General features: G+C 50.7%; 4 protein-coding genes across 4 annotated transcripts; 2 read left to right on the top strand and 2 right to left on the bottom strand.

Annotated features, from left to right (window-relative positions):
* Positions 1-5,245: 5,245 nt before the first annotated feature.
* Positions 5,246-27,080, bottom strand: LOC142443133 (uncharacterized). The gene is made up of 4 exons (XM_075544695.1): positions 26,845-27,080; positions 9,782-9,908; positions 8,657-8,804; positions 5,246-7,628 (listed from the first exon to the last, which is right to left on the bottom strand). The coding sequence occupies exons 2-4, from the start codon at positions 9,900-9,902 to the stop codon at positions 6,101-6,103; spliced, it is 1,797 nt and encodes a 598-aa protein (XP_075400810.1). The 5' UTR covers positions 9,903-9,908; positions 26,845-27,080; the 3' UTR covers positions 5,246-6,100.
* Positions 27,081-43,107: 16,027 nt separating this feature from the next.
* On the top strand, positions 43,108-71,526 carry AP3D1 (adaptor related protein complex 3 subunit delta 1). The gene is made up of 32 exons (XM_075544700.1): positions 43,108-43,465; positions 52,403-52,498; positions 52,838-52,918; positions 53,351-53,431; positions 54,245-54,352; positions 54,986-55,115; positions 55,225-55,364; positions 55,796-55,869; positions 56,436-56,485; positions 58,538-58,587; positions 59,089-59,137; positions 59,608-59,753; positions 60,296-60,444; positions 61,253-61,483; positions 61,830-62,061; positions 62,203-62,348; positions 62,729-62,870; positions 63,457-63,528; positions 63,683-63,758; positions 63,856-64,061; positions 64,232-64,305; positions 65,336-65,504; positions 65,599-65,670; positions 65,951-66,061; positions 66,676-66,825; positions 67,228-67,275; positions 67,562-67,751; positions 67,832-67,920; positions 68,011-68,096; positions 68,259-68,380; positions 68,528-68,607; positions 70,266-71,526. Exons 1-32 carry the CDS (start codon positions 43,370-43,372, stop codon positions 70,359-70,361), a joined length of 3,642 nt encoding a protein of 1,213 aa, XP_075400815.1. The 5' UTR covers positions 43,108-43,369; the 3' UTR covers positions 70,362-71,526.
* Positions 71,527-72,050: 524 nt separating this feature from the next.
* On the bottom strand, positions 72,051-74,644 carry IZUMO4 (IZUMO family member 4). The gene is made up of 7 exons (XM_075535359.1): positions 73,978-74,644; positions 73,801-73,872; positions 73,387-73,413; positions 73,232-73,307; positions 73,107-73,154; positions 72,522-73,019; positions 72,051-72,415 (listed from the first exon to the last, which is right to left on the bottom strand). Exons 1-6 carry the CDS (start codon positions 74,642-74,644, stop codon positions 73,001-73,003), a joined length of 909 nt encoding a protein of 302 aa, XP_075391474.1. The 3' UTR covers positions 72,051-72,415; positions 72,522-73,000.
* Positions 74,645-75,033: 389 nt separating this feature from the next.
* On the top strand, positions 75,034-106,021 carry MOB3A (MOB kinase activator 3A). The gene is made up of 4 exons (XM_075544703.1): positions 75,034-75,269; positions 97,341-97,849; positions 99,180-99,382; positions 102,814-106,021. The coding sequence occupies exons 1-4, from the start codon at positions 75,046-75,048 to the stop codon at positions 102,841-102,843; spliced, it is 966 nt and encodes a 321-aa protein (XP_075400818.1). The 5' UTR covers positions 75,034-75,045; the 3' UTR covers positions 102,844-106,021.
* The last annotated feature ends 5,102 nt before the right edge of the window (positions 106,022-111,123 follow it).

The following is a 111,123-nucleotide window of genomic DNA, read 5'->3' on the forward strand; positions in this document are numbered from 1 at the left end:
GCTAAACCTGCATATGTACATTGGTACAATTAAGGTCTTTCGATGTAGGAAATCCAAGACAGATAACCCCCTCAGAAACAGTATGAACCAAAGGGTAAAGGAGAGGGGGGAGGGGGAAACTGAGAGCAACAATGACCCACTCCAGGGGAGCGAACATCAGAATTTTAAGTTAATAGATACATTGGAAGGTGTACGTTATGGCAAAAAAAAAGTCCTGTAATAACCAGATATTAAGGGTTCAGGGGATTGGTAGGTTGAGGAGGGAGGGGATGAAGGGGAACTGATATCAAGTTCAAGAACAAAGAAAATGTATCAAAAATGATGATGGCAGCAATTGTACAACTATGCTTGATCTCACGGACCTATGGATTGTAATTATATATGTAAGGGCTCCTAATAAAATGTTGGGAAAATTTTTTTAAATAAAAGATCTATCTTGAAGTACAATGCTATGAGGAGACTATATTTATCTTCCTTCAAGGAAATCCAACCAATACAACTATTATCCAAATTTATGCAGCAACCAACAAAAGCTATTTGATGAAGAAATTGAAGAATTCTACCAATGTCTTCAGTCTGAAAAGTATCAAACATGCAATCACGATTCATTGATAATTATTGGTGATTGGAATGCAAAAATTGGAAACAGAAAGGTACAGTAGTTGGAAAATGTGATAGAATTTTGCAAAACCAACTACTTGTTCGTTAGAAATCTTTTTCCAAAAAAAAAATACCTTTATCAAGAACACAAAAGGTGACGATATACATGGACTCCTCCAGATTGAATATACAGAATCAAATTGACTACATCTGTGGGAAGGGAAGAGCTAAGTATCAGCAGCTAAAACCAGGCTAGAGGTTGACTGTAGAACAGACCATCAATTGCTCACATGCAAGTTCAGTGTAAAGCTAATTAAAGCAAGTTCATGAGAGCCAAAATACAACCTCGAGTCTATTCCACCTCAATTTTGAGAACATCTCAAGAACAGATTTGACTAATGAACACGGATGACAGAAAACTGATGAGCTGTAGGAGGACATTATGAGCATCATTCATGAAGAAAGCCTTAGGTCCTTAAGAAGTCAGGAAAGAAAAAAAAAGATCCAAGCAGTTGTCAGAGAGATTCTGAAACTTGCTTTTAAAAAATATTTTATTTTATTGGAGGCTCTTGTAGCTCTTATCACAATCCATACATATATCCATTGGGTAAAATATATCTGTACATATGTTATTATCATCTTTTTCAAAACATTTTTTTCTACTGGAGCCCTTGATATTAGCTCCTCATATTTTTCCCTCCCTTCCCCACCCATGAAATCTTGATAATTTACAAATTCTTTTTGTTTTTCATGTCTTACATCAACTGCTGTCTCCCTCCACCCACTTTTCTGTTGTTCATCCCCCTGGGAGGGGGGCCATATGCTGATTATTGTAATTGGTGCCCCCTTGCTCCAACCCCACTTCCCTTACCCTCCTGGTATTGCTACTCTCCTTATTGGTCCTGAAGGGTTTATCTGTCCTGGATCCCCTGTGTTGTGAGCTCTACTTATCTGTACCAGTGCACATGCTCTGGTCTAGCCAGATTTGTAAGGTAGAATTGGGTCATGATAGTTGGGGGGACATTAAAGGAATAGAGGAAAGTTGTGTGCAGAAACTTGCTCTTAATCATAGAGTAGCTAACGCAAATAAACGGAATGATTATTTAAAAGAAATGAACAGAAAAATTTCAATGGGTAGCTCAAGAAGACAAATCAAATATCATGAAATATGCAAAGACCTAGAATTAGAAAATCAAAAGGGAAGAACACTCTTATCATATCTTAAAATTTAAGGACTCAAGAAAAAATTCAATCCTTGAGTCACATATTAAAAGATTCTATGGGCAAAATATTGAGTGAAGCAGGATGCCACAAAAGATGTAAAGAATAGAGACACTGTACTGAAAAGAGCAGTTGGCATTCAACCATGTCAGGAGGTGATGTTAACGAGTCAGAGACTGGCAAGGGGAGAGGAGACGATAAAGGAGGGAAACTGGCAACAATCTTAACACAAAAGAGAGGTGGAGACGGGCTTTAGTACATACCCTTCCAGCCCAAAGGGAGGAGAGGGGCAGAATAAAACACAGGTTCTCATCAATGGAAGAGACGCAAGATACTGGAGATAATGAAACAGTCAGGGGAAGAAACACAGGAAGTTCACACAACCCCCACAGTGACTGAATAGATTCACAAGTCTTGTGTTTGAGACAAAAGCACAAGATGAAATCTGGGGTTTGGGGTGCCGATAGGCAACTACATAAAAAGAGGAGGCTACACTTCAGAGGATTCGCCAGTAGCTATCAGAAAGCCAGGCTTTGGTGGGAGGGCTGTCATTACAAGATTATAAAGCCCAGCTTTCCATTTTGCCAGCCTCGTAGGCTAGCACGAGCCTGGATGACATGAAGAAGAATGTAGCAACATCAAGGCTGGAGGCGGTCTCGTGAAGCACCCTGAGAAATGCAGGAGACACGGTCTTGCTGGCTGACAGTGAGGAGGCCTGGAGGCCCTTGCTGACAGGGATCAAGGACTGCAGCCTCAGTGTGGACAACACCTCAATGCAAAACAGACCCAAATCCTCACGCCTGACCAACATCACGATAAGTGGAAAAGGATGGAGCTGTCAAGGATTTTGTGTTGCTTGGACCCACAACCAGTGCTCATGGAAGCAGCAGTTGAGATCAGAAGACACATTAAATCTGCTGCACAAGACTTCTTTAGAGCGGTGAAAAGCAAAGATGTTACTTTGCAGAGTAGTTTTATCTGCCTCAAGCCATATTTCCAATTGCCGTACATGCATGTGAAAGCTGAATTTTGAATAAGGCTGCAGAAAACTGTTTATTTGAACTAAGGTGCTGGAGAAGAATACTGAAAATACCATGAACTGCCGAAAGGGCAAACAATCTATCTTGGAAGGAAGGCCAGAGTGCTTCTTAGAGGCAAGGCTGGCAAGACTGCATCTTCCACACATTGGACATGTTGTCGGGAGAGACCAATAAGAGGAAGGCCCTCAGAGACGAACTGACACTGGCTGCAACAATAGGCTCAGCCACAGGAACAATTGTAAGGATGGAGCAGGGCCATGTAGTGTTTCATTTTGTTGTGCATTTGGTCGCATGGGCCAGACCAAACTGATGACATCTAACAGCAACACAGCACAATGAGAGCTGCCTGCCAGTTTCAGTGTCGTGGAATGCTGGACAGATTTAGTTACCTGTCCTGAGCCAGACCGACACTGAATTACGGAGAAATGAAGATTGCTTAACAATCTCAAAGTCTCACCCTGTGTGAAATTTACTAATCATAAAGGGTAAAAAGTTAACACTATGATAAGTAAATAAGAGAAATACGGTACCAAGACACAAATGAAATGTGAAATCCAGGTATTTTATTGTATCTAAAATAACATCAAAGGACCACCTAAAATATCACTTATTTACTCAAAGGATCACACTGACTAACACACATTTTGATGCCTCAAAGGTTAGACTTGTTTTGGGGTATATTTGACCTGGTGATTTTTTAAAAATGGTACCAGTGTTTCCTCGTCGGATCTAGTTTTTGAGATACAGAACACATGCCATGTACCACTTTTCCAAACTCCAAACTCAGGATCTTCTCAGGTAGTGTTAGCTACTCTGGGATGGACCACGTGCACACTGGCTGTATTTAAAGTAGTTTGTGTTGCACTAAATATTTAGGTCAAGTTACACTTCACATATTATCTTTGATCCAAAGGTATATATTTGAACAGTGAAAATTACATAAACTTGGAATTTTCCTCAAGTATCACTCTTACCTTTATTACAAATGGAATATCAGGCACCTTCATTTTGTTATCTTAAAAGGGGACCAGAAATAAGAGTTACTGTACAATAAATAAAATGCCCTGTGGCGAGGTGGGCTGTTTGCTAACCACAGGACAGTAATTTGAGCCCATCAGCTACCCTGCAAGGGAAAGACAAGAATTTTCTGCTCAAATAAAGATCTGTATCCTCAGAAACACAAAAGAGAAATTCCACTGTCTTATAGGTCGCCACAAGTCGCAATCAACTGATTGGTAGTGAGTTTGTACAATAAATAGAGATCCAAATGTTCTGAGACACAAAATGGGGCTGTCAGAGTTCAAACTCCTTTATTAAAATTAAAATGTGAATATGGTACAACTTCTCCTGTGCACAGAACTTTTAAAAGTTAACTTTTCTTATATAGAAGCTTGGAATCAACCTCACTTTGAAACATTTAGCACGAATTATCCAATAAGTTCTATATAGTCAAAGATTTTCTGAAATGTTTACTGCATAATTGGAAGAAAATTTACATCTCAAAAATATTTTAAGACTTTTCGAGGATGTCTTACATTTAGACACTCTAAATCCCCCTCACAAATATGTGCCTTTTCAAGATTCTTTTTCATTTTTCCACTCTCCTCAGGCTGTGTTGACTCTGCAGGATCCAACTTCTGCTGCACAGCCTCCCACACCCAAAAGAAAAACCCACTGGTACCTCATCAGTTATAGCCAATAGTGACGCTACTAGGACAGAGCACTCACTCTTTGGGTTTCCAAACCTTTCAGTCTTTTAAAGCTAGTAGTGACTAGTGAGTTTGGCTCATGGATCTTATGATGGGTTGCTCAATGTATAACCGACCAGCCACCTTGGGCCCATACATTCCCTCAGAAGTCCCTTAATACCTACTTACTTTTCAAATAGGTCTGACCTTTATGCCTTATCCTGTAATTCTGCGTCTGAAGTCTTCTCATATTTAAAACTAGAATGATAAATTTATACCTGGAAAGATAGTAGAGGATCCTGTCTAAGAAACCAGAGCTGATGAAGTCTATCCAATGCAATTTTGTGAATCGCTGCTCCAAGTAGCCCCAGGAATAGGCCTGAAAACCAAGTCATGAAGGGGAAAAACATGCCTTTTTTTGGTTGTTGGGCTTTGTTACCTACAACTTTATAGTAAAAGCTGAAGATGTTTTTTCAAGGTAAAATTTAGCTTAGCCTTAGAAGTAACAGTGTGAAGAGTCCCACGGTTATAAGACAAGTGGCATTTTTCTCAAAAGCACAAAGTCGTTTTAACGCCCCTTTCATTGAGATACTATGTTCTACTCTCTGAATTTATTCTTTAAATCACTTAATTTCACAAATTTGCTGTTTGAAATTACAGTATTAAAATGAACCATCCCACTTTTGATATAGGATCTCTACTGTAACTTCTTACATGTCAAGTAAGAAACTAAAATTCTGTATAGCCATTAGTCCTGTCTCCAAAGTGAGTCCTACATGTGTTAAGGTGTGAGGAATTTAAACTTTTTTTTTAATTTAAACTTTTTTTAGAGTTTTATTGACATATAATTCACATATCATACAGGTCAACACATATTGACAAGAGTTGTGCATTCATCACATCAATCAATTTTGAAACATTTCCCTATTTGTACTCATTATTCGCTCATTTCCCCCCAGCTTCCCTTCTTTCTTACTACAAATCTATTAATCCAATTATTGTCTCTAAAACGTTATTTATCTTCAACTGCATATACAGAAAAACAAAACAAAAAACATGCAAACCCAACAAGAATAAAATATCAAAAACATGTTGGAAATTTAAGAGACTATAATAAAAACTAAAATAATTTAAAATGAGATCAAAGGGAGAACAAATTATATGGTGTTAGATTTTAACCTATCTGTATTAGTCAACTTTCCAGTGTAGTCTATCTGATGGCTATTCATATCCCTGTTCAAAAATGGTCAGAGGGGAGTTAATGGATGCTTAATTTAAGTGGGGGCTCTGCAAATAGATGTCGGGCTTTCACTTTCATCCACAGCCTTCTGCCATCCGGGTATTCAGAATTTAAGCTCTAATGTTGTTCTCTCTTCAAGTCTTGTTATTTTATTATTTACAAACCTTGGCTCACACGGGCTGGTGTGCTTCTTCCTGTGGACTTAGCTGTAAGGGCCCGAACACTATTCTTTCATAATTGGGCACCATCTGCTTTCTTCACCACATTTTGAGGTGTAAAGAACTATAAATGTTTTCCCACATTCTTTACATTCATGAGGTCTGGCCACTGTGAGTTCTAATGTGTCTGGCAAGATCAGAGAGCTGCTTAAAGGCTTTCCCACATTGCTTACATTCGTAAGGGTCCTCTCCAGTGTGAGTTCTAATATGTCGAGTGAGAGCAGAAGGTTGCTTAAAAGCTTTTCCACATTCTTTACATGTATAGGGCCTCTCTCCAGTGTGAATTCTTATATGCTTAACAAGAGCAGAGAGCTGCTTAAAAGCTTTCCCACATTCCTTACATTTATAGGGCCTCTCTCCTGTGTGGATTCTTATGTGCTTAGTGAGGGCTGAGGAGCAAATAAAGGCTTTCCCACAGTGCTTACATTTATAAGGTTTCTCTCCACTGTGAGTTCTTACATGTTTAGTCAGGGCAGAGGAATCCCTGAAGGTTTTCCCACACTCCTTACAGTCATAAGGCCTCTCTCCACTGTGCGTCCTTTTATGCCGAGAGAGTCCTGAGGGCTGAGCAAAGGCTTTCCCACATTCGTTACATTCATAGGGCCTCTCTCCGCTGTGAGTTCTGATGTGTGTAATGAGGGCCGAGGAATCGCGAAAGGCTTTCCCACATTCCTTACATTCATAGGGCCGTACTCCACTGTGTGTTTTTGTGTGTTTAGCGAGATGTGTGTCTTGACAAAATGATTTCCCACATTCTTTACATTTATAAGGCCTCTCCCCGCTATGAGTTCTGATATGTTTAGTGAGATTGGGCTTTTGACTGAAGGTTTTCCCACATTCTTTACATTCATAAGGTCTCTCTTCAGTTTGAGTTCTTATAAGTCCAGTGAGGAGTGAGGCCTTTCTAAAGGCTTTCCCACTTTTCTGACATTCAAAATGCATCTGTCCATTGTGAGCTCCTATATGACTTATAAGTACTGAGGACTGACAAAAAGCTTTCCCACACTGCTTACATTTGTAAGGTCTCTCTCCACTGTGAGTTCTTGTACATGTAATGCCATGTGAGGAATGCCTACAGGCTTTCCCACATTCTTTACATGCATAAGGCATATGTCTGTTGGGAATTTTTTTGTTTGAAATGGGGGATAAAGGACTGTAGGCTCTACAAGATTCTTCCTGTTCATGTGTATGCCCTCTGATGTTTGTCTTAAACAATGAAAAAATACCGAAATCTTTCTCACACTTGCTATAATCAGAGAGTTTCTCACTAATGAGTGATATCAAAGGATTCTTAAATGTAGAGTTATAGAAGATCTTACCAAATGGTTTACATTTCTGGCGTATCTTTCCATCAAGAATTTTCACAGGAGTGGTTAGGTGAGAGGGACAAATGAAGGCACCATCACAATCCTTATACTGACGGGTATTGCATGTAGTGTGAAAACTGTTAAAATTCTTATGTGATGAGTATTCCATGGAGGCTTTTCTATATCCACAGCATTCGAAATTATACACTTCTGCAAGATTTTCTTTTAGCAAAGTAAAATCTGGGATCGGTTTGAAGATTTCCCCGCAGTGACTGTCTTCATTACTTTCAAATAGGTTCTCTACTGTAAGCTTTCTGTTACAAACAGACAACATATGGTTAAAAGTGAATGTATATCCATTTCACCCAACCCAGCTTATGGGCAGAGTCCAATATTTCACATGAAAATAACTTAGCCAAAACAAAACAAAACCATCCTGTCCCCGTTTTTCTAAAATATATGATCTTTGATCACTGAAACCAAGTGATTGTGTTTGAACTCACACTTATCAAAAAGCTGTATGGGGACAATTGGTTGAACATGTAATTTCAGAGTTAGCTTTAAATGAGCTGAACTGCTGACGTTTTGGTTAGCATCCCAACAGGTAACACACTGTACTTACAGGACTTCTCATAGCAATCCTACCCACAACAAAATCAACCTACCTGTGTCTACTACTACTCTGTCGTCATCAAAATTGTTGCTATATTTGAGTGTACTTTTTTTAGCAGTTTTATTATCACTTCTTCAATGTCATACAATTTAATAATATCAAGAAGAGTTGTACAGTTGCCACCATATCCAAGTCTTGAACATTTCTTCTTCCTTGTACTCATTGCTAGTCATGTAATTATATATTTTTTCTAATTGTGGCAAAAATATACATAATAAAACACTTCGATTCCACTGCCATTGATGAAACTCTTTATTTTGTATAACCGTTATTGATAATCTTTTCCAAATTATTCCACCACCACTGATATAGACTTAATGCCCCTACACAACACTTCTTTCCCCTTCACCTTTTGGTAACCATTGGTCAAGTTTGGTTTCTTTTTTATAGTAGTTTCCTGATATAGTATTCTTGATAAGTATAGGTATCATACACTTCCAGAGTTAAATTGCTTTGAAAACAAGTGGTGTATTTTGGGTGTACTTTTACAACTTTTGTTTTAAGCTGGCTCATTAAAGACCTTCCTCTTTACAGTACTTTATGAAGCATTATATGTAAACATATACTTGTGAGTACATATTTTAGATAGATTGATAAATAGGTATAATGTTATAAGACCTTTTAACTCTCTCCTGAGGCTCTGTTTTATTCTTGATGAATACTACTCACCTCAAATGTTCGATGTGGTTTCCAAACTGATCATGGCCATACAATTCAGAGATTCTTCCTAACATGGAGTACCAGGTGTTACTCTTCATTAATTTCACCGACATATGTTCACTGAATGACCTTTCTCCACCATTAAGATTTTGAGAGACTGATCCAGTCATTGAAGTGGAGGTTCACAATATGAAAAAAAAAGAGGGCGGGGGGAGAGGCAGAGAATTATTAGGGGGGAAAAAGCTGCTTTGCACCAAGAAAGATTTCGTCTCATTAAGTTGTTTCAACACTTTGGCAGTAGTTAAAAGAGTAAATTACTAGGAAATAAATCCATGATAATCAAAAGGGATGCTGAAACATGCAGGTAAAAATGTAAAAGTTAAGTAGAAATATATTGAGCACACTATGAGGATGTTTCAAAAAGTTCAAGGAAAAATATAAATAAAACACAATGGAACTTTTCCATTAACTATTTGAGTTGCCATCTTACACATGTGACATTAAAAGACAAAAGGGGTTTCCAAAGATGTGACCACAAGTGTGAGAAGATTGCTAAAGTCAACAAAGTCAGCTCAGCTATTTGGGCACTTGTGTCGTCAACACAAATGACTGTCTAGTGAAATCACTGAAGTAGAAGCCTTGCATACAAGAATGACCCTCAGAAAGTCGGTTTCATGCTGCTTCCCAACATTGCGGCTCTAGATGAGTCTTATCTTCACTGTGTTTGCTACTCAGGGAAAACAAATGGTTTGTGTCATTGGCCTAGCGTTCCTGGAAAACATACAGACAGCCCAAAGAAAGATAGTGCAGAGCAATGACTACTTCCCTAGCACTGAACCATAATCTGCTCTCCACTCACTCACTCGACAAGCTCCCACACCACCAGTCAGCCAGTGCCCTGAAACTAATGGTTACCGTTACAATTCTTAAAGAATCTACGGGCTTTTACTCGCAAGGCAAATGAAACTAAACTGTAAGACACTTAATTCATGTTCATGGAAAAGCCACCAGGACATGTGAGTTCCACAGGCCTAGAGGCCATGCCTGTTTTATCAAATAGTTTATTCCTATTTTTTAGCCCAACGACTGAGTAAACTATTTATATTCACTGAAAAAAAAATTTATCATTCTTACCTACTAAGGCCACGTTTTTTAAGGTTTCCATCATCACATCTCTGTAGAGTTTCTTCTGAGTGAGATCCAGCAAAGCCCACTCCTCCTGACTAAAGACCACCGCCACATCCTCGATGTCCATTGTGTCCTAAAGCATCACACACATTTTGATCAGCAGAGTGGCACCATATATTACAAAGACTCGCCCCCAAGAGCAAAGTGTGAAACAGACAGTGCTGGGCTGCTGAGAACTTATGGACTTGTCACAAGGCTCTATGTTATACAAAGAAATGCTCTGAGATATAGCCTGATCCCTTTGCTAACCGTGTCCACTTCCTCACTGATTACATTTGCCTCCCACACTTCCAACACACTGAAATAACATCTGCACCGTTCGGCTGCACTGAAAGGGAATCTGATTCATCTCGTTTTTATCTAGAAGAGTCATAAGCATAACAAATTAGAAGAACAATTTCATTCAGATCATCATTTCCTTGCAAACAAAAAAAATTACACCTCCTCCCATAAAACCGAGAGAAAAAATTCAACAAAACAGAAAGCACAGAGCGAAGGCAAGATGAGGCATTCACAATCGGAAAACACAACAGAATGGCACCGTTTACTTTTGCCCTTCACAGAAGGGAGAGAACAAGGGGTCTGCACAAAAAATGCTGGGCAGTGCAACAGCCTGAGCTGGTACGTACACATACATGCATGCATACATACATACATACATGTAATTAATAGCTCTAAGAAAGAAGGAGGTGACGGACCTACCTGCTGTTAAAGACTGTACCTGTGGAGAATTGTAAAATTTTGTACACCAATTACCAACCTAGTTTTCATAAACTCAGTTGTCCTGTCATCCTCTTCGAAACTTTCACACAGAAAGGCAAAGATAAGAAGATCAGGTGAGAGAGCATTTGAAAATCCAGCTCTCTACACAATTTTCAAATCTGATACAATTGTTAGTGACTACACAACCTCACCAAATACAAGCCCACACATCTTCCCACAAAGTCTAATGTTCTAAATGGACAAAGAACACTATGTCATCAAGACAAGAATAGCAATACCCTTTCGCTTAAAATTACTGATAAATGGTTATGTTTCCTATTTTGTTCTGACTCTATAACAGAAGCTGGATTGTATGAAAAATATAACATCAGGATTGGAGGAAGGCTTATGAACTAACTGTAATACGCAGATGACACATCTTAGCTTGCAGAGTAAGAAGTAAGCACTTGCAGATGAAGATGAAGGACTGCAACTTTCAGAGTGGCTGTAATTAAATGTAAGACCAAATTCCTCACAACTGGACCGACAGATGACATCCTAATGCATGCAGAAGAGATGGGAGTGGCCGAGAACGTTGCTTTGCGTGGAGCCACCATCACTGCTCCTGGAGTCAGCAGTCAAGACAACAAGACTCATTACATTGGGCAAATCTACACACAAGATTTCTCTTTTTCTCTTCTTTGGTCTTCTTTATTCTTTTCTGGCTCCTCTCTTCCTTGTGACCCTTCTATAAGGGAATGTCCAATTGTATACAGAAGGGCTTTGGGTCTCCACTCCACACTCCCCCCTCATTCACAAGGTAAGATTTTTTATTCTGGGTCTTTGATGCCTGATACCTGATCCCAGCGACAACACATGATCACACAGGCTGGTGTGCTTCTTCCATGTGGGCTTTGTTGCTTCTCAGTTAGATGGCCACTTGTTTATCTTCAAGCCTTTAAGACCCCAGACACTATATCTTTTGATAGCCGGGCACCATCAGCTTTCTTCACTACATTTGCTTATGCACTCATTTTGTCTTCAGCAATTGTGTCGGGAAGGTGAGCATCACAGAATGCAGGGTTATTAGAACAAAGTGTTCTTGCATTGAAGAAGTTCATGAGTAGAGGCCCAATGTCCATCTGCTATCTTAATACTTAACATATAAATATATGTACATAGATCTATTTCCCTTTCATTACATATAAATATATTTATATATGTACATGTACGTAGACCTCTATACATGCCCTTTGCCTCCTAGTTCTTTCCTCTATTTCCATTTACTTTCCTCTTGTCTGTCATGTTCGGCCTTCATTCAGGTTTCAGTAATTCCTCTTGTCTACATTGCCCTTGATCGAGCCCCACCAGGCATCCTATACTTTCCTCACCATCGATTCTAGATCACTTATTGTTCCCTTGTCCCTGGGTTTGTTGACACCCCCTGAGACAGTTAAAGTTTATTGTGCCAACCTGGCTGATAAACACATGTGAGGTTAATTGAAGGGTGGAGGGATAAATGGCTTGGTGAGCCTCCCCTTTCTAGTTCTCAGGTCTCTTGCTTTCTGATGGTCAGACTAGGGTACAGCTGCCTTAGTCAGTTCCCTGCTTCAGCTGGCAAGGCTCACTTCCTGCAAAACATCTCCAATGAGAAGTCACATGGAGCTACCCCGATGCAGCTCTGAGTGCTGGAGCAGCCGGGTGGAGACCTCTGCCAGTGTGGAGATGCTTACGCGCTCACTGACTCAGCTTTCCTCCTGCAGTTGACATCATTGCGTGTGTTTTGTGAGATGGAAGAGGACTTTGTGGATTAGTGTCAGACATATGGGTTCATGTTGGACTTGTGAGCTTGGGCAGCACTGGGTTGGGATGTTTACTTGATGTGCACATAACCTTTATATAAAACTCTTATACATGTTTCTGTGGATTTGTTTCTCTAAAGTACCCAGACTAACACACCCTCCTTTCTTTCCCCCACCTCCCCCTCTCCTGTGTGTGAGGGTCCCTTTGTTTTCTCCTACAGATTGTTTACCCTGCCTATCTTATCTAGATAGACATGAAGAGACAATAATAAGCACAAAGACAGAGCAAAACAAGACAACAACAACAAAAAACCACCAAACCAAACCAAACACAGAAGAGCCTATAAATAGGTCACGGTCTGTTTGCTGACTTTAGGAGTGTTATCCAGTTGAGTCTGATGGGGTGCCACGCCCTGGCCCCAAAGTCTAGTTTTGGTTTTCCCAGAGAACGTTGTTGCTTTGCTCCACTTGCTGCTCTGTTGCACGCCTTAGTGTTTCACCCATGCGTGATGGGGTCAGATTGTGCACAGTTCCCATACTGTATCTCTAGTGTTGTCCCCCGTAGTGCTATAGGTCAGTGAGGGGCAGCGGGTCTCATGGTGGAGCCAAACCTATGGTCCTCTCTGTGCATTGGCTGCTCTGAGCAGGAATATCGTCCTCGGGGCTTGGTGGGCCAGGATGTGCTCCACTCTCTCTTCTTCTCTCTTCATTTGCTCCCATGTGCTGTGATCAGACATGTCCCTCTCCCTGAGCTCTAGCTTCAGTGCTATCCTCTGAAGTGCATTCTTCTGGGAGAGTGGGAGTGTCCACGTAGTTGGGATTGGGGCCGGCCCCAACAAGACTTCTTTAGTGTGTGAAAAAACAGGACAGTTACATTGAAAACTAAGGTGCGGCTGACACAAGCCATGGTATTTTCAATTGCCTCATATACCTGTGAAAGTTGGACACTGAATAAAGGAGGACCGAAGAAGAATCGGTGTGTTTGAATTGTGGTGCTGGTGGAGAATATTGAAAGTACCATGGACTGCCAAAAGAACAAGCAAATCTGTCTTGAACAAAGTACAGCCAGAGTGCTCTTTAGAGGCAAGGATGGGGAGTCTTGGTCTTACACACTTTGGACAGGTGGTCAGGAGAGACCAGTCCTGGAGAAGGGCATCATGTTTGGTACAGCGGAGGGGCGGCAAAGAGAGGCAGTCCCTCAGGGGGGTGGAATGACACTATGACTGTAACAATGGGCTTGGGAGTCGGCACAGTTGTGAGCACGGCGCAGGGCTGTGCAGGGTTTCCTTCTGTTGTGCCTGTGCAGCTGTAAGTCAGAACCAACTGGACAGCACAGAACAACTACAACAGAATAAATGCAATCAGTGTCACCACGTCATGTTGAACTGGTCACTGGTCTATGTGACTTTTCCTGACTCATCTGTCACTGAATTAACTCAGAACAACCCTACAGGGTACAGAGCAGACCCTGTCCCTGTGGGATTCCAAGGCCAGTAGGCTTCCTGGCACAAGAAAGACTCACTGTCACCCATGAGGCAGCTTGCGGTCCTTAACTGCTGACTTTGTGGGTGGCAGCCCAACCAAGAACCGGGCCCCAGCAGGGCCCCTGCAGTGGTAATTACTGGTGTGCAGAGTATGAAAGCCGGTACAAAAAGGACAGGGTGGAAAATGTGGCCTTGGTTGCAGAAACAAAGCTGGAGGTCACATGACAGAATTTTGCAAGACCAACAACTTCTCAACTGCAAAGCTTTTTCCAGTAACAAAAACAGATTCTTCCATGCGCTTTGCAAGATGGAATACACTGAAATCATAATGACTCTCTGTGGGAAGATTCAATGAAAAACTCCAATGTTAGCAGACAAAATGAGGCCCGGGTCTGTGTGTAACAGATCATGATGTCCTCATATGTAAGTCCAGATGGAAACTGAAGAAAAGCACGTCCATGAAAGGCCTTGTGGATATCCCACCTGAACCTCAGAACAGATCTGACTCATGACAGAAGGCTGGACAAGCAGGAGGATGATATCAAGAACATTATACATGAAGAGAATTAAAAATAAAATGTCAAAGTAGTTATCATAAGAAACCCTAGGGGATGTTTGTTTTTTAAGGGGCCGGCCCCAATCTCAATTACGTGGACAGACACCACCACCCTCCATACCCCCCCCCCCCAGAAGAATTCACTTCAGAGGACAGCACTGAAGCTACAGCTCAGGGAGAGGGGCAAGTCTGATCAGAGCACGCAGGAGCAAATGAAGGAGGATGAAGAGAGAGTGGAGGACATCCTGGCCCACCGAGCCCTGAGGACGACATTCCTGCTCAGAGCAGCCAATGCACAGAGAGAATCATAGGGCTGGCCCACTAGGAGACATGATGTCCCTCACTGACCCATAGCACTATGATGGACAACAATGGAAACACAGTGCAGGAATTATGCCCAACCTGACCCCACCACACCAAGGCAAAACACCAAGGCCATGCAACAGAACAGCAAGAGGAGCAGAGCAACGAAGTCCCCTGAGAAAACCAAAAATAGACTTTGGGGCCAGGGTGGGGCACCCCATCAGACTCCACCGGAAAACACTCCTAAAGGTCAACAAACAGACCTTGAACTATTTATAGGCTTTTCTTTTTTTTCTGTCTTTTTTTTTGTTATTTTACTTTCTTTTGTTGCTTTGTTTTGCTCTGTCTTGTTTTGTGCTTATTATTATCTCTGTAGGTCTGTCTAGATAAGATAGGAGGGATAAACAATCTGGAGGAGAAAACAATGGGACCGATGGCTGGGGGGGCGGGGCATAGTAGAGGAAAGGCGGGGGGGGGGGGGGGGGGGGGGAGGAAGTAGGTCTTAACAAACCCAGGGACAAGGGAATAACAAGTGATCTAAATTCTATGGTGAGGGCATAGGATGCCTGGTTGGGCTTGATCAAGGGCAATGTAACTGAGAATTACTGAAACCCAAATGAAGGCTGAACATGATAATGGGACAAGAGGAAAGTAAAAGGAAATAGAGGAAAGAACTAGGAGACAAAGGGCATTTATAGAGGTCTAAATACAGGCATGTACATATGTAAATAGATTTATATATGACAATGGAGAAGTAGAACTAGGTACATATATTTAGAGGTTTAGTATTAAGGTAGCAGATGGACATTGGGCCTCCACTCAAGTACTCCCTCAATGCAAGAATACTTTGTTCTATTAACCTGGCATTCCATGATGCTCACCTTCCCGACATGATCGCTGAAGACAAAGCAGGTGCATAAGCAAATGTGGTGAAGAAAATGGATGGTGCCCTGCTATCAAAAGATACAGTGCTTGGGGTCTTAAAAGGTTGAAGGAAAACAAGCGGACATCTAGTTGAAAAGCAACAAAGCCCACATGGAAGACACACACCACCTTGTGTGATCATGAGGTGTCGATGGGATCAGGTATCAGACACTAAAGACCCAGAACAAAAAAATCATATCATTGTGAATAAGGGGAGTGTGGAGTGGAGACCCAAAGCCCATCTGTAGGCAACTGGACTTTCTCTTACAGAAAGATCTCGGGGAGGAGACAAGCCAGTCAGGGTGCAGTATAATACCGATAAAACACACAACTTTCCTCAAGTTCTTTAATGCTTCCTCCCACCTACCCCACTATCATGACCCCAATTCTACCTTACAATTCTGGCTAGATCAGATGATGTACACAGGTACAGATAAGAGCTGGAAACACAGGGAACCCAGGACAGATAAACCCCTCAGGACCAATATTGAGAGTAGTCATATCAGGAGGGGAAGGGGAAGTTGAGGGGAAATACGGGGAACCTATCACAATAATCCATCTGTAACCCCGTCCCAGGGGGATGGACAAAGAAAATGGGTGAAGGGAGACATCAGTCAGGGTAAGACATGAAAAAATAATAATTTATAAATTACCAAGGGTTCATGAGGGAGGGTGGGGGGAATGAGGAGCTGATACCAAGGGCTCAAGTAGAAAGAAAATGTTTTGAAAATGATGATGGCAACAAATTTATAAATGTGCTTGACACAATGGATGGATGGATAGATGGATGGATGGATGGATGGGTTGTGATAAGAGTTGCAGGAGCCCCCAATAAAATGATTTAATTAAAAAAAAGAAACTAAGTTTTAGTCTCCATTGTAAGGCATCTAAAGAAAATGGGAAAAAAAAGTAGTGAGGTAAAAGAGCTGAACAGAAAATTTCAAAGAACAGCTGGAGAAGACAGGCATTATAATGAAATAGACAAAGGCTTGAAGGTAGGAAGATAAAAACGGAGAACATGCTTAGCATGTATCAACCTGAAACAACTGACGTAGCACGTGATCACGGAACGATGACGCTTGAGGAAGAAGTAAAGCTGCACTGCACTCTAGCCATCGGTGAAAAACAGGCTCCAGGAATTGACAGAAACAACAAATCAAATGTTTCAACAAGGTGCTGAAGCACTGGGATCACTCGCTCACCTATGCCAAGAAACGTGGAAGAACCGGCCGACTGACTGAAAGAGATCCATATTTTCGAGCAAGTGGCAAGGCCATGCCATAGCATTGATTCTTCTTGGATGCAAGCCCCAAATCCATCCGTCTGTCGATGGCGTGTGTATATCTCTGGTTCATTTTGGAGAGATCACTGACATTTTGTGCTGAGGAACATTGTAAATCACCCCTTGGTAGTTCTATCGACGGTAGCATTGATTGAGCCAAAGGTGAGGAGCTTGGAATGCTGTTGGGGAGGGGAAGTTATGCAAGTACAGGTCGGCTTCAGACTGATTCAACAAGGGCAGAAGCATGCCTACCAGATGAAGACATGACAGGGGAAAGCAAGGAGGGCGTTAACATAGCAACTACATGGTAGTCCTGGCCACCATTAAAGTAGTAGATCTGAAACAAAGCCTGGTGACCGCCAGTTCCAGTCCTGGGACAGCAGGCATCTGCTTCTTCTCACACTAAGGTGGTCAGCCTGACGTCCAAGGGAGCATGCTAGCCCCTTAACTCTGCTTCAGGTGAGTGGGAGGTGGGACCCAGTTTACTTGATGGGGTTTCAATGTGGAGTCATGGGGGTGGCCTGTGAAGGATGCCCTGCTCCTTGGAAGGACAGTCTGAAGTCCCAGGGGCCTGTAGCACACAGCCTGGGTCCCCAGGGGCTGGACAGAAACTAGGTCAGAAATGTCCACTTAGGAGCACAGTACTGGATGTATTCGCCCCTGGGGTTTGATTTAAATGTTCTTGGGCATTTTTCCCTGATGGGAGGCTGCTCCTCCAACAGAGATGTAATCACCTTCTCCTGGACATGCATGCCCTCCCGGCTTGACGTGAATTTCCAGAGGGGTCTGCCTATCACTCATGTGGGAGTGTCTGCTGATTCTGGGTGGCCTTGGCAGGGTGCTGTGTGGCAGTGACTGAATGCTCTTCACCTTCTCCTCTCATTTTGGGGGAAGGACTGACTCCAGATAAGATAAGATCTCCTCAGAAGTCAGATTAGTAATCGACGGGGAGGAAGTATCAAACGGAATATGCACAATTTGTAAGATTAACACAAAATGGCAATTCTGTTGGTTTCCAGTTCTCATTGGTTTCTATGTGAATCACAAGGCATGTAGTAACCTTAGAAGATTGCGTATTTGCAACCATTGCAAAAAAAGTGACCCAACAGGATGGGAAAACTACCAAACGATACTATCCATATCACATGCAAGTAAGATATTACTGAAGATCACTGACCAACAGGCGCAGCAATACATGGTCCCAGAGCTGGTCAGAAATTCAAGGCAGAATCAGAAGGGATGGACAACTAGTGATATCATTGGTGACAACAGACAGATCTTGATTTTTTAAAAAGTATGCCACCAAGACTTTCTTTATGTTTTATTGGCTATGCACAGGCATTCCGTTGTGTGGTTCATAACGAACTACGGATAGCACTGACAAGAAGGAGAGTGTCAGAACACGTGGTGCTCACACACAACCTGTGCGTGCAGAAAGATGCAGTTGTTCCGGCACAGAGAATAGGGCAGTGATTAAAAGTGAGGAACTCTATGCATCAGGTCTGTACCCTCTTACCACACTCAGTCTATATCCTGAGCAAATAATCCAGGAAGCTGGACATGAAGAACTTGGCATCAGAATTGAAGGAAGGCAACAACAATGAACAGGCAGACTTATTAACAACCTGTGATATACAGATGACACGACCTTGCTTGCTGAGAGGAGGAGACATTGAAGCACTTGCTGATGAAGATTGAAGAGCGCAGCTTTCAACGTGGACTGCAACTCAGTACAAAGAAAACCGAAATCTTTATGGCTGGTCCAGGAGAACATGATAAACTGAGTGTGGCAGTTACGTCATCTCCTGTCAACTCGAGCGAAGGGGTGGAGTCTAGCCTGTCAATCAGGTCATAGCCAATCATGCCTCTGTGTGGACATGGCTTTCTCCTGAGGATTCTGGGAAGTCCTGTCTTCCTCCCTGGAGGTGGGACACACTCTCTCTGCCTCACATTCCTGCTGACAAGCCAGATGGAGCTACGCTGATGAAGCATCGGACATATGGGCTAAAATCAGGTTTATGGACTTGATCTGGACTGGGCTGTTACTCTTTGATATAAAGCTCTCTCTTATACACATGAGTGTCCCTGGATTTGTTTCTCTAGTTGACCCAGACTAACACACTAATAAAGGACTAATGTGTTCAAAAATGAGATAGACTGCAGGAAGAGCAATATCCTGGGCACGAGTGAGCTGAAAAGGACGGGCACTGGCCATTCTGAGTAAGAAAATCATGTGATTTACTAAGCCTGGAACAGCACAATCAAAAGGAATGATGTGGGATTCACTGTCAGAAAGAATCTCGCTAAATCCCTCTGAAGTACAATGCCGTTTGTGACAGGATGATGCCTATCTCCCTTCAAGAAAATCCAATCGATACAACTATTATTCAAATAACAATAACAAACCACAAAAGCTAGTGATGAGAAACTGCAGTTGGTAATTAGCACAGAGAAAATAATCATGTTAGAGAACATTAGCTGGTGAAAGTCAGCTGGACTCATTGATTTCAAAAAGTCCCAACAGAAAGGATCAGGACTTAAAGGGCCCAACGGACCTCCATGCCCAGGAAAGGGAAGACACACTGTTTACACCCCAACAGCGAGAGGGCATTACAAAAAAAGAACAAACAACTAAACTTCCAGTGACATAAGTGCTTGGGGTTCACAGTGACCTCACGCAAGGTCTCAAAGCTGGAGATCTTTAGAACACAGCCCCATCCTCCCATCGCAGAGTAGCTGCAGGGTTTGAGCCATCAATCGTAAAAAGGGCATTTCCGCAGTAGCCTAAGCATACATCAAGAAAACTGGGGAAATAAAGTGACATTTAAAACATAAAGATCACAGTAATGACAGAAAACACAAATGGAGACTTCCAATTTCAGATATGCAGGGAGCTTGGCTCTTGTCACTTCCATCGGGGGTAACGCTGAAAATTAACCTCAAAGGGAACTCTGCGGCCCTAAGATCAGGGCCAGGCGGAAGCACTGGCACAGAGTCACACAGGAGCAGACACCTCGGAGAGAAGCCACTTGTAGACCCAGTTTCTGCGAAGGAACAGGAAAACGCGATAAATAAATGTGGGGGGTGAGGGAGGCATGATGTGGACAAAGTCCAGATTTAAACACGCCAGGAAGGATGAGGGAGCCTCCAAATCTACAGCCCATCGGCTCCTACACTCAGTCTGCTTACCACCCCGTATACAGCATCCCATAGATTAACAACCTTCACATTATAGCCTATGGGATCAATAGGATAAAGTGTAGGCATCTGCTTTTGCCGTACCCCAGACTCCTTCCGGCACCCCCCGGGGTTGATATTGACCACTTTGGGCAATAATGACACACTGAACCAACCTTCATGCCTCATCTTGTAGCTAAAAAATAGGCAGATCTGCAAAGGGGATAAATGACATCGGGTAGAAATGCACTTTATAAGAATCAACTACTTGAAATTACCACTCTCGCCTGTCAGTTGCCGTGCTGCAACGGCTTGTGTGTCGCTGGAAGTTCTGGCACCGCTGTTCCAAACACCAGCAAGGCCACCCACGTGCCTCTTGGTTAAAAAAAGGCGATGAAGAAGGAGCAGGCTTTTGAGGAATTAGGCACTAAAAACCTGATGGACAGAATCGCAGCAGCACCAGATGCCGAAAGCTGCTGGAGAGAGTGCTAGAGCATGAGGGTGTCAAAGTGCGACCAAGGGGAGGTGACCGTGGGGTGCGTGGGACCTTCACGTGATGATGGGCCTGTCAAAGTGAGAAGAGACAGCTACAAGCACCACTTGTGGTTACCGTTGCTGATTGTCATCTTGCCGGTTCCCACCCCTAGCAAGCCTGTGTCCGACAGAGAGACCCTGCCCAGTGCTGGGCCAGCCTCACAGGTGGTCTCGTGCTCGAGCCCCCTGCTGCAGCCCCTGTGACAGTCCAGCTCACTGAGGCTCTTCCTAGCATGCTCTCCCTCCCCAGGGATGGGGAACAGAACGTGGGAAAGTACAAAGTAGGAATCTAGGGAAATGGGAAGTCGTCAAAAATGAAACGTATGCATTAGTGTGTTGAAATGGACTCGGATTGGCCATTTTGAATGAGAAAATCATAAGGCTTACCATGCTGAGAATGAAACAATCAGGAGTAATAGCATTCCAGTCAGGGTGCAGTGTAGCACTGATGAAACACACAACACTCCTCTAGTTCTTTAATGCTTCCTCCCCTGCACTATCATGACCCCAATTCTACCTTACACATCCAGCTAGACCAGAGCATGTACATGGATAGAGATAAGAGCTGGAAACACAGGGAATCTAGGGCGGATAATCCCTTCAGGACCAGTGGTGAGAGTGGCAATACCAGGAAGGTAGAGGGACGGTGAGGTGGAAAGGGGGAACCGATTACAAGGATCTACATATAACCTCCTCCCTGGGGGACGGAAAGCAGAAAAACAGGTGAAGGGAGATGTCAGACAGTGCAAGATATGACAAAATAATAATTTATAAATTATCAAGGGTTCATGAGGGAGGGAGGAGCGGGGGTGGAGAGGAAAAAACGAGGAGCTGATGCCAGAGGCTTAACTGGAGAGCAAATGTTTTGAGAATGATGAGGGCCATGAATGTACAAATGTTCTTTACACAATTGATGTATGTATGGATTGTGGTAAGAGTTGTATGTGCCCCTAATAAAATCATTTTTAATTGTTTAATTAAAATGGGAAATAAAAGGTAAAAATTTTTTTAAAGGTAAAAATTTTTTAAAGGTATAAAAGAGCTGGAAACAGAAAATCCAGGACAGATAAACCCCTCGGGACCAATCATAAGAATGGTGATGCTAGGAGGGTGGAGGGAAAAGGGGGAACTGATTACAATGATTTACTATAACCCCCTCCCAAGGGGATGGACAACAGAGAAGTTGGTGAAGGAAGACATCAGTCAGTATAAGAAATGAAACAATAATTTGTAAATTATCAAGGGTTCATGAGGGAGGGGGAGGGAGAGAAAGAAATGAGGAGCTGATGCCAAGGGCTCAGGTGAAAAAATGCTTTGAGAATGTGAAAATGTGCTTGACACGATGGATGGATGGATGGATTGTGATAAGAGCTGTATGAGCCTCCAATAAAGTGATTTTTTTTAATGTCAAAAAACAAATGTATAGACCAGTGGTTCTCAACCTTCCTAACGCCGTGACACTTTAATAAGCTCCTCATGTTGTGGTGAGCCCCAATCATAAAATTATTTTTGTTGCTACTTCATAACTGTAATTTTGCCATAGTTACGAGTCGGGAGACCCCTGTGAAAGGGTCATTCAACCCCCAAAGGGGACGGAACCCACAGGTTGGGAGCTGCTGGTATAGACAAATTTAGTAATAAAAAAAAACTAAAATCAAAACAAAAAAAGTAATGGCGTTCAATGTCAAAAAAGGACATTTCAAAATCTCTTGAAGTACAATGCTGTCTGTGATCCAAAATACATCTCTCTGCCTTCAAGGAAATCCAATCAATATTACTATTATTCAGATTTATGCACTAACCACCAAAGCTAGTGATGAAGAAATTGAAGAAGCCTCCCTAAGGGCTTCAGTAAGAAACTGAAGCATTGCTAGGCATTTGTGAGTGGAATGTAAAAGGTGGAAACAAACAAGAATCATAGTAGTTGGAAAATAAGGGTTTGATGATAGAAATGCAGCTGGAAATCTCGGCGCAGAATTTTGCAAGACCAACAACAACTTCAACACAAAGTACCTTTTCCAACAAAACAAAAAGTGATTATACACAGGGACTTCTCCAAATGGAATACACAAAAGTCAAACTATTATATCTATGGGAAGAGAGGATGGAGGATGGGTTTCATTGCCAGCAGGCTAAACTCAGCCAGGGGCTGACTGTGGAACAGATAGATAATCAATTGTTCATAGGGAAGTTCAGATGGAAACTGAAGAAAATTTAATCAACTCCTTGAGTCTGAATTTCAAGAACAGATTTGCTACACTGAGCACTCATGGCAGGAGAACCAAAGAACTGTGAAATGACATCGAGAACATCACACGTGAGGAAAAGAAAAGGTCCTTAGAAATATAGGAAACACAGGGCGGATGATCCCTTCAGGACCAGTGGTGAGAGTGGCAATACGGGGAGGGTGCTGGAAAGGTGGGGAAGAAAGGGGGAACCGATTACAAGGATCTACATATAACCTCCTCCCTGGGGGACAGACAACAGAAAAGTGGGCGAAGGGAGATGTTGGACAGTGTAAGATAAGACAAAATGACAATAACTTACAAATTATCAAGGGTTCATGAGGGAGGAGGATGCAGGAAGGGAGGGGAAAATGAGGACCTGATATCAAGGGCTCAAGTAGAAAGCAAGTGTTCTGAGAATGATGATGGCAACAAATGTACAAATGTGCTTGACACAATGGATGGATGTATGGATTGTGATAAGAATTGTACAAACCCCCAATAAAATGATTTTAAAAAACACAGGAAAGAAGGCTCACTATGAAGGGCAGAAGAGACTCTGAAACTCACTCTTAATTATACACTAGCCTTAATAAGGTACATGGAAGAAATGATGAAGCCAACAAGCTGAGCAGAAAATTTTAAAGGGCAGCTTGAGAAGACAAGATAAATTATAATGATATATGGAAAAACCTAGAGTTGGAATACCAAAAAGAACACATTCATTGCATCTTAAACAGAAAGAACGGAAGGAAAAATCCCAAGCCTCAAGTTGCAATATTGAAAGATTCTACGGACAGAGTATCGAGCGATTCAGGAAGCATCAAAAGATGGAAAGGATAGACAGTCCCTGCACCAAAAAGAACTCGTCTATAAGCCACCATTTCAGCAGGCAGCATATGAACAAGAGCCAATGGTGCCGAAGGAGGAAGTTCAAGCTGCACTGAAAGTATAAAACAGGGCTCCAGGAATTGGTAGAATACCCGTTGAAATGTTTCAACATGCTTGTGGGAAACAGAAAGATGTCTCCCAAGTCGTCTTCCCCAAATGTTAGACTTAGGACACTGCTTGCAGCTAATGGTAAATGATTGTCCAGTTACCTCCCTGAAGGCAACTGTCTGGACTGGTAGGGTCCACTCCCTGTTGGTAAGGACAATGGGCTATTTCTCCCTAAAGGCTTGCAGTCATTGATTCGGTTCCTGTAGGTGAAGTTTACAACCTACTGATAATGGTCTCTATATTGAGCCAGGGAACAGGTCAAAGGGCTCAGTGACATCCAGTCAGGCTGCCATCCTGAATCTAGCATCCGCCCATCTTGCCACATGTGTACCCCAATCCCTCCTCTTCCTATAGCGTGGATACCCCTAGACCACCCCCCTCTCGTTACTGTATTACCTATAGCACAGCCCCTTCCTGTGACGTATGTCCTCACCTGTAATCAGGGGGCTTGCATGTCCCCAAAGAATATAAAAGCCTTGGTTAGCATTAAATATCTCTCTCTATCTGGACCACCAAGTGAGGCTGAGGTGAGCATGCTACTGTTAGGTAGCTTAGCCTAGGGAATTGGGAAGTCCATTTACGCATGCCCAGGAGAGCCAGCAAAGGACAAAAGCTGGATTTTCCCGCCGGTGGGCCCAGATGGGCGTTACACCTGGAGCAGCCCACCTGGGCCAGGTGATTGCAATTCAGCCAATGGGATCCACCTGGGATCGTTCACCACACCTCCCCCGGGAACCCTTGAAAAGGCAGGGACGGGAAGGGAGAGGCTCTTTTTGTCTTGGCTTGTTTGTGCGGTCTGGTGGTCTTCGTGGGAGGGGAGATATCCTTGCGTGTCTCGGAGCAGTCTCTGCCAGGCCGCAAGGTCAAAGGAATCCTATGGGTGCCACGTAAAACCTGATGCTTCTTTGAACTTTCATTAAATTCACTTGGATCATGAGCCCGGCTTCGGCGTGAAATCTTTCTCGCGTGGAGCCAAGGACTGAGGCTGAGATTTAGGCCGGAGAGAGAAACCTAACACTACCATGAAATGTGTCTGACTCCATTATTTCACTCTCCCTTCTCTCTCTCATCTCTTTATGACTTTACTATGATCTTTACTTATTATCGCTGTACACTTGCGCCTACCAGACCTGTAATGGTGTGATAGGGACTGGCTTCCCCTCACACATGCTGAGGAACCACAGAAAGCCCTTACTCAAGAGTCTGTGCCAGGCAATTTGGAAGACAGCTGCCTGGAAGAGATCCACATTTGTACCCCCATTCCAAAGAAAGGTGACCCCACAGAATGCTCAGATTTTAAAATAACATCATTAACATCACATACAAGTAAAATTCTGTTGAAGATTATCCAACAGTGGTAGCAGCAGTACATAGACAAGGAGTTGCCAGGGGTTCAGGCTGGACTCAGAAGGGGATGTGGAGCAGAGGTGATCATTTCTGATGTCAGATGGGTCTTGACTGAAAGCAGAGGACTACCAATGGGAGAAGCAGCTCAGTATCATGCCCCTCATTGGGCACTTATGACCTAGTTTTATTCAGCCCTTGGTGATCCAAACTATACTACAAACAGCCAAGACTTGTTTAGAGTCTGTCCATTCGAGGTGCACCATACCCTTCATAGGCAACACCAGAAGGACCCGACTTGGAACTCCCACTAAGCAAACTGGACATTACTTTAAACACACTGGAGGCAGATTAATGGACCTGAAATACTCCCATGGTCAAGTGGAAATGCCCTAGTGTGAGAAGCAGACGGCTTCAAGACACGGATGGACTTGGAACTCATTATGCTAAGTGAAATTAACCACTCACAAAGGGGTAAATATTGCACTGTGGATGAGGAAGTCATTAAACGTTGGTTCAAGTCGTGCCTTTAGGATACCCACTGAAGGGCAATTCAAGACTACCATATGTGTTATGTCCATGTACCCTTTGCCTTTTAGTGGGCTGTTTTGCCTAGTTCTACCTTTATGAGTAAACATTACTATTTGAAGTTTTGCCTCATCTCCACCCTTCATTAATTGTGAAAATAGTGTCCATCACCCAAGTTGGTAATCTGTACAAATCAAGGAGCCATGAATTTTGGTCTAAAAACCAGTCCTATACACGAATACATTCTCCTTGACAGTATCTTAAATTCTACACGATTGCCTAAATTAGTGGTAATATCATTATAGCTACCATATGCCCCAAAGGGAAACTTTTTAATGTCCTTCAACAAAATAACGATACCTTTACAGTGAACCAGTGATATGAATAAACTATAGATATATGAATGGATTTTTAGCTTCCACTTAATCGTAGCCCTCATTTAAGAACAGTTAGTTCTTATGACATGACCCAGCTCAAGTCCTGCTCCCGTGAAATGATCATGGGAGATATGGGTGTTCTAGCACAGTATGGAGAAGAAAGCAGACAGTGCTTGGCTCTCAGAGAAAATAGTAGCCCGGGTCTCAAAGGCTTGTCTTGAAACAAGCAGTGAGGCATCAGCTAAGTCCACATGGAAGAAGTCCACATGTGATCTAAGACTTCTAAATAATAAAGACCAAACCCAGGGGGAGGGCATGGTATTAAGGCCTAAATTCTGAACACCCAGACTCCAGAAGGCTATGGATGACGTGAAAGCCCCAAATCCATTAGTAAGATCCTCCGTGTGGATTGAGCTCTGCGGAATCCCCTCTATGGCCCGAGAACGGTTAGGTCTTGTTGTCAGTGAGAGGACATCGTTGTCAGGCCAGTGACCGCACCTAACTCGTCATTTTATCCGGTACTATTCCAGTTCTTAATAGTTTCTACTTGGTTTTGTGATGGAGGTTTCTGTTTCGCTCTGTCATCGTTGTTAGGGCATCTCTGTTTCACTTTGAGTTGGAGTTTTTTCTGTACGTGAAACCCAGGTAAGTAAACCTACAGTGGACACTGAACGAGTAGTTGCAAAGGGACGAGGCAGGGGAAGTGGCGGGCAGCAGAGAGCTGACCGCAAATACACGGGAGAAGAGAGATGCTGGACCCACCCGGTCTTACCTGGGGACGCAGCTCCGCCTCCGCCTCACGGAGGCGGACGCCAAAGGGCCGGAAGCCGGGTCTCCGTCCGCGGGGAGAGGCGGGAAGCGGGCAGGGCGCGGACCGGGCAGCAGGGCCAGCGCCTGCGGGTCACCTGTCAGTGCAGCGGGCCGACTGCCGGCCGAGGCCGACGCCTTGAAGCCCACAGAACAGCGAAACCACGGGAACACTACGCCGGACCAGCTCCGAGGGTGCACACTTCCGCTTCCGGATTCTCGGGAGTTCAGTCCGTACGGAAAAGGATTCCGGGTGCAAAACCAAAGATGAGGGATTAGGAGGTTCCACCGTGTTTTAGGGCTCTGACTACAGAAAATTATTTTTACCATATTATTTATACTATATATAATTTATAGTGTACATAATTCATAGTATAGTTGTATGTACTATGTATATAATAATATAGTATTATAATACTACATTAATTTCTTACTCTGAACCTTATTGTGGTAACAATTGCACAATACTGCTTCATGTGATTGACCTATGGAACGAACGATATGTCTGCAATAGCGCCAAATAAAAACGGTTGTGTAAAAAAGGAAATAATTTATTTGTTGCTCATAAATATTTCCTAATCTTTAGAATTGTTGAAGGAGTCCTAGTGGTGAGAGGATCCTCATGGTCGCCAGTTCGAAACCCCCTGCAGCTCCGCCAGGAGAACGCTTGGGCTTTCTACTCCTGTAAACAGTTACAATCTCGGACACCCCCCAGGGGTCTTGATGGTGGTGAGTTTGGTTTTTTGGGGGGGTTAGAATTGTTGACATCTCTAGGTTTGGCTTTTATGTCTCTTTCATATGAGGGATGTTTCCCTAAAAGCACAGCACAGGTTTTATAAACCCAGTGTGACCTCACCAAGTGCTAAGGATCTGGAGTTTCCCACTGAGCCGCAGAGGATCTGCAGTCCCAGAACTAAGAGCCAGATCAGAAGACACAGTGGTGAGATTCCTTGCCCACAGAAAAGGGAAACCTAGTTGCCATTTGAGATTAAAAGAGTAGCATTTGTTGAAGGACAGAGTTCTGAAGGGTTCTGAAAGAAGGAAGAATGAAAGCATTCTACACTGAGTGGCTTGCAATGAGTGAGATGAACAGAAGTGTTGAATGTAATGAATGAAGTGAATTGCTGGATGTAGAAGTAATGATCAGATTTGTAACCTTCACCCAATTCACAATAAAATGTTTAAATGACTAATTTTAGCTGATCTTAAGTTCAGCTGAGCATACTATGAATATTGGTTTCTGCAACCTTAACACTATAGATATAAATGTGTGATAGAAATGATTATTGTGAATTATGATGAAAGAGATCTTGTAAACCTCATTTCAGCCTGTACTTGATGAATTCAATATATGGAGAATTAGAAATTGCCTAGAAGAAACAAGCTTTATTCAAAGCCAAAGTAGAGAGTAAAGAGGGCTTGGAAAACTGATCCACACTTAGAACCCTGAGTATCAGGGTATTTGAATTTGAAATAACATACAGACCTACCCAGAACTGCTGAGAGAATAAGAAATCTAAAGTTGAAGGAAAGATTACAGAAGGGGGGAGGAGACTATTCGGCTTTTAAAATATTGAAGCAAGCCATTTGCCTTTTGCTGTGTCAAGGCTGGAAAAGTCTGTGCCCATCAGAGAAAGCCCCCTTCTGGGACTGAAAGTTAAAGGGAGCTAGTAGGCAGACTGGCATGCGCACTGTGTGACCACCTGTATCCACTTGTGAAGTGGAAGTATGGACAACAGAGCAATGGAAAAATGGGCTGAGTTTGGACCTTGCAGCTGTTCCAGTAGCACTATTGATCTGACCCACAGAGGCTAGAGATGAGAGAGAATAGGAAATTAAAGATCTGGTCAGAACCTGAGCTTATGGTCATGGTCAGCTTAGGACTGATGAAAGTGTGTGAAGGGGCCGGATGTTCTGCAGTCCAGGTAAGTGTGTAGACTCCCAAGCTTGCTACTGGTGCCCATTGGACCCAGTGGAAGGATAGGACTGAGCGAGCAGAACTCAATGGACAGTAAAGAAGATGGTTGATACTTTGAGTGCCTGTGTACGGCTGCATTATGATGATGTCCCACCATTTGTCTGCCATTTTGTCATATCGTGGAGACTCGTGTGTCGCTGTCGTGCTGTAAGCTATATAACTGGTGTTTCACATGCCAGCAGGGTCACTCAAAGTGAGTGGGTTTCAGTGGAGCTGCCAGACTAAGGGAAAACTATAAAGAAGGGATCAGCTGCACACTTGGGAGGAAGGAACTGTTGGAAACCTCATGCACAGCTTGGGAACACTCTGAGGGACTGAAGATCTGATGCATGGAAGCAGGATATTGTGTCTGAGGAGGGGCCCCTGCGGTCAGAGGAACTCAAAATGTGACTGAGCCGGATCTACTTTCTCAAAGTAGAAGTGGTCATGATGACGTGAAGAGGGTGGAGCCTGTGGGAGTGGAGCCTCCGGTACCTTCATTTCCTCATGGGGAACAACTCAAGATGAGAAACCAGCTGCAAAAATCTAATCACTGGAATTCAGAATGTGCAATATATGAATCTAGGAAAACGAGAAGCCATGAAACTAAAAGGAAACTATAAAGATTGAAATCCTAGGTGTTTAGTAAACTGAAATGGACTGGTATTGACTATTCTGAATCAGAAAACCATATGGCTTACTATGCTGGGACGGACCCAATCAAGTGGAATAACACGACATTCATGGCCAAACAGAACATTGCAAGATCGATCTTGAAGTACAATAGTGTTTGTGATAGGAATATATCTGTATGCGTTGAAAAAAATCCAGTAAAGGCAATTATTATTCAAATGTATGCACCAACCTCAAAAGCCAGTGATGAAGTTGAAGAATTCTACCACCATCTCCAGTATCTGGTTTTCAGCATTTGAAATTGATCACACATGCAAGCAAGGTGCATTCACAATTATTGGCAACTGGCATGCAAAAGTCGGAAAGAAGCAGCAAGGCTCAGTAGCTGTGAAGTTAACCACGTTCACTTCCTCGTTGAAGACATTTTACCTCACAGACTGACAACACAATGAGCTAGTGCCTGTATCGTTCGAGTGCAAACAAATGTCATCTTACTCTGCTCTCATCATGGTCTAGAATATTTCCAAAGCAAAAAAACAAAACAAAACACTGCCATCAAGTCAGTGCTGACTCATAGCGACCCCGTGGGTTTCCATGATTGTCAACTGTTTCTGGAAGGAGACATCCCCGTCTGTCTCCTGTAGAGCTACTGGTGGTTTTGAACTGCTGACCATGCAGGGCACAGCCTACCTTGTAACCCCGACCCCACCAGAGCTTCTAAGAATATTCTGAAAAGATAGCAAAAAGTTAAGAGCTATATTCTCATTCAGAAAATCATTATCTTGGGAACGAAAAATTACACTTCTTTCTATAATACCCACCAGAAAATTCAAATAAGCATTAAGCAGAGTGAAGGAAAGTTGAACTCTTCCCAGCAGAATGGCAGTCTTTACGTTTGGTCCACAGAGGAATGAAAGAGCAAGGGTCTGGCGTCTCCCACTGGCTTGATGGATGTTAGGTTTCAGAGTCGTAAGAATAGCACCATGCCTCATCGCCAGTAATGACCTTGGGGAAAATTCTGGGCCTCTTTTCTTTCAAGCACAGCATGTTTCCACTCCACGCTCTCTTTGCTGCTCAGTCACAGCCCGAGGCACAGATTTCACAGCGACCCTTCTCATTCCCAAATCTTCCACTAAGATTTGCTGAACTGAGCTCCAAGATGGTCCAGATAGCTCCCCATCTCTTCAGTGGTCCCTAGTGCATCTCGAGCACAAGTGCACGGACTGTGTTGACATTTTTGTCTGATCGGGAAGTTAACGGACATCCAGCAGAGGTTTGTCATCAATCAACATTGGCGTGACCTAGTCCAAGAGGCCTATCTTTGTTGAGAATGTGTGTAAGAGCCCCTGGTCTAAAGGAAAGGCAGCCAATGGGCACCCAGGTAAGGTTAAGTGAGGTGCCTCCCATTGAGTTCACTAGAACCCACATCCTGCTGGGTCACCTTTCTCTGGAAAGCCCTGACAGTGTAGGAGGACTTGGTTCTCCACTGTGGAAGAAGGAGCCGTTGGAAATCTTATGCATAGTTTTGAAGTCTTGGTTGATGTATAAATCTGAATAGTAATTGCAATGATTGGATTTCCTTGTATATGGAGAGATATTGTCCTATCACAGGTAGGACAGGATTGTATAGAAGATACATCTGGAAATGTCCTTTCTGATGATGAACACAACGCCTTTCCTCTTGAATCTGTCTTTTGCAGCAGAGTAAACCATATGATTTTCCTATTCAAAACGGCCCATCTTAGTCTACTTTGGCTCATGAATACCTAGAATATTGATCTTTATGCCTTCCATTTCTTTTTGAAGATATCCATTTTTTTAAGGTTCATACTCGGTACATTCCAAGTTCGGATTATGAACTGATGTCTGCAGCTCTTTCTTCTCAGGTTGAGTTACACCCCCATCGGCAAATGATGGTTCTAAAGCCTTTGTTCTCACGGGCTTTGCTCCATCCAGGTCTTTACGGCGGATTCTTCTTTGCGAAGGCAGTCAAACCTTGAGTGCCTTCTGCTCTGGGGTACTCCTGGCACCATCCCTGACAAGCTGCTCTTGCCATTTATGCGAACCTTTGGGAAAACAAGCAAACGGACAAGCAGGTGAACTGTTTACGTCCGACAAGGTAAGATTGTGAGGTGGCAGTGCCCTACAAGTTAGGTTAGTGTCACAGGAAATCAATAGAAATCTTAGGACTAACAGGCATGAGTGTTTGGTTACTGTAAACACAGAACCGGGTTAAAGACATTTACTGGCCTAAAGGCTGTGAGGGATCTGGGGTAGAACTGTCTGTGTAGCCCTCATCTGTCCTGGGGTGGCGATGAAATACCATCCTAAGACCATCCAGTGGCTCACAGGAGTATCCATCTGCAGCCTCTGCCTCGGAGGGGTCAGATGGTGAGGGTTTCCAGGGTTTCACCCGGGTATGGTGGATCCAAGCACTCTGCCCTGGAACTTTGACAGCAGTGGGCCTAGAGAGAATTACTGGCAAAGGTCCCTTCCAGATTGGCTGGAGCTGGGAATTAGGGGACCCGTCCTTCCAAGTTTTATAAGAACTAGATCTGGCTGGCACAAGGGTGGTAACTTCCCCTCCCTTTGGGTCTGAGTGAGCCCAAACTGATGGAATGCCTCCTGACACTGGGCTACTTGGGTGGCATATTGCTGTATTAAGACTACTTCAGTCTATAGCTGGCTCTCATAAGAAAAGGCCGCCCGTATAAAACTTCATAGGGGTTCAAACACGTAGATTGCTGTGGGGCAATCCTAAGATGTGGCAGAGCTATGGGTAGTGCATCTTTCCAGCTCATCTGAGTTTCTTGTGTCAGCTTTCTGAGGAGTAACGTCGGGTGTTGGTTAATTCTCTCTACCTGCCCCGAAGACTGAGGCCTCCTGGCACAGTGGAGACGATAGGTTATTCCCTAGTGTTGGGAGACTGCGTGAGTGATTTGGGAGATGAAAGCAGGCCCGTCATCACTCTGAAGCGATTTTGGAAGCCCAGACTGAGGAATTATTTCCTGAAGTAGTTTTTTAGCCACTTCATTAGCCTTCTCAGTGCAGGTGGGATACGTTTCAATCCACCCAGTAAAGGTGTCTATAAACACCAGAAGATGCTTAAATCCCTGGACAGCAGGAACCTGGGTAAAATCTATCTGCCAGGCTTCCCCAGGGTAGGATCCCTTGCGCTGGACAGGTTGAGCAAGGTGGCTTCTGAGCGCCCTGGGGGCTGTTGGTCCTGACAGGTGAGACCATGGGAAGTTACTGACCTGATGGTTGAGGTTAAGTTGGCCTCTCAGAACTGCTGAGTGAGCAGGGTCAAGGAGGGTTTATGGCTGAGTGGCGTCGTGGAAGGCTTTCATGACTTTCCACTGGAACCTTTGTGGCAAGAGGAGCTTGTTGTCTTTCTCCCACCAACCACCAGGTTGAAGGCAGAATTCTTGTGTCTTTGCTTGTTCTACTTCTTTTGGCGTGTAGTCTGGAAGAGGGAGCTGGTTTGGGGGAATTAAGGCATTTATGGAGACTGAGGGGCAGGTGTCCAAGGCTGCCTGTCTGGCCGCCTTATCAGTGGCTTGGTTGCCCACAGCGACTTCCAAGTCCCCTTGTGCCCTCGGCAGTGCACTACTGCCACTTCAGCTGATTTTTGGACAGTTTCTAAGAGTGCCTTGATCTGGCTCCCATACTTCATGGGGCTTCCCTGAGTGGTGAGATACCCTCTTTCCTGTCAGATAGAAGAGTGGGTTTGGAGGACCAGATCCCATATTTGGAGTCAGTCAATAAAGTTAGTTTCTTCCCCTCTGCTAGTTCAAGGCCCCGGGTTAAGGCTACGCGTTCAGCTGGCTGGGCTGAAGTTCCCGGGGGCAGGGGATTAGCTTCAATGACTTGGTCGAGGGAGACAATGGCATAAGCTGCCTTGCACACTCCCTCAATCACAAAGCTGCTCCCATCTGATAACCACACACGGTCTGCAAGCACCAGCGGTTGGTCTTTGAGATCTGGTTGTGGCAGGTTATTAGTAGACAGCAGCTCAGAGCAGGAATGAAAGGGTGGAGTGTCTTCCCCTGGATCAGGGAGCAGTGTGGCTGGATTGAGTGTGCTACAAGTCTGGATAGTGACATCAGGGTTTTCTATAAGGAGAACCTGGTACTTCAATAGGCGCCTATCAGAAAGGCAGTTAGAGCCGTCAGCTTGCAGCACTTGGGAGATCCTATGCTTAGTTAGGACCGCTAATGCTCCTCCTATGGTGATCTTTACTGCCTCTTGGACCAAGGGGGCCACGACATCTGTTGCTCGCAGGCACGGTGGCCAGCCTGCTGAGGTAGGATCTAACCTCTTTGATAGGGAGGCCACTGGCTGAGGCTGAGGTCCTAGCTTCTGGACCAGCACCCCCAGTGCCACCCCTTTTCTCTCATGAGCATACAGGAGAAACTTCTTTCCAGGGTCTGGGAGACCCAGCACTGGAGCTTCAAGCAGTTGAGTCTTAAGTTGGTTTACTGCTTCCTCAAAAAGAAAAATGCTCTAACATACGGCTCTCCGCCCACTTCCCCATCGTTCCACAAAAATGTTTTAGCTGGTTCAGGGTTGGAAGGGAAAGTGTACCATTGGCTGGCCACGATTCTCCTTTCTCTAAAAGATACTGTGGCCAAATAGAGTTGCAAAGTGAAATCAACTTCTGTTTGTCCAGGCTCTCTGGATTAAATCTATCCCAATTGGACCAGATACATCCAAGGGGGCAAGTCCTGGGTATCGAGCTGGTGAGTCCCATCTAGAAAACACACACCAAGGAGGCTGTTGAGAGCTTGCTGCCTCAAGGTCAATAACCGCAGCTTCAGCACACACCCCTGGGTGCTGTGAATCTGAGGTCTCAGGCAGGTGCCCCGCCCAAAAGAAGGGGTCAAAGACCAGTCACTTCAGCTGACGTTAGGTCCGACCATTTTCTAGACCATAAGCTTGGAGGGCTCCTGCTTGGTGTAGCCCCATGGCCTTCAAAGATGCCTGCCGGCAGGAGCAGACTCCCAAATCTCTGAAGGGAAGGGACGTCTATCCGGAAATTGGAATCCCTAAACGCTGGAACATTATGGCAGTGGAGCTGTATTAAGAGCTGTCCCAAAAAAAGGGCTGGTGGCAGCATCACTGAAAGGCGAAGATTAAGTTACTTGGGCTCGACTTCGGAAAGCCTTTGGCCTAGGCCTGGGCAATGGAAAACCAGGAGAAAGGTAAAGGGAATGGAGGGGAAAAGGGAAACATCTGGCTCCTGGGACTAGAGCAAGGGCTAACTCCCGGACTCTGAGCAACCAGCTACCTGGGCACCACCCCTCTATGTATTTGGAGCGGCAGTGGGCCCCATCTTGGCCAGAGTCACGTGTTCCATTGCCCTGCAGCCCAAATGGCAGACACCTGGTGGCACCATGCTGCCAGGGAACAGAGACTCACGTGTTCCGGAAAATGGTGGCCACAGCTTGCAGCCTAACCGAAAGCAAGCATGGGGCCAACCACCAGAGCCAGAGTCCTGCAGAGTCCTGGGTTTACGTGGGCACACCCAGCCATCCAGCTGGCCGGAGCACAAAGCAGACCACTGAAACTGGAAAAGGCTTTGGGAATCTCAATCCTCCCACCCTGCAGGCAACAGCATCCCAGCCCCCTCCCAGAAATGCAGACTGGGGAAGGCATGCAAGTTCCCGGGAAGGCAGGCACAGAAAGGCAGACGTAAAATCCCGTCCACCAGCAAGAAAAGGAGAAAAGACAGACACAAAAGGATGGAGCTGCAGCAATACATTATGAGGGTCCCCATGAGTCGGTTCAGGGAGCCATCCACCTCCACAGTGTTGTGGAGGGAGTTCAGCCTGGCTTCCTTTCCAGCAACGCGCCGTCTCCCAAGTGTGGTGAGGTGAAAAGAGTCCAGAAGGGGCACAAGATGTGAGAGCCCGCTTCTGGAGCCGGCTAACCTTACATATCCGAGTCACGGTACTACTTATGTTAGATCTCTCACGAGAGAGATATACCTCAGTCTTTGGCTCCATGAGAGAAAGAATTCACACCGAAGCCTGGTTTGTGATCCAAGTGAGTTTTATGAGAGTTGGAAGAAGTTTCAGGTTTACACAGGCACCCATAGGGAAGTTGCTTGGAAAGTCACGCAGTTGGCTCCAGGCTCCTGACTTTTCAATCATTCCACGGGGAGGTGTGGTGGATGACCCTGGTCGACCCCATTGGCTGAATTGAATTCACCTGGCTTAGGTGGGTCAATCCAGGTTCAGCACCCATCCCGGTGTACCTCCCCTTCCTGGCGGGAAACCTGAACCTCTGAGCGTGTGCAGTGTGCCACTCCTTGTTCCGGTAGCTTGAACCTCTGGGCATGCATAATGGACACCCCATCCCCTACGCTAGACTACCTAACAAATCCACAAGACTTTCCACCCACTGGCTTGTGATCTTCCTGCACTCAGTGTCATTGCATGTATTGCATGAGTCTGAAGAGGAATTTATAGACTGGTATTGGACATACGGGTTTATATTGAACTTATGGACTTGATCTGGACTGGGCTGGGATGTTTTCTCAATATTCAAGTACTCTTGTCTATAAAGCTCTTTCTTATACACATGTGAGTGTCTATGAATTTGTTTCTCTCGTCTACCCAGACTGACACAGGCCCCAAGATCCCTGTGCATAGAACTTCCTTGTGGGAAAAAATGATAGACAGTCTGTTGCAAGATGGATGGGCTGTCGTCAAGGGCAGAGTCTTCACCAGAAGATGACTGAGGACACTTAAGGAGGGGTGCTGTACAGGTACAGGTTACATAACGCAATCGTGGTACCACGCTCCGTCGTGTGTCAGCACAGTGCTTCTTTTGTGTACTGGTGATATATAAGCCCGGAGGGGGGCAGCCTCCTGAATGAAAATGAAGCAGCTTAGCTGACCTCCTGAATAAACGACATCTCACCTATCCTCCCCTACCTGCCTGTTCTCTGATCACAGGCTCCTTGAACCCCGCCTGCCCTCACACCTGCGGTGCCATGCAACAACTGCTGCAGCGAGCAGAGTTTGAAACTGACACTCTTTCACTTAGGAGAGCGCTCTGGCACCAGAGGAGCAGCCGAGGGGCAGCAAGAGCAGAACCAGGAGCCAGAGGGCAAAGACTGAACAGTGGACTTCCCAGCCGACAGAGCGAGCGAGTTAAACTGCATGCTTTGGGGCAGAAGACTTGGCTTGTGGAGTGGGGATGCCTCTTGGCACTAAAGTGTCTTTCAGTAGAGTGGAAATGCCCCTTGGGCATTTGTTGGCAGCCATGAAGAGCTTTGTCACTTTTCCTGAGCCGGGCAGATGCCAGGCCAAGAAAGAGGCATGCCCATGTACACACAGCAGAGAAGAAACTGCCCTAACAGAACAATGGTGTCCTGGGCGCTTCCACCTGAACTGTAAATGTGTTAACTTCCCCAGTACACACTGTCATTATGAGCATTGTCTGTGAGTTCTGAGGGACCCTTGCAATGAACTACAGAACAGCCACGTTAGTAGAGGGTGGTGAGAGGGATGGCTGGTGTCAGAATTGGCTAAAAAGGGGGATGAAGGGGAGAGATGTTTCTGACCTTCACCTCATGGCAATCAGCCTTGGGGGTCAGAAGAGGTCCAGATGTGGCCCCCATGCTTTTGTTGTTTTTTTTATAAGCAGGTACTTAGGAGTCTGGGGACACTGAGCCTCTCTAAACTGCTGAGTCACTCCTGCCACTAGAACCAGCCTTCCTACCTGCATGCTATGAGATTAACCCAGGTGTGGTTGTGGGAAACAGAAAGATTTCTCCCAAGGCGTCTCCCCCACATAGATGTTAGACTTAGGACACTGCTTGCAGCTAATGATAAATGATTGTCAAGCTACCTCCCTGAAGGCAGTCAGTTGCCAGACTGCAGGTAGGTCCCGCTCCCTGCTGTTAAGGACAATAGACTACTTCTCCCTAAAGGCTTCCTTCATTTGAGACCATCAGCTTGGTTCCTGTGAGTGGGTTTACACCCTACTGATGTTTTCTATGGAGGTCTACAGAACAGGTCAAACCAGCTCAGTGACATCCAAAGTTAGGCTGCCATCCTGAATCTAGGATCCATCCTTGTCACATGTATACCCCAATCCCTCCTCTTCCTATTGCGTGTATATCTCTAGATTGTCCCCTCTCATTGCTGTATAACCTATAGGGCAACCCCTTCCTGTGATATATGTCTTTACCTGTAATTAGGGGGCTTGCATGCCCCCCCCAACATATATAGGCCTGGGTTAGCAATAAAGAGCTCTCTCGGGCTCCCCCTTTGGCCTCTCATCTGGTCCCCTTCTCCTCTCCTGGTGTTCCCTTTCCCCTTGTCCTCCTTCCTCCCCCCCACCCCCACCCCCTGTCTCTCTACGTGGCCTACCAAGCGGGGCTGAGGAGAGCATGCTACCGTGAAATGTGTCTGACTCCATTATTTCACTCTCTCTTCTACCTCTCATGCTATGACTTTATTATATATATCAAGCTTACAATTGTGCCTATGGAACCTGTGATTAGTGGGGGGAGGCGGGGCTGGCCCTCCCCCCTCACCTGATGAGATACAGTCTGGGGCTCTACCTGAGACAAAGGCCTTACAGTACATTACTGAAAGTTCTAGGAAGCCCGCACAGCACCCATTATTGGTTCCAGACTTATGACTAGACTTCAGTTCCAGGAAGGCCCAAAGGGTGAAGTACAAGTTGTGCCCCAGGATGAGATAAGCTACACTCCAAAAGAACTGCCTGCTATTTCTAATATGTCTGGCAGAACCCAGATGACTGCAAGGAAGTGGGATAATGGTCCAAGGAACATAAAGTTGGATGCATCTGGAGTTCACTGATATGGGCAGACTAAGCCCTGGTCCTTCACTCAATGTTTCAGTTCAGGAGGGTAGGAAAGGATCTAACTGTTTACTTGTTTGCTTCACTGTAGCATAGATTTCATGAAGCACATATAGACCCACACTAAATAACATTGAAGTATCAGACCTCCCTTGGTGGACTGCTTGTAAAGAAGGTCTTCATTCAAAGGCTTAAGGGCATTGATGTTAAAGTGAACTTGACGGTTAGACCTGTAGACCCACACAGGGAGTGCCCAGACCACATCTTGTAGCTCATGGTAAGCGCAGGTCATAACCTGGTCAAACGAGGATCCTCACACCAGGTCTGCATCCAGCTAATTTTCACTTCGGGTAGGCTTCTGTTCCGGTTGTCTGCATGGCCGTGCCTTGTGTCTTCTGCTTCCCACTGAGTGAGACCCCTACCTCTGTCATGCAGGAAGATTAGGGGTGACGGGTTGTCTCCACCAAATGCCTACCCGAAGTGAAAATTAGCTGGCCATGCCACAAAAAAGGGGTTTGAAAGAACGTTAGACACCTAAGGGGACCAGGGGAGGACCAACAGAAACTATGGGGGAAGGCAGACAGCGGTTGATGTAAGATATGAAAATTATAATTTATCAGGGGGCCATGAGGGTGGGGGAAGGGGAGGAAGAGGAGCTGATACCAAGGGCTCAATAGCAAATAAACGAGATGGCAACAGATGCACAAATGTGCTTGATGCAATGGATGCATGGAGTGTTGCCAGTGGGCGACTCAAAGCTGGGCGAAGCAGACTGAAGCCACTTGGGCATGCGCCCTAGAAGCCTGCAGCAACACCACGTCATGCACGTGCCTAAATGCATCCACTAAGAACACCTAGTACCCTTAACTGTGCCCGGTTCCCTGCCCCCGCCCCAAGTGGGGAAGAGGGGATAAAAAGCAGGAACAGAGCAGGAGCTCACTTGCTCTCTGTCTGTCGCTGTCTGACTCTCTCGCGCTCTGTGGCTCTCTCTCTCTCTCTCTCTCTCTCTCTCTCTCTCTCTCTCTCTCTCTCTCTCTCTCTCTCTCTTTTTTCCATCCAGGCCCTTCTCTTTTGGTTCCTCTGCTTCCCCTTTCCGGCCATTTCCCACGTGGTTTTCCGTGCTTTCCCCAAAGCAGCTAGCTTCCGTCTAGAACTCCTGCACGATCCCCGGCCCCCCTGTGCAGCCTGACTGCTTTGTAAGTGTGTACTTTCTGAGACTGTATAACCCGAAACGTCCCTCTCCCTCGTTAAAAAGTTACTTGGACTTACAAAAGTGCTTCTTTCAGTGTGGAGGAGCAAGGACCCAGGGAAGCCATCCCAGAAATCTAACACCTCTCCCCCAGACTTTTCCTCTATACCATAACGCAGTGTTCACTGGGTCTCCAGACACCGATGTGCTCTCTCCAGACCTTCCTGGTGGGGTTTCTTTATCAGGTGCCGCCTAGCAACAAAACATCGCCTGGTCCTCACATCGCCCGGTCCTCACAGTTCTTCCTGGGCTTAAGGCCACTGTTGCAGCCAACCTATCCATCCACATCCTTGAGAATCTTCCTCTACTTGACCGACAACCATGATGTCCTTCTCCAGAGACTCAGCCCTCCTGATAACTTGTCCCAAGTATGTGCACCCAGTCTCACCGTCCACCCATCTCAGGAGCATCGTGACTGTACCTCTCCTCTCCCAAGCCATGTTTGTTCATTCTTGTGGCCATCCGTGGGACAGTGGCACATGACACCACAACCCAAAGGCATTCATTCTTCTCCAGTCTTTTTAATTCACGGTCCACGTTTCCCAGGCACACGTAGTGATTTGATGCATTTGAACTCTGGAGGAGACTATTGAAAGTCCCACGGACTGCTGAGAGGGTAAATGGATCTGTCTTGGGGGGTCAGAGTGCTCTTGAGAGGCAAGGATGGTGAGACTGCATCTTATAGACTCTGGACGTGTTGTCAGGAGAGAGCGTTCCTGGGGAAGGACGTCATGTTTGGTACAGTGGAGGGGCGGTGAAAGGGGGGAAAGCCCTCGACGAGGTGGAAGGACAATTGTTAGGATGACACAGGCCCGCGCAGTGTTCCCTTCTGTTCTGCGGAGGGTTGGCAGAGGGTGGTCAAAGCCAACTCAATGGCACCCAACAACCACAACGAGGAGATTTAAGATACCATATTTGTATTAGGTGTACCTTTGTCGTCAATGTGACTTTTTTCTCTCTCTCTCATTGACACTTTAAAGAGATCTTTTGCCCCAAATTTGCTCATTTTATTGACATCATTGTCTGATTTCTGGCCAAGTAGAAGGAAGTCCTGACAAGGTCAACCTTTCCTCCACGTCTCCTGAAGGTGTCTGATGACCCACTTGTGAGGGCTTGTATGGACACCGTGTTGTGATTCAGGCTGAGAGGTGCACAATCTGACCTCCATCCATAAGCATTTCAAGTTTTTTTTCTCACTCAGCAGATAAAACGGTGCTATCTGCATAGCACAGGTGGCCAATGTGTCTTCTCAATACGGAAAGCCCAGGCTAATTCTGAATTCTTCTTCATCTTTCCAGGCCTCTTAGATTATTTGCTCATCATACAAATGGAATGAATAAGGAGGATGAAAGGCTATAAGCCGGACATGCTCTTTCCCTGGTGTTAAATCACGCGGCGTCCACCTGTGCCGTGTGAAAGACTGCTGCTTCTTGGCTACTGTCCTATCATTTAATGCTGTATGGAGGCAGCGTCCCACAAATGCGGACGTCTTGGGCTCACAGAAGTCCTGCTGGAGCCCCGCTGGACCCTCCTGTGGCTCCTCGTCAGTAAAAGCCAGTCTTCTTGGTGGCTCTTAAGGCCCTGCCCTCTTCTCCTGGCCCCACCACCCAGCCACTCCGCTTCAGCCTCACTGGGCTCCTTAGGCTTCCTAAACACCAAGCGCTCTTCTGTCCCTGGGCTTTGGGGCTGGTTTTCCCTGCTGGGTTTCCGTTCCTCTCAAATCGCTCCATGACTCACGCTCTCATTTCTTTGGAGTTGCCCTCAACCATCATCTTCCCAGGAAGACTTTTCCCAAAACACACACACACACACACACACACACACACACACACACACACACACACACCCCTCCAATACACACACCTCCCATTTACTCAGACAGATACATTGAGTCTCACCACTTATGGTCAGGGTAGGTCTTCATGGCAGCCCAAGAGATGGCATTTCCTTGGGGGAAGGAGGCAGTGAGGAGGATGGGGAGTCGGGGGAATTGATATGAGGAAGAGAAGTGAGGGACAGATCGACTCTTGGAGGAGAATGTGTGGGGACACTGTGGGGGAGACATCCCATGAGGGTAGAACTATGTTCCACAGGGTCTTCAACGGCTGATGCTCTTTTTGTCCGAAGCAGGTAAACAAGCCTTTATTCAGATGGACTTGAACCTCCATCCTTTCGGTTGCGAGCAGTACGTGGTTAGTGGTTATCATGTGGACTACAGGGGGTCAGGATCAAGTTGACAGCAGTTAGATCAACTAGTGAGGGGGGGTATACTCCTGGGGAGGATTATAAATAGAAAAGAGGAGGAGCATGGATGCATTTAATTTTACTGTTGTCGAGGAATATTAAAAATACTATGGCCTCCTAGGAGAACAAAGAAATCTGTCATGAAAGAAGTATGCTCCTTGGAAGCAAGGATGGAGAGATTTCTTCACATGCATGTTGGACATGTTATCAGGAGAGACCACTCCTCCGAAAAGGACATCGTGTTTGGGACAGTGGAGGGTCAGCAAAAGAGAGGAAGACCCTCAATGAGCGGTGGACAAAGTGGCTGCAGCAATGGGCTCAAACACAAAAGCAATTGTGCTGATGGTGCAAGACGCGGTGGTGGTTTGTTCTGATGTATGAGCCTGAACCAACTCCGAGGGACCTAACAACAACAACAATATCCACTGTTGTATATTCATGTCCCTTCATCTGCCTGACACGCGGTTGTTAGATGCCATCAAGTCAGCTCTGACTCCTAGAGATCGCAGGTACACAAGCACAGAAAGTTGCTTGGTCCTGGGCTGCCTGGGTAGTGTTGAGTTGGCTTGGCCCATGGTTGCAGCGATCGTAAATGTATCTCATGTAAATGTATCTCACTGACTCCTGGCGATCCCAGAAGACAGGGTAGACCTGCCTCTGTGGTTTCCAAGACCATACGCTTACTCTTTCTCCCGTCCTGGTTTTGAAGTGCAGACCTTGCGGAACACAGCCAAACAGGTCACCCCGACCGCCACAGTGGCACCTTAATAAATGGTATTGCCGTCCTGGCTCTGGGCCTGCGTTTTCTCCTGCGGGAATGTTAATTTCTGTTTTGCCCATTTCACACGACATTGCGTGGCTTCCAGAGAAACGCAGCCTTTGTTCACCACACACGCCTGGCTTGCAGGTTCTCATGCAACGTCAGCGCAGAGTCAGAAGAGGCGGAACTGGCTCCAGGGCTAGCTCCACGTGGGCGCCCCGCCCAGACCAGGCCCCGCCCACGCTGTCACTTAGCCAAGCCGCCGCTCCCAGGGGGCGTGGCTAGAATCTGGAACGGGGAAGTAGGTGGAGTTCGAGAGGCCACTGACCAATGAAGCGGAAGAACCCTCCGCGGAGGGGGCGGGACGAACAGCACGAGTGGGCGGGTCCAACGCTCCCAATGGGCGATCCGACGTCGTCAAGGCAACGTGGCGGCGCGGAGATGGAGGGGCGGGGCCTCCGTGGGAGGCGGGACTTTCGGGGGCGGGGCGGTCCCGAACGAGCGCCCGCGTCAGCTGACCTGCCGCCATCTTGTCCGCCATTTGCAATCGGCGGGGAGCGGGACAGCGGCCCTTTGGTTGCCGCCGCCGCCGCCGCCTCCGCGCCGCCGCCTCCTCTGCTCCTGGTCCTGCTCCTGCTCCTGCTCCTCCACCGGCCCCGCCGCCGAGCTGGCCTGGGAGTCCTCGCCGCGGCGGCCGGCAGCGCAGCGTTCCGCGGGCTGCAGGCGCGGCCCCCGGGCCCCCGCTCGGCGCCCGGCCGCGGGCCTCCTGGGGCTCGAGGCCGGCGCGGCCCCTGTCGGCCGCCGCCATGGCCCTCAAGATGGTCAAGGGCAGCATCGACCGCATGTTCGACAAGAACCTGCAGGACCTGGTGCGCGGCATCCGCAACCACAAGGAGGACGAGGTGAGGCGAGCTTCGCCGACCGGCCGCGGGTGCCCCTCCCCAGCAGCGGGCCTCCGGCTCCTGGGCGTGACCGCCTCTCCCATGCCTCAGTTTACCCGTCACAGGGCAGCGGGCCTTCCGCCTGAACGCTTCTGGGACCCCCGCCCTGGCCGTCTGGACTCCTTTTCAGGGGGACCCCCCCACCTCATATACACACACACACACAAATGCTGTGCTCCGGGTCCCGCCGCCTTGTTAGGAACCGGGGTGGGGGGTGGGGTGCTCAGCCCGCTGGAATCGTACCATCGGGAAGGTGGGAGGAGGACAGGCGGTCAGCATCCTAAGCCTTGGGGAACCGGGGTCCAGGAATGGGGAACCTGACAGCAGATAGAAACCCGAAAAGTCAGCGCCACTACAGGGTTTTCCAGAAGTAAAAATAATATAGCTGGGCATCATTTCCTCCCCGGCCCTTCCGCCTTCCCCCATCCTGTAACCTGGATTCAGGACGAGATGGGACAGTTAGCGGCTGCAGAGTGACCAGTGGGCGCTTCAGAAGCTGCTCGCTGGTGCTTTCCCTCCGCGCCCCCTCTAACCCCCTCCCCGCCCGCCCCCCATAGGAAGACAGCCAGAAGGCAAGGTGGTGCTGGCCCCACTGCTTGCAGGCGCCCCGTGAGGCCCTTTGATTCATAGGATGTTGGGATTTGCTCCCTGGCTGATCCTTGTGCTATTCTGTTGCACCCTGCCAGCAGTGGTGTGACCACACTGCAATGCAATTAGGTTATTTTAGTTGATTTCCGTCAACCTTTTTTTCCCCCCAGACCGTCTACACCTTAGTTTTAGCAGCTCTCCCTGCTGGCTTCGGTTACAATGTGTCACTTAGCTTATCACTTCTTTTTAACTTGAAACAGGCTTGGGCTACAATATGTCACTCAACCTTTCCATTTTAGTTGAAACAGTAACTGGTGGGGGGGGTGGCTAGTTAATTACTGAAAGCTATCCTGACCAAATCTGCCACAATCTGAACACTGCGCTAACTCCCCGGCCCTCCCCCCCTTCCCCACTGCTGCGTTGTGGAGAACAGCTTGGCAGTTAGGTCCTGGAAAAGCTACAGCCAAGAAAACCCTATGGAGCATTTCTCCAGTGAAACGTGTGAATAGCCTGGAGTTGGGCGACGCTGAGCAGCTTTGTCCAGGATTCTAAAAGGGGGCCGGTCCCCAGAGCCTTTTCCATGGAAATGCACACGCTGTGAAGGTGGATGCGTAGTCCGGCTTTTCAAGGTGGCACCGTGGGCTCCTTAGAAGCAGGTGGGATAGTGGTTATGCCCTGGGTGGCGAACCATAAGGTCTAGCCCCTCCTCTGGAGAAAGATGAGGCTTTCCACTCCTGTAAAGAGTGACAGACCTGGAAACCTCCAGGGGCAATTTCTGTTCTGTCCTATGAGCTGGAATCAACTCAGTGGCCGTGAGTTTGTGTTGGTTTGGGGGCCTGCTCCTGCTGCTCGGCATCTTTGACTTGACGTGCCTTCCTCACAGGCATGGGAAGGACGTGATGCTGAAGCGGTCAGAGCTTCCAGACTAAAGTAGATTAGGAAGAAAGGCCTGGCGATTAGCTTCTGAAAGCCTGTGGATCGCAGCGTCTGTTCTGAAACCCAACATAGCGATGCTGCCGGACTGGGTAGCATTTGTGCCCTTGTGCATGGTGTTGCCCTAAGTTGGGGTTGACTGAGTGGCACCTGACAGCAACACTCGGTTGCCAGTTTGTGGCCCTTTGTTCGGGCCGCCCTGGGCGACTCCTGCAAGCAGTTGCTTTGAAGGAGTTGAATGGCTCCCGAGGGTGTTGATGAGGGAAGGCGTTGTTTAATTTTCACTTCGTGACATCCAGCGTGTTGCAGAAAGTTTTAAGGGTGTGTTTTGTAATTTTAAAAGAACTCCCAGGTGGAGTTGCACCTACTTGCCAGCATTACCCTCGCTGGACCTGAAGGATTGAAACACCACCCAGGACCTGAGGCGTGTGTGAATTAGCCTTCAAACCTGTTGGGACTCCGTTTAGAAACACGCAGGTGCATGCATACACACAAACCGTTCATGAAGCGATGGCTGTACGGAGTCCGGTCTCCTGTCTTCTTTCAGCGTCGTCCGCTCAGTGGAACTCAGAGCCCCCTAAGGGGTCACAGCCTGAGGCCTGGGCTCAGCCTTGGTTTCTCACAGTGCTCTGGCATCTGTAAGAGTTACCGTCTCAGAACGCCACGGGGGCAGTGCCACCCTGTCCGCTAGTGTTGCTGGGGGCCAGAAACAACCCAGTGACAGTGAGTGTGAGTCTGAATGAGTTGTCTCTGGGCTGCTACACAGGGTTCACACCCACCAGCCGCTCTGGGGGCTGCTGTGAGTGGCCCACTTGATGGACAGCAGTGGGTTTAGTGGCTTTGTTAGGGTTGTCTCTCAGATGCGCCAGTGTGTTGTAAGGGAGGCGTTGGGTTGCTAACAGCCCAGCAGCCGATCCTTAGGAGAAGGAAATGACAGTCTATGGGTCCATTCTGCTCTGTGACTGACTGACTGACATTGACTTAAGGTGTGTACAACCAAAAGATGCGCTGTTTGGGCCCACCGGTGGCTGGGGCAGTAGCGTCTCTGGGTTGGGGCTGACTCCGTGGCAGAGGGAGTTTCAATGAGTTCTTATTATACTGCTTTTTCCTCGTGTCCACTGAGTAAGGTGGGGAAGGCACCTTGTCCCCCCCTTTGAAGACCAAGACACACATCAGGAGACACAGCCAGGGCCAGTCGTCTAGTTCACCAGGCAGGGCACTCGCCCGTGTGATGCAGTTCTTGCAAACTCATGCCATCTTTCTCTGTGGCTTTTCAAGCCATTTTTTGAGCCTCTATGTTGCCTCAGCACCCATTTTACACTGAAATGGTATGAAAACAGCCTGCCTTAGCTCCCTCACCACCAGCCCCGCTGTGAGCGGGGAGGAGAGAAGAACCTGCTGCCACCCTCTTCATGATGAGTGTCCCCAGGCCTCTACGCTGGTTGTCCCTGTGGAGCCACTGACCTCCAGGCGGCCCCTGCTCTGAGTCTAGGCTGGACAGGCTGGCTGTGGTGCAACCTCTGTCCCCTGCTTCATGGTCTCTCCCTGCCGCCTGCCCACATCCTGCGGGGAGTTGAGTACCTCTGAGGGTGGGCTCCAAACATGTCCTGTCCACAGGCCCTGGGACTGTCACCTGGAGCGGGTGATAGGACTGCGAGTAGGAGCAAGTTAGCTGCCTTGACATGGGAGTGGCCCCAAGGCAGGCACAGGTCAGGCACAGGCAGTCAGGAGCCATGGCCACCCAAGCAAGAGGGTGGGGCAGCTGCAACCTCTCGGAGCTGGAGGCAGGTTTTCCTGGGACCCTCCTCAGGGAGTCCGCCACCACCTTGGTTTCACCACCAGCCCCAGAGCAGACAGGCAGTGTGTGTGGGTCCTTAGACCACCAGGGTTAGGGGCTCTCACCCAGGGCTGGTGGCCCCACCTCAGAGGAGTTGCTGCCTCGAAGCCCCTGAAGGTTGGCCACTTGCCCTAGTTTCCCCAGGCCAGTGCTGACAATTTCTTGCTAGGTTTCTACCAGGACTCAGTGCAGTGTGTGACCCTCGGCCTCCTGACGCGTGTTCGCCATGTCTGTGCTGAGACCCATGGACTCTGGTCAGCTGCACGCACGTCTCTCCTGACACTGCAGGCAGCGTGTCCTGGCCCCTGCGCACTCTCAGTGATGACCCACCTTCTGTTGGCCTTTCACGGAGCCTTTCTGAGGGGCCCTGGTGGCAAGCACAGTATTTGCCAACGAGAGCTGCGTGGGGTGGGTGGGCTGCAAAAACAGGTGTTTATACTGTGACTCAGGTGATGGCTCAGTCAGACGTATTTAATTGCCAACAAGGCACCGAGTCTTTTTTTCTGATATGGGAATGGTAGGCCAAATAGTTTTGGAAATGTTTGTGCTCACGGGAAAGTCAGCAATTGGGGGTACAGGTTGCCTGGCGATCTGCTCCTGTGATGGTGGACAGACAGCCTAGGGAGCCATCTGCTGCAGGTTGGGGTCTCCAGGAGTTGACTCCTCCATGGCCACATTGTGGCCAAGCCTCCCCCGGCATGTGATCACCCTGTGTTTCATCCCCATGGTGTGTATGTGTGCCTCTCCACCCCGCCATGTTTTTGTTTCGCTTTGAGATTGAGAGCGCTCTTGGGGGTGGAGGTGGGTCTCAGGTCCCTGTTAGACACACCTCTGATGGTCGACAGCTGTGCTGCAAAGGTGTCAGATCAGTTTGTGTGCAGGGAACGTGTGTGATGTGTTGGTGTCCCGTGGCTCCTAGTGCCTTCTCAGACCCTAGTCTGCCCCCTGGTGCTTTGTCCTGAACCAGAGTCTGTGACCCTGCGGTGCAGAACAGGTTTTAGCAGAGCCTCCAGACTCAGTATGGACACTAGGAAGAAAGGCCTGGAGATGGGCTTCAGATCAGCCAGGGAAGACCCCAGCGTACTAACCCAGCCCGAACCATGGGATCCCTGAGGCACTTCTGGTCTGTCCTGAGACCTCAAGATGCCTTGGGAACACTGCTGGGGCGCTGCCACCTTCCTGCATGTTCTGTGCACGTGGGTTTCTGTGCTTCCCTGGGGTGGGGGTTGGGGGTATGCCCTTCTGCTAGGTGGGGGTGTGTGTCACAAGCTGACTCACAGGGTGGTGGGTTTCCCCTCCAGAAGCATCCCTTGGAGCTCAGTGACTGATCCCAGGAGCCTGACTGATCCTATAGAGGGACCTGGGGATTGAAGAACTACATGGTAAAAGGGTCCTCAGGGAGTTCTGACCAGCAGCCTCACTGTCCTGTTGGTGACTTCATGTGTTCAGAGCAGACCTCTGCAGGGGAGTTTCGGAAGTCCATGGCCAGGCCTGGCTTCCCAGGCTCCGCTGGGTGAGGTCCATCCTGCAGCCTTGGGGTTAGCAGGCTTGACCAGTGAGACCCCCCCACGAAGACCCTTGCACTGCCAAGGAGAGCTGCCTGTGTGGAGGTCACGCTCATGTACCATCACTGCAAGTTGACTCTGATGATAATTGGCTTGGTTTCATATACTTTGTTCTAAATTAGGTTCTGGAACAATTTAAATATGCTGCAATCAGCATCAATATTTTAGTACCTCATTTATTTTGCGGGGAAGTGTGAATTTGGCATGGATCTAGCTGAGATAGTTGAGAAACTTAAGCATGCTTACATCTTGAATTTTTTATTCCCTAGGGGCCAGTGATGCATGGCCATTTATGTTTCTTGAACCCAAGCACGTTCCTAATGTATGCTTCTAGTTAACATCTGGGTACTCAGACCAGCTCACTGTGCTTTATTGTAGACAGCAGAATGGTCTACTTTTTTCCTTTTTGCTGCTAATGGTGTGTGAATGGAAAGATTGGCGTAAGAATGTGCTTCCTGCATCCCTTGGTTTACTTCCATAACTGTTTGAGATGTACGTGCTACAAGTGTGAAATTAGCAAGGGTCAAAACATTTTCTTACTTGTGCCCCCCTCTCACTATTTTAGGATGGAGTCTGTTGGATTGTGTAGGTTAGGGCTTCCAAGCTCAGGAAGCGAACACGCAGCACACTGCGGCGAATCTTCGTGGCCTCTAGGACAGAGTAGGACTTGCGCCTTTGCTAGCTGAGGCTGTCGGTCTTTACGGGAGCAGAAAACCTCTCTCTCTCTCTCTCTCTCTCTCTCTCTCTCTCTCTCTCTCAGCACTGCTAGGGGGTTCAAACTGCTGACCTTGCAGGTACCAGCCTAACACTTAACCCACTAAGCCACCAGGGCTTCTTCGGGAATGTGAGTAAAAAGTAATCGTTCTGGAAGAACTCACTTCTTGTTGTTCAGTAGTATCACACACACAGTGCTCTGGGTCAGTCGGCAGGACCATTGATGCACGTGTGTGTGCGCACGCATGCGTACATCTCACTGCCCTTGCCTTGCTTCTGACCCCGAGCAAGCCTGCAGTGCAGTGCAGAGCGGAGCTGAGCTGACGTCGATCTTGATGGGAGTTCACAGCCTTATTTTCTTGGTGTCACACACAGACACGCGGGGCGGGCTTCAAAGGTTCATGGAAATCTGTTGTTGGCTGTAAATTCAAAATACCATCAAGTCAAGGCCGAGTCATGGTGACCCTATAGGACAAGATGGCAACTCCTCACGGGAGTAGAAACCCATCTTCAAAACATATCTTCTAAAAGCTTGTGGGAGCAAACGGTCATTTCCCATAAACTTTCTGAGTGTGTTTGTGTGTGTGTGAGTGTGTGTGTGTGTGTGTGAGAGAGAGAGAGAGAGAGAGACACCACTCTGACTGGGAGGAAGGTTTGTTACAAGGACTTGACTCTCACATTTATGTATGGGGGGCTGGAATCTGACCAAACAGCTGGGCACCCAGGCCAAGTAGACACAGGTGCACCACTACTGTATGGCATCTAGGGACAATTAGGGTCCCCTGCTCTTGGGCACACTCCTGTGACAGGTTGCGAAACCTGCACTTGTCCACCTTGGTGGTATGTTGGACCAGCCAGCCAGATGGCTGCCTGGCTGCGAGGGTGACTCCTGAAACACTGCCGTCTCATGCTGTCCAGTTAGGGAGCATGGGTGTGGACCCACAGTTGTGTCTGCGGTGATGTGTGCCCAGTGTCACAGTGTACATGACCTATGGGTCATGACCCCTTTGGGGGTTGAGTGACCCTTTCACAGGGGTCGCCCAATTCACAACAGTAGCAAAATTACAGCTATGAAGTAGCAACAAAAATAATTTTATGGTTTGGGGGGGTCACCACCACATGAGGAACTGTATGAAAGGGTCAGACAGTAGGAAGGTTGAGAACCACTGGCTTAGGGTGTCCTGAAAGGGTCCCCACAGACAACAGAACAGTTCGTATGTGGAGGGTGGTAACCCAGGCCATGCAAGAGCACAGGTGGACTGGGGCTCGCGCAAGCAGGTGTTCAACAGTGCTCTTGGCATTATGCCTCCGAGCTGCCCAAGATCACTGGCCGCTCTTGCTGGCACCCCCTGAACGCCCAGCCTGGAGACGGGCCCTGGAATAGGTGTCAAGAGCAGATACCTAGAAGCAGGTGCAGGGGAAGTTTTTGCCTACCAGAACGTGGCCAAGAATTCTACACTCACAGGATCAGGAGAAAGAACTGATTGCAGACTGAGCACAGGCTGGGGATGCATGCCAACGAGGCCCAGCCTCTTCTGTAGGGGCCACCCTGTCGGGAGGCCACTTTGGGACCCGTCTCTGTTGCTGCCCATGGCCTCTGGACCTAGAGTGTGCCTCCTGCAATGGGTTGAAACCTTTTCCATGAAGCAGCGCTTGCTGTGGGGCTGCTGCCTGTCATCCATCAGTCTGCCTGCCCTGGGAGGCACGGGAAAGGAGCCCCCTCAGGAAAGGCACTGGGCGACAGGTGCGTGCTGTGCACAGCTTCTCCCCATTTTAAGTGAAGTTCTCGTGACTCCGTGTCTGGGAGGAAATGTACGGCGGTGGTTGTGCCAGCAATCCCTTTCCAGCCCCGAGCGACCCTGCACACCACAGAGGGAAGCGCTGAGACTGTGGGTCCTAGACCTGAACCCACTGTACGGAGTCCACACACCCGGTTCCACGTCACTGACTGCAGCCCCCACAGTGTCAGCCCGAGACCCACTGTCACCCTGCGTTTCCAGCTCCCATCCCTCCTCCTCCCTGTGCCTCCTGAGCCGTCCTGGAAACGCTGCCCTTTGGTCTTCTCTGGTTGTAAGAAGGGTGGCCCCTGGTTCTGTTGCTCGCCTTTCAGGTCTATTGTCTGGTTGAAAGTTGAGCTACAGTGCTTCCTTGTTAAATTCTCTGCATTTGTACTATTTTTAACAGCTGGCTGTGGCATGGTCTATATGCTGTGGGACTCACTCTCTTCAAGGGCCCGTCACGTCACATTTCTTCACTTCTGTCTGGTTCCAGACATTCTCATCACCCCAGAGGACTAATAGGGGTGCGTCAGCCCGCAGTCACTCCTAGCCTCTCCCCTAGCCCCCCAGGCATGACTGCAGATCACCTGGCCAGGTGGTGTTTATCTTCTGTGTGACCACACTTGGTCCACTCATCTGCCAATAGACACTGGGCTGTTTTTACCTTTTATCTACTGTGAATTGTGGTGCTGTGGCTGTAGGTGTGGAGGTGTGCAATCATTTCTTAGCTTAATCCAGCCCTTCTACCCGTTGGCCCCATCCTCCCAGCCTGTGACACCCCACTCCCACCCCCAAACTGGGCCCCACTGCTACTTCAGCTCCCTGTTCTCCATACCCGCCACGCTGCTACTGTGGCCCCTGCCCTTTCAGGCCTGTGTCCTCCACCCAGGCCTGGGCTGCTACCTCAGCTCCCCAAGCCTGTGAGGGCACGAGCAGTTCTGAATGTTTCATGACCACGTTTGGCATGTGCATCAGGTTACAGAAGACTCGGGCTTTCCTCGGCTCATGCTCCCTGTGTGTGACACTGTCCATCTCCAGGACTGGTCTCCTCGTGACTTGAGGCAAGAGCAGGAGTCAGGCAGTGGCAGTGATGGCGAGGATGGGGGGGAATCCGGGCCCTCATGACCTAGCAGTTCCGCTCAGTGCAGGCCCGGAAGAGATGAGAACAGCCCACCCGAGGGCCAGCATAGTGCCTCTGCACTCCAGAGACGGAGCTCAGCCAGGCTCTGTGTACAGATGCACTCTGAGAACATGGCCTGGCCAGCAGAGCCAGGAGGGAGGACAGCTCCGGTGGGTATCCAAGGCTAGCTTTCAGGGCTAGTGTTGGAAAGGAGCAGCTTCCAGGAGACTTGGGGACATTCAGGGCTGTGGCCTGGCTGGATATGGAGTCTCTCAGAAGCGGACGCACAGTGTGTGGCAGTGAGTGACTGGCTGGATGTGTTGGATCAAGATGCCTGTGATAAGAGCATGCTCCCTCTTCCAGGCCAAATACATCTCCCAGTGCATTGATGAAATCAAGCAGGAGCTGAAGCAGGACAACATCGCAGTGAAAGCCAATGCCGTCTGCAAGCTGACCTACGTGAGTGCTGTGCAGGCCCATGCAGGCACTGCCGGAGAATTCTGGGGGCCGGGTGGGGGCTTGGCATGTCCTGGGGAGCATGTGAATGGGGAGCATGATGGGCCCTGTCCCTTCCAGTCCATGGGGAGAGGTCTATCTGGGAGCCTGATACCAGCTGGTGCTCCAGCGCTGTGCCTGCGCTATCACGGGTGCTGGTTGGTCATCCGTCCCTTACCTGTGAGGGCCTCTTGGTCCATTGCAGGCTTATGCTGGGTGAGATCAGGATAAGCCACATAAGTGTCTGCCTGTTGGGGGCGCAGGGGAGCCTTGAGCTCTGTGCTGTGCCCCCACCCCCACCAGTTGCAGATGCTGGGCTACGACATCAGCTGGGCTGCCTTCAACATCATCGAGGTGATGAGCGCCTCCAAGTTTACCTTCAAGGTGAGCTCGGGGTCCAGGCACCTGTGGACACCGTGAGGCCTAGACTCTGGGGCCTTTCTTTGGAGGTGTGCCTGGAGAGCAGTTGGGACTTTGATGTCTGCGGTGGGGGTGGGGAGATGGGGCTTACATTCATCCTGAGCTCCCTTGGGGAAGTGCTGGGATGACCTAGGGGCTACAGAAGCTGAGACCTACTCTTCACCCTGGATTGTGGGCCTCCATTGCCAAGGAGGTGTGGAGCGGGTTTCTTTCTGAAATGGGAGCTGCAGGCCCAGTGAGTGTGGAAGTGTGTGCTTTAGACGAAGCCCTAGGGAAAGCATTGAAAGCCATAGGCGCTGGGCACCTCCCCTCCCGGAGTGTCCGAGGCCCACGAGGAAGGCTACACCCAGCCCCGGTCTTTCTCACGGCTCCCCACCCCCACCCCACCCCCGCCAGCGGATCGGGTACCTCGCCGCCTCGCAGTGCTTCCACGAGGGCACAGACGTCATCATGCTGACCACCAACCAGATCCGAAAGGTGAGCCCTACCCCACCCCTCCCACCAAGGTCTGCCTCTAGCGCCTCAGATGAGCCTGAGCCCCCTGGAATGCCACACCAGGCTGGTGGGGCAGGGCCACTGGCCCTTTCTGGCCTGCTGGAAATCCGCTAGGGCTCCTTGCTGCCAGCACCTTCCAGGTGTCCTCACTGCAAACCTCATCCCTGCCCAAGCCCTGCCCAAGCCCCCAGCACCTGCTGCAAGAGTCTGTAACCCCTTAGTCAGGGCTGTCAAGCCCTAGCCCTGTGCTGTGGGCCCCAAAGAGCGCTCTGGCTTTGGCCTAGGTGGGGTGGGGGTGGGCTTGCAAAGATTAGAAGGAGAACTACGATGTGAGTCCTTGTGTCACATGGGCCTGGGGCACCCTCTCCCCAAAGCCAGTTGGTGACGCATGAGTGGGTCTTTTGTGTCAAGCCTTTCCACCAAAGAGTGGCTAGTGGGTTTGGACTGGCCACTTTTTAGGTGGCCGCCAAGCACTAGAATTGTTCCAGCAGGTCTCTTGCTATGGGGAGGGGCTCCCAAGGGAGGCAGGGCTCCCTGAGTGAGGGTGGAGGGCTTCCTTGATGTCTCCCACTGTGCTCCAGGGCTCACCCCAGTCCCTGGGCTCCTACAGCCAGGAGGAGAGTCCACCCAGTCTCAACCAGGAGACTCTCCAGCCTCTCCCAAGAACACCTGTCTTGGCTCTCCTTGGTCCCCAGCCCATACGTGGTGGGCAGGGGGTGGGGTGCAGCTGTACCCTCAGGGATACAGCAGTCAGGGGCTACAGCTGTCTTGCTGACTCAGTCCCTTCCATTGCAGGACCTGAGCAGCCCCAGCCAGTACGACACTGGGGTTGCGCTGACGGGCTTGTCCTGTTTTGTCACCCCAGATCTTGCCAGAGACTTGGCAAATGACATCATGACTCTGGTGAGTTTTCGAGCATGTCTGTGGGTGTGGTTGGTGTAGAGTGCACAGCAGGCTGGCCGGCTGGCACCAGGGGAGGAGCCCTTCCTAGTCCAGGTGCAGCAGATTCAGGCCCACAGGCCAAGTCAAGAGCTGCCAGTCCTGCTCTTGTAAGTGAAGGTCAACTGGCACATGACTCTCTGAGGACGATCTCCAGTGGCCTCAGCCCACGGTGGCCAAGTTCTGTCCTCTCAGCCCAGGAGGGGCACTGGGGGAGGGCTTGTGCATTGCACACAGTGCACGCGGTTGTCAGGGATGGAAAGGGCACTTGGGCGGACCGGTCAGAGGAGGAGGGCCCAGGAAGATGCAGTTGGGGGGGATTCTGTCCACTGGCAGGGCTGGATTGAGGAGCCCTGAGGTCCCCCAGTGTCCTACTCGGCATGGGTCCGGGGGCTGCTGTGATGGGATTGGAGGCTAGGAGACCATGTTTTCCAGCCCCATGTTCAATCCAGCCTGCCCTCAGTGTGCCCCTGGGGCTCGTGAGAGGGTGGCCTCTGGTTCCACCCCAGACCCTGTTAGTGGTCACTTGGGTGGGTGGCATGAGACGGGAAGTATCACCCTGGCGGGTGGACACTCAGGCCCCCTGTTGCCCTGCAGATGTCGCACACCAAGCCTTACATCCGGAAGAAGGCGGTGCTGATCATGTACAAGGTGTTCCTCAAGTACCCTGAGTCTCTGCGCCCTGCCTTCCCACGCCTGAAGGAGAAGCTGGAGGACCCCGATCCCGGTGCGCACCTGCGGGGGGCCGGCGCGCCAGCTGTCAAGGCTGGAGGAAGCATGGCCAGGCGGGATGCCTGTGGGCCCTGCTGACAAAGATGCGTCTCTCCTGCCCGTAGGTGTCCAGTCAGCAGCCGTCAACGTCATCTGTGAGCTGGCAAGGCGCAACCCAAAAAACTACCTATCCCTCGCCCCACTGTTCTTCAAGCTCATGACCTCCTCCACCAACAACTGGGTGCTCATCAAAATCATCAAACTGGCAAGTAGCACCGCCTGCAGCCTGTCCTGTTGTCTGTGTTTGGAAAGCGTTCCTGAAAGGTCTGGTCAGTCGGGTGGGCGCAGATGGGGTGGGGGTGCTCCGTGGCCTAGCAGACGTACCCTGTCGCTGGGCATGGGGAGAGTCACCTGAGTTCGTGTGGTCAGAGGCCACCAGAGTCAAGCCTTATGTCAGCAAGGGTCTCAAGTGTTTACTCCTTTGGGTCTGGCTTGTCTTTTCAAGGTTCATCTATCCTGTGGCCTGGGCCAGAACCTGGTCCTTCCTGATGGCTGGACTGCCTCATGCTCCTCCATCCCTGGGGGTGGGCACGAAGGCGAGGGCTGGTCCCTTTTGGGCTGCAGGGAGCATTGGTGACCAGGTCTGTGGGAGCCCTCGACCTGAACTTGCTCCCCCACCCCATCCCCATCCCGCAGTTTGGTGCTCTGACGCCGTTAGAACCCAGACTGGGCAAGAAGCTGATCGAACCACTCACCAACTTAATCCACAGGTGAGCTTGGCCCGCCTAGGCCCACGCTGCTTGGGCCGCAGCTGCTGGATCAGGAGGAGCCATGGGGGCTGCCCCTGGGAGAGTGTCCACAGGATTCCTCCACAGAAGCTCACAAAGGAAGCAGATGGGCATCTGCCTCAGTTGTCAGGTGGCCATCGCGGGAAGCCAGGGCAGAGGGCCTTGTGCGTTAAATCCCATGTTAACATAGCAGTGGTGGGCAGGTGCGTGGAAGGTGCTCGGTCTGGTGCTGTGTATGATGGTCGCATAGCTGGCTTAAGGGCTCCTCCCGTGGCTTCCTACAGGTCCAAGAGCTGTGTGGCCGGATCAGGGCTTTTCTGACCTGTCTGTGAGCTTCCAGGGCTGGCCCCCGTGGTCAGGCTGTGCTTATGCGTGAAGGAGCTGGACCCTTTGTCCTCATCCACATGGTGCCCTCGGGCATGTGGCCCCTGGGCATTAGGTGTCTCGCACTCTTTATGCAGTGTCTGGGAGACTAGCCGCCCCGGGGCCTGGGGCCTGGGCTAAGGACCTCCTGTGCAGCCTCACATGCTCTGTCTTTCCTTCCCTAGCACTTCCGCCATGTCCCTGCTCTATGAGTGTGTGAACACGGTCATCGCAGGTGAGCGTGCCTCCCGGGCAGTGGTCTCGGGGCTATGGGGGTAGGCCAAGGCCCGCTGTGTCGCTGTGAGTGTGCACTGCACATCTGGAGAAAGCCCAGCTGCAACGTTGGTTGTGCTGACGTTGACGTGCTCCCTAGTGCTCCTCTGGCCACATGCCCTCCCTTCAAAGCGGCTCTTGGAGACCGGGCCTTCTCACCCACACGTGCTCATGACCTCTGCAGGCAGCACACAGCGCCTAAAGCAAGGAAAAGTGGGATACACACAAAGGCAGGGTTAAGGTGGAGGCGGGGCTGGGTGCCAAGCTTGGAGTTGAGGGTGCTGACAAGGGGGCACTGGGAATGCCTAAGATTACACACCACAAACAGAAGCAGGAAAAATGATGGAAATGTGAACCAGCCAAACCAAACTGAGTGCCCGGAGTCTATGGTGACTCTAGAACAGGGTAAAACTACCCTGCGGGTTTCCAAAACTAGCTCTTAGAAGCCGTAGCTTTCTCTCATGGCACATGGGTGGTTTGGAACCGCTGACCTGTCATCAGCTGCCGGAAGTGAAACCACTACCCCACCAGAGCTCTTTGGAAGAGATTAAAGAAGACCTAAAGACATGGAAGTACAGCCCGTGTTCATAAACAGGAAGATTTAACGTTGTGAAAATGACAGTCGGCTTCAAAGCAATAGACCGATCGATGCAGAGCAAGCCCTGTCGGAGTCCCAGTGCCTGCTTTACAGAAACTGGCAGCCAGTTCAACAATCCGCCTGGCCAGGAGAGGAACTCAAAATAGCCAAACCAGCTTTAAAGAGAGCGACCTAGTTGGTGGATCCATATCGCCGGGTTTCAAATGTTATTACCAAGCTGCAGGAATCGCAGCAGTGCCGTCCGGCATGCGCATGACTTAGAGGCCAGTGGAGGCGAGTGGATTTGACTGGATCTCCGCATGCAGTCAGACCCACACCTCACGCCTCAGCCTTATATTGAGACAGAGCACAAGGGATGCAATTGGGTCTCATACCATAGCCATACGTTACAGTTGAGATGGTTCAGCGACCGGAGCATAACAGCTAAAACTAACCAGGCACTAGGAAGAAAGCATGAATAGATCTTTGAGCCCTTGGATGTCTTAGGTTCCCAAATTTATTTGGCCTTTTTGGGAAGTGGGGATTACTCCCTGACAGTGTAGAGATTGTGCCATAATCCATTGTCCAGGATGGAGTATAGGTATCTGCTTGGCAGCCCCATCCCTTGCGGTTGGTGTCAGGGAAAGCTGCTAGACTTGAGAAGACACCACCCACAAAATGTGAACAGAGAGATGATGGGCAATCACGTGTCTGGTCTATGAAGAACTCCCAACGAAAAGCCAGCCTACTTTGAATGTGCTAAACGAACTTGAATAGCGGCATCTGCAGAGGGTGTGTAGTAGTGGGCAACAAGCATGTGAAGAGATGGTTAGCATTATGCACCGTGGTGGTTAGGGGCCATGGGGGTCGCTCAGCCCCGACTACAATGGAGGGAAGCACTGCCCTGTCCTCTGGATGGTCGCTCTATTTGGGCTGGTGGCAGTCTGTCTTGCTGGCGCTTCCTTTTTCTCTGTGACTGCCCTCTGTTACCAAGCATGGTTTGCTCCTGATGACATGTCCAAAGTACGTGGGACAAAGTCTCGCCCTCCTTGCTTCCAAGGGAGGTCCCAATCAAAACCCCTGGGAGATGGCACTCCACCCCGCTGGGAGGTCCCAGGGGCAAAGGTCAAGTGTTGGCGCTTGCTGTTGCTGGTGGGACATGAAAAGGGGACAGCCACCACGGGAGGACAGAGCAGGGCTGTGTTGGATGGATTTCTGAGATGTGATTTATGGAAGCAGATTACCAGGCCTTTCTTCCGCGGTGCTTCCATGGTGGCCATAAGCCACAGCTTTCTACTAGTCTTAAGCTGTTGGCGCCTACACCCCGGGAAGGTATAGTGGCAGTTCAGGCTTGTGCTAAGGGGTGGTGTCCCCCAGCTGAGAGGTGGTGGCGGCAGTGGCGGCCGCTCACTAATCCGAAGTGGTGGTGTGTTTCAGTCCTCATCTCCCTGTCCTCTGGCATGCCCAACCACAGCGCCAGCATTCAGGTAGGCACCCTTATCCCGGCCATGGGCTCTCCTTCCTCCCCACCGAGCAGGGTGCCAGCGCTGCCCTGGAGCCCTGCTGGTAGCCTTTTGCCCCCCAGTGTCTGAGCTTTCAGGGCCGGCTATGTCTCATGGGGTGCACTGCCCAGCTTCTTGCTCCCTTCCAGCTTGGCGTGAACACGGGTGCAGGGAATGGACTTGGCCGAGGCAGCCAGCTGGACCCCACTCCCGCCCCCACCCTCCTTAGGCACCTTGCTGCTCCCTGCCGCCTCCTGTATCTGGGCTCTCAGCACTCCTGCCCGCACAGGAGGCGCCTCCTCTGACCCCCAGACACATTGGTTTTCCCTGCCTTCTGCACTCTACCCCCCAGGGCACCCCTTGTGTTTCCCCTGTCACCCCCTCCCCTGGGCACTACGCAGGTGGCCTCAGCACGGTGCCGAGCAGGGGTACTCTCCCGGCAGCTGTGTGTGCAGGGCCGAGGCCCATCTCCACCTTCTCTTGCAGCTTTGTGTCCAGAAGTTGCGGATATTGATAGAAGATTCCGATCAGAACTGTAAGTTGATCCCTGCCGGAGGAAACCTGGTGAGGGGCAGGGTGTTCCCCCCAGCGAGGGCCACTTGGCCTTCTTTCTTGGCCTAGAACTTGAGCCGCTTATGCTTTATCCACCCCACTGGGACGGTGGGTTGGATTTGACTGTAGTTTGTCATGTGCTTGACTTGACTTCCAACCCTTGGCTCTCCTCGCCCTTACAATGGCACCCTCTGTGGGCAGCTCTGGATGACAGGCAGGTGGTGACTATACTGAGGCCTGCCTGCCTGCTGCTGCACTTCACAGAATGCCCTTTTTGCCCACGGCCACTCAGGATGCTAGGCGGGTGGGTGGAGGGCATGGGTGTGGTGAGCACCTCTCCTGGCCCAGGGACAGGCTACTGGAGGCACTCTCAGCTGTACTCATCCACCCGTGCAGAGCTGTTCCAGGCTGGCACCAGCCCCCACAGCCTTACAGCCCCATGCCACCCCACAGTGAAGTATCTTGGCCTTCTGGCCATGTCCAAGATCCTGAAGACGCACCCCAAGTCTGTGCAGTCCCACAAGGACCTCATTCTGCAGTGCCTGGACGACAAGGACGAGTCCATCCGACTGCGGGCCCTTGACCTGCTCTACGGCATGGTGCGTTGTCCCCACTCTGCCCCGCCCACCTTGCTCCTCCCGCTCTCCTCAACCTGCCCTATGGCTTGGTGCGTCATCCCCCCACCTCTGCCTTAGTCCTCTCACCCCTTTCAGCTCCCATACCTGCTTTATGATATGTTACCTAGCAACCCCCCCACCCCCACCACCTACCCTACTCCTCTCCAGTTCTCAACTTGCTATATGGTATGGGGTGTGCCCCCCACCCCTTCTTGACCCACTTCTGTAAGATGGGCCCATCTGAGACCCCTGGAACACTTGTAGCTGTGAGGGCCGTGCTGTGCTGTGCTAGCCTGGGGGCTGGGTTCGGGCCAAGCTCTGCACTGTGCAAGGATGATCCCCCTTCCAGATTCATGCCCCACAAATCCTCCTTGGGAAATCAGCACCATGGGCTTTGCTGTGTGGAGCTGTGTCTCCCTAGCACCCCCCAGCTCTGGACTGCGGGGCTCTGCCAAAGGCAGGTGAGTGCTCCCTGCCCCTCCTCCTCATGCAGACCACCCCCACCCACCCACCCACCCACCCAGGTGTCGAAAAAGAACCTGATGGAGATTGTGAAAAAGCTGATGACCCATGTGGACAAGGCAGAGGGCACCACCTACCGGGACGAGCTCCTCACGAAAATCATCGACATCTGCAGCCAGTCCAACTACCAGTACATCACCAACTTCGAGTGGTATGGCCGCTGCCCGCCACCTGCACACCCAGCAGAGCCTGCTGTGCAGAGCTTGAGGGCTGGGTCACCCGCTCAGTGGGAGGGAGATGAGGCTGTCTGCTCCCGTAAAGATGGACAGCTGGGGCTCCACAGCGCCGCCCTGCGGGGTGCTGGGAGTCGGACTGGCTTCGACGCTGTTTGTTCGTTTGGTTGGGTTTTGAACATCCGCACATCTGTGAAAACCTCTCTGCCATTGAGTCTCTCCACCCATAGCGACCTGTGCGTCGTTCCTCATGAAACTGTCCAGCTGCTGGCTAGCACAGCCACCCTGAGAGGCCCCCATTTAAAGACCCGGCTCGTGCGCTTTCTTGCTGTAGAGCAGTTTCAGCCTTCCTTGCCCAGGGAGGCACAGGGCCCTGTGGGACGTGCTACCCCTGCTGCGCTGGCTCTGCACCCCGCCTTGCCCGCGGCAGGACTGAGCTGTTCCCTCCATGGGGTTCTCAGTGCCTGTCAAATGGGTTAGTGCCAGGCCTTTCTTCTGAGAGGCCTTGGGGTGAACGCAAACACCTCATCCTTTGGCTCTGGTGGTGAACAGGCTACCTGCTGGGCCACCCAGAACCCTGGGAGCCACTGCCACTCAGAGTTGGCTGTGTAGGTGTCACTAGTGCGGAGTGTCCGTGTCATGGCCGCATGCAAGCCCCATCACGCCCCAGTGGTGCCCTGTGCTCCCTTGGTCACACGCATGCCCTCCCTCCCCACTGGGATTTAGGCCTTGGCCTGGTTGAGACTCTGACATCTGCCCGCCTGCCCACCCACCCTCCTGCTGCAGGTACATCAGCATCCTGGTGGAGCTGACGAGGCTGGAGGGCACCCGGCATGGCCACCTCATTGCGGCCCAGATGCTGGATGTGGCCATTCGAGTGAAGGCCATCCGGAAGTTCGCTGTAGCACAGATGTCCGCACTCCTGGACAGCGCCCACCTGGTTACCAGCAGTACCCAGCGCAATGGCATCTGTGAGGTGCTCTATGCTGCCGCCTGGATCTGCGGGGAGTTCTCCCAGTGAGTGGGGGCTGGGGCCATCAGGTGGACTGCGGGGAACAATCCCAGTGAGGAGCCAGGTACAGGTGTAGCAGGGGGACAGGAGCTCCCTGAGTGGATGAGGTCTGAGTATCTCAGTTTCTCCAAGTGAGTGGGGTAATTCTGTGAGAGGGGTCTGCAGAGAGTGGGCTCAGCTGCTCACATGGTGACTTCTGCTTGAGTCATCTCCCCAGGGGGCCTGGCGGGGTACCTGTGTGCCCTGGCTGCCCTCAGACCTGACTTGGGTATGGGAGAGTCGGGGCGTGCCTAGGGTTGCCCAGGAGGCAGGGTGATGGGGCTCCTGCAGTGTATGCATTCTCTCCCACAGACACCTGCAGGAGCCCCAGCAGACGCTGGAGGCCATGCTGCGGCCCAAGGTCACCACATTGCCAGGCCACATCCAGGCAGTGTATGTGCAGAATGTGGTCAAGCTGTACGCGTCTGTCCTGCAGCAGCAGGAGCAGGCAGGGGAGCGCGAGGCCGCCCAGGCTGCCACCCAGCTCCTGGTGGACAGGCTGCCTCAGTTTGTGCAGAGCGCTGACCTGGAGGTCCAAGAGCGGGTGAGGTGGGGCAGGGTGGGAGGTGAGAGTGGGTAGGCCCCGGGAATGGACAGACACCGTGGGGGTGTCGATGGGCATGGCGCCCCTGTGGGGAGCAGCAAGGTGCTCTGTGACTGACCACGTGGCTTGCCGCCCCTGCAGGCCTCCTGCATCCTGCAGCTCGTCAAGTACATCCAGAAGCTCCAGGCCAAGGAGGTGCCAGTGGCGGAGGAAGTCAGCGCCCTCTTTGCTGGCGAGTTGAACCCAGTGGCCCCCAAGGCCCAGAAGAAGGTCCCCATCCCGGATGGGTGAGCCCATGGGCCGTCCGATGCCCCAGCCCTAGGAATCTGCTTACAGGGCCTGTGGTTCCAAGGGGTGGCAGGGGGACGAGGGGTCCTAAGCCCACCTGTGTCGAGCCTAGGGCTCCTGCACCCACCCTGCCCTCAGAGCTGCCCTAGGCCACGGACCCCTGCCTGTGATGGGAGGAGGAGGGCGGACCACCACTAACAACAGACACACACAGACCCCACACACCCTGTGCTAACCCCATCTGTCTGCATCACCGTGGGCCCCATGCTGGGCGCTGCCCTGCCCTCTGGTTGATCTGCTATTGGCCTGTAGTGGGCAAAGCACTGCGTGGAGGTGCACAGCAGGCGTGGGCCTGAGTGGGACGGTCTCTGTCCCACAGCCTGGACCTGGACGCCTGGATCAACGAGCCGCCCTCTGACAGCGAGTCAGAGGACGAGGCGCCCAAGGCCATCTTCCATGACGAGGAGCACAAGCCGTCGCGGCACCGGCAGCCAGAGGCCGATGAGGAGGAGCTGGCCCGGGTGAGCGCCAGGGGGAGGCAGGTGCTCTCCCACTGTCCAGCACACCTGGGAGGCAGCGAGGTCTGAGGCCCTGGGAGGTAACCCTGCCACCTGAAATAGGCTGTGTACGCCGCCCCGTCGAGCTATGCCTCTTGCAGGGCACTCAGCGGGTGTGGGGCTGGGCTGGGCTTGTGTCGTGTGGTCAAGCAGGGCTGCTGCACAGTCCCCCTGAAACCTCAGAGCGGTACCTTGATGTCTGCTGCTGGTGCTCGGGCGCCCTGCCATGTTCTGTCTCAGATGCGGGGAGGTCACTGGAAGGACCCCTGAGCCCCTCTGCCCAGAGCTGAGAACGCTGTCCCTCTGGCTTCCCATCATGATCTCCCTTCTGCCTGAAGGAAGCCACCCTCCCCAGTCTTCTTCTGTCTGGAGGCAGGAGGAGAGCTGCCCCTGCTCTGAGCCTTTGCTTTGCGTCATCCCAGGCTCAGGGCTAAGGAGATTTGGGGGGCATGGAGGGTGTGGAAGCTTGGGGACAGCATAGAATTTTCCCTCAGCCTAGTGTAGCCTCTCGAGTGGTGACTGGCTTGCCACCAATTTGTCCCCCCCACAGCGTCGAGAAGCCCGGAAGCAGGAGCAGGCCAACAACCCGTTCTACATCAAGAGCTCCCCGTCCCCACAGAAGGTGAGTGCCCAGCCCCAGCTCACACTGCCCCCCCCCCCATGGGCCTCACCCGCCCACCCAGATCATTGGTGCCACAGCTCGCTCTCCAGTGGGCGTGTGCTGGCTCCCGCAGCATATCCTGTGTGGTCCACGCTAACCCAGCCTTTGCCCTCAGCGGTACCAGGATGCACCGGGTGTGGAGCACATCCCTGTGGTCCAGATCGACCTCTCCGTCCCCTTGAAAGTCCCAGGTGAGGGTGTCAGGGTTCATTGACTGTGCCCTGTGGGAGGACAGCCGGTGTGCATCTGGCCCCTGCCCTGGTGCTCAAGGCTACACCCGCCGCACAGGGATGCCAGCCTCCGACCAGTACGTGAAACTGGAGCAGGAACGGCGGCACCGGCAGCGGCTGGAGAAGGACCGGAAGCGGAAGAAGCAGAAGAAGGAGAAGCGGCGTGAGGGCCGGCATCGGCGCCACAGCTCACTGCACACGGAGAGCGACGAGGACATCGCCCCTGCCCAGCAGGTGGACATTGTCACCGAGGAGATGCCCGAGGTACACCCATTCTGTCTGCCCTGAGCCCACCTTGGACATACCCCATACTGCACCCTCCTCCTAGGTGCCCCCAAGGGACGTACCCGGGAGACCCCGACAGTGTGAGTGAGGCCATGTAGCCAGGGTCCTTGGCTGTGTTGCCCATGAGCCCCTCCCGCCTCTCCCTTCAGAACGCTCTGCCCAGTGATGAGGACGACAAAGACCCCAACGACCCCTACAGGGCCCTGGACATTGATCTGGACAAGTGAGTGCTTGGAGGGTGAGGGAGGGTGCACCCAGGTGTGGGCACACAGACAGACAGGTGCTCGGACTCTGGTGCCAGATGGTGGCCCAGTCGCAGGCACAGCAGGGGCTTCCAGGTTAAGAAGGGTCCAGGTTGAGAAAGCTGACCATCCAGCCACCCTTGGGTTCGGCCTGGCCCTCCACAGACCATTGGCACGCCTGGCTCTTGCGGGAAAGAGGTGTGTCGGGTGGCCCACCTTGCACGTGCCTTCTCTGTAACTACCAGGCGGGGTCACAGCTCTCTACTCTGGCCGGTTCCAGACTCCCTGCTGCAGGGGGAGGGTGTGTGTTGGCCCAGGAAGCTCCAGTGCATGTGGCCCGTCCCATGCCACCTGCTTTCTCACGTGGTCTCTGTCCTCCCCCGTGTCTCCTCTCGCTCTGTCTCCGTGTCTCCCGCGGCGTCTGTGTCTGTGGCTCAGTCTGGTGTCAGGGAGGCCTCACAGGTAAGCAGGGTCCCAGCCCGGCACCCTCCCCACAGTGAGCTGCCCCGAGTGCTGGGGTGAGAAGGGCCCCGTCTCCACCCACGGTGGCTCTGGGACCACTCTGGGCCAGCCAGGCAGGAGCTGGCGTGTCGCCAGTATCCCCTGTCAGCCTTGACCCCAAGGAGGTCAGAGGGTGAGCGCTGAGCTGGGCAGCAAGAGGGCCTGGGGTTGAGATGGGCTGGTGCCAGTTCCGAGCCAGAGGACTATGTGTCTATCCGTCTTTCCTGTCTGCTGCCCCCCTGCACGCTGCATCTAGCACTGTCCCCCATCTGCAGTTCCCCTTCTCTCTTGGGCCCAATTCTGTCCCTGCCATGTCTTGCTGTCTTGGTCCAGCACTGCCCCTGCTGTCCCCAGCTGTCCTGGACACCTCATGGAGCCACCAGTGTCTGCTTCCTCAGGACAGCACCGGGCTGGTCCGGCTCCCCGGCGTGCACAGCACCTGTGCCCCTCTCATTCTGGAGATGAGCAGGTGTCGAGTGAAATTCCCCCTCCCCCCCCCATCCTCCCCAGGCCCTTAGCTGACAGCGAGAAGCTGCCCATCCAGAAACACCGCAACGCGGAGGTCCCGCAATCCCCGGACAAAGAGGCCGCACCTGTGCTGGAGAAGAAGAGCAAGAAGCCCAAGAAGAAGGAGAAGAAGCCACACCGGGAGAAGGAGCGGAGGAAGGAAAAGGAGAAGGTCGGGTTGGCCAGGGGCAGGGTGGGTGGGGGACGGGGCCATGCACAGTCATGAGAGGGCTGCTGCCCTGACGGGAGCCGTCCTCCGATTCCAGGGCGAGGACCTAGACTTCTGGCTGTCTACCACACCACCACCAGCTGCTGCCCCAGGCCCCACCCCATCCCTGGTAAGATCCTGGAGCAAGCATATCCTTAGTGACCTCCCCCAGTCCTCTTGGGGTCAGTCCCCTTGGGCATCCCCTAGGTGAAATCCAGGTACGTGTGAGGCAGAGGGTTGGCCCTTCTAGTGAGGGCAGTAGAGGGGAGCACGTACCTCATTCAGCCCTGGTGACACCCTGGGGACCCAGGCTTGGCCAGGGGCGAGGCTGGGCCTTTTGGGGATGGCTCCCCCAGTGGACGCAGGCATGAGGCATGCCCGGAGGTGATGCCATCCTCTACACATGGCAGGGTGAGCCCGAGGTGGACACAGTAGTAGTCACAGCCCCCGCTGAAGAGGGCGATGAACCCAGGAGGGCAGTGCCCGAGGATGAGGATGAAGACGAGCGTGAGCTGGACCAGGTGGGCCCATCTCCTGTACAGCCTTACAGAGACTTCCCGGTCACAGTGCCCTTTCAGAGCCAGCTTCTCCACTACCACCTAGCTCCAGAGCTTTCCTTCACCCCAAAGACAAGCCTGAGCCCCTAGCAGGCCCTCCTCACTCCTGCCCCCCATTCCTGCTTCACAGAAGTCGGGCAGGGGCTTCGGACCCATTTGTGAAACCTCCTTTTCCTGGGTGGGGAGGCCTTCTGTTGTTCTCCATACTACCCTTGTGTATGTGTGTCTGCCACCTGTGGGCGGATGTAGGGGGCGTTCTGCCGGGCCCTGCCGGTGCACAGGGCTGCCTCGGCCTCCCTGCGCCCGTCTCCCAGGCCTGAGCCCAGAGGGGAATTGCTAGGGGTGGTGAAGGTCTTGACAGTTTACCCCCCAGTTTTCCCCAGTCAGTGCTGGCCACTCCTCTAAGTGGTGGTGTCCAGCGAAGCACTTGGCCTCCCCTGCCCTGCTGTCATTGGGCTCGGGCACTGCCTGTGCCACTCCCGTTTCCTGGCCTGGTGGCCCAGACCCAGGGAGACACATCAGTGGGCACCTAGCCATCCGCCCTGGGTAGGGCTGACCCTCTACTCGCTGCTGCTCAGAAGCCCTCCAAGCATAAGAAGAAGAAGCACAAGAAGGAGAAGGAGGAGAAGACCAAAGAGAAGAAGAAGTCCCGGAGGAAGCGGCCCCCCAGCGAGGAGCCAGCCGAGGAACCTGTGCAGAACGGCACGCCTGAGGGGGACCCTCTCCCGGTGAGGGAGCCACTTTTTGCGGCCTGCCCCTTCATGCATGAGCATGTGGGAGGTGGGAGTGAGGGGCAAGGAGAGCAGAGCCCTTGAGTTCTAGCTCCCTGTCCTGCAGGACAGCCACACACACCTAAGCCCAGGTATAGGCACGTGCTCATGGAGCCCAGCCCCTGCCTTCCACGGGACAGACGGGGGCGGGGGGTGGGGCACACGTGCGTGCCCATGGGGAGGGGTGGTCAGGGATCAACCAGACTCGGAAGCTAGCTTCCTGTCCTTTGGGTGGATGGTGGGGTCTGGTTCTGGGTGGCACTGGCCCGAGGTCTGAGCAGTGTCCCCGGTAACTGCTCCTAGTAGGCTTCCCTAGCATTCCTGGGCCCAAGCACTGAGGCCCCTGTCCTCCCTCCGCAGCCCATGTCCAGCTACTGCCTTCTCGCAGAGAACGCCTATATTAAGGTGGTGAGTGAGCACCGTGGGCCCTGTGTCAAGCCCACATGAAGAGCCTGGGAGGGAGGGCTTTCACCCGGCCTAGCCACTCACTTTGGGGGTCCAGGGTGTTGGGCAGCAGGTGAGGGGAGAGTGTGGAGCATAATCTGGACTCTGGTTCTTATGCCAAGGAGCAGGGCACACTCACGTGACCAGCCCCTGAGACCCTCAATCGGCAGTAAATTCAAGGCTGGTCTTGTCCGTTTGGCTGGTGTGCACCCTCTGGTCCCTCCTACCCACTTGGCTCCCCTGCCTGCAGACGTACGACGTGCAGGGCAGCCTGCAGAAGGACAGCCAGGTCACCGTGTCCCTCATCCTGGAGAACCTCAGCAGCAGCTTCCTTAAGAGCATGGAGCTCAACGTGTTGGACTCGCTCAACACCAAGATGGCGCGGCCCGAGGGCACCTCTGTGCATGACGGCGTCCCTGTGCCCTTCCAGCTGCCTCCAGGTGCAGAGCGTGCCCCTCCTTTCACCTGGCTGACCCAGGAGGACGGTGGGCTCACCTTACCCTCCCCCCACTCACCCCAGGTGTCTCCAATGAGGCGAGGTTTGTGTTCACCGTGCAGAGCATCGTCATGGCCCAGAAGCTCAAGGGCACACTGTCCTTTATTGCCAAGGTGAGCTGCACTCTGGGATGGGGCCTGGGTGGGGTAACTCAGGGGTGGGGGGGCCGCCTGAGCTGAACAGCTGCCTTGACTTCCTTGCAGAACGATGAGGGCTCCACCCACGAGAAGCTTGACTTCAAGCTGCATTTCAGCTGCACCTCGTACCTGATCACCACCCCCTGCTCCAGGTCAGGCCACACTGCCATACCATCCACCCGCCGGGGAGGTGCAATCACAGGCGGGCTGCCAGCAGGGGGGCGTGCCCCTGCGCCCATGCGGCCTCCTGGTCACACCCCTCCCGCCCCCAGTGCAGGCCTGTCTTCCATCCCTTGCCCGTGTCCTCTCCACAGCGATGCCTTTGCCAAGCTGCTGGAGTCTGGGGACCTGGGCATGAGCTCCATCAAGGTGGACGGCATCACCATGTCCTTCCAGAACCTTCTAGCAAAGATCTGTTTCCACCACCATTTTTCCGGTACAGCATTTCTTTCGCCGCCTCATCCCACACTGGTGCCCGCCAGCTCTCCTCACAGCCGGCACCCCTGCTGCCCTTGTGTTGCCCCTCCTGGGTAGTGGGCAGCTGCGGTATCTGGGACCTCACCCGCCCATCTGTGTGTTGCAGTTGTGGAGCGAGTGGACTCCTGCGCCTCCATGTACAGCCGCTCCGTCCAGGGCCACCATGTGTGCCTCCTGCTGAAGAAGGTGAGCCGCCTGTGGTACTCTATGCCGACTGAGCTCATGTTTTCAGTGGGGTAGAAGGGGTGCATCGCTTACCTCTGGCTGTTTTTGTTTTTCAAAGAGTTTATTTATTTAGCAGCCTTGAAACAAGGAGTCATTGCAGAATTAAAAGGCAAAGACAAACACCCCCAATTCATTGTGTCCCTCCAACTTGTCAGGCTAGAGCAGAGTGGGAAGCAGGTCAGATCCACTCCAGCACCAGGCACCCTGTACTCGTCCACATCCTTGTCTGGTGCGCTGGGCCAGGAACCGAGGCCTGGTTGGAGAGCACTCACGGCCTCCTCACGGCTCAGCCTTCCTGTGCTTGTCACTGGAGGTGCCACTGGGCCATAGATCACAGCCTCGGAGAACCTTCAGCTCAAAAACAGTCTTGCTCACTTGCTCGAGATACGGGATTCCAGATGCATTGGGGTCAAATGTGGCTCCAGCTGCCACATCGGACAGAACCCGAAACACGGCAGGGGGTGGGGGAGGCTTGACCCACCGTGAGACATCCGTCGGGTGTGCACACTCCCATCTTGGGTTCCTCAACAGCAAATGCCGCTGGCTGCTTTGAGGTGTGCTCGCTGCCTTTGGGTTCCAGCAGTCCAATGACAGCGTGTCTGGGCCTCCTTGGTTGTTGCTGTGGGGAGTTTGTTAAGCGTCTTGAGTCTCTGCAGTTTGGGGCTGAGTTAAGTGGGTTTGTTAGTTTGTTTTAGCACCGACTTTATTCTCTCTTGCCGGGATCCCAGCCACGTTGCAAGTCTCTGAGGTGCTCGTCACTGGGGGCGGAGGGGGGGTCTCTCTCACTGTCCCGTTTCCTCTGTTTACCTGAGTGATGTCTCCCACCCTGTTGTCCTATCTGTTATACCAGCCTGTGCAGTCAGAGAAGTGTCTTCAGTTCTAAGATTTCCAATCGCTCATTTGTTTTTCAAAGGGTTTGTTTATTTATTTATTTAGCAGCCTTCCGACTGCTTTCACACTCTCATCCTTGCCGAGATTTTTTTTTCTGTTCGTTCATGATTGCTAGTTGGAGCATTTCTAGCAGATTTTGTTAAGCTCTTACCAGATCATTCCAACCTTTGTCTCATTGTGGAGCTGGTGTCTGGTGATGGTCTTTCATGGATGCGTGTAGCACCTTCCTGGATCATGTCCTGGATGTTCTAAATGCCATGAGACCTGTAAGTCTTGTTTGAATCCCCTGGAGGACATTGGCTTGTTCCACCAGCCTTTCTACCCAGTTAGGTTCAGGCTTCTTGGGCAAAGGTGGTCTGTGAATTCCTCCTCCAGCAGCTTTGGGGTGTCCTCAGGCTGAGCCCTCTCCTGCTCAGCCCGGGTGGACCCAAGGCCTCTAGACAACTTCAGGGGGCTGATTTCTCTGGCAAACTCCTTGTCAGCGTGGGGCAGCTTCTAGTCCCGCCCTCCGTTCCCTGCCCGCCTGCTTCCTCAAGTTTCAGCATTCCTCCTTCTTGTTGCTGGCCCCGTGCCTCTGGACCCCTGGATTTCCAGCATCCTCTGGCCGCGCTCCGTCTCATGGCTCCATCTCCGGGGCAGGCGGGCTGTAGCCTCCACGTGATGGAGCTGCCAGACCATCCGCTGTAATGTTGGTTCTCTGTCAACACCGATGGCTGTCTCCTTCCCAGGGGGAGAATTCCGTGTCTGTCGACGGCAAGTGCAGCGATCCGACCCTGCTGGGCAACCTGCTGGATGAGATGAAGGGGACGCTGGCCCAGTGCTGAGCGCTGCTGCCTCGCCGCCCTTGGGTGGACAGTGGACAGCACCACCTCCCCTCTGTCCGCACATGCTGTGTCTGGCCGTGTGCTTCATTTCAGTCCTCCCCAAGTTACACGTCGTTTTGGTTTATCTTACTTTTGACTTGGATTCTTCTCTTCCAGCAAGAAGCCTGTTTCCACTCGGGCTCCTACAGCCAGTTGGCGGAGGGGGGGAGGGCTCCTCCTGCCCCACACTGGCGTGACACCCTGTCTGTCAGGGCCACCTCAGAAGTGACTGCTGCTCTGGGCACCAGGGGGAGGGAGGGTAGATGGTGCCCTCTTCATCCCCACGCCCTAACGTCGTCCATAAAGACACGCAATTCCTCAGAGTCCGGGGCATCTAGACCAGTGGTGTCTGGCAGTGGAGAACCGTCTGGGTTAGTCGTTATGGTCAACACGTCCACCCTGTCTCCAGAACACCATTCTGAGAGGACAGTTGTGTGGGTTGTTGTCCCTTGTGTATCCCTGGGTCCCTGACCGAGGGTCCCACTGCAGTGGAGGGCATGGATGTCAGGGTGGGTGAGGGGCTGCCGCCTGTGGGTGGGGTGCAATCCCGCAGGTTGGCAGAACGTTCTGCTCAGAATCACTGACGAGACAGGGAGCAGGCCCTTGTTGCTTTGTTTTTTCTGTTCAGTGTGTCTTGTTTGCTTCATTGTGGGGTGCCCCCCACCTTGTCCACACCGAAAGGTTGTCTCTAATTGTACTTGCAGCTGTTGGGAGAGCCCGGGGCAGTGGCTGAGTGGGTTGCACTTCTCATGGGCCCCTTACCCTGGGCCATAGCCCGCTCAGCACACTGGATCCCGCCCGGCACACTGCCTCTGGAGCAGGAGGGGTCTTGGCTTCTGGGCCGGCCGGCCGGCTCACAGAGGGAGGAGGGGGGCTTCCCCTCAGAGATGCTGGTCCTTGATGACATTTTAACGTCTTTCTGATGAAAACTGTCACTTTAGCATGTAGAATAATCTATTACAGAATCCTGTGCAGTGATTCTAGAATTTTGAAATTGTATGATGTGTTACATAAGAATTTATTTGCTATCGACATTCCCGTATACAGGAGAGACATATCACGCTGCTGTAATGATTTTGTGTCAAGATGATCCAATAAAATTGCAAAACAGATGTTTACACCTCAAGGCTCCTGCCTGAGCCCCCGTGTGTGCTCCTCTGTGTGCTGTTGCCCCCTTGGGGGAGCCCCTGGGTCCTCAGCAATGGCCAGTCCCTGCCACACTCGCCACCATGGGTGGGCGCCAGGTTACTGCTGTGTGCTCAGTGGGGCTCTGAAATGTGCTCTGGGGTGGGGAGGGGACAGACATCTGGCTCCTGGAGCCCAGCACAGGACATGGACTGCATGGGACAGGGAGAGGCTCCCTGTGGTGTCTCTCTAGGTCCTGGTAGCAAGACCTGGATGGGTGGGTCCCCACACCTGCTTCAAAATGTTCAGCTCTACCCTTTGTTGCTACCCACTATTGTGTGGCCTGTGCCATGAGTTGGGGAGGTGGGGGACACGCAAATTCCAGAGACTCCCAACCCCAGGGCACAGAAAGCCTGTGTTGCTCAGGGAGGGCCCTGTTTCAGACATTCAAGACTCATTCTAGGGTTTGGCCCTGGGGCCATCAGCCACCCTGTCACCAACTGGCCTAAAGTGGACTCACTCCCAGACCTGCTGATGGTCGACAAGACGCCCTCAACAAATATACCAGGGCGGTTAGAAGTCCTCGACAGAAATACAGGGCAGTTTAATCACCCAGCGCAGCGCTGGGATCCTGGGGAGCCGATACTACTTATATACAAAAGCCACCTCCTGGCCCACGTGCCAGCCAGGCTGCATGTGGGCCCTGGGGCATCCAGGAGCCTGCTCCACGAGGGTCTGGCCGGCTAGCCAGCCAGCCGACTTGCTGAGTCCGCCCTGCCCCCGGGAGGGAGCCGCGCGATCAGTGCTGGGTCAGACACTCAGAGGCGTTCTCCAGCGTCAGGTTGGCCAGGTGCGGTGGCTCCAGACACGTGAAGCTCGGTGAGATCAAGCTGAAAGGACACCATCGACGCCCATGTGGTTGGGATGGGGGGAAGTTGCCGGAGGGCCTGGGGGTGCTGTTGGTAAATGCAGGGGTTGGGGTTGGGGGTCACTCACAAAGCTGGGGTGGGTCTGTCCAGCGGGCCGAGTGGAGAGGAGTGCATGGTTGGTTTATGGAATGGTCCCATGGGTGGCATCAGGCAGAGGTGGCTTCAGGCATGTTCAGGTACAGAGAACTCCCTCCCGGCAGTGTCCCTCAGGTGCCCCCACCATCCCTTCCACTGAGCCCTCCCCCAAAAGGTAGGCCAGCAGCCTTACCTGTGGTTGGTGTCCTGTCTGAAAGACACAAGGGCCCAGTCAGAGCCCGAGCTCAAGGCCTAGCCCGAGCCTGGAGGCCATTGTGTAGTGAGCCCCAGCCTGCAGGCCAGGAGGTGCAAAGCCACAGGGGTATAGGGTAGAGAGGCCCTAGAGGTAGTGGGTAGAGCCCCCCTCCCCCCACCGTGGTCCCTCCCTGGGACTGCCTAGCACATACTCACCCCAAGAGGGCATGCCCACACATAACCTCTGATACCGTGTCCCATTTGTGGGAAGGAGACTTACTTGTGCCACGTACTTCTACAGTAACAGAGGGGCTTGGGTCAGGCTGTGGTGGTTTTGGTGTCCCCTCCCTGAGCCCAGCAGCCACCCCAGGACCGGACTCACATGTACCCAAGGAGGCCCTGCACAGCTTGCTCCCACTGCGCCGACGATCTGCAGGGAGTGGCATGGGCTGAGTGGGGGACCCTATGCACCCAAGGGAGCACCCAGCCCAGGCCTGAAAGCCCTACTCGCAGTTGTAGCCGAAGCAGACCACATGTGAGTTGGTGCAGTTGTTGCAGGAGATAGTCTCATACCGGAAGATGCCTGCAACACAGACAGGTGGCGAGTCCCCTGGACCAGGCCTGCTGCAGCAACCTGCCCACCTGCACAGGCTGCCACTTACCGCAGTGTCGCTGGCAGTCGATGCGGCCTGTGGGGTACAAGAGGACAGCCAGGGTGGGTGCTGGTCCCCCAGGTAACAGGGGCGGTGCCCCTGGCCTGGGCTTCTCAGCCCTCCAGGTGCCAGGAAGGGAGGTAGGTGGTGGTGCTTATTGGGGACTGCTGTTCCCCCTTCCTCCACTTGTCCCTTCCCGACCGCCCCCCCCCAGACCTATCCCAACTACCAGGGCCTGTGTGGCTCAGTATCCTGCACCAGCTTCAAAAAGTTCAGCCCTGAGGGACACACACGTGTCTCTGCCCTCTTCTCGGCACCCTCCTGGCCACTCTCAGTGATGGTGTCCCGAGTGAGGTGCACCTGAGGCTCCCGCCCTGCTGAGGTCCCGCCCCCCTTCACTCGCTACCCTCCCCTTCTGCTCACTCTCAATGATGGCGTTCTGGATGAGGTGCACTTGGTCCCGGAAGATGGCTCGGAGCTCATTGGGGAAGTACCCTGGTGGGTGAGGCAGAGGTGGCGGGTGGGCTTCTGGCAACATGCATGTGTCTCTGTAGGGGTGGGCGGTTCCAGGGCCTGAGCCCTGTCTCCTCTCCCCCTTACCTGGGAAATACATCCTCCCCTGGTACAGCTGATCCATCCGCCGATACACTGTGCTGGCCACCTCCTCGAGCTTCTCCTGAGCTGGGGACCGGAAGGGAAGGCCCTGGGCAAGCAGCCTAGTGTCTGGGAGCCCCTCTCCCCCGGTTCTGAGGTCTGGAGCCTCGAGGGTGGGGAACTGGGGAGCAAAGGACTGGGGCGGGGCGAGATGTGGGGGCTGGCGGGGGCTGGTAATCCGAGGTACAGGGTCCAGGATAACTGGGGCTGGGGTTGTGAGATCAAGGGGCCGGGCAAGGGTTAGGCCATCTGGGGAACAGGGGCTAGAGAGGCGGCCTGGGTTCTGCAGTCTGGGGCCTGGTTTAATGGGCAAGGAGGCTCGGAGGTCCTGGGGCCAGGATTCTGGGGGACGGCACTCTGGGATGTAAGGTCGGTCCTGCGTGGCCGCTCGGCCCTCACTGATCTCCGCGGGGATGGCCAGATGCAGCTCTTTCATAGTGTCCTGGCTCCAGTCGGTGAGCAGCGCGCCCGACACGGGGATGTCGCCCACCCACCAGGACTTGAGGTTCACGTGGTGGCGATAGAAGGAGAACTTGTCGGAGAAGTTGCCGTGGCAGTGCAGGCAGCCGCTGGCCAGCGCCGCAGTCAGGCCCAGGCACAGCAGCAGGGCCATGACCCGCCCCCGCCCACCCGCCGGCCAACCAACGGCGCCTCCCGCGCCACGCCCCTCGGCCGCACCCCAACCAATGTCGCCCGCCCGGCCGGGGCCGCGCCCCACACCCGCCCACCGCCAGCCCCGTCCCAGGCCTAGCCACGCCCCCAGGCCAACGGACGGCCCCGCCTCCTGGCAACTGACGGCGCCGACCCTGCGGCCAGGTCCCGCCCACAGCCGCTCGCACCGGGAGGCCCCGCCCCGTGCGCTCAGGCCCCGCCCTCCAGTTCTTGTCTCCGGGGCGGCTACTTAGCCTCAGGACCCGCCTAACGCTTCGGCCACTCGGACCACAGCCGGCAGCCAATGGCGTCAGAGGCCGGCCAGCGGTTGCTAAGCAACACAGAAAAGTAGCCTGTCAAGAGATGACGGCCGCCATCCCTTTTGACTCTCGCGTGTATCCAACCGCGAGGTGGCCCAGCGAAGTGCAGGCCCTCCTGGAGACGCCTGGCCCTTTAAGAGAAGTAGATCCGTCGCCCTCGGGTGAGGCCGGGGTGGGGCTTGTGCTCCGCCGAGTTCCTCCGCGGGGCGTGTCCCACCGCGAGGCGCGCGGCGGCGAGAGGCGCGGCGGCAGAGGCGCGGCGGCCAGGTGGGTCCTGTGAAAAAACGGATCGCGGGAGGCTGCGTGTGGCGCTTTCGATCAGAGGGGCGACCTGGGCTGGGCGTGGATGGCTGCTTCAGGGAGAGGGGTGACCTCGGGCGGCGGCGGCGGTAGCTCTGTCAGGGAGATGACCGCGGGCGGTCAGTCCGCTTCAGTCTGAGGGGTGGCTGCTGACGGCGGGGTGATGGATCCCCAAGTCCGTGGGGGCTCTCGGGCGTAGAGGGGCTCGTCCGGTCAGAGCTGGGACAGCAGCTGGCGGGGCCTTCGTTCGACCAAGCGACCTCGCACGGCGGTGGCTCAGTCCCTGGCAGGGCCACCTCGAGTGGCTTCGTTCAGTCCGGGGCGACCTCGGGCGGCGGGGCTTCGAGGGGCAACGAGGGCGATTCCCTCGTGGTTATTGTCCCAATGTGTGCGGTCACTGGCGCCTTTGAGAGCGGCTTCCGGGATCGGGGCCACCCAGGGGCGCGGGGCAGCTCGGGCAGGAGGGCTGGGGTCACTGAGACCTCGTGGCGGAAACACTTGTCCCTTGGGCCGGCGTCGGGTTGAAAAGGTCACATCTTTATAAAAAGCCATTGAGCGCGGGAGGGGGAAATACAGATTCCCGCGCACCCCCGCCCGCCCCTTACACACACACAGGAAACCACTGTTAACTTTGCGGTGAGCGTCCAGCATGCTGTTGCGTTTCCTGCTCAGTTACCGTAATCAGCACTGCTGTTTGATAGCGACCCAATGGACAAATCACAGGGCGCCTTCTCCAGGGGGAGGTGGGGTCCTTCTGGGCATTGCGAGGACGGGCATGTCACATAGTTAACAGCGTTCGCTCGACATCCCAGCTTGCTTTTTGGGCCCTTGGCCAAGCCAGCCTCAGGACAGCCTTTCTCTCATCTCATCCTCTGCCTGCTGGTATTGAGTGCCATCAAGTCCATGTCCACTCAGAGGGACACCAGGTGACAGAGAAAGGCTTTTCTGGTGGTGCAGTAGCTGCCAACCTTGAAGTCAGCCGTTCAAGGTCCCCCCCTCACCCCCAAACCCTGTGGAGCAGTTCTGCTCTGTCCCTACAGTTGCTATGCTTCAGAATCCGACTTGACGGCAGTGGGTTTGCATCCCTTCATTACAGGAGCGGATCCCAGGTCTTTCTCCCGTGAAGGTCCTGGGTGGGCTTGAACCTCAGACCTTACCACAGTTTGCAGTCGAACCCATGACACCCTCCAGCAAGGACGTTTTCGGAAAGCTGTAGAGATTCTTATGAGCTCATTTGACTAATGGAACAGCTGGGACTCGGACTACCAGAGGTCACAGCCCCAGTGAACATTGGATCAGGACAGGGGACTCCAGACCACTCCCTCCTTCATCCCCTCTGAGTTGTCACCACCCCCACACGCATGCTCATCATCCCTGAGTCCTTGTCTTAAGGCGTGGTAGCAAAGACGGAAATTCCCTCATGACTCTTGCCCCAATGTGTCTGGTAACTGGAGCGTGGACCTGCGAGATAAAACCTACCTTCCACCTCTGTTCTGGACTCACTTCCTTTTCAGGCCCCTTCTTTGTTCAGGTTGGTTTCTTTTAGGTGCAAGCCATTGTGAGAGGTATTGTCTGTGAGAAGTGGTTGAGGTAGGAGGGACTCCAGGCTGAGGTGCAGCCGGCAGCTGAGGTTTTCACCCCAACAGCTATGGAGGAAACATTAGGTCAGTGGTTCAAACCCACCAATCGCTCTGAGGGAGAAAAATGAAGCTGGCTGCCCCCGCAGAGGTTTACAGTTTCAGAGGGTCTGTAGGAGTTTGAATGGACTCAGTAGCAGAGGTTTCTGTTGTTGTTGTTGTTGTTAAGCAGGAACCCAAGGAACCCTGGGGTGTCCCATTTCAAACGCACCCAGCTGCTCCCTGGGAGGAAAGACCTGGCGATCTGCCCGGGTGCCCCACTGCACTGCACGATGAGGCGATCCCAACTCAAAGTAACCCTGTAGGACAGAGAAAAACTCCCTAGGGTTTCTGAGGCGCCAAATCTTTACCGAAGCAGACTGCTTCTCTTTCTCACGTGGTGGGTTTGAACTGCCATCCTTGAGGTTAGTATAAGCCCAGTGTTTAACAGCAACTCTAGCCTGTCATGTGGGTCCTTCTGTAGTAGAATCAATTCCACAGCAATAGGTTTTCGTTTCGATTCGGTTTGGTTTGATGTATTAGGAATCTGAATTCTTTGGGCAGTGCATTGTTAGCCATTAACAGTTAACTTTGAGTGTTGCAACCCAAGGTACCTCAGAAGAAAGTCCTGGTGACCTAGTCAGTCTTGAAAAGCCTGTGGAGCACAGTTCTCCCCTGACCCTTGGGCAGTCAGACTCGCCTGGCTGGCCGGCCACCAACTTTGCTTTGTTCTGTTCTCACTGGGGCTCTGTTGTTGCCAGAGCTCATCCAAAACCATGGGCTGGTTTCATCATGAGAATGACTCCACAGGACATCCCTTTGCCCCTCTCTTACCTCCCTGCCTCTTCCTCTCTCTCCTGATGATGGCCTGTGCTCTTCCACCTGTACTCTTGTATTGCTGAGGTATCTTCGCCAGAGAGGTACCCTCCTCAATTAACACCTGCCCAATTGCATCTTTTCCTGCTTCCTCTCCTCCACAGGCTTGTGTCTCCGTTCTACCCTCCAAGTTCAGCACCGCACCACTGGCCATGGGTTGCAGTGGGCACGTGAACGGTTGTTATTTTTAGCAGCCACCATATGGACTCTAGCTCACAATGAGCCCACACATAACGGAACAAAGCACTGCTCAATCCCGTGCCATCTTCCTGATGCTTGGTCTGCTCAATTCTGTGACAGTGGGCCTTTTGAGCACCTTCCAACAGAGGGGGCTTGCTTTCCAGCTCTCTCTTGGGCAACATTCTGTGGGCCTGTAGAAGGTTTTCATTGGCAGATTTTCAAAAGTAGGTAGCCAGGCATTTCTTCTTAGTCTCGTTGTAGCCTGGAAGTTCTCCTGAAACTCATTCACCTTGAATGCCCCTGCTGGTATTTGAAATGTCAGTGACTCAGCTTCCAGCATCAGAGCATCGTAGAAGCCACCGTAGGACCACACACTGACAGACGGGAGGTGGGATTTATGTTACGGGTGCCAAAACACTTGGCCACGGATAGTGGTGACAATTTCCCAGCTTGATGATCATACCACCGAGCTGTGCATGTAAAAGCTGGTAAAACAGCATATGTATTTTTTGGTACATATTCACATATCACTTAATATCCAGCCACACTACAACTGCCTTGTGAACTAAGACAGTATGTGATTTGGATGTGCAAACATCATATATGAGCAGTCCCCAGTCTCAAACAAGTGCCGGGCCTAAGTCGCACTTTAAACCAACTTTGTACATAAGTCAAAACAGTTCGGTATGGTTCATCTCCAATATCAGTTTGTCAAACGTCTGTTTGGGCTTATAATATTATTAATAGCATGCTATTTTATAAAGAGCCCTGGAGGGGCAGTAGGTTAAGTGCTGGCTGCTAACCAAAAAGTTAGTGGTTTACACCCACTGGCTGCTTTGCAGGAGAAAAATCAGGCTGCCTGCCACCAGAAAGATTTACCGTCTCAGTAATCTACTGCGTCCTATAGGATCACTGTGAGTCGGAATCTACTCAATTTGGGTTTGGCTTAGTCTTTACAGGAACAATTGCTAGGCCTTCCTCCTTCAAACCGCCAACTTTTCAGCGAGCGAGATGTGTCAGTTTATTGTTAGGATAAAGTATTAGAGCCCTGGCCGGGCTGTGGGATCTGCACTGGGCTACTACACACAGGGTCGGCAATTCAAACCCACCTACTGCTCCTCGGGAGAAAGAGGAGTCTCGGGAACCCTGCATAGGGTCTCTGTAAGTCGGATCAACTCAATGGCAGTGGGTTTAGTTTGGGGTTTATTAAGTAATATTAATGCTTATTAAGTGAGAACAATAAATTGGTACAGAGGTGAAAAAATAAAGATGGACTCTCGTCTTCTGTGGATGAGAACAGTGATGCCGTGGCCCCATCATGTGTGAACCTTTTGGTGATATGAGAGGACATCAATCAACCTATTATCACTGTGCAAATAGGAAGTAGACCCACGGGGGACCTCCTGACACTCCGCCTGCGCCTTACTCGGGCCCTCACTCAGGAGTGCTCAGGGAGGGTCTCCTTCCCAGGCCTGCCGTTTCTAATGAAGCCACTCACACCCAAACCACATGCACTGTCCCCTGGTCGATGCCAACACACCGTGACCCTGCAGACAGGCTAGAATGTCCCCTGGGAGTTTCCCAGACTGTAACTCTTTACGGGTCTTTCTCTCGATGAAGCATCCGGACTCTCCAAAGTCCAGGAGAACAGGAAGTGAGCATCATCTGGGGAATGTCTGAAACTTCCCAGAAGGAAAACCCCATTTCTTTTTCTTTTTTAAGAAATCATTTTATTGGGGACTTGTACAACTCTTATCACAATCCATACACACATCCATCGTGTCAAGCACATGGAAAACCCCATTTCTAAGTCAACTGTCTGGGGAATTTATTTCTTTCCTTTCTTAAAACAGTTTGTTGTGGGAAATATAAAGTCAGGTGCCACGTGACACCCATTCTCACTGCCTCTGGGCATAGCCCCAATCCACATGAGTCCGGCTTATGGAAACTCTTGGTTTCTGGCTGTACGTCCCTACTGGAACAGACAGTCTCATCTTTCCCCCACCGAATGGCTGATTTTTCGGTGAGCAGCTTAACCCACTGCACCACCAGGACACCTTCCCAACCCAGGAAAGCCTATTGTTATAAAGGTGTGAGGTGCCTACAAAGGTTTGTACTAACAAATGGGCACTACTCTGTGAAGCACAACTAGATAGTAATTATTGTTATTACTGGTTTATTATTTCAAAAGATATTTCAATGTATTGGAAGTCTTTTATGCATAGGAAAGTATCCAGACCAAACCCACAGCCATGGACAGAGTGGAAGTGCCCCTGTTCCCAAGATTCTGGGAGTAGAAAGCCTCACCCACTGAGCTGCTGATAGTTTTGAAATGCTGACCATGCTGTTAGCAGCCAAATGCATAACCCACTATGCCACCAGGCTGCAAGCCTGTCTTTCAGGTAGCAGTTCATCTCCTGTGCCACCAGGACTCCTGTGGGGCCTCTGCTCTTTCCCATGGGGTCACATGAGTCTCAACAGACTCCATCAAGTAGCACCCAGCAGCAGCATTATTTATTGTGATTTAACAGAAGGTCCTGACAACCTTGTTATTGTTAACAGCGGAGAGTAGGCCCCTGATTCATGGGGAAGCTACACAGAGCTAAGCAAAACATTGCCCAGCCGTGCTCCGTCCCCCGGATAGATTGGGAATTGGACCTATTGGGATCCTTAGGTTGTTCATTGGCTAGCTTTCAGAAGTTGATTGCCAGGCCTTTCTTTCTACAAATGGCCGTACCCAAACCCACTGTCATCTGACTCAAAGGGATCCTATAGAAGATTTCTGGAGACTGTAATTAATGAGAGCAGACAGGTTTTGTCTCTCCAAGGGAAGCTGGTGGGTTTGAACCACTGACCTGGCAATTCTGATGCCTAAACGTCAGCGCCACCGGTGCTCCTTAGTAATGGACAAATGTCGGTAAAATATATTAAAAACAAAAAGCACACTCAGTGCCATCAAGTTCATTCTGATTCATAATGACCCACAGGACAAGAAGAACTGCCCTGAGGTGGTGAAATATACACATAACACGAAACTTGTCGTTTTGACTGTTTCTAAGTGGGCTCTTCAGTGCATTAGCCTTCACAGGAATAGACAGTCAGTAACACAGTACATTTCCAAAGGAGCCCTAGTGGCGTAGTTGGCTAAGCATCGAGCTGCTGAAAGGCCAATGAATCAAACGTACCAGCTGCTCCTCAGGAGAAAGATGGAGCTGTCTCCTTCTAAAAGAAAGTCCTCAGAGCATCTCCACTCTGTCCTGCAGAGTCTCTGAGTCAGAATCAACTGGATCACAGGAAATCCTGAGAGCATCTCCACTCTGTCCTGCAGGGTCTCTGAGAGTCAGAATCAACTGGATCACAGAAAACCCTGAGAGCATCTTCACTCTGTCCTGCAGGGTCTCTGAGAGTCAGAATCAACTGGATCACAGTGACCGCTTGGCATATTAACAAACCTGTCTTCACCCCAGATGGAAACTCAGTGCCCCTTAAGCAGTAACTAGCTCCCCACTCCCGTGCCCCTGCTCCTGGCTGCTACTAATCCACTTCTAGTCTCCATGCATTAGTCTGTTGTGGAAGTTCCATAAGGGAGCCCTAGTGGTGCTGTGTGTTAAGCACTCTGTGGCTAACTGCATGGTCAGTGGTTCAAATCCACCAGCTACTCACTCCATGGGAGAGAGATAAGGCTTTCCACTTCCCGGGATCCCTGTGAGGCAGTTGTACCCTGTCCTACAGGGTCCCTGTAAGTCAGGATCAACACAGCAGTGGGTTCCAAACATTTCATATGAATGAAATCAGACAATATTTGGCCGTTTCTTCCCTGACTTCTCTCACTGAGCAGGACAGCATTTGAGAGGGCTGTCCACATCAGAGCGTGTTATCGGTGCTTCATTCCTTCTCAAAAGGCACTATTGTATAACTAACCTTGTCCTGTTGTGGTCGTTGGCTGGCTTTTCACCTCCTGTGCCTGGGTCTTTGTGAGGTCGTGTGGGCTTGCCCTCCCTAAATCCCTGAGGACTGGACTGTCTCAATGGGGAAGGTATCGTTCCCTGTGAAGGCTTTTCTATCTAGCCAGAGAACGAGCCCCCAGCTCACTCTAAACCTGTGAGAAGATAGCCATCTCTCCCTCTCTCTCTCTCTTTTTTTTTTTTTGATAGTCATCTCTCGGGGTATCTTTTATACAAGGGTCTCATGTCATTTTAGGAGTCCTGGTAGCACAGTGGTTAAACGCTCTTCTGTAACCAAAAAGTCAGTGGTTCCAACCCATCCAGCTGTTCCAAGGAGAGCCCATGGGACAGGTCTGCTCTGTTACAGGGGCTCACAGCATCCACCACCAACATGACTCACCATGGAACCCCTGCAGGGGCGGGTCAGTGACAGACCTCAAGCAGAAGGGCTCCTGATTCAAACCCACTTACAGGCACCTCAAAAGAAAGCCATGGAAAGTCTTTTTCTATGACAATCATCCCTATGGGGCAGGTCTGATCCATCACCTGGGATCACCATGAGTCCCCCAAAACAATAGCAGGCTCACGATTGGACCTCCCTCTCACCCCCACCCCCTCTAGTTTATTTTTCTCCTTTTAGAGTTGTCTGGGAGAAAGTTGAAGCTGTCTACTCCTGTGAAGAGTTACAGTCTCTGAGACCTACGGAGAGTTCTACCCTGCCATATAGGGTCCCTTGAGGCAGGATCGACTCGATGGCAGTGGATTGGGTTGTATTTTGAGAGTTGTCTATGAGGCTGAACCAACTTGCCAGCACTTAACAGCAATAGGGGCTCTGGTGGTGTCATGAGTTATGAGTTGGACTGCTATGGGCAGCTGCTCATTGGGAGAAAGGTTTAGAGCATTGGAAGTCCAAAGGGGGCCATTCTACCCTGCCCGATAGGCTCACTATGACCATCAACTCGATGGTCGTGAGAATTTTGAGGACTGTCTTTTATGTTTTGTGGCTGTAGTTTAACTTAATTTCTTATTTTCTGACTTTGATGCGGATTGTATACTTTGTTACTATGCAGTGGTGTTTATCACTGCTAAGTTAACTGAGCATGTTTTATTCACCCTTAGCAAGGGAAGAAGGAACCTGAATCTACTTCCTCTTTCAGGGTCTCCACTGTGCACTGTTGACGTAGGGGCCAGATCCTTCCCTGGGGTGGGGCCATCCTCTGCACTGTAGGGTGTTGAGCAGTATGTCTAGTCTCCATCCGCACCCCTCCTCCAGAGATGACACCATCTCCAGACATTCCCAGTGACCCTAGTTGTGGTGGGGCGGGATCACCTGTCGGCAGGCACTGTTATTTAATATTATCTCTGTACTCTCCCTGCTCCAGGGATATAGTTCCTACCTGCTCACAGGTGAGGTAGCTGATGAGAGATAGTATGCTCAAGGTCACAGGGCCTGGTACCAGCTGAGAGCTGAGCTCTTATGTTCTGAGGACAGGTCAGGACCAGTAATAGAATTTTCTGACATTGGCCTGTAACCTCCGATGACTCTTCTGCTCTCGTCATCTCATTGAAGCAGAGAAACATCCCATGCCTACTGAAGAGACACGTCCTCTTCAGAGACCAGCTCTAAAGAGAAACGTCCACACAGCCTCCAGCCACATCTTCCTTCTAGAACTTTTCTCTTTCCGATGTTATTATTAAGAAGTGCAGAATGTGATGTTGTTGTCTTTGGGTCAGTTATGACTCACGGTGACCAGAGTAGAACTACCCCATAGAGTGCCCTTGTTATTGTTGTTGTGCAGTGCCCTGGGGCCAGTTCCTGGCCCGTGCCATCCCATAGTTGTTGTTACGTTGAGTCCAGTGTTGAAGACTGTGTAAAGGTCATGGTCGTAGCAGTCCCCAGTCTCTGTCAGACCATATGCTTGGTCTTTTTTATGATTTTGAGTTCTGTTCATTGTTCTCTCCCTCTCTATCAAGGACCTCCCAACGCAATCCTTTTCAGAGCATGGAGTAATGGTAGCTGGGCACCTTCTAGTTCTTCTGGTCTTGGGACCATGGAGGCTGAAGTTCACGTGGTCCAGGATTTCTTTGGATGAATTGTATCTGGTCGTCTCTTGACTGATGTCCACGTGTTCTCTCAGTGCAGTGGTTTAGCTGTTTCCATGTGTCTTCTGTTCCCATCACGCTTATTCCCTCTAGACGGGAGCGACTTTACAAGGCTGCTCATGAGTTTTTAAGACCCTAGCAGCTACTCCCCAGGGTAGGAGGCAGAACTCTGTCTCTGTAGACTGTGTTATGCTAATGTACCTTGGTTACCCCTGAAACAATGGTCCTGAGCCTCCAGACCCTAGGTTCCAATTTTTATAGACTCAGGTCCCCAGCTCTTTCTCCCGAGGACCCTCTGTTTGGGTTGGAACCACATTCCTTTTGATTAGCAGCTAAATGCTTCAGCACAGCACCACCAGAGTTTATTTGCAGAAAACTGATAGCTAGAACAGTTGACCTTTTTGTCCCATAAAAAGATCAGGTAGTCCACATGTGCTTGACATAATCGATATATGTATGAATTGTGATAAGAGCTGTAAGAGCCCCCAATAAAATGATTTATAAAAGATCAGGTAGTCAAAAATTATGTAAAATGTAATTATAGTAGGAAGAAGATGTTTTGAAAATGATGAGGGCAACAAATACACAAATGTGCTTGGCACAATGGATGGATGTATAGATTGTGATAAGAGTTGTGTGAGCACACAGTAAAATGATTTAAAAGAAGAAGAAGAATGTGATAAACAACCAAAAAAGTAATTATAAATGAATGTTTGCATAGAAATATTAAAAATAGTATTAATTATGAAGGTTGACCACCTACTACACATTTCTCCAGAATTCTACATCGGAATGAGAAAATTAACTTTGTTTTAACTGCCTGTTCTTTTCCAGCTTCTACTTTTATCTCATTGTTTTGTGCTGTGTAAAATATGCAGAACGTAATTATCGTGTTAACCACCTTAGAGTGTACAATTCAGTGGTATTTGTGCACAATGCTGTGCCGCCACCACCTCTGCCTGGTTCTAGGATGTGCTCTATCACCCCAAAAGGAAACCCTGTGCTCTTCACAATAGCCAAAAGGGGGAACAAACCAGGTGTGCCCTCACATTGTGGTCCACCACACAATGGAGCACTGCTCAACCTTCAAGAGGAATGGAGCCCTGATACCTTTCTGCTAAATGAAATAAGTCCGTCACGGAGGATGTTTTGTGAGATCCCGTGCACTTGAAATGTTCAGAATAGACAAATCCAAAGAAACGCCAGATTAGGTCCTTGGGGAAAGGGACTGAGGAGTGACAGCTAATAAGCATTAGGTATCTAATTGGGGGGATGAGAGTGTTCTGAAATTGATTACGTAATGACTTCCACTTCCACAACTCCGTGACTTTACTGAAAACTGTCCTACAGTATACTTTTCATTTTTTTATTTAATTAATCATTTTACTGGAGATGGGGCTCTTACAAATCTTATGACAATCCATCATTCAATTATATCAAGCATTGGCAGGGCAGGGGGGGGCGAAAAAAAATTATATCAAGCACATTTGTACATATGTTGCCATCAACATTTTCAAAACATTTTCTTTCTACTTGAGCCCTTCATCTCAGCTCTTTTTTTTTAAATTATAAAATAATTTTGTTGGGGGGGATCTTACAGCTCTTATCACAAAATCCATACATACATCCATTATGTCAAGCATATTTGTACATATGTTGCCATCATCATTTTCAAAGCATTTTCTTTCTACTTGAGCCCTTGATATCAGCTCCTCATTTTTTCCCTCCTTCCCCCATTCTCCCTCCCTCATGAACCCTTGATAAATTATAAATTATTATTATTTTTCTTTTAAAATTCATTTTGTTGGGGGCTCGTACAACTCTTATCACCATCCATACATCCATTGTGTCAAGCACATTTGTACATTTGTTGCCATCATCATCCTCAAAACCTTTTCTTTCTACTTGAGCCCTTGATATCAGCTCCTCATTTTTTCCCTCCTTCCCCCATTCTCCCTCCCTCATGAACCCTTGATAAATTATAAATTATTATTATTTTTCTTTTAAAATTCATTTTGTTGGGGGCTCGTACAACTCTTATCACCATCCATACATCCATTGTGTCAAGCACATTTGTACATTTGTTGCCATCATCATCCTCAAAACATTTTCTTTCTACTTGAGCCCTTGATATCAGCTCCTCATTTTTTCCCTCCTTCCCCCATTCTCCCTCCCTCATGAACCCTTGATAAATTATAAATTATTATTATTTTTCTTTTAAAATTCATTTTGTTGGGGGCTCGTACAACTCTTATCACCATCCATACATCCATTGTGTCAAGCACATTTGTACATTTGTTGCCATCATCATCCTCAAAACATTTGCTTTCTACTTGAGCCCTTGGTATCTGCTCCTCATTTTTCCCTTCCCTCCCCCACCCCACTCCCTCACGAACCCTTGATAATTTGTAAATTATTATTTTCATACATTCTCACCTTTCTTCACATTTCTTATGCACCCATTTTGTCTTCAGGGATCATGTCAAGAAGGTGAGCATCACCCACTTTTCTGTTGTTCGTCCCCCTTGGAGGGGGATGTTCTAAATCAATCATTGTGATCAATTCCCCCTTTCTCCACCCACCTTCCCCTTCCCCTCCTGGTATCTCAATTCTCCTTATTGGTCCTGAGAGGTCTATCTCTCCTAGATTCCCTCTTATCTGTAGCAGTGTCTTGTCGGATTTGTAAGGCAGAGTTGGGACCATGATAGTAGTGGGGAGGAAGCATTAAAGAACCAGAAGAAAGTTGTATGTGGCATCAGTGCTATACTGCACCCTGATTGGCTCATCTCTTCCTTGTGACCCTTCTGTGAGGGGATGTCCAATTGTCTGCAGAGGGGCTTTGGGTCTCCACTTCGCACTCCCCCTCATTCACATTGATATTCTTTTTTGTTCTGGGTCTTTGGTGCCTGGTACCTGATCCCTTTGACACCTCATGATCACACAGACTGGAGTGCTTCTTCCATGTGGGATGTGTTGCTTCTCAGCTAGATGACTGCTTGTTTATCTTCAATCCTTTAAGGCCTCAGACACTATATCTTTTGATAGCTGGGTACCATCAGCTTTCTTCACCACATTTGCTTATGCACCTGCTTTGTCTTCAGTGAGCTTGTAGGGAAGGCCGAGCATCACGGAATGCCCGATAATTAGAACAAAGGGTTCTTGTGTTGAGGGAGTACTTGAGTGGAGGTCCAATGTCCATATGCTACCTTAATACTTAACATGTAAGTACGTAGATTACTTCCCTATCATTATTTATAAATATACTTACATACATATATACATGCCTATATTTAGACCTCTATAAATGTCTGTTGCCTCCTATTTCTTTGCTGTATTTCCTTTTACTTTCTTCTTGTCCCACTATCATGTTTGGCCTTCATTGAGGTTTCAGTAATTCCTCGAGGTTACATTGCCCTGATTAAGCTCCACTAAGCATCCTACACCCTTCTCTCCATTGATTTTAGTTCACTTGTTGTTCCCTTGTCCCTGGGTTGGTTGACACCCCCCCCCTTCCTTTCTCCCACCTCCCCCTCTCCTGTGTCCACCCTCCAACTGTCAGTTAGTTGTTTTCTCCTCCAAATTGTTTATCCCACCTACCTTATCTAGGTAGACTTGCAGAGACAATAATAAGTGCAAAAACAAGGCAAAGCCAAACATAACAACAAAAGAAGATCAAACAAAATCCAACAAAAATACCATATATACTCAAGTATAAGCCGATCCTAATGTCAGCAAAGGCACTTAATTTTACCACAAAACTGCATTAAAAATGTGCTGAAAAACTCAGCTTATACATGAGTATATGTGGTAACAAAAACAAAAAGAAAGGCAATGACAAAAAAGGAAAAGCCTATATAGTTCCAGGTCTGTGTTTTTACCTTTAGGAATGTTTTCCAGTCTAGTCTGATAAGGGCTACATTATACTTCAAAGGGTTACATTTATGGTATATGAGCACATGAGCACATACGTGTGCACCCACACACATCATCAGGAGGGTTGGAGAAGAGTATTTGAAAGCCCTAGTGGAACTGCCTCAGTAGGCGCTACTTCCTGCTAGCTGCTTCATTCAGTAGCAACTGGAGAACCTCACGTAGAAACCAAGAACAGACAGCAAAACAAAGATAAGAGTCAAGCGGGCCTCTCCGCCTCCTCCAGGTGTGTCCTGCAGAGCTGTGTGGGGTGAGGGGAAGTGTCTCCCACATTAGCGATAAGCAGCAAAATTTCCACTACTGACCAGGGAGAGAGTGGATGGATCCTGATAGAAAGGGAGGCAGACTTCAAATATTCAAAGAATCCAGACTTACTGGATCCACAGTGGCTGAAGTTGCCTTAGAGATCTTCTGTGGTCTCTTTGTTTGATTCTGTGACCTCACCTCCCACTCTAAGTTAACTCCAACCACTCACTGCTATAGGCTCAACTTTGACTCTCTGTGACCCTGTAGCACAGAGGAGACCATAACTATTTTGGGTTGTTGTTTTTGTGGGGTGTGGGGGGCCTATATGGTATCTTTCTTTTTTTAATAAATTATTTTATTGTGGGCCCTTCCGCCTCTTATAACTATCTATACATCAATTGTATCAAGCACATTTGTACATGTTACCATCATCATTTTCAAAACATTTTTTATTAGAGCCCTTGGTATCAGCTCCTCTTTCTTCCCTTCCTCCCTCGCCCTCCCGCCCTCATGAGCCCTTGATAAATTATTATTATTTTCATATCTTATACCGCCCACTGTATCCCTTCACCCACATTTCTGCTGTCTGTCCCCCTCAGGGGCTTCTGCATTGATCATTTTGATAGTCCCCCTGCCCTCATGGCATTACTGCTCCCATGATTGTTACTGCGGGGTTTCGACTGTCACTGTTAATGGGAGGGAAAGCCTCCTCTTTCACCCACTGAGTAGCTGGTGGTTTCAAACTGCTGGCCAGTGGGGAGCCCACCATGCCCCCAAACTGATTTCTCTCACAGTCCTCTAATCTTTACCGTTTATTTTTTGTAAATACTTCACTGTGACTTGGGTTAACAGCTAACCGAGCAAATAAATCCATGTTTGTCCGACGGTCCGCACAGTTTGTTTTGTGGACTGCCATCCCCACATGGACGCCCCTTCCCAGTTCCCAGTCCCCCTTCTTTGCTGACCCTCCTCAACATTGTTCTTGAGTAAAGGCTGTTCTTTTGATCACGGATTCCCCTGACAGACCTGGGTGTTGTTGGAAGGAAAACTGAGCCAAGAGGCCGAGTTCATTGTGAGGAAGGGCCCCCTGCCTCAGAGTCTCACCAGTGAGCCTGGTCTTCTTTCTCATGGTTTGAGTATTGTTCCACGTTTTCCTCCCACCCTATTCAGGACCTTCTCGTTCGGTCTCTTATAGAGCAGCTGGTAGCTGAGGTCACCTTTGAACTAAATACCAAGTTAGCTAAAAAAAACAATGTCCCCCATGGGAACTTCATTCTTTCAAAACTATGAGACCAAATGGACAAACGTGTCCCCAAAGCATAGATGAGAAGTTTGGGAAGAAGTGCTCCTAAATCTGTGGGAGAGGAACAGCTGGCGCAGAAATGACGAGAACGTGGACAAACTGACGGATGTCGCTGCACAATGTGTGTAGCAGTTGTTGAAGGGGAGCATATTTTGCTGCGTGGTACTTTCGCCAACGATGTAGTAAGATGTTGAAGGGAAAATCACAACTGTGGGCCGGAGACTTTCCGATGCCACACAGCCTTTTTGTAAAAGATGAGATCAACTTAGATGAGGCTGGGCTTGGGCAGCTGCCCACAGGATGGTCTCGGATGAATGTTTGGGCTGCCAGATGGGGAGCCAGTGTTGGCACAGGGCTGTAGAACCTTCTAGATGGGTGTCTGAGGTGCAGAGGTTCAGGCAGTGTTACCTTGGTGACAGCGCAAAGAGCCACAGGATGTCAGGGGCCCCCGGAAGGAAGTGGGTGATCATGGCCAAGCGTTTATGGTCTGGGGACAGGTCACGCCAGTTGGTTGCTTTGTTTCCGGAAAACAAGGGTGTGGGGGTGGGGTGTGTGTTTGGGTTGCTGGCAAAGGCATTATGTCATCTTTTGTCATTCTAGAAGTTTCCAAGTACCACTGACATCTTTCCAGTGAGGAGAGAGGGACAACCAAGGGATTCCCGCTGAATTCCGAGATAGCTGTACATCTTCCTTGCACACAGTCCCCGGGAGTGCTCTAAGAACAGAGGGACAGAACCCCAGATATGCTAACTTGGACTGGGGAGCAGTTGTGGAGGAGGCTGCCTCCCCAAGACCCACCCTTATACCTACCAACCTGATTCAACCGGGGAAGGTGCATTTGCTTCCAGTAGAAAAGTATTCGCCTCTGACAGGCACTGCAGGAAGCTTTTCCAAAAAAAATTATTTACACAGAGCACGTGCACACACACACACCCCACTCGAAAAACTCACTGCCATCAAATCCATTCCAGCTCATGGTGATCTTACAGGACAGAGAAGGACCCCTGTGACTGCCTGAGGCTGCAACTCCTTGTGGGAGTGGGAAGCGGGAAGCCTCAGGCTCTGAACTGCTGGTCTTGGAGTTAGCAGCTCAACATGTAGCCACTACGCCACCAGGGCTCCTCCACACGCATTCCTCCACTTTCAGAGACCACACAGAAATGCTCCCTGGGACTTTGCAAGCCCCTCCTGCCACCCTACCCTGGAAGAAGGCAGTAAGGGGCTTATTGACAAAGACCAGCTCACGTAAGGAATTTTTATTTTTTAATCATTTTACTGGGGGCTGACACAACTCTTACCACAATCCATCCGTACATCCCATCATCATTCTCAAAACATTTGCTTTCTACTTGAGCCCCTGCTAAGGTAGAATTTGGATCATGATAGTGGTGGAGTTGTGTGTGAAGCATTTAAGAACTAGAGGAAAGTTGTATGTTTCATCATTGCTACCCTGCACCCCGACTGGCTTGTCTCCTTTTGGGTCTCCACTCTGCACTCCCCCTCATTTACAATGATATGATAGTTTTGTTCTTTGATGCCTGATACCTGATCCCTTCAACACCTTGTGATCACACAGGCTGGTGTGCTTCCTTCATGTGGGCTTTGTTGCTTCCCAACTAGATGGCCACTTGTTTATCTTCAAGCCTTTAAGACCCCAGATGCTATATCTTTTGATAGCCGGGCACCATCAGCTCTCTTCACCACATTTGCTTATGCACATTTGTGTTCAGCGATCGTGTCAGGAAGGTGTGCATCATGGAAGGCCAATTGAATAGAACAAAGTGTTCTTGCATTGAGTAAGTGCTTGAGTGGAGATCCAATATTCTATCTGCTGCCTTAATACTAAACCTATAAATATATGCACATAGATCTATTTTCCCACCATCCTATATAAATATATTTACATATGTACATTCCTGTATTTAGACCTCTATAAGTGCCCTTTGCCTCCTAGTTCTTTCCTCTATTTCCTTTTACTTTCCTCTTGTCCCACTATCATGTTCACCCTTCATTTGGGTTTCAGTAATTTCTCTCGGTTACATTGCTCTTGCTGAATCCCTCCCAGGCCTCTCACACCCTCCTTGACACTAATTTTGGATGACTTGTTGCTCCCTTGTCCCTGGATTTGTCGTCACCACCTCCTTTCCCCAACGTCCACCTCTCCCATGTCCATCCGGAACCATTGATCCCATTGTTTTCTCCTATAGGCTGTTCATCCAGCCTATCTCATCTTGATAGACCTGCAGAGAGAATAATATGCACCAAAAAAACAAGGCATAGCAAGACAAAGTGACAAAAGAGAACACAATGATGACAACAACAAAGAAAACCAATGACCAAGAAAAAAGAAAACCTGTAAATACATCAGCATCTGTTTTTTGACCTCTAGGTGTGTCCTCCAGTCAAGTCCGATGGGGTGCCACACTCTGGTCCCAAAGTCTATCATTTTGCACTCCCTCCGGAGCTCCCTGCTCTGCTTCCCACACGTCCCCTGTTGCTCTGCTGCACACCCTTAGTCTTTTGCCTCGGTGTGGTGGGGTGAGACTGGGCCAATCCTGACACTGAGTCTCCAGTGTTGTCCCCCATGGGGCCATGGGTCAGCGAGGAACGTCGTGTTTCATAGTGGGATCAGCTATATGGTCCACTCTGTGCACTGGCTATTTGGAGCGGGGATATCATCCTCCAGGACGGGTGGGCCAGGATGTGCTCCACTCTTTCTTCCTCCCCATTCATTTGCTCCTGTGTGCTCTGATCAGACTTGACTCTCTCCCCGAGCTGCAGCTTCAGTTCCGTCCTCTAAAGTAAATTCTTCTGGGGGGAGAGGTACTTGAGGAATTTTTGTTTGTGGTTGGGCCAAAGTCAGTAAGGACCATCCTATCCTCCTGGACACTTAGCTTAGGTCAGTGTCTCCTCCCTCACCCAGAGGTCAGCCTGCTATTGGAGTCTTGGGCGCTGGCTGGACAAAGGCTGATGAGGTCCTGGGATGACCCTTCACACCTCCCTCACAAATGCCTCCTGACTGTTCCATGTAAATCTGGGTCTTGGTTACTCCCTGAAAAGTATGAAGTTTAAGTCCACTCTGAAGTGCTGTGGAAGAAAGGCCTGGCAACATGAGGTCAGGAATTCCACCATAAGAAGCCCTAGGCAGCAGTCTGCACTGGACACGGGGCCTTGTGAGTTGTAGCTGACAATAACTAACAATAACAAATTGTCACTGTCAACCATCACCTTCCACCCCACACAGGTCTCCCTGCAGGGCCATGTCTGGAGACATGTGTGTTTGTCACAACTGGGAGGTATGGTGCCTGTGGGACCAGGGACAGACTGTGTGGGGGAGTCACCACAGTGAGCAGTATCTGCCTGTCCCCTGTGGCCAGTGTCTGAGAGGGCCCTTTCTGGTTCCTCCTTCAAGGCGCTGTACAGAGGCCAGACAGTACCTGCCCACTAGCAATGACTCCATCAAGGGGTGACCCGCACACCCTCCAGGCCGCCTGCCCACAGGGCTGTACAGCCAGCACCACTCCTTAGGACCCATGTGGGTGTTTGCACTTCTTGTGTCTGGATGCCCAAGGCTGGGGGTGATGGGCTTCTCTCTGGGTAGCACAGCAGGTTAAGTGCTCAACTACTAGCCAGAGCTTGGTGGTTTGAGCCCACCCAGAAGAGCCCTGGCAGTGCGATGGGTTAGGCTTGAGCGCATAGTTACAGGTCAGCAGTTCAGAACCACCAGCCACTCCATGGGAGAAAGGCAAAGACGAGGCTTTCTACTCCCATAAAGACTTACAGTCTTGGAAACCCACAGGGATATTCTGCCCTGTCCTTTAGGGTGGCTGTGAGTCGGCACCGACATGTTGGCAGTGAAAGGAGATTCAGAAGAAAGGCCTGGCAATCATTTCCAAAAGGTCCCAGCCTTAAAAATCCTAGGAGCTTTAGTGTCTAGTGGTTCCGTGCTGGACTGCAATCTGCAAGGTCAGCAGTTTGAAACCACCAGCAGCTCTGAGGGAGAAAGACTGGGCTTTCTCCAATAAACAGCCACAATCTCAGCATGGACTCGATGGCAGTGAGAGTTTTCGGAGTTTTTTTTTGTTTTTTTTCTATTTTTTAAAACATTTTACTCATACAACTCTTATCACAATCCATACATACATCAATTGTATAAAGCACATCCGTACATTCTTTGTCCTAATCATTTTCTTTTTTTCCCCCTTTTTTTACATTTTATTAGGGGCTCATTACAACTCTTATCACAATCCATACATATACATACATCAATTGTATAAAGCACATCTGCACATTCCCTGCCCCAATCATTCTCAAAGCATTTGCTCTCCACTTAAGCCCTTTGCATCAGGTCCTCTTTTTTTTCCCCTCCCTCCCTGCTCCCCCCTCCCTCATGTGCCCTTGGTAATTTATACATTGTTATTTTGTCATATCTTGCCCTATCCGGAGTCTCCCTTCCCCCCCTTCTCTGCCGTCCATCTCCCAGGGAAGAGGTCACTTGTGGATCCTTGTAATCAGTTCCCCATTTCCAACCCACTCACCCTCCACTCTCCCAGCATCGCCCCTCACATCCTTGGTCCTGAAGGTATCATCCACCCTGGATTCCCTGTGCCTCCAGCCCCCATATGCACCAGTGTACAACCTCTGCCCTATCCAGTCCTGCAAGGTAGAATTCGGATCATGGTAGTTGGGGGGAGAGTTTTCAGAGTTTTGAAAAGCCTGTGGAGCAGTGCTACTCTGTCCATGTTGGGGTGCCGGGTGTCAGAATCACCTTGGAGCCCCTTGTTTCCCTTTTGGGGAGCTGATCAATTTCCCCAGCAAGTGACTCACTTTACATTCCCACAGGGGTGCGGTTTCTCTAGGTCCTCACCACCCTCTGGTGGGCTCAAGGTACCCTGGGGTGGGGTTGAGGTGGCTCTCTCCCTTTGCTCCCACCCCAGCCCCCTGGTGTTTAGCGCCTCAGTGGGAAAGTGCTGCTGGGTTTTCACCATTTCTGCTCCTTAAAGTCCACCTTGCAATCCAGCCTCTGGAACCGCAGCTGGGCTGGGACAGTGAGCCAGCTATACATTTGGGGGGAGTGGGGAAGGGTAGTTGTGCCGTGGGGTGAAAGAACAGACTCAGGAGTGTCCTAGGGTGAAACAGCAGGTTTGCGGGAATCACAGAGTGAGGCAACAATTTTGGGGTGTCTCAGGGTGAAGCAGCAGGCTGTGGGTTGGAATCGACTGAATACCAGTGTGTTTTAACTGGCAGGGCGATCACACTAGTCTGCCTGGATAATCCAGCCTCTCCTGCCCACTTCCTGTCCTTCTCCACAGCGCATCCAACTGCCACAGGCCTGGGAGCGGGGGCGGACCTGGGGGCCATCATTCTGCCTGCTAGCATGCTGCTGCTCTCGCCTCCGCCGGTCAGAAGGGGCCTTCAAGACAGCTCTCACTCAGGTTGATGCCATGCACAGCAGGAAACACTGCCAGGCGCTCCCACCACCGTCTCTGTCTCCCAGCACTGCCTTCAACAGTGTCTCTTGCCTCTGTCAAGTCTTCAAAAATAGATGACTAGGTCCTGCTTCCTCGTCTGTCTCCCAGAAGTTCCATGGAAACTTGTCCACCATGAGTGATACTTGAAACCCAGGTGGCATAGCTTCCAGCTTCACAGCCACACACGACACCCTAAAGTGACCAGTTTATAGATAGCGGGGGCTGGGCCGGGCGGGAATGGAGCAAGGAGCACAGAGATGATGAGGTCGGCATGGGGAGCAGGAAGGTGGCCGCCCCACAAGCCACAAGGACCTGATGGGGGCGAAGAAGAAGAAGTGCCGAGTGCAGGAAGGGCGGGCTCCGGAAGCAGAGTTTGTGGCCTGGGTAGAAGGTGGAAGGAAGCAGAGCCCTCCCACACCACCTCCTATCTGCTCATCTGCCCTGCCTCCTCTGCTGGTCTCAGAGCCCCCAATTCCTTCACAGTCCTGCAGGCTCAGCTGATGCTCTGCCGCACCCAGGAGCCTCCCCTCCTGTCTAGTCTGTAACCGTTCACAGGGCATGCGGATAGGGGGTGTGAGACCAACCCATGTAGGTGAGGAGATGGTGGGGCCCTCTAGCCTGAGAACCCTAATTCTATTTAACACGGGCCCAGCAACCTTCTGGCATGGGGTTGGGGGTTAGGGGGTTAGGGACCCCCTCCCAAACTCATTTAAACTGGGTAATTCCAGCTCAGAAGGAGGCAATTCTGACTCATGGCACCCCCTAGTTTGACGGGCTGGTACTGCTCCTCAGGGTTTTCAGCCTCTGGCCTCTTGGAAATAGATCGCCTGACCTTTATTCCAAGGCGATTCTGGGTGGGTTTAAGCTGCCAACCTTTTCATCGTCACTGCCTGAGCCTCCTGGGGCCACAGAGGTTCGTGCCCTCCACTCTGTAGGACAGAAGTTCAAAACCAAGGCTCTGACAGGCCGCACTTGCTCTAAGGGGAGGTCCTTCCTTGTCACATGCAGCTTCTGGTGGCCCCAAGCTTTCCAGTCTTTGTCTTGGTCCCCTCAAAGCCCACTCTTCTTCCTGCTGTGCCTCTCATGAGGACATTGTGGCTGTGGAGGGCCCGATGCATGGGCCAGATAATTGCTCATTCTCCTGCTGCAGAAAAGACCCTGCTCCCAAATAGCTTCCTCACAGGTTCGGGGGGGGGGGGGCGGAACGTGTCACCTTCACAGGGTTCGTAACAGTCAATCCGCTAGGATCACCTGTCCAGCCAACTGCAATTCCCAGCAACATGCACCCCCTTCCCGTCGCAGAACCACACTGCCCCACAGGGATTCCTTGTCCTTGTTCCAGGGAAGCCCTCGTGGCGCTGTGGTTAAAGTGCTCAGTTCTAACCCACCCAGCTGCTGAAGCCACCAACCACGGCCTGGGAGCACCTCTGGAGCACTCCTGCGCTGTCCTGTGAGGGCACTGTGAGTCAGAATCAACTCAACAGCAGTAGATGGGTTCAGACTGTTGTCCTAGCAGTTGAGCACTTAAGCATTAAGCTGCCAGGGCTCCTGCCATATGTGAGTAAGTGGCCCAAGTGTCTAGCTGTGCCGTGACAGTGGGGGGGGGGGAGGGTGCACACTTTGCTTCTGCCTCACAGGCCTCAGCGAAGAGGAACTTTTGTCCAGAGTGGTGGTTCCAACATCATCCCCATTCTTCACATTGAACAATAACTACACAAAAATAAAAATAATCACCCCAAACTCACTGCCATCAAGTCGATTCTGCTTCCTAGTGACCCCATAGGACAGGGCAGGGTTGCTCCATAGAGTTTCTGAGGCTGTAAAGCTTTACAGGATCAACCAGTCTCATTTTTCTCCTACAGACCAGCTGCTGGGTTTGAACCAAAGACTTTGCTGTCCGCAGCCCAGTGCCTAACCCACCATGCTACCAGGGTACCTCTGTCAGCACCATCTTTTCCCTTCTGCTGGGGTAGTTAGTTGCTGTTAGCTGTTTGCTTAGTTAGACCCTGGCTTGTAGCCACCCCCAATGCCTGGGCCCCATGCTTGGGGGTGGGGTGGGCTACTGTGACCCGTGGGCTTTTCGCTGGTTGACTTTGGAAGTGGATTACCAGGCCTCTCCTCCTAGTCTGCCTTAGTCTGGAAGTGCCACGGACACTTGCACAGCCTCATGATAACCCGCAGCCTCACTGACAGGCAGCTGGTAGCTGTACCTCAAGGGAGGGGAGAACTCTCCTTTGAGCCACCCGGTGGGCTGAGCCTGGGTAAACCGAAGCCCTGGGGAAGGCAGGCATGCCTGTGTGCTCAGAACAGAGTGCCCAGGGGCCCTGCCTCCCACAAGCCCTCACTTCCCCCTTGGTTGATCCTTCCAGGTCTCCCACGGCACCAGAGCTGGTGGTGTTGCCATCACTGCTCATCCACTGCATTCAGGACGAGCCCCCAGATTTTGAGCCCCCCACCATGTCCAACCCCTTCTTGAAGCAAGTCTTTAACAAGGACAAGACGTTCCGGCCCAAGCGCAAGTTTGAGCCAGGCACGCAGCGCTTTGAACTGCACAAGCGGGCGCAGGCGTCGCTGAACGCGGGGCTGGACCTGCGGCTGGCCGTGCAGCTGCCCCCGGGCGAGGACCTGAACGACTGGGTGGCCGTGCACGTGGTGGACTTCTTCAACCGCGTCAACCTCGTCTATGGCACTGTCAGCGACGGCTGCACGGAGCAGTCGTGCCCAGTCATGTCCGGCGGCCCCAAGTACGAGTACCGCTGGCAGGACGAGCGTGAGTTCCGCAAGCCCACCGCGCTGCCCGCCCCCAAGTACATGGACCTGCTGATGGACTGGGTTGAGGCCCAGATCAACAACGAGGACCTCTTCCCCACCAATGTCGGTGAGTCGGGGGAGGGTGGGAGTGGGGTTGGGGATCTCACCCTCCGCTGGCCTCCAGGGCAGACCAGGGTCTCAGCTGTGCCAGCACCATCCTGGTCTTAACTGCAGGAGCTCCCTGGAGCTCTGGTGGCAGGCACTCAGGCCAGTTGCTCGGCTGCTAACCGAAAGGTTGGTTGGTTGAGCCTGCCCTGTGCCCATTGTAAGAAAGCCTTGATGGTCGCCTTGCAAAGAAAGGGTGACCAGTATGGGAACCCTCTGGGCAGCAGTTCCATGCTGTCACACGCGAGGGCGCCACGCCACGAACCAGTCCCGGCGATCTGCTCCTGTACAGATGAAAGCCTATCACGAGGGGTCTCCCGAGTGGTGATTAGCTGGCTGGCGACCCTTGCTTGGTATGCTTCTCTGTGCGTAGCTGTGGCTGGGCTTCCCTCTGCTGGTAGATGGGTGTATTGCATGTGGTTGCACTGAAAGTTTATCTGCAGGCTGGGCCAGAATTGCCCGCGAAGTTGAGAGGTCCACAGCACCCCACAGCACATGGCTGTGGTTTCCCTCTCCACCCACCTCAGGGGCTTCCCCACTGTCCCTGTCCTTTCTGTCTCATGATGGGATGGGCCCAGCAGGAGTCTGCATTTGTCCGTGAGAGAGGACAGGAAGACTAGCACCCTCCCAACCCCTTACACACGGACCCCGTCTTGTCTGGAGCTCTGTTGCTGCCAGTGGCAGCACCCAGGTGATGAGGACTCGCAGTGTCCCATGTGGCCAGAGTAGAACTGCCCACGCGCCTCGACCAGGTCACCAGGCCTTTCTTCTGAGGCTCTCCTGGGCAGGTTCAAAGCGCTCACCTTTCAGCCATTCATTGAGGGCTTCACCACTTACGTTTTGAACATTCAGTTTAATAAATGACGTGGACATGCTTCCCGGGAACAGACTACTCTTCAGTGGCTTTAGTCCATTCAGTCATGTCGTCATCAGGTTCCAGAACATTCGTCACCCAGAAAGAAACCTCATGCCCATTAGCAGCCCCTGCATTAGCGCCTGGGACCAGGCATGGGATCAGACACCATGGGGTCTTTGTGACTGGCTCCTCTCACCGAGCACCAGGCTTCTGAAGTTCACCCATGCTGGGATGTGTACACGCCTTATCCCTTTTATGACTGAGTAGCACTTATCAGGAGCCCTGGTGGCACAGTGGGTAAAGCATTGGGCTGCTAACCACAAGGTGACCTCAGCTCCACCTCAACTTCTCTGAGCCTTTATTCAAGCATCTGTGCAGTGTGCCAGGGCTGTGCCTGCTAACCGCCTGCATGCTCTCCCGCCCCCGCCCCTGCCAGGCACGCCGTTCCCCAAGAACTTCCTGCAGGTGGTGAAGAAGATCCTGTCTCGCCTGTTCCGTGTGTTCGTGCATGTCTACATCCACCACTTTGACCGCATCGCCCAGATGGGCTCCGAGGCGCACGTCAACACCTGCTACAAGCACTTCTACTACTTCGTAAGGGAGTTCAGCCTCATCGATACCAAGGAGCTGGAGCCGCTGGTGAGGGCTGGGGCCATCCTCAACCCACGGTCACTGTAACACAGCCTGAGAGGCCAGGGCCAGGGTCCCCCAACAAGCCAATGTCCATTTCCCAGAGTTGTAGCTGGGGACCACCCTTCAGAGTCGGTGTCCACATCAGGAGGAGATAACAGGAGGCCAGGTGCCTCCTCCACCCTGGTCTGGGCCTTGTGTCCTCTAGGTATCGGCCTTTCCTGTGACCTATCACCTCAGGGACATGAAGCAGGCGGCTGTCCTCATGGGGGAGGCTCTGGTGACAGGATTGAACAAGGGCAGATCCATCACCTCCACAGATGCTTTTTGGGGTAGACGATCTCTGTACCTTGGGACATCCCCAACCCCATCAGACCTGCTGGACTAGTGACCACCCTGTGCCCATCAGCCTCGTGTGTGCATAGCAGAGCTCCCGGTAGAAAGAAGCAAAACTGGCCCCGAGAAAGCAAGTCCACACAGGGACGGTTGCTTCTGTAGAGGCAGCGACCACTGGGGTGACCAAGAGTGGCCACATCCTTTCTAAACCCAAAATTCCATTTCCCTGATGAGACCCCGGGGTTCGTGCAGGGTGGGATGGGGCAGCATTGGGCTGCTGAGAGGTCAGAGGTCCTGTAAAAATGGAGTTGGGGGTGACCATATCTGACCTCCTCTGGCTTCCCTATTGTTACGAGGCAGAAATCAGACATGCCTCCATCCTCTATCTTTCTTGATCCTATTCTGACAGCAGCCATCCCTCCGCAGCGCCCTGCTGCACTAGGTTCGATCCATTGTTGCAGTGACCACACAGAACTCACAGTTAGGGGATTTACAGGGGAAGCTAATGGGTTAGATCAGTAAACAGTAAGGGTACAGTCACTGGTCTACATAACACCTCTCTTCAGCCAGCAGCCAGGCCTCTCTAGTCCTCAGTCTCTCTATCACTTGGTTCCTTGACCTCTGTCTCCATGGATCAGGAAGTAGCATGCCTGTCCCTCTGCCTCTCAGCCCCATAGTCTGGGCACTGCTGCTCAGCTCTATCTCATAGTCTCCTTGCCTCGGCTTCCTTCTTAGCCTGGATCTTATGCTCTGTCTCGTGGTCTCTTTCCATGATGCCTCTGAGCTCAACCTACCCCCACCTCAGACAGAGATCCTGTGTTAGGCTGGGTTGACTAGAGAAAAATCTAGGGAGACTCATATGTGTATAAGAAAGAGCTTTATATAAAAGAGCAACTGTATATTGAGAAAACACCCCAGCCTGGTCCAGATCAAGTCCATAAATCCAATATTAGCTTGTATGTTCAATGCCAGCCTATGATTTCCTCTTCAAACTCATGTAGCACATGCAATGGAAGCTCACAGGCCAGGGGGTGGAGAGTCTTGTGGATCCAGTGGCGGTGGAAACATCTCAGCCCTGGTGTGGGTCTCCACGTGGTTCCATCAGCTTCAGGGCTCTGGTTCCATGTGTCTTGTCAACAGGAATACGAAGCAGAGAGTGTAGTGTATAGCTGGCCTCCAGTGAATTGTTTATCTCCTTGGAGGCTTCAAATGAGGTCATCAAGCTGTGACCCGATTGGCAGAGTAGACTCCACCCCTTCCCAGATGCTGTCGCTATCACAGATCCCGAGTGTACTCTTCTTCCAATGGTCCTGGGCCTTCTCGCTCTGCTCATCCTTCCAACCAGGGGCGGTAACTAAAGCGAACCTATCCCCTCAATTCATGTTGTGGTTAAGTGCTGTCTGTAAGTGTTTTATGATGCCCCGTTTGTATCGTCCCCCAGTCAGCCCATCATTGGGTGGGAGTGACAGAGACGTGGATGTGGTGGTTGGTGGCGGCCATCCAGTCAGTTCCGACTGACAGCAGCCCTGTGTACAACAGAACAAAACACTGCCCAGTCCCGCGCCGTCCTCACAGTTGTTCCTGTGTCTGAGCCCGTTGTGGTAGCGACTATGTCAGTCCATCTGGGTGGGATCCTTCCTCTTTTTCGCTGCCTCTCCACTTTATCACACGTGATAAAGACTGCCATGGGTGGAAGAGCCACGGTGAGAAATGCCCTTTCTCCACTGACCACTCTGCAGGAGAAGACAGATAAGGCCGTGGGCTCCCGTAAAGATTTACAATCTGGAAGCTATGGGCAGTCCGACTCTGTCCCTCCGGGTTGCAGCGGGCTTGGGGTTTCTGACTGGGGGAGCTTGGCTCTGCCAACTGGATGGAGCGTCTGCTCAGAGGCTGTGGAGGGGTACAACCCAACACCCCACCACAGAGCAAACCCCTGCATATGAGAGGGTCACCACACGATCCTCTTAGATACTCCCCGTATCAGGAAGAGCCTCTACGTGCAGCCCCATCCATACCATACTGTTTCCCTGTGGGAGGGGCTGCTCACTCCAGGCACCACCCCCTGGAGGCCAGGGGTGAGCCACCGCACCCAGCAAATGTCCTGGCCTGGACAGGTTAAGTGCTTCCAGTGCTGCTTCAGCTTCCTGGATCATTTCAATGGGTATTCTGTCAGTTCCCGGAGCCTTGTTTGGGCTGATGCGTTCAGTGCAGTGTGAACGCCTTCCTTCAGCACCGCTGGTTCTTGCTCCGATGCGTCCTCCTGACGTGGTGGGCTGTCGGCCAGCCCTTTCTGGAGCAGCGATTCGGTGTGTGCTTTCCATCTTCTCTGGATGCTTCCTGCCTCATTCGAGATTTTGCCTCTAGAATCTTTCAGAATTCCACCTAGAGGCTTGAATTTTTTCTTGTGTGTTTGTTTGTTTTTCTCCTGAGTTCTTCTACTTTGACTTTGTAACTCCAGGCGTAGTGGTGGTGGCAATCCCAGTCTGGCTCTCCTAGTGCTGATGTGGTGGAAATGCCACACGTTGATGGCATTCAAGAGCCAACCCCCCTGCCAGGGAGTCAATTCCGACCACTCCCTGGAGCTTCCGAGACTAAATCTTTACTGGGGTGGACAGAGTGACTGGTGGATTTGAACCACCACACACCTGTCAGCGGTACCCCAGGGTTGCTTCAGCAATGCCTGTACCATCTCTTTTTCTTCCTCGCTTGTGGTGGGACGAGGGCCCCCTGTGGCTTAGTACCTTACATGTTGGGCTGCCCAAGGTGAGACTTTCTGCTCCCTTCAAGATGGACAGCCCACCTTGGAAACCCGGAGGGGCAGTTTCACTCTCTCACACAGTGTCTCTCTGAGGCAGAATCGGCTCGTTTTGGTCACACAACCTTCGAGCATCTAACTCTTAGGTTGTCCATGCTCCTTTCGAAGTTGAGTTCCAAGGCTCCACAGGGAGCCAGGAAGGGCTTCTTTTCCAGACTCTGCTTCAGAAGTTTCCGTCCAGTGTCTGGTCACCTACATAGGCAGCTGTTGTGTTTTTGTGAATATCATGTATCCTTTGTGTCACTTCCTGAGTGCCCACCTAATCTTCCTCTGGGTGCTTGTCCCACAGAAAGAAATGACCACGCGGATGTGCCACTGAGGTCCCCATGGCAGTGCCCTGCAGATCCACAGGCTCTCCGGCAATAACGGTTCGGCATGCCAGCATCGAATCTTCCTAACCTGAGCACTTCAGCAGACTCAGCTTCTCTTGGACCTTGAATGACCCCACCTGGGCCATGGGATTTCTGCCCCATGGCCCATTCCCCAGTACCCTCAGTGGGCCCCAGCATCCCTGAGCCTCAGTCTTTTCGTCAGCCTCACGAGGCAGTGGAACTTGAGCTCCATAACTGTGTGTCGTCTGTCAGCAAATGGAAGCATCCAGTTTGCTTCTAAGCCACCTGTTGTTTGCCAGGAGGCTGGAGAACTTTGCCAGGGTTGGTCCTGGCACAAGGACCCGCCCTCTGGGAAGTTCAAACCTCCCATCCCACCAAAGCCTGCACTGTGCAGCCTGACTGAGGCTGATGCCCCTTCCCCAGAGAAGCCTGGCTGGGAAGTGGGGGAGCAGAGGGTGCCTCTGAGCCTTGAGCCCCCATCAACCCTATGGGTTCCTCTTCCATAAGAGGAACGAGTGGGCTCCGGCTTCCTTCCATTCCCTCTCCGGCCCTTCCTGCATCCACTGCTGTTCCTTCCCAAGCCCTCAGGTGTCCCCATCACTGGGTCTCCAGCCCCAGAGCCTGACCTGCACCCAGCTCCAGACTTCCTGTGCCCTTCAGGTGTCCTCAAAGGTTTTGCTCTTGCACCATCTTGTTCCATCTCATTCACCTCAAGATGCATTTAAAAAAAAATTTTTTTTTAATGACCTACCACTAATGATGTCCTGAAGGAGTCTGGGTGACACAAGCAGTTAAGGGCTTAGCTACTTGCGGGACAGTTGGTGGCTTGAATCCCTTAGGGTCTCCATGAGTCAGACTGACTTTTGAGAAGCCTGGGAGAAAGGTCCCGGCTCTGAAGGCCCCGGAGCAGTTCTCCCGTGCCCTGCTCACAGTCCGCTTCGCCGCAGCTCACAGCGCACTCGAGGAAGGCCCGGAGTCCTTCATGAAGGGGTCCGCAGGAGTCTTCTCTCAGGGGCCTCTGCTCTGATGGGCAGCCTGGGGGGTTTGCCGATAGTTTGCCTGGATGGGACTTTTCTAGAGCTTCTTCTGGAAGCCCTTTGTTTGCATGCTCTCAGCCCTGTCTCAAACCCCCAAAGCACTGTTGCCCTGGAGAGCATGGGAAGGTATGCCTGCGTCCTGGATCAAGCTGCACTGGAATGACCAAAGAAAACCATACTTTGGATCTGGCCGGGTCCCTGAGCCCACCTACAGCCCCACACTCTGGTCCAGCTGGACCCCCTCCCTGCACTCCATGGTACCACCCACCATTGTGCTCAGTGCTGCTCCCAGTGGACGACCTTCCCACCCGGACCTCCACCTGTCCCCACATCAACAGGACTGAGCATTCCCCGTGTTCACCGAGGGTCAAGGCCCCATGCACCTCTCTCCTGGCTCACAATGAGAGAGCTCACACAAGCAGTGAAGCCGACCTCCAGCGCCTGGAATCCAGCTCTGGCAGCTGCTTGCTGGGAGGAACTCAAAGCCAGGCCCTGGAGCCATTCCTGTGCTCAGACACTTTCATTGAATGTAGTTCCTTTTCCTTTCTAAAACAGTGACCAAAGAGCCAGAACTAGTTTCCCTTTACCAGGAAGGAGCCCTGGTAGCACTTGGTTGTTAATTGAGAGGTCAGCATTTCTAGCCTACCCAGGGTGCCTTGGAAGAAAAGACCTGGCAGTCTGCCCATGGAGATGACAGCTTAGCAAGCCCCCAGGGCCCTGCTTCCCTGTCGAGGAGGGACACTGGGGGGGCCCCTGCACCACCAACAACCGAGGGTTGAGAACGTTCCTGCTTTCAGTTCAGATCCTTGAGGCTGGCCAGCACCGACAGACGGAAGGAGAGGAGGTGTAAGCAGGGAGGGCCCCCGTCCAGGACTGCCGCTGCATCAGTCCACCACTTGGAGGGCCGCCCCTGCCCCCCTGTGCTCCCCTCCGTGGGTTCAAATATCAGGATATATGGTGTCTAGTCATGTTTAGCTGCTGGCTATTGTCCGAGTGCCTACGGGCAGGCCTGCCATTGGGAAACAGCGCCACAGCCATGTCAGACACTGTTCCCAACGGTGTGACCGTTGGTTTTTGGGGAACAAGAAAGTCTTAGGCGTCGCCGTGTTTTGTGGCCTTGGTGGCTCTGACACTTCTTAGCAGGGCAGGAGGTTCGGTGGGAGAGCTCTTCTCTTCTCCAAGGCAGACCTGGCCTCTATTTCCAGCCAGTGCCAGCCGGCCCGCTGTCAGCACAGGCTGGGCATTGCTGTGGTGCCGAGCAGACTCCGACTCTGGCAGAGCTTCCAGACTCAGTCTCCAAGAAGCAAGCCCTGGTGCATGTCAGGTACACAAGGGTGCAGGGCAGGCAGGAGCGGGCAGCCTGGGTTCTGTCCTGCACGCACCATTAGCGGCTGGCTCAAGGGCAACAGTGGGTAATGAAGTGGACAGGAGCACAGAATTGCCCACAAAAGGCTTTTTATGTGGGGATGGTGGGAAAGAAAGATACATTCCTTTATTCCTTGAGTCATTACCAACACCTGGCCAGTAGAAATGTTACCTCGGAATCTTGTTTGCCCAGTGAAAGGAAAGGAAACAAAAGTATTTAGTGCAGAACCACAGTCTTGGAAGGGGCTCCGCTTCCCCACCCCACAGGGAACTAGCACCAAGACCAGCCCATCAGGCACAAGGCATGGGGCAGAGTTGTTCCCCAGGTTCATCTCGGAGGGAGCCTGGTCCTCCTCCCTCTGGGCTGGGCGGGTTCAAGTTGCCAGCCTTTGGATTAACCACTTAAGCATTGCATCAACAGGGCACCTACCCATCATGTATTGCCTTAAAACTTGGTTTGTTTAGATCCATAATGTTTCTAAATTAGCCTGCATTTTCAAAAAGTAATAATAACAAGTTGATAAATGTTCAAATGGCAGAGATATCTTTGATGACGATATAATGCATTCAGGTTCTACAAAAAATAATCATGTGGGATAAGTGATGTTACATTCTGGGGGTTGCAGTCAATCATGTGAAGCCAAGCTTGTTGGATAGAAAACTGATCCACTCTGTAAACCTTCACCTGATTCATCATCAAGGTTTAAAAATATTAACCAAAAATATTAAAATGAATAAATGCCATAGCATACGGTTGAGTTTACTGATGATCTCCCTGTCTCAACTTGATTAACAACATGTGCAGATAGAATTTATCATTTCTGCTCCACCTTTATGATATTTTACTTCCATAATATCTCAGTATGTTAGTCCAGGTTGACTAGAGAATCAAATTCATAGGCATTCATAGGTGTATAAGAAAGAGTTTTATATAAAAGAGTAATTGTATATTGAGAAAACATCCCAGTCCAAATCAAGTCCATATGTCCAATACCAGCCTATAACTTCCTTTTCAGACTCATGCAATGATGCCAAATGCAGGAAGATCACAGGCCAGTGAGTGAAAAGTCTTGTGGATCTAGTGGCGGTGGAAGAATCTCAACGCTGGCATGAGTCTCCACGTGGCTCCTCCAGCTCCAGGGCTCTGGCTTCATCAGCATAGCTCCATCTGGCTTATCAATAAGAATGTGAAGCAGAGAGTGTGTCCTGCCTCTAGGGAGGAGGACAGGAGTTCCCAGAATTCTCAAGAGAAGGCCATGGCCACACAGAGGCCTCATTGGCTATGACCCGATTAGCAGGCTAGACTCCACCCCTTCCGTCAGGTGGACAGGAGATTATGTAACTGCCACACTCAGTTCAAAGAGTTCGTGGAAAAATGGAATAAAAAGGTAATGGAATATTTCCATGAACATTTTGAGGTCCCCTAGTAAACCTTTATCCCCAGTCTCCAAAAAAATCAACCAGCATATACTGATCTGTATACTGGATCATCTCCGGTCCACAGGACAGTATAGAACTAGTCTTCAAGGTTTCTGAGACTAAATCTTTGTGGGAACAAACTGTCTCATCTTCCTCCCTCTGGGCAACTGCTGGGTTTGAGCCACTGGCCTCTTGTGCTTAGCAGCCTGGTACCTAACCCTCAGTGCAACCTGGAATCCTTCCTCTAATATCTGCTCGGTGGGTAGTTGGATATGCCGGTTCAGAGGATGGACTCGGGCCAGTGAGTCCTGAGGCAGATCGTGTGACTTCATCTTTGGTGTCTTTGACTAAAGGGTTTAGTCTTGGGGACATGTTATATTGTGGAGGCTGTAATCAATAACAAGCAAAATGGGTGTGAATGGTTGAACGGGAAACTGATATGCTCTCTAAACCTTCCCCTAATTTACCATAAAAAATAGATGCATTTGAATTGTGCTGGAGAAGAAGATTGAAAAGTACCACGAACTGCTACAATGACAAACAGATTGGTATTAGAAGTAAGGCCAGAGTGCTCCTTAGAGGCAAGGATGGCAAGACTTTGTCTTACATACTTTGGACATGTCAGGAGTGGCAAGTCCCTGGAGGAGGACATCAAGTTCGGTTAAGTGGAAGGGCAGCAAAAAAGAGGAAGTCTCGACAAGAGGGATGGACACAGTGGCTGCATCCATGGGCTCCGGCACAGGAACAATGGTGCGGGTGGCTGCAGGATGGCGCGGTGCTTCATTGTGTTGAGCATACAGTCTCTATGGGTCGGAGTCACCTCGATGGCACCTAACAAAAACAATTTACCTCAAAGATTTGGAGGCAGATTGGGACCGGCCACTGTTGAGAACAGGAAGAGTGGACGCTGAGGGGACATATGTTAGTCCAGGCTAACTAGAGAAACAAATTCATAGACAATCGTGTACAAGACAGAGCTTTATATAAAAGAGTAATTGCATATTAAGGAAATAGCCCAGCCCAGTCCAGATCAAGTCCATAAGTCCGATATTAGCCCATTTGCCTGTTACCGGTCTATAAATTCCTCATCAGACTCATGCAACACATGCAGTGACACTGAGTGCAGGAAGATCACGGGCTGGTGGGTGGAAAGTCTTGTGGATCCAGTGGCAGTGGCAGCATCTTAGCCCTGGTGTGGGTCTCCACATGGCTTCCCCCGCTCCACAGCTCTGGCTCCATCAGTATGTCTCCATGTGGCTTATCAACAGGAATGTCTCACGGAGATGAAGCAGAGAGCGTGTCTGGCCTCCAGTGAGCTATTTATCTCTGTGACGCCTCCAAATGACGTCATCAAGCTGCAACCTGTTTGACAGACTAAACACCCCTTCACTCTCAATAGTCTCAAGTTGACAGCAGATTATGTAACTACCACAGGACACCAAGTCAGTTTGCAGACCCAGAAGTATAGAAAGGAGAGCCCAGAGCCTTGTGCCGTGACTTCTCAGCCCCAGATCAGGTGCCATGTGCCTGTGGGGAGGGACCTAGTATTTGGATTGGATTCAAAGTGCATACTCTGGGGAAGATCCTCTCCAAGCACCTCAGTCTTCTACAGGATCACCTTTAGACTTCTGGTCTCATGGAAGACTTGGTGGTACAGTGGTCAAGTACTCAGCTGCCAACCGAAAGTCCTGTAGTTCAAACCCAGCAGGAGGAAGACTTAATGGTCTACACCCATGAAGTTCATAGCCCAGGAAGTCTAATGTGACAAGGCCATTCTATGGTGCCCTGTAAGCTTGCTATGACTTAGACTTGACTCAATGGCCCTGGCATTGGAGTCCCTGGGCTGGGCAAAGGCTAACACGCTGGGCTAAGTGAAATGGTTGACTGTTGGAGTCCACCCAGTCGCCCCTGGGAAGAAAGGTCTGATGATCTATGACTGAACAGCCAGCCATTGAAAGCCCTACGTGTAGTTCTACTCTGTCAAATGATGGGGTCGCTATGAGTTGGAATCTAATCAATGACAAACCACAACCTGGAGTTTATGAATCAACCCTTTGTGGCTGGCTCAGTAGGGGCCCCCAAGGTTTCCCTACCCAGCTGTCTGGGCCTGTGGATCTGGTGCCTGCATCAGTAAAAGGGACCCTGCAGGTGGGTGACATAAATGGCCTTGAGGTAGGCGGTGACCCTGGCTCCTCCAGTGGCCCAGATTCTCTGATGGAGGCAGGAGGGGAAGACTTCGATCTGGAGGGGCAAGGACAAAAGGCAGAGAGATGAAGAGAGAGAGACAGACCATAACCTGCTCCACTGCTGCTCTTGAAAACTCAGGAAAGGGCCACAGGCCAAGGACTTTGGCATCTCTAAAACCAAAATCAAACTCACTGCCATTGGGTCTGGAAGGAACTGGCTCTGCCCACACCTTGAATGCAGGTCTGTGTGTTCTTTAATTTGGTATGTAGTCATTCTGACAGAGCAACTGAACTTTAGAGTTTGGGGTTTGGGATCAAATCAGCCTTTGCCATCATGGTTTATCCTCTTGTAAGTTAGGTCTGGGAAAGGTTTTGATATAAATATCCACTTATTTTTACTTTTGTTCCTCTATGTTTTTTAAATTTTTATTTCCTATATATATGAGGGGTCTTCAAAAAAGTTCATGGAAATTTTAAATTGTCTTTTAATTCCATTTTTCTATGATCTCTTTAAAGTCCCTTGGTAAATATACTAAAATCCAGGTAAATACTCTCTGCCATCAAGTTGATAATGACTCCTATAGGTCAGAGTAGAGCTGCCCCTGTTTCTGAGACTGTAACACTTTGCAAAAGTAGAAAGCCTCCTCTTTCTCCCCCAGAGTGGTGGGTGGGTTTGAACTGCTCACAGTGAGATTAGCAGCCCACTATGCCACCAGAGCTCTTGTCAGAAAAAGTAGAAAATTTCATTTTCAAGCATGATGAAAGGTAAGCCTCTAATGAATTTTTGTTTTATTTTTAAATGTTTTATTGCATGCCTATGTCTCTTTGTCCATCTCAACAATTTGGAAATGTACAATTCACTGGTGCTAATTGGACATTAAATAAAGAAGCGGGAAGATGGATTGATGCATTTCTTTTTTTTTAATGCATTTCAATTATGATGCTGGGGAAGAGTATTGTAAGTACCATGGACAGCCAAAAGAACAAACAAATCTGTCTTGGAAGAAGTCCAGCCAGAATGCTCCTTAGAGGTAAGGATGGTGAGCCTTCATCTCTGGTACTGTGGACATGTTATGAGGAGAGACCAATATCTGAGCAAGAAATCATGCTTGGGAAAGTAGAGAGACATCAAGCAACAGTAAGACTGGACAGTAGCTGCAACCATGGCCTCAAGCATAAGAACAGGTGTGGAGACAGTGCAGGGACCCAGAGGGCTTCATTCTGTTGGACGAAGGGCTCAGGTGCATCAGAATGGAGTCAAAGGTACCTCAAACCACAGTAGCAACACGAATAATTCAAACGCATCAATTTTTCTTTGATCTTCCTTATTCATTGACCAACTTTTTCATACCTATGAAGCCATTAGAAAATTAATCCGCTTTCGCAGGAGGAGGAGCGCCTGGTCTGGTGGCTTTGGAATGCTCGGAGCTTCAAAGACTATTGAGGGCAGTCTCAAATCTCTGTCTATACTCACAAGGAGGAGAAAGGACCTCAGTTGGGCCTTTGTTTTTTAATCCATTTTTGATCTGGTGAGTTGGATACTTAACACAATAAAATTTCCTCCAGTTGCTTCATTTTTTTAAAAAAAGAAAAGAAAATTAATCCACCACAAACTCAGGCACATGGTGGTTCAGTGGCTGACAAGGGTGTTGTTTGCTTCTTACTCTTCAGGTTTCTTGCAACAAATAAACAACAAGTTTTAATCATGAATTCTGTGTAAGTTTACAAAGCCAACCAGTTGTACATCCAACAGATCACAGACATTGGCTTCATCTCAACCATTCAGTCCACCCAATGTGCCACCACATCCCATTTCTCCCACCGTTTTCTGTATAGATTCCTCCTCCTTTCAAAATCATTCTGAAGTTTATCCTTCAATAAATGTGTGCCCTTTTGATCTCACGTGACACTCAACTTTATCCACTCCATGGGTCAGGAAATCCGCCGCCGTATGTCTCCTGCTTTGGCGCTCAGTTCAGTTGTTGCAAACAGTCTGCCATTCAGCTTGCAAGATTCCAGGCCCTCAGCCCTACACAGATCAGACTGGGTTGGCAGTGTGTGCAATCGGCCTAGGGAAAGGACAACAAAGCATGACACAGGCCAACTGGAGTCTTACAACAAATTCACTGCTGCAGACTGGATTTCAACGCAAAGCGACCCAATAGGGCAGGGTGGAACTGCCCTTTTTGAGACTGTAGCTCTTTACGTGAGTAGATTACCCGTCCGGCTTTCTTTTTGAATTGCTGTCCATGCAGTTAGC

The sequence above is a fragment of the Tenrec ecaudatus genome, chromosome 1, assembly GCF_050624435.1.
Source record: "Tenrec ecaudatus isolate mTenEca1 chromosome 1, mTenEca1.hap1, whole genome shotgun sequence".
Taxonomy (NCBI): domain Eukaryota; kingdom Metazoa; phylum Chordata; class Mammalia; order Afrosoricida; family Tenrecidae; genus Tenrec; species Tenrec ecaudatus.

Coding starts and splice junctions, on each gene's coding strand:
- IZUMO4 (XM_075535359.1), bottom strand. CDS start 74,644: ATGGCCCTGCTGCTGTGCCTGGGCCTGACTGCGGCGCTGGCCAGCGGC. Junction 73,873..73,977: donor GGGGAGGATGTATTTCCCAG/GTAAGGGGGAGA, acceptor CTCACCCACCAG/GGTACTTCCCCAATGAGCTC. Junction 73,155..73,231: donor TGCTTCGGCTACAACTGCGA/GTAGGGCTTTCA, acceptor CACTCCCTGCAG/ATCGTCGGCGCAGTGGGAGC.
- LOC142443133 (XM_075544695.1), bottom strand. CDS start 9,902: ATGGACATCGAGGATGTGGCGGTGGTCTTTAGTCAGGAGGAGTGGGCT. Junction 8,805..9,781: donor AAAAAACGTGGCCTTAGTAG/GTAAGAATGATA, acceptor TGACTGGATCAG/TCTCTCAAAATCTTAATGGT. Junction 7,629..8,656: donor AACCACATCGAACATTTGAG/GTGAGTAGTATT, acceptor TGTTTGTAACAG/AAAGCTTACAGTAGAGAACC.
- AP3D1 (XM_075544700.1), top strand. CDS start 43,370: ATGGCCCTCAAGATGGTCAAGGGCAGCATCGACCGCATGTTCGACAAG. Junction 55,870..56,435: donor CTCACCAACTTAATCCACAG/GTGAGCTTGGCC, acceptor TTCCTTCCCTAG/CACTTCCGCCATGTCCCTGC. Junction 67,921..68,010: donor CACTGTCCTTTATTGCCAAG/GTGAGCTGCACT, acceptor ACTTCCTTGCAG/AACGATGAGGGCTCCACCCA.
- MOB3A (XM_075544703.1), top strand. CDS start 75,046: ATGACGGCCGCCATCCCTTTTGACTCTCGCGTGTATCCAACCGCGAGG. Junction 75,270..97,340: donor GGCAGAGGCGCGGCGGCCAG/GTGGGTCCTGTG, acceptor TGATCCTTCCAG/GTCTCCCACGGCACCAGAGC. Junction 99,383..102,813: donor CCAAGGAGCTGGAGCCGCTG/GTGAGGGCTGGG, acceptor CTTGTCCCACAG/AAAGAAATGACCACGCGGAT.